Source organism: Microcaecilia unicolor, chromosome 5, assembly GCF_901765095.1.
Source record: "Microcaecilia unicolor chromosome 5, aMicUni1.1, whole genome shotgun sequence".
NCBI classification, from domain to species: Eukaryota; Metazoa; Chordata; class Amphibia; order Gymnophiona; family Siphonopidae; genus Microcaecilia; species Microcaecilia unicolor.
This window is the reverse complement of record NC_044035.1, coordinates 80,037,708-80,153,660: the sequence shown is the minus strand read 5'-3', so window position 1 is coordinate 80,153,660 and position 115,953 is coordinate 80,037,708. Positions and strand designations below refer to the sequence as shown.

The 115,953-nt window shown below is 43.1% G+C and overlaps 1 protein-coding gene across 1 annotated transcript; it reads left to right on the top strand.

The window, feature by feature from the left end:
* The first annotated feature begins 9,565 nt into the window (after nt 1-9,565).
* Nucleotides 9,566-113,129, top strand: LOC115470114 (protein FRA10AC1). Its single transcript, XM_030203040.1, has 14 exons — nt 9,566-9,628; nt 20,409-20,488; nt 37,193-37,288; nt 37,368-37,413; nt 44,870-44,946; nt 46,796-46,879; nt 47,561-47,645; nt 72,052-72,097; nt 81,589-81,702; nt 85,428-85,470; nt 87,866-87,984; nt 101,513-101,560; nt 105,528-105,612; nt 112,837-113,129. The coding sequence occupies exons 1-14, from the start codon at nt 9,611-9,613 to the stop codon at nt 112,877-112,879; spliced, it is 984 nt and encodes a 327-aa protein (XP_030058900.1). The 5' UTR covers nt 9,566-9,610; the 3' UTR covers nt 112,880-113,129.
* The last annotated feature ends 2,824 nt before the right edge of the window (nt 113,130-115,953 follow it).

Sequence of the window (115,953 nt, the reverse complement as noted above, 5' to 3'; positions counted from 1 at the left end):
TAAGCAGAAGCAATCTCAAAAGACTGCCACGGGAAGTCTCGGTGGCCATTTCCATTGAGCAGCAGCACCAGGACAGGAACAAATGGGCTTTGTTTCTGTCCCTGAAGCCATCTAGACCACCAGGACTTGTTAAGGTTGACCCATGGGAGGTCTCTGATGTGCGGGAACAGTGGCAGTGGCCCAAAGGGTTTCATTTTCTGCTGGGGGAGGGGCATGTTTAGCCTGAGGGGAGATGCGGAGAGTGATGGCGGGTAGAGAGGAGGAAGAGTTTTGGTTTCTGACAAAAATGCACTGGCATTACGGTGGAAACCCAAACATGAATTTTGGTGCCGAAGCCAAAAACAAAATTTGGTTGGCCTCTACCTGTGGTTACAATGTTGGAAGATGGGTCAAGGTGGGAAGCTTGCAGAATACAAGTGAAGTACTAAAGTGTGCCTGCTAGGAGCGGTCATTGTGAGTGTTAGCTTAGCAAATGAGAGCTAATGAAGCTGGAAACTTGGGCTTCAGAATACATAAGACAGTAAAGTTCCTATTTGTGTGAAATGAAGTTACATTTAAATTCTGCCTGTTTGCATACCAGATCTGTGACAATAACAGACTTTTCGTACTTTTTGGTTCATAGTAAACATTTTTCTTTTGGTTTACATTGTCTGCTCCCTGAATCTGTGAATCTGGCTGCTAGTGTATGTTACCACACGGACATTGTCTTTTGAAATTCCAGGTACATTATCCAGCTTATAATTGAAAAAGAAAAACGCCTATATTTCGACCCAAATCGGGAGATGGGCGTTTTTCTCGCAAAGGCGCCCAAATCGGTATAATCGAAAGCCGATTTTGGGCGTTTCCAACTGCACACCGTCGCGGAAACGAATAAAGTTGATGGGGGCGTGTCGGAGGCGTGGTGGAGGCAGGACTGAGGCGTGGTTATCAGCTGAGGAGAGATGGACGTCTTTAGCTATCGAAAAAAAAAAAAAGGCATTTTGACTGTGATTTTGGGTCACTTTTTTTGGACCCTTTTTTCTCACAAACAAGTCCCAAAAAAGTGCCCCAACTGCCCAGATGACCACTGGAAGGAATCGGGGATGACCTCCCTGGACTCCCCCGGTGGTCATTAACCCCCTCCCACCAAAAAAACCCCCACTTTAAAAACTTTTTTTCCAGCCTGTATGCCAGCCTCAAATGCCATACCCACCTCCATGACAGCAGAATGTGTTCGATCCTGTCACAGCCTTTCCCTGGGTCAGATGTGGCTCTCGGGTGCAGTACAGGGTCACATCAGCATTGCATTGTGGTGGGTGTAGGGTATTGGGCTCCGTGATTTCATTAGCTTGTGTTACAGTCTCACAGTGTTGGTAGTTGGTAGGCTCTTCTCCCATGGTGCTTTTCCCCCTGCCTACTGGGTCAGAGTGTGCCCTGTTGTGTTTCCTGTTGTAGTCCATGCGGTAGTGGCCATTTTTGTAAGCCAGTTTTAGTTCCCTTTCCTGTGTTAGCCACGTTAGACAACTTAGTTCTTACCTTGAATGTGGCTGAAAGAGGGCATTGTACAGCATTCTGCCAGCTCTGACCTACTGCTAATCTCAGTACCAGGGAGACTCGTTGCCAGTGGGGCACAACCTCTGATCTGCAGTTAACTGTGAGTAAACGCGGTTATTCCAATAAAGGACGTTTTCGGAGAGATTAGTCTTCAGGTGTCAACTGGTGTGCCAATGTTATACAGCAGCAACAAGTCCTAGAGGCCTGTGTGTATGCAGGTCCCTGGAGCACTTTTAGTGGGTACCGCAGTGCACTGCAGCCAGGTGGCCCCAGGCCCATCTCCCCCATCTGTAACACTTGTGCTGGTAAATGGGAGGCCTCCAAAACCCACTGTACCCACATGTAGGTGCCCCCTTCACCCCTAAGAGCTATGGTAGTGTTGTACATTTGTGGGTAGTGGGTTTTGGGGGAGGGGGGTTGGGAGCTCAGCACCCGTGGTAAGGGAGCTATGCATTTGGGAGCTTTTTCTGAAGTCCACCGAACTGACCTAGGGTGCCCAGTTGGTGTCCTGGCATATCAGGGGGGGCCAGTGTACTACGAATCCTGGCCCCTCTCACGACCAAATGGCTCGGATTAGGACGTTTTTGAGCTGGGTGTTTTTAGTTTCCATTATCGCTAAAAAACAAACGCCCAGCTCAAAAACGTCTATTTTTTCAAAAAATATGGTTCGGCCCGCCCCTTCACGGACCCGTTCTCGGAGATAAACGCCCATGGAGATAGGCTTGCGTTCGATTATGCCCCTCCACATCAGTTGGTTTTCCTCCATCCACATATTTTATCAACATCCTCAAAAAAGCTGCACAGTATTAGCCGCCAAGTTCATACAAAAGTCAGAATTTAAAAAAAATTATCTGTTCGCTGCCTGCTATGTGAGGGGGAGGTTCCGTGGGTTGGAGAAGAGCAGATGTGGTCCCTCTTCACAAAAGTGGTGACATAGAAGAAGCTGGAAACTACAGGCCAGTAAACCTCACTTCATTTATTGGAAAAGTAATGGAAGCGATGCTGAAGGAAAGGATAGTGAATTTCCTGGAATCCAATAAGTTGCAAGATCCGAGACAACATAGTTTCACCAAAGGTAAATCGTGCCAAACAAATCTCATTGAATGTTTTGACTGGGTGACCAGAGAATTGAATCAATGATGTGCGATAGATGTAATCTACTTGGATTTCAGCAAAGCCCTTGACACGGTTCCTCACAGGAGGCTCTTGAATAAACTTGACAGGCTCAAGATAGGACCCAACATTTATTTATTTATTTATTTGTTGCATTTGTACGCCACATTTTCCCACCTTTTTGCTTGCTCAATGTGGCTTACAATGTTCAGTTATGGCATTTGCCATTCCAGAGTAGTAAGTTACATTTGGAGTTGCATAGAGAATAGGATAATAGGCATAGAAAGAGACCAGTTAGACTATAAGGTGAAGTGGTGATGTATAGCATTTACAATAGTTGATCGATGTCACGATACACCTTGTTGAAGAGATATGTTTTCAGAGATTTGCGAAAGTTGGTTAGTTCATAAATTGTTTTTAAGTTACGTGGTAAGGCATTCCACAACTGCGTGCCCGTGTATGAAAAGCTGGACGCATGTGTTTGTCTGTATTTCAGTCCTTTACAGCTGGGGAAGTGTAAATTGAGGAATGTGCGGGCTGATCTTTTTGCATTTCTGGGTGGTAACTCAACAAGGTCTGACATGTAGGCCGGGGCATCTCCATGAATGATTTTATGAATTAATGTGCAGATCTTGAACATACATTCTTTAAGTGGCAGCCAGTGGAGCTTTTCTCTTAGTGGTTTTGCACTTTCATATTTTGTTTTTCCAAATATGAGTCTGGCTGCGGTGTTCTGGGCTGTTTGAAGTTTTTTGATGATTTGTTCTTTGCAGCCAGCATACAGTGCATTGCAGTAGTCGAGGTGACTTAGTACCATTGACTGAACCAGGTTGCGAAAAATGGCTCTTGGGAAGAATGGTTTTACTCTTTTAAGTTTCTACATTGAGTGGAACATCTTCTTAGTTGTGTTCTTCAAATGACGTTCGAGTATAAGATTTCGATCAATGGTAACTCCAGGAATTTTCAGAGTGTTTGATACTGGAAGGGAGAAGTTTGGTGTGGTTATAGTGATGTATTTTTGTTGTGTTGTGAAGTAAGTATGAGACATTGTGTTTTTTCTGCATTAAGTTTCAACTGAAATGCATCCGCCCATGAATGCATAATTTGGAAGCTTTTGTTGATGTCGTTGGTGATTTCCATTAGATCCTGTTTGAACGGGATGTAGATCGTGATGTCATCTGCGTATATGTATGGATTGAGGTTCTGATTGGATAGTAACTTGGCCAAGGGTGTCATCATTAGGTTAAAGAGGGTCGGTAAGAGGGGGGAACCTTGAGGAACTCCGCATTCAGGTATCCATGGGGCTGATGTAGTCGAGTTAGATCTCACTTGATATGATCTCGTGGTCAGGAAGCTCTAAACCAACTAAGAACGTTGCCTCCAACTCCGAAGTATTCTAAGATGTGTAGCAATATTTCATGGTTAACCATGTCGAAAGCGCTGGACATTTCAAATTGTAAGAGAAGTATGTTGTTGCCAGTTGCGATTGTTTGTTTAAATTTAGTCAGGAGAGTAACTAGTACTGTTTCGGTGCTGTAGTTGGCCCTGAATCCTGATTGGGAGTCATGAAGAATTGAGAATTGGTGTAGGTAGGTGCTAAGCTGCTTGGTAACCATGCTTTCCATTAGTTTGATGATCAGCGGGATTGATGCTACTGGGCGATAGTTGGTTATGTCGCTAGCACTTTTCTTTGTGACTTTGGGTATAGGGGTAAGTAGAAGGTCTGATGTGAGTTGTTGAGGGGCGGATTTTATAAGGTTGTTCGGGCATGTATCTAGTTTGCAGTGAGACTTGGCAAATCTTTTGATCGATTGGTAGATGATATCCTCCGAGAGAGTATCGAAGTTGTTCCATGTTCGGTCAGCTGGATGTTCACCAGGGATTGGGTCTAGGCAATCAAGGAGTTTTACATAGTCGATGGTATTGATGGGTATTGTGAGTCGTAACTTTTCGATTTTCTCTTTGAAGTATTTCGCGAGATTGTCTGCTGATGGGGTGTTTATGCTGTTAGAAGTAAATGGTGTAGTATTTATTAATTTGTTGACGAGTTGGAAAATTTTATGTGTATCCTTGTAGTCTGGTCCAATTTTAGTTTTGTAATATGATCTTTTAGTTTGTCTAATGGTGTATTTGTATTTTCTTTGTAGTTGTTTCCAGGCATTGAGTGAGGAGTCGTCTTTCCTTTTGTTCCATGCTCGTTCTAACCTCCTAACTTGTGCTTTTAGTTTTTTAAGTTCTTCGCTGAACCAAGGTATTGAGCTCTTTCTATGTGAGGTTCTGGTTTGAAGAGGTGCTATGTTGTCTAGTATGCTTTTGCATCTGTTGTCCCATTCTTGAAGAAATTGGTGTGACTCCATTAGTGCTGTCCATTCGTTATTATAGAATTGTTGCCAGAATAATGATGAATCTATTTTGCCTCTCGTGGTATAAGTTAATCGTGCTTGTTCTTGTTTGTGGTGTAGATCTTTTATACGCCATTGAATGGAGAGGTTTGCTTTGTAGTGGTCGAACCATGGTATAGCTATCCACTTTGTGTCTATTAACACGAGGTTTAGGTCTGAGGAGAATTTGTGCGTAATGATGTCAAGTGTGTGTCCTTTAGTGTGAGTTGATTGCATGTTTGGCCAGTGAAGATCCCAAAGTTGGAAGAGATCTCTGCATTCACACATGTTTCGTGAGTTCGGATCCTCAAGATGGAGGTTGATATCTCCTACTATAAGAAGGTTGGAGATAGAAACACATGTATTCGATATAAAGTCCATAAAGTATGTTTGTCAATCCTGCCAGTTACCTGGTGGCCTATAGAACAACACTACGTTTAGGTGGTCCTGTAGGGTTGGATGATTTATTCTAACTGAGGCAATTTCAAGTTGGGGAAGTATGGATTCGGTTATCGTTGTAACAATGATTTGGGATTTATAGATTATAGCTATTCCTCCTCCTTTTTTCCCATTCCTTGTCCAGTGGGTAATTCTGTAACCTGGGGGGCATAGATCTAAAATTATGGGGTCTTTAAGGTCATGAATCCAGGTTTCAGTTATGAATAAGAGATCTAGGTTGTCTGTTGTGATCCAGTCTGTTATTGTCGCTGTTTTGTTAACTACTGATCTGGCATTTATATATCCCAATTGGATCAATTGGTAGGGTTCGGTTAGAGACGAGGATGTATTCATTTTTATTAGTTGTCTATCTTCTTGGTATCTGGGCTTGTTGTGTTCTTTCTTTCCTTTCTGTTGATTGTGCCCATGTGAAGTAGGTTTTCCTTTTAATTGGTTGTTGTTCTTTTGGACAGGTGTGTTGTTTAAGTGCTGTTTGTAAGGTTTGTGTATTGTAGGTAAGTTATTGTCTGTGCAAGGGGTTGTCAATGCGTGGTAGATTAGGGGAAGAAAATGGATTATTAAAAGCAATTTGTTGATTTTAAGTTACAATAGGAGCTGAAAGAGGTTAGTGGTTGGTAGTATAAAGTGGTATTGTTTGATGAAGATTTATTATCGATAGTGCAATTCGGTGTTATGCAGTATGGTGCTGTTGTGAGAATTTATAGTCAATAGTGAAGTTCAGTGTAATGTGCTAGGTGTAGTGGAAGTAATTACCGGCCAGGGGTTAGCAATGTGGGAAGTATTATAATTTAGTATGACGCAATAGAGAGCAGCAATAGTATTTAGAGGTCTAAGGTCAGTATGTCTCTGGGACATTAGTGTAATGCAGTAAAATGCAGTAGTAGCTTATGGGAATTTCTAGTCACTAGTGCAGTTCAGTACAATGTAATACAATGGGAGCAACCAGAGGTCAGTGCCATGCGGTGCCAAGCAGTGCTATGCAGTAGTGGCAGTAGTAACTGATGAGGCCTTACCATCTCCAGTACAGTTTAGTTTAGTATAGTAAGATATGGCATAAGCAGATGCGATTCTGTACGATACAGTAAGACACTGTAGAAGCAGATGGAAGATCAGTATTAGCAATAAAGGTCCACAGTGTTGCACTCAGCCATCTCAGTTTAATAACGCTTATGTGCTGTGGCTCTGCCCGCAGTTTTCACGGTCAGTGGTATTTGTGGTCATTTGGTCATCCCTTCCTCCATTCCCCCGTCGTTGGCCCAGGTTCAATTCGATGGCGTCATGTGTGGTCTCGGCACTCGATCGGTGCTCCTAGGCGTGGGAGTCAGGGTGGTTGGTGTGATCACGCGTTTCCTGCCCCGTCCTATGCTCGTACCTCGATCTCCTTGTCTTCCTACAGTTCCAACCATGCAGGTTGACCTCAAAGTGGGTGACCCGACGTTTCGTTCCGGTCAGCGGGGGTCACAGTCGGTTTCCTGCAAGCGTTCGAGTCCAGTTGTCTGCTCGTGGAGAAGTCCACCTCTCGTGGGGACGTTAGTGTCCTGCTTTGATTGATGCACGGCGCTTCTTTGAGGGGCGGACATGTGCCTCCTCAGAGGCACTCAGGGTAGCTCCAAGCTCGCTCACGGGGAGGACTGGTGGGGAGCCTCGCTCGACTGTCTGGTGTTCCTGTGTGGTGTGGTTAGCACCGGGCTTCCAAGAGCTTTAGATCCCCTCCGCGATTCGATGGTGAACTGGATTAGGAACTGGTTGACAGACAGATGCCAGAAGGTGGTGCTTAATGGAATTCACTCAGAGGAGGGAAAGGTGAGTAGTGGAGTGCTGGGGCTGATTATGTTCAGTATATTTGTGAGTGATATTGCCGAAGGGTTAAAAGGTAATGTTTGCCTTTTTGCGGATGATACCAAGATTTATAACAGAGTAGACACCCTGGAAGGAGTGAAAAACATGAAAAAGAATCTGCAGAAGCTAGAAAAATGGCCTTGTTTGGCAATTAAAATTCAATGCAAAGAAGTGCAAAGTGATGCACTTAGGGAGCAGAAATCCAAGGGAGATGTATGTGTTAGGTGGTGAGAGTCTGAGATGCACAGACAGGGAGAGGGATCTTGGGGTGATAGTATCTGAGGATCTGAAGGTGACAAAACAGTGTGAAAAGGTGGTGGCCATAGCCAAAAGGATGCTAGGCTGTATAGAGAGGTGTAACCAGCAGGAAGTGTTGATGCTCCTGTACAAGTCGTTGGTGAGTATTGTGTTCAGTTTTGGAGGCCATATCTTGCTAAGGATGTAAAAAGACTTGAAGCAGTTCAAATAAAAGCTACAAAAATGGTATGGGATTTGCGTTGCAATAAGTATGAGGAGAGACTAACTGACCTGAACATGTATACCCTGGAGAAAAGGAGAAACAGGGGTGATATGATACACACGTTCAAATATTTGAAAGGTATTAATCTGAAATAAACCTTTTCTGGAGACGGGAAGGCAGTAGAACTGAGTGGAGGAGTGGCCTAGTGGTTAGGGTGGTGGACTTTGGTCCTGGGGAACTGAGTTCAATTCCCACTTCAGGCACAGCCAGCTCCTTGTGACTCTGGGCAGGTCACTTAACCCTCCATTGCCCCATGTAAGCCTCATTGAGCCTGCCATGAGTGGGAAAGCGGGGTACAAATGTAACAAAAAACTCCCCCAAAAACTAGAGGACATGAATTGAGTTGAAGGTGGGCAGACTCAGGAAAAATATCAGGAAGTATTTTTTACAGAGATAATGGTGGATACTTGGAATGCCCTCTCGTGGGAGGTGTTGGAGATGAAAACGGTAACAGAATTCAAAAATGCATGGGATAAACAGAAAGGAATCCTGTTCAGAAGGAATGGATCCTCAGAAGCTTAGCAGAGATTGGGTGACAACACTGGTAATTGGGAAGCAAAGCTAGTGCTGGGCAGACTTCTACGATCTGTGCCCTGAAAATGACAAGGACAAATCAAGGTATTCATATAAAGTAGCACATATGAGTTTATCTTGTTGGGCAGACTGGATGGACCATACAGGTCTTTATCTGCCATCATCTACTATATTACTATGAATATTCCATCACTGCTTCATTATTGCTACCAAGTATTACATATTTAGGGCATATGCATGTAGACCTTACATGCACATGGAAATGCTTGTTATAAACTGTGTTGTTTATGACTTTGTTTTGAAATGCTTTGGTTCCTATTGATCTATACATCTGTTGTGTCATTTTGTCAGGTGGAAACAGTCAGGTGGGCTTATTAGTGTGTGTGGGGGGGGGTGGGGGGAGATGGGAAAAGAACAAAATATATGAAAACCAATGGACTGCATTAGGGGCTTTTAGCCCAATTATGTTTAAACAACAGAGATCTGCACTGCATCAAACAAAATATTTATTTTTATTTTGAATTATAAAACCACTTGCTCCTGAAACATGTTCAAAACAGAATAATCCATTTGTGTTCTACAGGTAAACTTCTACAGAACAGATAAAGATGTGATTCTATGTGCCCTGCCCTAAATTAAAAAGCAGTTCAATAAGTAAAAAAAAAACCATAAATCTTTCGCCCTCCACCTTTTAAGGTACTGCCTACCCAACTGAAACAGCTTTAGACTTGTTACAGATGGACCACACAGTATAGGCAGTCCCTTATTTCTAATAATTTTTTGTTATTGCTTTCAATAGCGTTTGCTATTGTTTTGGGTGTACTAAAACCCGTGCAAGCTCCGCCTACTGGCTTCAGCTCTTACAGTGGACTAGATAAGCTCACTTCGTCTTCTGTCTATTAGACCTCCTTTGTAGCAAAGCAATACCTCCTGCGACGCGAGGAAAACCGGAAGAAGCAAACAACCCCCACAAAACCCTTCGTCCCCACTTTTATCTCTTTTTCTCTCTCAAACCCGCCCCCCGACCCAGTTCGAGCACTGATTCCTCAATTTCAGACTTCCTGTACCCGCGTCCCACCTTTGTCTTTGAGAACGCCCCGCCCTCTGCCTAAGCAACTTCCTGTTTCCGGTAGGGCGGAACGCGGCCGAGCCTAGGGAGAGAGGACAGTAGTGTCAGAGGGGGCGGGGTTTCGGAGAAGGAAAACAGTGGGCGACTGACTTCAGGGCAGGCATGACTCTGAGTTTAAAGGTAGGAATGGTGGAGGGAGGGAGTTGGAGAGACAGGTGCCAGATCGCGGACAAGGAGAGACGTGCTCTTAGGGGAGTGCAGCAGAGATAGAGGAAAAGATGGCAGGTCATGGGTAGAAGAGGAGGGCCCGGTTCCTTGATGCATGTGAACAGAAAAGAGGGCGGTCGAAACAATGAGACTGCATGAACCTATCAAAGAGGTTTAATAAACAGGAGTGGATAAAGTGAGCCTATGCCTATCTAGTCCACTGTAAGCAACAAGGAAGCGAATTAGGACAGTCTCTGTTTCCCCTTCTTAGTGCAGCCGTCATCTCTGTTCACTCAAATCAAAGCAAGCAAACCTATGAGCTGCTGCATCCACATTGTCGGTTTTTTTTTATACTGTTGATCCATCTGTAACAAGTCTAAAGCTGTTCAATTAGATAGGCAGTGCCTTAAAAGGTGGAGGACAAAAGTTTTTTTTTTTTTACTTATTGGACAGCTTTTTAATTTATTTGAAAGCTTCCCATATGTAGATATAAATATCATGAAATAACAATTGAATATCATGAAAACAGCTTTAAAATTATTATAGCTGGTAGAAACAGCAATTTTAAACTCTGTATTTTGTTTAATTTTTCTACACTAAAAACTGAATATACTAGGCCAAATTTCAATGAGGATATCCTGTTTCCTGATGGGTTCATCTTAAATGTTGTTGTAAATCTGCCTTGGGAAGCCTGGTGTTATAAAGATGATGGGATATATTGAAATTAAATGGAAGTAGAATTAAACTCTCCTTTCATTGGGGCACATGGAATCATATCTTCATCTGTTTTGTAGAAGTTTACCTTTTAGATACACAAATGGATTATTCTGTCACTTGTGCATGTTTCAGGGACAAGTGGTTTATAAGTCAAAATAATAAAAACATTTTCTATCAACAGATCTCTCATTTGTTGAAACATAACTAAACTAATGCAGTCCATTGGTTTTCTTATATTTTGTTCTTGTGATGACTCATACTGTGGCAAAACTGAAAACCCTTTATCTCTTCTATCTGGTCAATAATAAAAGGAGCTCATTTTGAACACTATCCACCCTAAAAAGTTGTTTTGTGGCTGTACGTGAGGAATTCTGATATTTCATGTGTGTTTGTGTTCCTACTCATGCATTCAAAATTTATAATCCTTTCAAGAAATCTAATTAATTGTTTAACTTATTCTTGGAACATAACCACAAAAGCATGGTATGGTTGCATGTTCAATATGGTAATACTAGAGCCCAGATAAGGAACAAATTATTTTGAGTTAGTCATCACTAGACCAAACTTGCGTTCCTTGTGTCATCACCATCCAGTTGGATAGGTAGTGCTTTAAAAGGTGGAGGATAAAGGATTTTTAAAAAAAAATTTACATTTATATTCCAAGCAAACTCGGGTTCAACGTGGCTTATATTTGCAAATACAATGAGACAGAATAATAGAATTCAGTAAAATCATGTGAGACAGTTGATGGATATGTCTGAAACGTTTAACAAAGATGAGCTACAGTGGGGGAAATAAGTATTTGATCCCTTGCTGATTTTGTAAGTTTGCCCACTGACAAAGACATGAGCAGCCCATAATTGAAGGGTAGGTTATTGGTAACAGTGAGAGATAGCACATCACAAATTAAATCCGGAAAATCACATTGTGGAAAGTATATGAATTTATTTGCATTCTGCAGAGGGAAATAAGTATTTGATCCCACACCAACCAGTAAGAGATCTGGCCCCTACAGACCAGGTAGATGCTCCAAATCAACTCGTTACCTGCATGACAGACAGCTGTCGGCAATGGTCACCTGTATGAAAGACACCTGTCCACAGACTCAGTGAATCAGTCAGACTCTAACCTCTACAAAATGGCCAAGAGCAAGGAGCTGTCTAAGGATGTCAGGGACAAGATCATACACCTGCACAAGGCTGGAATGGGCTACAAAACCATCAGTAAGACGCTGGGCGAGAAGGAGACAACTGTTGGTGCCATAGTAAGAAAATGGAAGAAGTACAAAATGACTGTCAATCGACAAAGATCTGGGGCTCCACGCAAAATCTCACCTCGTGGGGTATCCTTGATCATGAGGAAGGTTAGAAATCAGCCTACAACTACAAGGGGGGAACTTGTCAATGATCTCAAGGCAGCTGGGACCACTGTCACCACGAAAACCATTGGTAACACATTACGACATAACGGATTGCAATCCTGCAGTGCCCGCAAGGTCCCCCTGCTCCGGAAGGCACATGTGACGGCCCGTCTGAAGTTTGCCAGTGAACACCTGGATGATGCCGAGAGTGATTGGGAGAAGGTGCTGTGGTCAGATGAGACAAAAATTGAGCTCTTTGGCATGAACTCAACTCACCGTGTTTGGAGGAAGAGAAATGCTGCCTATGACCCAAAGAACACCGTCCCTACTGTCAAGCATGGAGGTGGAAATGTTATGTTTTGGGGGTGTTTCTCTGCTAAGGGCACAGGACTACTTCACCGCATCAATGGGAGAATGGATGGGGCCATGTACCGTACAATTCTGAGTGACAACCTCCTTCCCTCCGCCAGGGCCATTAAAAATGGGTCGTGGCTGGGTCTTCCAGCACGACAATGACCCAAAACATACAGCCAAGGCAACAAAGGAGTGGCTCAGGAAGAAGCACATTAGGGTCATGGAGTGGCCTAGCCAGTCACCAGACCTTAATCCCATTGAAAACTTATGGAGGGAGCTGAAGCTGCGAGTTGCCAAGCGACAGCCCAGAACTCTTAATGATTTAGAGATGATCTGCAAAGAGGAGTGGACCAAATTCCTCCTGACATGTGTGCAAACCTCATCATCAACTACAGAAGACGTCTGACCGCTGTGCTTGCCAACAAGGGTTTTGCCACCAAGTATTAGGTCTTGTTTGCCAGAGGGATTAAATACTTATTTCCCTCTGCAGAATGCAAATAAATTCATATACTTTCCACAATGTGATTTTCCGGATTTAATTTGTGATGTGCTATCTCTCACTGTTACCAATAACCTACCCTTCAATTATGGGCTGCTCATGTCTTTGTCAGTGGGCAAACTTACAAAATCAGCAAGGGATCAAATACTTATTTCCCCCACTGTATATACCATATATACCCAACTGGGCATTTAAAAGTCTGTTCTTTTAATGATGCTGCATGTTCAGAAATCATAGCCATAAGTATAGGCAGTTATTCAAACATCACATGCACACACCAGAGCAGGTATCCATATACACATTGCAAAAGTAAATAACGTCTACAGAGTACATCCAAAACTTAATTTTTAATTCCTTATTTCAATCTTCCAAAATTCTAGACAGTAGATGTACAGATCAGTAGGACCCAAAACAGTCCAAAAAAAGATAAAGTCAGAAACAACACAGTTTATACATAATTGTTCATCCACCCTTAGGATTCATCTTTCGGTTTAAAAAGCAATGCCATGTGCATGTAAGGTCTGGATAAACAAATTAAAACAATCAAAGTTTAAAGCAGTTGCCCATAATATGTAATACTTGGTAGCATTAATAAAACACTGATGGAATATTCACATAGCAGGCAGCCAACACATTTATTTTCCACTGAACATAAGTACATAAGTATTGCCATACTGGGACACACCAAAGGTCCATCAAGCCCAGCATCCTGTTTCCAACAGTGGCTAATCCAGGTCATAAATACCTGGCAAGATCCCAAAAAAGTACAAAACGTTTTATACTGTTTATCCCAAAAATAATGGATTTTCCCCAAGTCCAATTTAATATTGGTCTATGGACTTTTCCTTTAGGAAGCCATCCAAACCTTTTAAACCTCTGCTAAGCTAACTGCTTTTACCACATTTTCTGGCAACAAATTCCAGAGTTGAATTACACGTTGAGTGAAGAAAAATTTTCTCTGATTCGTTTTAAATGTACTACTTCGTAGCTTCATCACATGCCCTCTAATCCTAGTATTTTTGGAAAGTGTAAACAGACGCTTCACGTCTACCCGTTCAACTCCACTCATTACTTTATAGACCTCTATCATATCTCCCCTCAGCTGTCTTTTCTTCAAGCTGAAGAGCCCTAGCCGGTTCAGCCTTACCTCATAGGGAAGTTGTCCCATTCCCTTTATCATTTTTATCGTCCTTCTTGGCACCTTTTCTACTACTACTACTACTACTTAACATTTCTATAGCACTACAAGGCATATGCAGCACTGCACACCATACACAAAAAGACAGTCCCTGATCAAAGAGCTTACAATCTAGATAAGACAGGAGACAGACAGAACAATTAAGGGTAGGGGAATAAAGAGGTGAGGATAAAGGATAGGGCAAGTGAGCAGTGGTTAGGAGTCAAAAGCAGTGGTAAAGAGGTGGGCTTTGGTCTTGAAAACGGCCAAAGAGGGGGCTAGACGTACAGGCTCGGGAAGTTTATTCCAGGCGTGAGGTGCAGCAAGATAAACGGAACAGAGTCTGGAATTAGCAGTAGAGGAGAAGGGAACAGATAAGAGAGATTTATCAACAGAACAGAGTACCCGAGAGGGGGCATAGGGAGAGACAAGAGTGGAGAGGTACGGGGGAGCGGTAGAGAGAAAGCACTTATAAGTCAATAAGAGAAGTTTGAATTGAATGCGGAAACGGATAGGGAGCCAGTGAAGTGACTTAAGGAGAGGGCTAATGTGAGCATAGCGACTTTGGCGGAAAATGAGTTTGCAGCAGAGTTTTGGACTGATTGAAGAGGAGAGAGATGGCTAAGAGGGAGGCTGGTAAGAAGCAGGTTACAATAATCAAGACGAGAGGTGATAAGAGTGTGGATAAGGGTTCTGGTAGAGTGCTCAGAGATGAAGGGGTGGATTTTGCTGATGTTATAGAGAAAAAAACGACAGGTTTTGGCAATCTGCTGAATGTGAGCAGAGAAGGAGAGAGAGGAGTCAAAAGATGACCCCAAGGTTACGAGCAGATGAGACAGGGAGAATGAGAGTGCCATCCACAGAAATAGAGAAAGGGGAGAGAGGAGAGATGTGGTGACCAGAATTGAACACAATATTCGTGGTGCGGTCGCACCATGGAGCAATACAAAGGCATTCTAACATCCTCATTTTTGTTTTCCATTCCTTTCCTAATAATACCTAACATTCTATTTGCTTTCATAGCCACCGCAGCACACTGAGCAGAAGGTTTCAATGTATCAACAACGACACCTAGATCCCTTTCTTGGTCTGTGACTCCTAACGTGGAACCTTGCATTACATAGCTATAATTCAGTTTCCTCTTTCCCACATGCACTTTGCACTTGCTCACATTAAACGTCATCTGCCATTTAGACGCCCGGTCTCCCAGTTTCTTAAGGGCTTCTTGTAATTTTTCACAATCCTCTCACGATTTAACAACTTTGAATAACTTTGTGTCATCAGCAAATTTAATTACCTCACTAGTTACTCCCATCTCTAGGTCATTTATCAATATGTTAATTAACTTTGTATGAACTTGGCAGCTAATAGTGTGCTGAACTGGACAATGTTGGCACATTTTAGAGTGACTCTGGACAAAACTTCTGCATGAAGGAAGCTCTTCCCTCATTATTCAATACCGTTCTGTGAAATAGTAGTACTAAAAAAAAAGCAAGTGCATTTTTATAATATACCACTGCATGCCAGAAAACATAAGGAGCAGGTTCCCACATATCTTTTTCTTTTGATGTACCTAGAGGAAAAAGAGATGTTAAATGTTCCTAGGTTTCAACCTAATTAATGTTAATAAACCCCAAAGAACTTTGTACTTATAAATAGTAATTGTTGAGCACCTAATTCTCAAAATGTGTATGTTTTGGTGGCCCTTTATGGTTAAAACATCTCTGCATAAGTACAGGCAGTCCTTATAACGAGCCCCTCCAAATGATACAATAATTACGATTTAGAACTAATTACCATTCTGATTTAACCGATACTTCCTCTGTGTATATCTATATTCTGCACAAGCTGGCATGTTTGAAAATATAAGTTAGATCAAACAAAAATGCTATCAGTAATAAAAGGACAACAATGTGGATTCTGGGGTTTATAGGTTTGTTTGCTTTGTTTTGGGCGTATGGGAATGATGGCTGTTCATGAGAGAGGGAAACAGAGATTTACCTAATTGGCTTCAGATTTCTGGCATCATGCCATCTCCTGTCTCAATCTAACCTCCTTGAGTCGAATGTGCGTGACTTGGTATCTCTGTACTGGCCCACCCGTGAACTGTAGGATTTGAAGCAATCTTAACTCTGCCATGCCTGTAGGATGAACAGAGTATAGCAGGTACATGTCGAAGATCACCCCCAAATTAATAAAAGCTGCTATCAGCCATCTGCAGATATTACAAAGTACAATCCGAATAGGGTAAGGAGATATTTGACATGAATGTAAATACCCCACTAACACAAATTCACATATTATTTCTTCAGGCCCTATTTTATGCAGTGCGACTTATTTACTAATAATGTAACTTATTAGCAGTAGTACATATAGCTCAGTTTAGGGACGCTTTTACTAAGTGCACTAAGAAGAAGTGTGTAAATTAGTGTCCTGTTAGTGTGCTGGCAAGAAATTCACCCAAGGCTGTGTACAGCAAGTATAATCCAGACATAGGCAATCAACAAAGCAATCAAATATTCAAGTATTGGTATACATTATAGCATAAGTTTGCTGCTTAACGTGTCAACACAGTACACATTAAAATATCTTAATATACAGCAAAAGGAACAAGCAGAGGTGGTATTTATAGACTTAAGATAAAATAACAGGAGTTTAGATAGATAAAGGTGTCTAACTTGAGAAAAACTGCACATACAGTCAGAAAAGGAGCATACAACATATTTCGGCAGAAATACGAATGATACGCAAGTCTTGCTGCAGTATGGCAGCCAGTTTTAGTCCTTGTGTTTGAGACTAGCTGGTTAGTTGCCTGTTCTATTGAAAGGCTGAGAGAAGAGCCAGGCTTCCACCTGCTTCCTGAAATAGAAATAGACTTCACATAAAGCAATACTTTTTGGGAATATGTTTGAGAGTGTAGAGGTTACTTTGTGGTTAGGGATCGTTCTTGGAGGAGCATAGAAGGAGATCCTGTTCTTCAGGTGCTCTGGCCTGTTTTCTTTAAGGATCTTAAAGACTATTTATTTGTTACATTTATACCCGTGTAAAAGGAAGTGGGTAGTGGACCAATGACTCCAGGGAAACGGGATACAAGTCTACAAGGATATCACTTTATTCAATGACTCGACACAGTACTGTGTTTCGGCCACAGGCCTGCCTCAGGAGTCTTAAATGATCCCTGGTGTTCGCAATGAGTCTTGAAGTTGATTGGTCTTGAAAAAGACCTTTGTAAACCTGCTGTTTACAAACCTGCGTTGCTATGTGATATATACAACCTGTATAGGACAAAAAAATATATATATATCACATAGCAACGCTAAGACACAGCAGGTTTACAAAGTACTGTGTCGAGGCATTGAATAAAGTGATATCCTTGTAGACTTGTATCCCGTTTCCCTGGAGTCATTGGTCCACTACCCACTTCCTTTTACACTGTTATATCCTCGTGGGAGTTAGTGTTCATCCACCTTGGTGGATTGCTCTCTCTCCTTACATTTATACCCCACATTTTCCCACCTATTTGCAGGCTCAGTTTGGCTTACAAGGTATCGTAAAGGCGTTTGCCATTACGGCTGATAACAAATACAAGATTGTGTAGTGGTTGCATGAGGTAGAAGTGAATCAGGAGACATGGAGTCGGGGGGAAGGGGATAGTGAGTTGTCCAGTATGGTCTTTGGTTGTGTTGTGTTGCTTGGTGTGGGGATTTATGTTGGATCGGCGGGATAAGCTTTTTTGAAGAGGTGGGTTTTTAATGATTTCCTGAAGTTTAGGTGGTCTTGTATTGTTTTCGCTGCATACGGGAGTCCATTCCATAGTTGTGCACTTAACATACTCCGTTCTGCAATGGCAGAAGGAAGTTTCTTACTATGTTGCTTGTTAAAATACTATCAGGTTTTATCATTATCATGTTACCCAGAATCCTCTATTATACTAAATTTATACTTTCTCATGTATTTTCACTATTCATGATGTATTGTAAGCCACATTGAGCCTGCAAAGAGGTGGGAAAATGTGGGATACAAATGCAACAAATAAATAAATAAATAATAAGTAGGAGACGTTAGATGCATGAGTTGTTTTGTATTTTAGCCCTTTACAGTTTGAGTAATGTAGGTTTAGGTATGATCGTGCTGATCTGAGTCTGTTTCTAGTTGGTAGATCAATGAGGTCTGTCATGTATCCTGGGACTATGCCGTAAATGATTTTATGGACTAAAGTGCAGATTTTGAAGATCCGTTCTTTGATTGGGAGCCAGTGCAGCTTTTCTCGAAGGGGTTTAGCGCTTTCGAATCATGTTTTACCATATATCAGTCTGGCTGCTGTGTTTTGGGCGGTCTGGAGTTTTTTTGTGAGTTGTTCTTTGCATCCAGCATAGATTCCGTTGCAGTAGTCTGCGTGACTTAGGACCATTGATTGTATTAGTTTACGAAAGGTATCCCTCGGGAAGAAAGGTTTTATTCATTTGAGTTTCCACATTGAGTAGAACATTTTCTTTATTACGGTTTTTACTTGGCTCTCGAGAGTGAGGTTGCGGTTGATGGTTACTCCAAGTATTTTTATTTATTATAGTAATAGCTAGTGAAATTTTTATAAAAATGGTGTTTTATTGCTTTCAGTCTTCTTTCATTCATTTAGTAGCATACTGCAGAGCTGCTGAGGGGTCCTGATTTTTGAGAGGGAGAATTTTTAGTACACGCCCCCAGCCCCTCTCCATTTTGCCTTGATTTCACCTACTCTACCTCATGGCTCCACCCTCTGGCACACCTCAAAATCACAGCCATTCCAGAAAATATTTTATTTACACCAGTAATGACAAGGATGGGTAAGAGGGAGTGTTTCAGTTCACTCTATTACAGCCCTATCCAGCATCTGTTCCCCCCCCCCAGAGGCAAAACCATGAGGGGGCCTCGATTCCCATTGCTGGAGGAGATGCCCAAGACCCACTAGCTGAAGAGGTCCATTGAATGAGCTCCCTACAGTGCTATTTGAGCAGTGCAGCTCCTCTCTTTCCCTGCCCTTCCATTTCTCCCCTCTTTTTCTCCTTACCCTTCCATCCAGCATCTTCCCTCTTTCTGTCCCTGTCCTTTCAGCGTCTTCCCTTTCTCTCCCTCTCCTTCCATCCATTATCTCTCCTCTTTCTCTCTCCATTCTTCCAGCTGGGGTCGCCCCCTTCCTCCCCATCTTTCTACCCAGCATCTTCTTTCTCTCCAGCCCTTTTCCATCTGTGTCCCCTCTTTCCACATCTTTCCACTCATCTCCCTCTTTCTCTCTACCCCTCTTCCATCCAGCGTCCCCACTCTTTTTCCTCCCCTCTCTTCATTCAGCATCTCCTGCCTCTCTCTCCACACCCCTCCCTTCCCTCTTACATGGCATCTTCTGTTTCCTGGACACTGCTACGTTTCCCGATGAGCGCAGCAGTGGCCATAGGAAACCAACAAATAACAAACGCGGGGCAGCAGCCTTCAGGCATGCGCTGTTGGCTCTGCCATTCCTCTGCCCTGGAACAGGAAGTTGATGTCACCGGGGGCAGGGGAACTGCAGAGCTGACAGCGCATGCCTGAAGGCTGCAGCCCCATGCTTGCTTTTTTGCCACTGCTGCTGCTCATTGGGAGAATCAGCAGTGCCAGTGTCTCAGTGATGAGCAGGAAAATTTCACGCTTTGGTGGGCATGTGAGAGATGACCCACCAAAGCAGGAGTATCCCACTCAATGCAGGAGACTTGGCAGGTCTGATACTGAATCAATTGAAGCTGGTGCAAACTCTTTGAAGTCACATCCAGTGCAGAGTGCATTACTCTAATCTAGCCTTGGTTCATGGCTTGAACCTCTGTGACAAGCCTTGCCTTCTTGATGTACAGAGAGAGACAACATAGTTGTTGCAGGTTATAGAGTCAGCCCCTGGAGATTGCTTGGATTTGAGGGACCAGCGTATGTGTTGAGTCCAGCTGTACCCCAAGGTTCCTGACCTGTGGTTTAAGGGGGAGATTGTAGCTCCTGAAAGGGATTTTGGGATTCAATTTCTTTAAAAACACTCTCACCTTGGGTAGTACAGAAATTTAATAAATGACTTATTCACAACATGGAATAGTCATTCAATACATCAAATTCACGTTTGGAAAGGAGCAGCGGTAACAGGATTGCTCTTAGACGAAAGTCAGATAATATCCACTTAGGGCTGTGGAGTTTGGAGTGGGAAGCAATTTTGGATGGAGTCGGAGTTGGGAAATATGTAACGACTCCAACTCCAGCTTCAAAATAAAAACTTACATTATAGTAAATATATGGTAAAATTTATCATTTTATACTTATATTTTTTTTTGTCCTGCATCTAAAATACTGGTAAGTATAAGTTATGTTTACCAGTATTTTAGATCCAGAACAAAATAAATTAAAGCCTAATATCAGTAGGAGTTGGATTGAGACAGTAGAAAACTAGAGGAGTCGCAGTCAAAGGTTTGGTGTACTGACTCCACAGCCTTTTATCCACTATTGTTTTCTCAGATAAGTAGAACAATTTTGTAATACATCTCATTTTGGATATTGTAAAGTTTCCTGATTATCTGAGGCCTGATTTTACAGGAGCTTTCTGTCTTCTGTGCCTTTGTACCTCAGAGTTGCTGGCTGTTCATTTTATAATTTCTTACAGGTTAGGGACCTTGGTGGTTATGACTCTGACTTCAGTGATGATGAAGGTGATGGAGAGAAGTCAGACCACAAGAAAAAAAGGTAATTTTAGCTGCTTATCAATATGTTCTGGACTCTTGAATACAGATTTATAAAGAAATGAGATGTAAGAAATTAGTTCACTATTATATAATGTTATCTTTTTCTTTGTCATAAGCCTAATGATCTGTGTTGGACATATTTGATGGTGAAAGTGAAAAGTTCAACACAAGAGAGAAGCAAGTGGAAACAACGTTTCAAGAGATCAAACCAGGATCAGGGTTGAGATGCTCCAAAAAACTTTATTGAGGACCCAACACGGTCCGTGTTTCGGTTTTTATAAAAACCTTCATCAGGGGTCTAAAAGATAACAATCAATCATATATATTATTAAATAAAAACAAATTAAAAACAAATTAAATCAAATACATTACAACAAATATAGAAATGTAAAAATACACCACATATAACAAATATAATGTATAAATAAAAAAGAATTTTAAAAAAAATTTTCATTATGAATCAAATTCATTACTCGAAAGTGTTGACTGAATCCATATATATATTGTTATTATCAAATGGATGTCATAGGGAACAAATGGTAAATCAATTATAAGTAATTAATTTATGAGACAATTAGTAAATTGATTATATGTAATTAAACCAACATTATAAAACCGTTTCCAAAAAATATTATATATTAAAATAATTTGATATAAATATGACCCATAATATAGTGTATAAATTATGTATAACAGAAATGGTATCTATGAATGGAAGAACAAAAATTATATATAAATGTCATGAATTCAACAGAAGGCATTAATGTTATGTATTAAAGAAAAGACAATGATATGCTGAATAAGAAAAGGCAATAATATGCTAAATGAGAGATGAATAACAGGTAAATAACAAAAGGTTTACAGCAGATATTTTCTTAATGAGAAAAAGCAATGATATGCTAAATGAAAAATAAATAACAGGTGAGTAACAGAAGATTTACAGCAGATATCTTCTTAATGCATATATATTAAATAAAAAGGAAAGAAAAAATCATTTTGAACATACCAATCAGTAGTAGCACAGGAGATATACTGACAGACAAAGGAGCTTGTGAAAATGTAGTCTCTATAAAAAAGATTTAATAATTAAAGATCATAATCAATATTATAATAATATGTTGTATTAAAACGTTTAACGACCAAAATTTTGTTATGCTTAAAAGATAGCAAAAAAATTTTTATCATATTAAGTGAAAATATATAAATTCACCATCTATGAAATCATGAAGTAAAAGTTAAAAGGTTTTGAACATGTGTATCCAAATGTCGATAATTTTATCAACAAACGTAAAAAAACTTGAGAGGACAGAAAAGGTCTACACTTACACATTCCAACAAACCTAAAAGAGGACTATATGTCAAAACAAATTATATACTTCAAATTATACTAGCGCATAAGATATGTGTATATGTGCACATCCCTAACGAAAAGAGCACCGAAGGTCTTAGCAGAGAGAGCAACAACTAAGGAATATATACTCATGGTGTTGTATCAATCGGTCATCGTGTTTTGATAAAAAAAACCTTGTATATGACTTCAGTTTGGTAAGGAAATAAAAAACTAAATGCCAAGATCCACTCCATGCTAATATGTGAGATGTAGATAGATATATCAGTATGTACCTTACGTTTAAAGCCGCCCAAAGTTCTAACAGAAAAGACATATCGATAGTAAAGTTATCATGTAGTTAGAATGAAAGCCAGCTACATATACATCAGTGGTTCCGTGTCGGGTAAAGATGTTAAGCTAAATAAAATCAGAAAAGAAGAATACCTTACCTTGAATGAAGAAAAAATGTAGCCTCGTACCAATAGGTATAGTTTGAAATTGTATTGAAAAGGGCGCCAGAAAAGGCATTATTTAAATAACGATATGATGTAACGTGGAACCCGTGGATAGGGTATTTCAAATTTCAAAATAAGGATTGGCACATATACTAACTAATGAAAAACGGATGACTATTACATTAGACAATCATTGTAGGGGTAGGCGAATGAAATTGATGGAGGTGTAAAGTGATAAATTTGTCACATAATCATTTAAAAGATAATTAGATGAAAAGCTAAAAGAATACATAGAAATTAAAAAATTAATTGAGAAAACGGTTTTGAAGAGCTCAATAGGATAATAAATTAATAAATTAATATTTAGAAAATAACCAAAAATAAGGGATGATAGAATAATAACCAAATAATTAATCAAGTAATACTTAACGGATATTTTAAACAATACATATGTAAAGATGCCAAAATTTGTAAACGATATATCAACCAATTAGTAAGAAATGTCATAAGAAGTTAAACTGAGATAAGTACAGCTCTGAGGGACTCGACAGAAATTATGGGTACATATAGCAGCAGTGGTAAATGGTTAAAACCATGACGTAGTAACCAAGGTATTTAATTAATTTAAATGGTACTGGAATAGTAATTTAAACCAATAATTAACAAAAGAATAAGCCTATAAATTAGCTCCTTGGAATCAATATATAAAACGAAAAATCGTTAAAACAAATGTTAATTGAATATTCGTGATGACAGGCACATTAGTACCTATTTGTATAACATCAGATATCTTTCTCTATTGAAACAAAATGGGTTATAGGGCTATTAAAATCCTATAATGACAAAATAGTAAATAAAAATAGGTCTATCATCACAAAAAGACTGGAATATTCATTATAAGAAACATAGATCCAATCCAAGAATGAAAATAGTTTAATGCTTCTGCTAAAAAATATTTAAAAATGATTTGGTCATATATTACAATTGAATATATTGGATACACATGGACAGAGCTATCAATAAATTACTATCATGGGATAAAAATAAAAATAATGATAAAGAATAATGATAAAAAAATATAATAATAGTAAAAAGAGGTCCATCATCGCAAATAGAATTTCATTATAAGGAACATAAATCTAATCCAAAAAATGAAAATAAAAGTAAAAATAAAAAGTGGTTTTATGCTTCTAATACAAAATAATATTAAAATTTATATTTTGGATATATATATCGACAGAATAATCAATAAATTACTATAATGAAATATTAAGATTACTATTATGAAATATTAACAAAAGAAAACTAACATAAAAAATTGATACTAGTCGTAACGTAAACATATAAATAATATCAATAATATCAATAATATCAAAATGTATATATATATATATATATATATATATATATATATGAGAGTTAATAGCAGAAAATAGATCAGAATAATTGATGGATTAATGCAAAGATATTATCCAAGAAAGTGTAAATATTCAATTTCTTTATTAAGACCTTTTGGAGCTACACATTCAGCTTGATATATAGCACGTTGTTCTGCTCTTAATAATTTCTGGTCAATATCTCCACCACGGGGATTTTGTTTAATAAGCTGTAATACAAAGAATTTTAAATCATCAATGCTGTGTTCAGCATCGATCCAATGTTCAACTAATGGAGCTGATTTAACCTGCCTCCTGATGCAACTACGATGTTCGATTATCCGAGTTTTTATTTTCCTTTTAGTCTTACCAATATAGATCATGTTGCAAGGACATAGAATCATGTAAATCACATTATCAGAATTGCAATCACTATCGAATCTTAGTTCATATTTTTTACCTGTAGAGGGATGTATAAATGAATCTAACTGGAGGGAGTGGGCACAGACAGTACAAGAATTGCATGGCCTGTGTCCACCAAATTTACGAATAGAATTATCTCTAATCATTGGAAGGAAAGATGGAACTAAATGATTCCTTAAATTAGGGTTTCTAGAAAGCGCAAAAATTGGAACGACTTCTTTGAAACATGGATGGATCTGAATGATATGCCAGTGTTTTAAGATAATTTTTTTAAAAGAATGGCTTAAGGATGAAAATCTAAGAGCACAGACTAAATCTGGATTAGAAAAGGATTTAGCGCCAGTATTCAACAGTTCTTCTCTAGTTCTCAGACTGGCTTTTTTAAACCCTTCTGTGATACATTTATTCGGATACCCTCGTTGTCTAAATCTTTTCTTTAAATCTCTAGAATGTTTATAGTAATCATCTACATCAGCACATATTCTCTTAAGTCTTAAAAATTGACAAAATGGTAAATTATCCTTTAGTGCTCTATTATGGTAACTTGAGTAATGTAAATAGCAATTTTTATCTGTGGGTTTTCTGTATAATGAGGTGGTGAGCCAATGTCTGTCCTTTTTAACCTCAATGTCTAGAAAAGAAATACAGTCTTTATCAAATTGCATTTTAAATTTCAAATTTGAATCACATGTATTGATCCATTCATGGAATTGTTGCAATAAAGAACTATCACCTTTCCACAGTATAAAGATATCATCTATATATCTCTTATACATTTTAACTTGCTGTTTGTATGGATGATCTAATAGATATAAATCTTCAAATTTGGCCATATAAAGATTGGCTATATCGGGGGCCATAGATGCCCCCATAGCTGTGCCCTTAATTTGTAAATAAAAATTGCCATTAAAGTAAAAATAATTTTTTGTCAGGGCAAGAGTAGCTAAGGCTAAAATGAGCCTATTAGGAATCCGTATGTCAGTCTGCCTATCACGTAGGGTTTCTTCAATGACAATTAGTGCTTCCAACTGTGGTATGTTAGTGTACAATGATTCAACATCTAATGTAACTAATAATAAATTTTCTACATCACCATTATATTCTTCCAACATATTAATGAAATGAGATGAGTCGCGTACATATGATTTGATTTTGGGAATATATGGTCTAAGAAAATAATCTGTAAATATCGAAAGGGGTTCCAAAACTGAACTGTTTGCTGAAATGATAGGTCTACCTGGTGGATCAGTCATAGATTTATGTATCTTCGGTAGGATATAAATCGTTGGAATGACAGGATGCTCGGTAATCAAAAATTGTTTTTCTTTAAGTGTTAAAAAACCCATACTATGTGCATAGTCAACAGGTAAGGTAAGGTATTCTTCTTTTCTGATTTTATTTAGCTTAACATCTTTACCCGACACGGAACCACTGATGTATATGTAGCTGGCTTTCATTCTAACTACATGATAACTTTACTATCGATATGTCTTTTCTGTTAGAACTTTGGGCGGCTTTAAACGTAAGGTACATACTGATATATCTATCTACATCTCACATATTAGCATGGAGTGGATCTTGGCATTTAGTTTTTTATTTCCTTACCAAACTGAAGTCATATACAAGGTTTTTTTTTTATCAAAACACGATGACCGATTGATACAACACCATGAGTATATATTCCTTAGTTGTTGCTCTCTCTGCTAAGACCTTCGGTGCTCTTTTCGTTAGGGATGTGCACATATACACATATCTTATGCGCTAGTATAATTTGAAGTATATAATTTGTTTTGACATATAGTCCTCTTTTAGGTTTGTTGGAATGTGTAAGTGTAGACCTTTTCTGTCCTCTCAAGTTTTTTTACGTTTGTTGATAAAATTATCGACATTTGGATACACATGTTCAAAACCTTTTAACTTTTACTTCATGATTTCATAGATGGTGAATTTATATATTTTCACTTAATATGATAAAAATTTTTTTGCTATCTTTTAAGCATAACAAAATTTTGGTCGTTAAACGTTTTAATACAACATATTATTATAATATTGATTATGATCTTTAATTATTAAAATCTTTTTTATAGAGACTACATTTTCACAAGCTCCTTTGTCTGTCAGTATATCTCCTGTGCTACTACTGATTGGTATGTTCAAAATGATTTTTTCTTTCCTTTTTATTTAATATATATGCATTAAGAAGATATCTGCTGTAAATCTTCTGTTACTCACCTGTTATTTATTTTTCATTTAGCATATCATTGCTTTTTCTCATTAAGAAAATATCTGCTGTAAACCTTTTGTTATTTACCTGTTATTCATCTCTCATTTAGCATATTATTGCCTTTTCTTATTCAGCATATCATTGTCTTTTCTTTAATACATAACATTAATGCCTTCTGTTGAATTCATGACATTTATATATAATTTTTGTTCTTCCATTCATAGATACCATTTCTGTTATACATAATTTATACACTATATTATGGGTCATATTTATATCAAATTATTTTAATATATAATATTTTTGGAAACGGTTTTATAATGTTGGTTTAATTACATATAATCAATTTACTAATTGTCTCATAAATTAATTACTTATAATTGATTTACCATTTGTTCCCTATGACATCCATTTGATAATAACAATATATATATGGATTCAGTCAACACTTTCGAGTAATGAATTTGATTCATAATGAAAATTTTTTTTAAAATTCTTTTTTATTTATACATTATATTTGTTATATGTGGTGTATTTTTACATTTCTATATTTGTTGTAATGTATTTGATTTAATTTGTTTTTAATTTGTTTTTATTTAATAATATATATGATTGATTGTTATCTTTTAGACCCCTGATGAAGGTTTTTATAAAAACCGAAACACGGACCGTGTTGGGTCCTCAATAAAGTTTTTTGGAGCATCTCAACCCTGATCCTGGTTTGATCTCTTGAAACGTTGTTTCCACTTGCTTCTCTCTTGTGTTGAACTTCTGTGGAAACTTTTGGACCTTTCATTGCTACGGAAAGTGAAAAGTTTGCACATGTTATTGTCAAGACTTTCTGTTTATCAGTTATTTGAACCTGTGTGCAGTATTTTCTTTTAATGAATTTTAGGGCTCTACTGAAATATTCAATTCCATATCATCATGCTGATCAATCCATAGACTGGTGGGTTGTGTCCATCTACCAGCAGGTGGAGATAGAGAGCAATCCTTTTGCCTCCCTATATGTGGTCATGTGCTGCCAGAAACTCCTCAGTATGTTCTCTATCTCAGCAGGTGGTGGTCACACACAGCAGCAGCTCTGGCTAGGCCTCCAAGCCTAATTTTTAGGTTTTGTTGAGTGCCTGGGGTTGAGGGCTCTTCTTGAGCAAGTGCAAACCTGGTGGCGCCAGGTCCCTCCTTTTCTCCCCCCTCCCGCTGGCTCCGTTTAAAAAAAAAAAAAAAATTTTGGACGTCCTTAAGGGCGTTTATTTCGACGTTTATTTAAACGTTTATTGCAGCTACTCACTGGGACACCAGGTCGTTACAGCTCGGAGCGGAAAGCAGGTAATTTTACCTTTTTGTAGCGGGCATGGGGTTCCCCGATTGATCTCCACGTGGCTGATGGCGTCGGAGGGCGAGGGCGCAAAGAATCGCTCCCCGGACCGCGTGTGCGCGTCTAGCGGGGATGCGGGGGTTTTAAAGTCTGATTCGCACTTGTTGGGTGTCAGTTTGGAGGCCGGTCAGTGTCCCGGTTCTTCCTCCGGTGCGGCGGTTTTTCCCGCCATAAACGCCCATCCCCCGCTGCTCGCCTCCGCCATCTTGGCCGGCCACGCTGCTCGGACGGCTTCTTCTTGGGCCGCCCTTGAGGTGGGAGACGTTAATGCCATGGCCGCCCTTCATTTGGGCGACGGCAGAAAAGCGGCTAAAGTTAAGCGCCGTTCTTCCCGCGCGGCTCCTTCGCGGAGTGTCGCGCCGGACGCCATCTTGGATGCGCAGCATGTTTCTCCCCCGCTCTTGCGAGCGCCGGTTGAGGGTGCGTCTAGGGCTGTGGCCCAGGCTGCTGAAGTGCACAGTCTGGGGGGTTTCTCCCCCGAGTTTATTTTGCTGCTGCATCAGGCCTTCCTTATGCAAGACGCTGCCCCTGCTCCCTTGTCCGATAAAGGGATTGAGGCCCCCGGAAGTAAACGCCCTCGGGTGCATTTCCAGGCCTTAGAGGACTCTGTCTCCTCTGATGTAGATGAGGGCAGTGTATCTGAGTTCTCCCAACGGTCCTTTGGGGATTCCTTGGAGGAGACGGATTCCCGCTCGGATGGAGCGGATGACCCCTCTGCAGCGCGGATCTTTCGCTCAGAGGACTTGCCCAACCTGTTAATGCAGGCCATGAGCATTTTGAAGATTTCCTCTCCAGAGGACGTCTCTCCCTCAGCCCCTGTTGGCTCCGCCATTATGCTGGGGACGAAGCGCCCGCCTAGAACCTTCCACGTGCATGATGCCATGCGCACCTTGATTTCGGCTCAATGGGATGTCCCGGAAGCGAGCCTCAAAGTGGCTAGGGCTATGTCCCGCCTCTATCCTTTGCCTGAAAGTGAACGGGAGACCTTTCTTTGGCCTACCGTGGATTCTTTAATCACTGCGGTGACTAAGAAAACGGCGTTGCCGGTGGAAGGTGGCACGGCCCTAAAGGACGCCCAAGACAGAAGATTGGAGGCGGCCTTAAGGTCGTCCTTCGAGGTGGCTGCTTTAAGTTTCCAGGCCTCAGTTTGTGGCTCCTATGTGGCCAGGGCGTGCCTGACGATTGTGCAGCGGGCTTCCCCCTCGGATCCTTCCTTGAGGGCTGACTGGCCGGCCCTGGAATCGGGCCTGGCTTATTTGGCAGACTTACTGTATGATGTCTTGAGAGCCTCGGCTAAAGGTATGGCTCAGACAGTCTCTGTGCGGCGGTGGCTTTGGCTGAAGCATTGGTCTGCTGACCACGCATCTAAGTCCCGCCTGGCTAAGTTGCCTTTGGGGTCGAGCTGGACAAAATTGTGACCGATCTCGGCACGTCTAAGGGCAAGAGGTTACCAGAGGTCAGGGCTCGGGCCAGTGGTGCTCGCCCTGGTAACTCCAGAGGACGGTTTCAGGAAGCCCGTCGGTACCGCCCGGGCAAGTCGGGCTCCTCTGCCCCCTCTTCCTTCAAAAGGAACTTCTCCCCCAAGCAGCATTCCTTTCGCAGAGACCGCCGTCCCGGAGGTGCGCCCTCCGGTCCTCCCCCAGGGTCTCGTACCCAATGACGGGGCCCTGGTCCATGGCCCAGTGCAGATTGGAGGACGCCTGTCCTCGTTTCTGGGCGAGTGGACCAGGGTAACTTCAGACGCTTGGGTTCTGGAAGTCATCAGAGACGGCTACAAGCTAGAGTTCTGCCGACCCTTAAGAGACGGGTTTGTACTCTCTCCCTGCAAGTCTCCGGTCAAAGCTGTTGCAGTGCAGCAGACCTTGGACAACCTGATATGCCTGGGTGCAGTCGTTCCAGTGCCAGAAAATCAGATTGGCAAGGGACGTTACTCCATTTACTTTGTGGTACCAAAGAAAGGAGGTTCTGTCCGGCCTATCCTCGACCTCAAAGGGGTCAATCGGGCCTTGAAAGTGCGGCACATTCGCATGGAGACTCTCCGCTCTGTTATAGCGGCAGTGAAGGCAGGGGAGTTCTTGGCTTCCTTGGACATCAAGGAAGCGTACCTGCATATTCCCATCTGGCCTCCTCATCAACGCTTTCTGCGTTTTGCAGTCCTGGGCCGACACTTCCAGTTCAGAGCCCTCCCTTTCGGGTTGGCTACTGCTCCGCGGACCTTCTCCAAAGTAATGGTGGTCATCGCGGCCTTCCTGCGAAAGGAAGGAGTACAAGTCCATCCTTATCTGGACGACTGGTTGATCCAAGCCCCCTCTTATGCAGAGTGCGGCAAAGCTGTGGACTGGGTGATTGCTCTTTTGAGCTCCCTGGGGTGGATCATCAACTGGGAGAAGAGCCAGCTGCGCCCGACTCAGTCCCTGGAGTATCTGGGAGTTCGATTCGACACCCAAGTGGGCAGAGTGTTCCTGCCAGACAATCGGATTGTCAAACTTCAGGCTCAGGTGGACCAGTTCCTGGTAGCCTCTCCTCTTTGGGCTTGGGACTATGTGCAGCTGTTGGGCTCTATGACGGCCACGATGGAAGTAGTGCCCTGGGCCAGGGCTCATATGAGACCACTACAACACTCTCTGCTGCAGCGCTGGACTCCGGTGTCGGAGGATTATGCTGTGCGCCTTCCCTTGGACCCAGCAGTGCGCAAGGCGCTGAGCTGGTGGCTGCAGACAGACAAGTTGTCTGCAGGAATGCCTCTGGTGACCCCGGAGTGGATTGTCGTCACGACGGACGCCTCTTTGTCGGGCTGGGGAGCCCACTGCTTGGGAAGGACAGCGCAGGGGCTCTGGTCTCCTGCAGAGGCAAAGTGGTCTATCAACCTCCTAGAACTCAGAGCCATTCGGTTGGCGCTTTTGGAGTTCATCCCGGTACTGGCGTTGAAGCCAGTACGGGTCCTGTCGGACAATGCCACGGCTGTGGCCTATGTCAACCGCCAGGGAGGTACCAAGAGCGCCCCTCTAGCCAAGGAGGCCATGAATCTATGCCAGTGGGCGGAAGCGAACCTGGAACAGCTGTCAGCGGCCCACATTGCCGGAGTCATGAATGTCAAGGCGGACTTTCTCAGTCGCCATACCTTGGATCCCGGAGAGTGGCAGCTATCTGCTCAGGCGTTCTTGGACATCACGAAGCGCTGGGGCCAGCCGAGCCTAGATCTGATGGAGTCATCGGCCAATTGCCAAGTGCCGCGCTTTTTCAGCAGAGGACGGGACCCTCGATCCCAGGGAGTAGATGCTCTTCTCCAACAGTGGCCGACACAGGAGCTTCTCTATGTGTTCCCGCCCTGGCCCATGTTGGGCAGGGTGCTAGACCGGGTGGCAAAGCATCCGGGCCGGATAATCCTGGTGGGTCCGGACTGGCCCAGACGTCCCTGGTATGCGGACTTGATCAGGCTCTCAGTGGACGATCCTCTGCGGCTGCCAGTGGAGCAGGGCCTGTTGCATCAGGGTCCCGTGGTAATGGAGGATCCCTCCCCCTTTGGTCTTACGGCCTATTGAGCGGCAGCGTCTGAGAAAGAAGGGCTTCTCAGACAAGGTCATCGCCACTATGCTGAGAGCGAGGAAGCGCTCTACTTCTACTGCTTACGCCAGGGTTTGGCGTACCTTTGCAGCGTGGTGTGAAGCAGGCTCACTTTCTCCCTTCACTGCTCCAATTTCTTCAGTGTTGGCGTTCCTGCAAGAAGGTCTGGAGAAAGGCCTGTCGCTCAGTTCCCTTAAAGTCCAGGTAGCGGCTCTGGCTTGCTTTAGGGGCCGCCTGAAGGGTGCTTCCCTGGCTTCGCAGCCAGATGTGGTGCGCTTTCTCAAGGGAGTTAATCACCTGCGCCCTCCTCTGCACTCAGTGGTGCCTGCGTGGAATCTCAACCTGGTGCTAAGAGCCTTGCAGAAGCCGCCTTTTGAACCCTTGTCAAGGGCATCTCTGAAAGACCTGACGTTGAAAGCAGTCTTTTTGGTGGCTATCACTTCAGCCAGAAGAGTTTCCGAGCTCCAGGCACTCTCATGTCGAGAGCCCTTTCTGCAGTTCACTGAGACAGGAGTGTCTATTCGCACAGTGCCTTCCTTCCTGCCCAAGATTGTTTCTCGCTTCCATGTGAATCAGCAGCTCTGTCTCCCTTCCTTTCGTAGGGAGGACTACCCAGAGGAATACTCTGCTCTCAAATTTCTGGATGTGAGACGTGTCATCATCAGATACTTGGAAGTGACCAATGATTTCCGGAAATCGGATCATCTGTTTGTCCTGTTTGCAGGTCCTCGTAAGGGTCTGCAGGCTGCTAAGCCTACAGTGGCAAGATGGCCATTGCAGCGGCTTATGTGGCCGCGGGGAAGGTGCCGCCTATCCAGCTGAAGGCTCACTCCACTAGAGCTCAGGCGGCCTCGATGGCAGAGGCCGGGTCCGTCTCCTTGGAAGAGATTTGCAAGGCGGCAACTTGGGCTTCGGCCCATACCTTCTCCAGGCATTACCGCTTGACTGTGGCTGCTCGGGCGGAGGCCCGGTTTGGAGCTTCATTGTTGCGGTCAGGGATTTCAATGTCCCGCCCTGGGTGAGTACTGCTTTGGTACATCCCACCAGTCTATGGATTGATCAGCATGACGATATGGAAGGTAAAATTATGTATCATACCTGATAATTTTCTTTCCATTAATCATAGCTGATCAATCCATAGTCCCTCCCAGATATCTGTATTGTTTATATTCTGGTTGCATTTCAGGTTCAAGTTTAGTCTTCAGTTCCTGTTCAGGAGGACTTCGTGTTCAAGTTTTTCAATGGATTCTTCAAGAGTTGAGACGAATTTGTGTTACAGTGAGCTGCTGCATTCCTCTCCCCTCCGTTTTACGGGGCTGGATTGAGACTTAAATTCTGCCGGCGCTCCCTCCCGCTTCGTGCGGCAGTAGGGCAGCTTTGTACCCCTCCCGCTTTGGCGGTGTTAGGGTCAGTCAGCTCCTCCCGCGGTTGCGGTTGCAGGATAAGCCAGATCCCCCCGCATCGGCGGGTGTGGTGTCCCTCCCCCGCTCCGCGGGGATGAGCTGGACGGATTCCCCTCCCCCACTTGTGTGGGGATGAGCTGGGTTAATTCCCCTCCCCCGTTTCGGCGGTGGTGAGCTGGGCAGAGTGTCCCTTTGTGGGTGTAATTCTCTAAGTGCTGAGTCCTGCGGATGGAGCTTGGATATCGACATACTGAGGAGTTTCCGGCAGCACATGACCACATATAGGGAGGCAAAAGGATTGCTCTCTATCTCCACCTGCTGGTAGATGGACACAACCCACCAGTCTATGGATTGATCAGCTATGATTAATGGAAAGAAAATTATCAGGTATGATACATAATTTTACCTTCGATTCAACCCCAAAGACATTAGTCACATTCAGCCGAATAGTGATTCAAATCTGGGGCTCTACTGTGCTAAATCCTACTGAAATAAACACTTTATCTCTGATTTCACATTGCTTCTTTTATTATTTGTTGTGTTAAAGCTCAGTGCCCATTATTCATATTCAGTATTCTGATTTGGCCGAATAACGGGGGTCTTTTACTAAGCCGTGCTAGAGTTTTTAGCTTGCTGTAAACACTGACAGCTAGTGTGACCTTTTGGACAATTACTGGTAATCTCCTGGTCTGTTTCATTAAGGAACTTTGATGTTGACTTTCGCTATCTTGGTATTATTTTAGACCAGCAACTTTGTATTGACCAACAAATTTCTACCATTTCCAAAACTTTTTTTTTCTCTCTGCGTCGTTTCTGTTCCATCAGCAAATGCCTTGATCCATCTGCCTCCATGACTGTCCTTTATGCTACAGTCCTGTTCTGGTTGTAATGTGATCTATGCAGGCCTTAATTTTGGTCTACTCAAGCATCTCCAATCTATACACAACACTGCTGTTCGTGCCCTCTTTCGTGCTAAGAAATTTGATAGAGTTGACTCCTCTCTTCATTCAGCACCGCTGGCTTCCTATTAAATTTAGGATTCAGTTTAAAATCTTAATTCAAACACATAAAATTATTTTTATCTTGTTTCCTTCCTACTTATCATCCTTAATTACCCCTCATCATCCAGTTCAAGTATTACGCTCTATCTACGAATACCGGCAAAGTATTCCCTCAGTCTTTTGCTCTCAATTTGAGTTCACATAGAACTGTGCCTTCTTTTTTTTTTACTGTCCCTCTTTATGGAACTCGTTGCCCCCCCCCCCCCCCAAAAAAAAAAAATGTGTAAGGAACCTCCCTGTCTAAAATTCAGGAAGACATTAAAAACTTACCTTTTCCAACTGGCTTTTAAGACTTCTGTCCCACCTACTGATTTCCCACTGCTAGCAGCGGCTGCTTGACAGATTGGCAGATCTGTTTTTGTGGTGATGGGGGGGGGGGGATTCCTTCCTTCTCTTTCTTTCCTTAATAGATTGTAGTTCCTTTCCTTTGTCTAAAATTAGATTGTAAACCACCTTCAGCGTTCCCTTCCCTCGTTAGGCAGTATATCAAGCATCTTGTAAACAGTAAACAATGACTTAAAAGTTGAATGTACTGAAAAAATGCTTCTGTTTGTTTATATCTCAAGTATATGTTATCTAGATGTTGTATATGGGTCACACTGGAGACCTGTTTGAACCTTGCAGTTGTGCCTTCTCTCCATTTTGAAGTTGCTGGGGAACGAATCAGCACTATAGAGAGGTATGGAGCAACCAGGTGCACTCTGGAATTCCAGAAATCAGTCACTTTTATTAGGATCTCAGTTTTGTCAAATGAGTTATATAACTGGCAGATGACCTTTAAAACTAGCTACACTGCTGTCTTCTGGAGGAGACAGTACAAACCATACTTTGCAGTGATTCTTTCTCTGAGCCGTCGAGTTATTTATTTCAAAATCTGTTTTTATTCAATAATAAGAAATATTAAACAGAATAGGAGTACATGCACACAAATTAAATCTAAAACAGTAAACATTTGCAATAATACCAGGATAAAATAAAACGCCACCCTCCCCCCACAACCCACCCACTCAAACCAAGTACCCATACCATAAGTAGGAAAAATACTCCCACTGCTCAATATATTAGAGACTTGGACTCTTATAGTCCCCAACCCAATACACTTAGCTATGAAGAAACAAAATCTTCCTGTATGAACCCTCTGTAACCCCCCCCCCCCCCCCTCTGGGTATGCATAACTCAGATCCTCCCCACTGTATCCTGGAATCTGTTCAGAACATGCGTACACGCTCTGTGGGAAATCGAATGAAGGTAAGGCTCCCCAATGGACAAAAATAATTTCTGCTGCTTAGGATGATATTGTGCCCTATAAGATTCCCATACCAAGAGATCTTGAAGTTTATTACGCCAATACCAGAAACGCAGGGATTGGTCACTAAGCAAGTGATTCAATATACATTTTTTGTGTAGAATATAGGCCTTATTTAAAAACAATTTTTCTTCCTGCCCCTGGCCCCCAAAGAAGCAATGTTATTAAGAATGATCCCCTCAAACGAGAGTGATAGGAAATGACCAAGTAAGTATTGAATATAATGAATCAAGGATAACCAAAACGTTTTAATTTGCGGACATTGCCACAAACCATGAGCCAGCGTGTTAACAGTAGAGTGGCGTTTGGAACACTGAGATGAGGCAATGCATCCAGCATAGAACGCCTGTTTCTGAGAAAAATACACCCTGTGAGTTTTACGGAACTGACACTCCTGTAACTTTGCATTATGGACCACCCATGGGATCCCACTCACAATCTCCCTGAAAGAGGCAACTCTAAGAGGTCTACCAGTAGTAGTACCCAGCTCTCTGGACCAGGTCTCCAGTAATAGTTTATAAGTTTTAGGCTTCTGAAGGCACAGTTTCTTATGAGGAAACTGACAAGACCCAAAACATCCCTCTCCAAAAACTCTCTGATCTGTTGACCATCACTCAGCCGTAAGCCCTGGAGGAACAAGGAATGCAGGTAATGAGACAGTTGCAGGTATGCATAACAATTTGCCCATTCCATTGAAAAACGCTGTCTTAGATCATCAGACGCCAACCACGAGCCATCTGTCTAAAGCAGATGTTCCATCAGTGCTATCCTGTGCGAAGCCTACCTACATAAGCAGTTGAGTTAATGAAAAAGTAAAACAATTGTTTTCTTAATTAAAATCTGTACCTAGGCAACTCTGCATATAATTTGGAGCTGCTGTTCTGCTATATGAAATCCCATTGTGTTTGCTGGTGAAACTTTTGAAGTACCCTCCTGGTGGTATTAAATACCTAATTGCTTGTCTGGCTCTTATATATCTATATTGGCAGCATCAGAAAGGCCTTTTTAAATATTTTTAAGTGTCGCAGCACTGCCTTTATTGTTAGGAACCCCTGAGGGGACCATGATCGGCCAGTTTGTAGTTGCGGTGCTTCTCAAAAAAATGTTTCTTTCTAATTGTGGTTTGTGTTTATTTTCACACACATATACAAACACAGGCAGGTGCACACACTCACACACAAACATGAATTGGAAAGAATTCCACAAGCCATGCTCTGCACACTTTTCCCACTTATTTAATATTACACGTTATGATAGTTTTATAAGTGTTCTAGGATATTTTATAGGTAGGTAACTCAACTTGATATTGAAATCAAGGATTTTATATTAGGATGGCAAGTATTTTAAATTGTAACCCAGCCCATTCTTGAGTAGTGCAGTGTTCTTGATTCAGTAGGAAATACAAACCTACAGATTCCAGAAGATAGACATTAAAAGAAACAAATAAACAAAGCAGGGCTAGTTGATTGAAATAATCTACGTACCTTTTTATATGTATTTAATTTTAAAAAAATGACACATGGCCAGGGATGGTTTTAGTCATGGTGGGGCCCAGGGCAGAAATTAAGGAGGGGGCCCCAGATCCTTGAACCCTCTCCCCTTCTCCCCCGATCTCCCCACCTGCATTGTGTCCAGGCATCTCTTACCCTTCTCCCCACCACAGTCCGTCTCCCTCCATTCCCCTCACCTTGCGGTCTCCTTTATTTTCCTTCTCAGAGGGGCCCTGGTGCGGCAGTCATCCTCAGCAGCTGCCTCCAGCTGTCCTGAAACTTTCCCTCTCTGCCGCAGTCCGCACAGGCAAAAACAGGAAATTGGGTCAGAGGGGGGTGGATCGCGGCAGAGAGGGAAAGCTTTGGTGCAGGCAGAGGCAGCTTGTGAGGATGGCTTCTGCGCCGGGGACCCTCTGAGAAGGGAAATAAAATTTTAAAGAAGATCGGAAAGGGAGGAGGAGATGGACTGTGGTGGGGAGAAGGGAAAGTGATGCCTAGACCATGGGGCCCCTTGGAGCTGTGGGGCCCAGATCAGCTGCCCTGTTTGTCCTCCCCCTCCCCCCATTCCGGTCCTGCACATGGCTCATTATTAGCAAAAGAAAAAGATGGCAATGTATTCCATGGATATATGTGCACACCCTGTTGCTGAGGTTCATGCTTGAAGAAATTACATACTGTTCTCTCTACTCTTGCAGGAAAAAAGATGATGATGTGTTGCTTAAAAAGCCATTCCAGAAGGAAAAATATGGAAAAGTGGTGCATAATCAAGTTGCAGCTGCTGAATGGGATCGGTATGGTATAGATTGGAGATATTTGTTTAATTTATAGAGAACATTTGAGTGGAAGCTAATTCTATATTGCTGTTAACAGGGAAGAAGCAAGGAATAGGAGATTTCACTTGATAGCCATGGATGCTGTATCCTTTACACAGCTTTTGCATAAGATTGCTCTTTAGTGATCCTGGCTTCAAAATATTATTTCCAGACAAAATTGTTTTATTTTCCTGCTTCCTGTCACCTAATGTGCAGATTTGCTTGACCTTGTTGCTAGCTGCAGTCTCCTGTCTTATGCTTGCCTGTTGCCCTATGTGTAATTCAATGACTGGGGACTGGAAGCGCTGCAGTGACCCGGAATGCATTTATGATTGTTTTTAATTAAATGTTTCCAAGGGTGTAACAGTGATTCAGAACCTTAAATAAACTGTGTACATGATTTGATTGCCAACATGATTTAAAGAAAGAGATGTATTTTCAGTACCCAATTTTTCTTTGTTATAATGCTGTGTGGTAATGTACATGCTTCTGCATAAATATATGCAGTTTACTGTAATTTATTACATTTTCACTGTGGAGCATGTTTTTCATCTAAGCATTGTGGTTAATGTGGTTTTTGATCACGTGGAGGGGCATAATCGAATGGCGCCGGCCATCTCTAAGGCCGGCGCCGTAAAGAGGTGTCCCGAACCGTATTATTGAAACAAAATGGCCGACCATCTTTCGTTTTGATAATACGGTTGGGGCCGGCCAAATGTCAGAGATGGCTGGCATCGGTTTTCGCTGATAATGGAAACCAATGCCGGCCATCTCAAACCCGGCCAAATCCAAGGCATTTGGTCGTGGGAAGGGCCAGCATTCATAGTGTACTGGGTCCCCCTGACATGCCAGGACACCAACCGGGCACCCTAGGGAGCACTGCAGTGGACTTCATTATTAGCTCCCAGGTACACAGCTCCCTTCCCTTGGGTGCTGAGCCCCCCCCAAATCCCCCCCCCCCCCAAAACCCACTCCCCACAACTGTACACCACTACCATAGCTCTTATGGGTGAAGGGGGCACTTACATGTGGGTACAGTGGGTTTTGGAGGGCTCCCATTTACCACCACAAGTGTAACAGGTAGGGGGGGATGGGCCTGGGTCCGCCTGCCTGAAGTGCACTGCCGTACCCCCTAAAACTGCTCCAGGGACCTGCATACTGCTGTGATGGAGCTGGGTATGACATTTGAGGCTGGCATAGAGGCTGGCAATAAATGTCTTTAATTTTTTTTTTTTTTTTAGGGTGAGAGGGGGTTGGTGACCACTGGGGGAGTACAGGGAGGTCATCCCCGATTCCCTCCGGTGGTCATCTGGTGAGTTGGGGCACCTTTTTGAGGCTTGGTCCTAAAAATAAATGGACCAAGTAAAAACGGCCAAGTGCTCGTCAGGGCCGGCCTTCTTTTTTCCATTATCAGCCGAGGGCGGCCATGGGTTAACCACGCCCCCGCCCTGCCTTCGCTACGCCTCCAACACGCCCCCTTAAACTTTAGCCGCTTCTGCGACGGACTGCAGTTGAGGCCGGCCAAAATCGGCTTTCGATTATGCTGATTTCGCTGGACTTGAGAGATGGCCAGCCATCTCCCGATTTCTGTCAGAAGATGGCTGGCCTTCTCTTTCAAAAATAAGCAGGACAGTTAGTTAGAAGCTCATTTTCAAAGCACATAGAATTACAAAGTTGCATAGAGGGGCATTTTAGATATAGCTCTAAATGTCCCAAATCCGAACAGAAAACATGACCATTTTCGAAACCACAAAAACATCTTATCTTTTTTTTTCCGAAAATACTGTTTGTAACAAGCTTTTGTGCTCTGTGCGTTTATCTTTTTAGGCCATTTTCGCAAAAAAAGAAAATGTACAAGTGATAATTTAGAAAATCAAGCCATTGGGATGTAAGGAGCCACCATTTTTAGTGGACTGGTTCCCCAGACATCCTAGGAGAGCAGTGGGACACCCTAGGGGACACTGCAGTGGACTTATATAAGTGCTCCCAGGAACACATCTCACCGTTGCTTCCATATATTGTTTGGGGAGCCCTCCAAAACCCACTGCCCCCAACTGTACACCACTACAATGGCCCTTAGGTTAAAGGGGTCACCTATATGTGGGTACAGTAGGTTTCTGGTAAGTTTTGGAGGGCTCGCAGTTTCCACCACAAGTGTAACAGGTAGGGGGAGTTATGGGCCTGAGTCGTCATCTCAACAGTGCACTACACTGCTGGGACCTGTATGCTGCTCTAATAGATCTGGCTATAAAGTCTGAGAATGTCATAGAGGATGGTAAGTAATATTTTTATTCACCACTTAGGGAGGTGAGAGGGGGGTCAGTGACCACTGGTGGAGTTATGGGAGGTGATCCCTGTTTCCCTCCAGTGGTCATCTGGTCATTTAGGGCACCTTTTTGTGTCTTACTCATTGTAAAAACAGGTCTTGATTAAAACTTTTAGATTTTTGCTCCATTATGGTTGTAAAATGTGTTAGGCATTTCCTAAGCCCACCTTTGAAACGCCCCCGACATGCCCCCTTGTGATTTGGACGCATTGCAGATGAATTGCATAGATGGGCATTGCAAAATAGGTTTAAAAAATAGATTTGGACGTTTTGAGAAGATTTTCATCCAAATGCTGCTTTATGACACTTTTTAAATGTTTTTTCTTTAAAAAAATGAGCCCCATAGTAGCCTATATATCTTTGGGGTTCATTTTCAAAGCATTTAGACTTACAAAGTTCTATAGGTTTCTATGGAACTTTGTAAGTCTAAGTGCTTTGAAAATATGCTTCTTTATGCTTTGAAAATGAGCACTTTAATGAAGTATGTGTTTGCCTGTGTCATTAAAATAATGGTGACACTATTTCCTGTAACTAAGGAAAACAAATCTTTAAATATTAGACTTTCATAGAACTCCAGAACTAAATTCTGAAAATTACAACACAGAATGCTTTCAGGCAATTGCTGTGTAGACAGCTGCATAAATTCAAATTCAGTTCTCTCCAAGTGGAGTCGTGGGATCTACCTCAGAAGATCTGTGAGCAGCTGCTTTCTTCCTTGTTACTTGGCAGAACTGATGCTATTGTATGTAGAGCAAATAACTTCGAAATAGTTTACTTTCTGAGGAAATTCAGTGACCATTCAAAGAAAAGGAACCAAGAGCCTTTTGTGGAAACAATGCAATCTCAGGAGTAGGGGCACTTAGACTTCAAAATGGGTTAAGAGGTAAATTCTATATAAGTAATTAAAAGTTAATTGTCAAAAAACTGATCACTGAGCTAGTATTCCATAGCAGCAGAGTTGCTGCCAAATCTATTATAGAAAACTAGTGCAAGTCTGGGATTTCACGCCATACTTTAGGAAGAACTGCTTATGCTGTGTATATGGCTGATGAAAATGGTGGTGTATAAATGCAAATACAGAAGAACAAGGACTTCGCAGAACAAGTCACACTCAGGAGACAGTGAAGATGACACAATGGGACGATGGATGTTGTGTGGTCTAGAAGATTTATTAAAACCTTGACTTGACAAGGCCGTGTTTTGGCCTAGTGGCCTGCCTCAGGAGTCTAGGTTGCTGCCCTTCCTTCAGATACAGTCCTTATTAGGGTTGCTGACTAGCTCCAACTCCCAACTGTTCAAAATAAGCCAGGGATTCTCAACCCAGTCCTCAGCACACACCAGCCAGTCAGGTTTTCAGGATATCCACAGTGAATATTGTGACATAGCAACTGTGTCAGGACCCCAGAGGGGTCATGGAGGTTAGGAAGTAACCGGCTGCTATACCCAGTAAAAACCCAAAGGTTAAAAAAAAAATTCTTTCTTCCTTCCTTCCTTCCTAACCTCCATGACCCTTGGGGTCCTGACACAACTGCTGTGTCACAATATTCATTGTGGGTATCCTGAAAACCTGACTGGGTTGAGAACCCCTGCCTTATTTTGAACAGTTGGGAGTTAGTTAGCAACCCTAATAAGGACTGTACCTGAAGGAAGGGCAGCAACCTAGACTCCTGAGGCAGGCCACTGGGCCAAAACACGGCTGTGTCGAGTCAAGATTTTAATAAATCTTCTACACCACACAGCATCCATCGTCCCATTATGCCATCTTCGCTGTCTCCTGAGGGTGTATAAATGCAACCATTTTATAAAGCACTTAGCAAAAACACCAGATCTTGACATTAACTATATATATACTGTTTGCCTCAGTGGTGCTACACATTGAACTTGACTGTAATCAATGAGATTTATAGCACCCACCTCCTCTTTGGCAACCCTGACCAGCATTCACTTTCTTTAAGAACGTTTTCTAAAAGATAAGTTAATTGTTCAGAACGCTATGGGGCTCATTTCCAAAGTACTTAGACTTACAAAGTTCCATAGGTTTCTATGAAACTTTGTAATTCTTAAGTGCTTTGAAAATACACCTCTATGACAGCTAATTTATGAGAATAATTATATAATTATAGTTAAGCAAATAGGATATTGGGTTGCCAATGAGGAGGTGGGTGTTGTAAATCTCATTGATTACAGTTAAGTTCAATGAGTGGCACCACTGAGGCAAACAACATATACATAATGAACTGTTTTTTTGGCTCTGTTATTAGATTATTTCCTGATCTGTCTCATATGACCTAAGCTAGAAGAAAGAAAGAACTTCTTGGCTTTACAGCTGAGGGTTTTGGCTCTCCCAGGGACATTTGTATTGACATTTCCTTGTCGTTGTTTTGTTACTTTAGGTGCTAATACTTTTTTTTATTTCTTGAGCCAAAGCAGCTCACGGACTTTCTGGTTTCAAGGGAAAAATCGGAGGTTCCTGAATAATTGACTATATTGAATTACCTTAACCAAGCATTTCCATGTTCACTGTGTAACTTCTCTTTTGAATATTTGAGACTTTGTCTTAATTTTTCCTTATTTTTTTATTTCAATAATCTTGACTTCCAACTTTGTGGGCTAAAGTGATTAATTTTTGTTACCTTTGCAATATTATTATTTCCTTTATATTTGATTCTTATTTCTTTATTCATGCTATTGATGGATGTAATATTTTGAAAGTCACTAATAAAATACATTTTAAAAACCAATCTATACATTTTGTCATTGACAGCCCTGTTTACTAAGGCGCGTTAGCATTTTTAACGCACCTACAATTAGCGTGCACCCTAACCATGTAGGCACAAACACGATTAGTGCAAGTACATGGATAACATATGTTAAAAACGCTAACGCGCCTATAATGCGGATTAGTAAACAGGGCCCTTAATGTCAAGATCTGGTGTTTTTGCTAAGTGCTTTGAAGGTCGGATAACATTAGATCGATTGTATCTCACTGGATTTTGAGTGCTTTAACTATTCTATAAAGTGAATTCAAGAATTATCAGAATGCCCCTGATACACCCATGCCCCTCCCACATTAACGCCCCACACGAGAGAAGTTAAGCATGCTGTTTCTACAATAGGGGTGTGAGACTGTTACACGTACAACATCAAATTTGCACAAATTAGTGCTTGTTAACACCAATTATTGGTATTTGTCACTAAATTTGTGCCAGTTAGTTAATTATATTATGCGCTTAACTGTGCCCAATAACGTGCCAAATTTTGAGTACCATTTATAGAATCTACTACTGCTTATTACTTATAATTTCTGTAGCACTACTAGACATATGCAGCGCTGTACACTGAACATGAAGAGACAGTCCCTGCTCGACAGAGCTTACAATCTAGACAAACAACACAAATAAGAGATAAGGGAATTAGTTAAGGTGGGAATGATAAAACAGACACCTTAAAAAGGTGGACTTTTAGCCTAGATTTGAAAATGGCCAGAGATGGAGCTTGACATACTGATTCAGGAAGTCTATTCCAGGTGTATGGTGCAGCAAGATAAAAGGAACGGAGTCTGGAGTTTGCAGTGGAGGAGAAGGGTATAGAGAAGAGAGATTAACCTAATGAATGGAGTTCCCGGGGAGGAGTGTAGGGTGAGTGGAGAGGTACTGAGGAGCTGCAGAGAGAATGCACTTGCAAGTCAGTAAGAGGAGTTTGAACTGTATGTGGAAACAGATAGGGAGCCAATGAAGTGACTTGAGAAGAGATATGGTGTCAGCTAAACATGCTGTGATTGGCTGAGAGAGACCTAGAGGGGCATAATCAAAAGGGACGTCCAAATAGTTTTGATTTGGGCATCCTCGCACGTCCCGATCCCCGATTCTCTCTCCCGCTCTCTCCCTTTGCTGCACAAAATGCCCGGCAATTTATTGACAGCTATTATACACGCAGCTTGTCTGCGTGTATGAAGCCGTCTTTGGCATGCCCAGAGCAGCCAGCATAACGCTTGGCTGCTCTGCGCATGCGCAGCTGGCCGACTTGCTTCCCCTCCTTAGGAAGTAAATCGTTTGCAAATGAGCTAACAGCAAGCAGTTCATTTGCATGCGATTTCCTTCATGCATGCCCGTTTTTTACTGATTCGCTAAGGGATCGGTAAGGGAAGGGCTCTTTCCGTGGAGTTAGTGCATCTGGCTGTGAAACTGGGAGCCAGTGTGCTGATCTTTGGAGGAATACTTCTTGGTCTCTGTTGTAGAGATCAGCTTTTGTCTGCAAAAGTAGCTGCTTTCCCGATTTTGTTAACTGTAGCGTGGAAGTGACTGTGCAGACTTGGCCTGTTCATTGCTGTATGAGTCTGTCTTGGCTCAAGATAATCATTTCTGTCTCTTGCTTTGTGGTTATTGTTAGGAAGTCTTACTGCTTTGTATTACCGTTAGGACGACAGTTATTCCTTAAGCAGTGTTGCATGCAACAAAGCGTTTTATGCACACTTTATATTTTTGTTTTAAATTTTTTTTTTTTAAATTTTATAGCTTCCTGAGCAAGGTTCCATATGAAAGCCAAAACTGTTAATATTAACCTGAAACAGTTGACTTTGTTGAATAATAAATGTCCCAACTATATCAAACAAATAGGCATTGGTCATTTTCTGTTTAAAAATCTGCTGTAAAGGACACTTGCTAGAAGAAATTGATGTACAAAAGAGGGGTAAAAACATTAGGCTGAATGTCTTAAATATTTTTGAAACCATTGGCGTAGCAGAAAAATTTAGCAGATTTGTCCTGGTGCTGAGTGCATGCCGAGACTGGTTGCTAGTTGACCGGCAGAAACATTCCATTATCTAATTACTTTAATAGCTGGTAGGAAGTGAAGTGAAGCTTATTAGAGGCTGCTAACGGAACATCAGTTTAATAGCAAATTACTTTAAATAGCTATCTGTTCTTTAGATGGCTATGACATAGATAAGGTAAAGTTTTGTGGACTTTGTGGTTGGGGGTATTAGAACCTTAAATCAGATAGTCTCACAGAGAGGGCCTAGATACTGAACATTTGTATTTATTGTTGAAAACATCCCAGCTTTACCTGTCACGGTAGAATAATCCAGATAAAATGTATACTTTTGGAATTCATTTCTCAGGCTTTTGAAGCACTGCATCATGGTTGGGATTTCTGATTTGATTATGGAAATTAAATGAAAATCAATTATTGTATAAGGAATAACATCTTAAAATTCCTTAACCTGTTTTTTCCAGTATGCCAGACATAAGAAGTTTGTGAATGATTACATTTTATACTATGGTGGAAAGAAGGAAGATTTCAAGCGTTCAGTGTAAGTACAAAGAATGAGTGCATCTCCTTTTAATTTAAATGTTCATCAGCCTAAAACCCTTTTGGCAATGTCATTGTACCAGAGTGCTTGTTACAGAGAGATCTTAATTAATCCCAGAGCTGGACAAATCCTGAGTTTTGTTGCTGTTCAGCTATGTACTTATTTATTTCTATCCCACATTATCTATAAAATCTAAGCAGATTACAAGAAATACTCATAAATTGTAAGACATACAACCCACTTACATCTTAAAACCATACTCTTCCCAATACCACTCTGCCCAGTGCCTCCACTTAACCCTATCATCACATGCTGTCCCTCCTAATGCTGATGCTCAGCCTTATTGCCATTCTCTATCCCCCTCCTAATGTCAGTACTTGGCTCCATCACTGTCTAAAAGCTGCCACTTTGTGTGGTGCTCATATGCCCCTTCCCACTATGTCTGCTTCTCTATTTTATGCTTCTTTCCATCCTTTTTTTTTAATATAGCCCCTCAGCCATTTTTCTGTATTTCCAATCCTTTCATCTATCTCAGTGTGAGTGGGCCAAGGAAGTAGCAATGAGTTCATGGGGTGCCTCCATGCAAGGAGCCATGGGACAAGCCTTGGCACCCCCTGGGTCTATTGTAGGAGGGACACAGGGAGCTGGCAGCTGTAAAGGTGTACAGGCAGTGATGGGGGGAAGGGGGTTGGGGACCTGCACCCAGGCTGCTCTGTACACCTTGCCAAGTGGTCACCTGCAGGCAATGACTTGGGGCAGCAGAGCCAAGCTCTGCACATGACCAGGTCTGGTCCATGGATCTGGAAACCTGGGAGCTGGCCATTAGACTCAGCCAGCTGTGAGGCAGAAGTCTGCACTGCTATGAGCTAGGCCAGGGACCAGGAGCACCAGCCTGAACAACCTTCCATTTGCTGGAGGTAGAGAAATACTGGAGTTTTCCACTAAGCATCAGTAGGTATACCAGTGATGTCAATGGAAAAGATCAGTTTCTATACCTCCATGTGCTGGTAGGAAGGGATAACAATTGCTTGTTAAGGATGGTAAGCCCAGCTAAAGGAAAATAAACAAACAAGTATGACTAAATTTTATGTTACCTAATGGATGGAGTTCCTGGGAAAGGGTATAGGGAGAGATAGGAGAGATACTGAAGAGCTACAGAATGAATGCACTTGTAAGACAGTAAGAGGAGTTGAACTGTATATGGAAAAGGATAGGGAGCCAATGAAGTGACCTGAAGAAAGGGTATATGTAAGCTTAGCGACACTGATGGAAGATAAGTTGTGCAATAGAATTTTGAACAGATTGAAGGGGATAGAGATGGTTTGTTGTTTTCAGATATCTTAGGGGCCCTTTTATCAAGCGGCAGTAGGTCTACCGAGCGGGTAGTGCATGGCAAAACAGCACTACTGCTGGGTGCTCCAGACACCTCGTGGTAGTTCAGAATTTGACATATGCCACTTCCTGCGCTAGAAGAAAATTTTTATTTTCTAGCACAAGGGGGCGGGGAGTAGGCGTTCCCAGCGGTAATTTGGCAGCGCAGACACATTGCCATTCACTTCCTGATTATTGCAGGGTTAGTGCCTTACCATCTACTAAATAGGTGGTGGTAAGGGCTCAGGCAGTAAATGGCCGCGTGCTAATTTTGATATTAGCTCATGGCCATTAATTATTTTTTTTTAAAAAGCCTTTTTTTAACCGCAGCTTGATAAAGGGGACCCTTAGTGTATTTTGCTTTTTCAAAAAAACTCAATAAATATTTAAAATTAAAAAAAGTAATAAAAATCCCAGACATTTGTGGGAATAGAGTATAAGATGGGTTGCTTTGGGTGGCCCTTTTCCTTTTTTGCAGGGCAAATGATAAGAATGACCTGGATGTTGTAAAAGAAAATCATAGGTTCCTGTGGCAGGAGGAAGACGAAGTGGACATGACTTGGTAAGTTGTGCAGTAGTCAGGTTCATACATACTGTACAGCAGCTTGCATTATTTGTGTTCTGTTTTGACCCCCCCCCCCCTCGCCCATCCAACTAAAGCCCAGTGCTCCAGAATATTACTTGACTTGCTGACCCAAGTGTGAGCAATATTACTCGTTTATGTAAAAACGTTTAGGTTATGATATTTTTTATACACCATTTTGTGTTAACTTTTAAAAGCATAATGGAGAATGCATAAAGACATTTTTTTTCATTTTTGTATTTTGAAACCTGATAGCCTTTAACTTGGAATCAGGGAGACCAGAGATCTGCTTCTTTTCATTCCTTGTTGCTTAACCAATGTAAAAAAAAAAAACCCCAAAACATTTAAACCAAGTCCTCTGAAATGATCAGTTTCTATAGAAACTATTTTGTTTCTCTAACTTGTTACTATGAGAATTAAAATCTATAGAACTAAAAAGTCATGATAAACCTTGTTGAATGTATCCTGTGATTTGAAATTGTTTTGCATTTGTTTTTTAAAGATGAGGTAGCCATAGAAATGAGAGAATATACTGAATTGTGTTAGGGGTAAAAATTTAAGCTGGAAATTTGAATAAGTCGGTGGCTGCTGCAAAATGTCAATATCTCAGTGCCTGAAATAAGTCCAAATTCTTCTGTTTTTTTTTTTTTTTGCCTACAGGGAGAAGAAACTTGCAAAGAAATACTATGATAAATTATTCAAAGAGTACTGTATAGCAGATCTGAGTAGGTTCAAGAAAAACCAGGTTTGTTGACATGAATCCTATGGTTGGTGGCTCAGGAGATGACATGCTGCTGGAACAGTCCCCTGTGTGAAATGATTTGTTTACCCTGTGGCATTTCTTACAAGACTAGACATGTTGAAGCTGCAGAACTGTCTAGTTAGGGCATAAATTAACTTTTGTAGGCAATAGGAGGCCAAAGGGGAAAGGGAATTGAAAACATTTGCTGACTTTTTAAAAATAAATTGGTAAAGCTGAAATTGGAACTCCAGTTACATGACTGGGCTTCATGAAGATGTTTGGCTCCTGCTCTCTTTTCAGTGCTCTCCAGTGGCTTATCATAAACTGAGCTACCACCTGGGTGCTACACCAGGACTTTCCATTGAAAAGATGGAGGTGCTGGTTCTTATTATCAACTTTTACGAGCTTAGCTGGAGCTTTTTCTTTTTTTTTTTTTGATCAAGTGGTGCGGTAGCTGTGTTAGTTTACTTTTAAAGGTAATAAATAGCAATAAATCAAAACAGAGAAAAGAAAATAAGATAATACCTTTTTTATTGAACTAACAATACATCTTTTGATTAGCTTTCAAAGGTAACCCTTCTAATCAGAAGATGTATTGTTAGCCCAATAAAAAGGGTATCATCTTATTTTCTTTTCTACATTTTGATTTATTTCTATTTATTATCTTTTTAGGTCTTAAGTAAAAAGACTTGTAAGTGTTTAATTTGTCATTTGCTCCTAGCCATCCATTTGCTGACAAGTAATTTTGTAGTTAGGTGGAAGTATTGTTCTGGTAAAATTCCATTCCATATCATCAAGCTGATCAATCCATAGACTGGTGGGTTGTGTCCATCTACCAGCAGGTGGAGATAGAGAGCAAACTTTTGCCTCCCTATATGTGGTCATGTGCTGCCGGAAACTCCCCAGTATGTTCTCTATCTCAGCAGGTGGTGGTCACACACAGCAGCAGCTCTGGCTAGGCCTCCAAGCCTAATTTTTAGGTTTTGTTGAGTGCCTGGGGTTGAGGGCTCTTTTGAGCAAGTGCAAACCTGGTGGTGCCAGGTCCCTCCTTTTCTCCCCCCTCCCGCTGGCTCCGTTAAAAAAAAAAAAAAAAAAAAAAATTTTTGAACGTCCTTAAAGGCGTTTATTTCGACGTTTATTTAAGCGTCTATTGCAGCTATTCACTGGGACACCAGGTCGTTACAACTCGGAGCGGACAGCAGGTAATTTTTACCTTTTTATAGCGGGCAGGGGGTTCCCCGATTCTTCTCCTCGTGGCATATGGTGTCGGAGGGCGAGGGCGCAAAGGGTCGCTCCCCGGGTCGCTTGAGCGCTTCTAGAGGGGATGTGGGGGTCTTAAAGCCTGATTCGCCCTTGTTGGGTGACAGTTTCGTGACCGATGAATGTCCCGGTCCTTCCTCCGGCATGGCGGTTTTTCCCGCCATAAACGCCCATCCCCCGCTCCTCGCCTCCGCCATCTTGGCCGGCCACGCGGCTCGGACGGCTTCTTCTTGGGCCGTCCTTGAGGTTGGAGACATTAATGCCATGAACGCCCTTAATTTGGGCGACGGCACAGAAGCGGCTAAAGTTAAGAGCCGTTCTTCCCGCGCGGCTCCTTTGCGGAGTTTCGCGCCGGACGCCATTTTGGATGCGCAGCATGTCTCTCCCCCGCTATTGCGAGCGCCGGTTGAGGGTGCGTCTAGGGCTGTTGCCCAGCCTGCGGAAGTGCACAGTCTGGGGGGTTTCTCCCCCGAGTTTGTTTTGCTGCTGCATCAGGCCTTCCTCATGCACAACGCTGCCCCTGCTCCCTCGTCTGGTAAAGAGGTTGAGGTTCCCAGAGGTAAACGCCCTCGGGTTGATTCCCAGGCCTTGGAGGAATTTGTCTCCTCCGATGTAGATGAGGGCAGCGTGTCTGAGGTCTCCCAACGGTCCTTTGCGGATTCCTTGGAGGAGACGGATCCCCGCTCGGATGGAGCGGTTGACCCCTCTGCAGCGCGGCTTTTTAGCCCAGAGGATTTGCCCAACCTGTTGTTACAGGCCATGGACACTTTGAAGATTTCCTCTCCGGAGGACGTCTCTCCCTCAGCCCCTGTTGGCTCTGCCATTATGCTGGGGACGAAGCGCCCGCCTAGAACCTTCCACGTGCATGATGCCATGCACACCTTAATTTCGGCTCAATGGGATGTCCCAGAAGCGAGCCTTAAAGTGGCTAGGGCTATGTCCCGCCTCTATCCTTTGGCTGTGAGTGAACGTGAGGCCTATCTGTGGCCTACCGTGGATTCTTTAATCACTGCGGTGACTAAGAAAACGGCGTTGCCGGTGGAAGGTGGCACGGCCCTAAAGGACGCCCAAGACAGAAGATTGGAGGCGGCCTTAAGGTCGTCCTTTGAGGCGGCTGCTTTAAGTTTGCAGGCCTCAGTTTGCGGCTCCTATGTGGCCAGGGCGTGCCTGACTATGGTGCAGCGGGCTTCCCCCTCGGATCATTCCTTGAGGGCTGATTGGCCGGCCCTGGAATCGGGCTAACCTATTTGGCAGACTTGCTGTATGATGTCTTGAGGGCCTCAGCGAAAGGCATGGCTCAGACAATCTCTGCGCGGCGGTGGCTTTGGCTGAAACATTGGTCTGCTGACCACGCCTCTAAATCCCGCCTGGCTAGGTTGCCTTTTAAAGGCAAGCTGCTCTTTGGGGTCGAGCTGGACAAAATCGTGACCGATCTCGGCACGTCTAAGGGCAAGAAATTACCAGAGGTCAGGGCTCGGGCTAGTACTCGTCCCGGTACCTCCAGAGGACGGTTGCAGGAAGCCCGTCGGTACCGCCCGGGCAAGTCGGGTTCCTCTGCCCCCTCTTCCTTCAAGAGGAATTTCTCTCCCAAGCAGCATTCCTTTCGCAGAGACCGCCGTCCCGGAGGTGCTCCCTCCGGTCCTCCCCCAGGGTCTCGTACCCAATGACGGGGTCTTGGTCCACGCCCCAGTGCAGATTGGAGGACGGCTGTCCTCGTTTCTGGGCGAGTGGACCACAATAACTTCAGACGCGTGGGTGCTGGAAGTCATCAGAGACGGCTACAAACTAGAGTTCTGCCGACCCTTAAAAGACGGGTTTGTACTCTCTCCCTGCAAGTCTCCGGTCAAAGCTGTGGCAGTGCAGCAGACCTTGGACAATCTGATCCGCCTGGGCGCGGTCGTTCCGGTGCCAGAAAGTCAGCTTGGCAAGGGACGTTACTCCATTTACTTTGTGGTACCAAAGAAAGGAGGTTCTGTCCGGCCTATCCTCGACCTCAAAGGGGTCAGTCGGGCCTTGAAAGTGCGGCACTTTCGCATGGAGACTCTCCGCTCTGTTATAGCGGCAGTGAAGGCAGGAGAGTTCCTGGCATCCTTGGACATCAAGGAAGCGTACCTGCATATTCCCATCTGGCCTCCTCATCAACGCTTTCTGCGTTTTGCAGTCCTGGGACGACACTTCCAGTTCAGAGCCCTCCCTTTCGGGTTGGCTACTGCTCCGCGGACCTTTTCCAAAGTAATGGTGGTCATCGCGGCCTTCCTACGAAAGGAAGGGGTACAAGTCCATCCTTATCTGGACGACTGGTTGATCCGAGCCCCCTCTTATGCAGAGTGCGGCAAAGCTGTGGACCGGGTAGTTGCTCTTTTGAGCTCCCTGGGATGGATCATCAACTGGGAGAAGAGCCAGCTGCGCCCGACTCAGTCCCTGGAGTACCTGGGAGTTCGATTCGACACCCAAGTGGGCAGAGTGTTCCTGCCAGACAATCGGATTGTCAAACTTCAGGCTCAGGTGGACCATTTCCTAGTAGCCTCTCCCCTTCGGGCTTGGGACTATGTGCAGCTGTTGGGCTCTATGACGGCCACGATGGAAGTTGTGCCCTGGGCCAGGGCTCATATGAGACCACTTCAACACTCTTTGCTGCAGCGCTGGACTCCGATGTCGGAGGATTATGCTGTGCGCCTTCCCTTGGACCCAGCAGTGCACAAGGCGCTGAGCTGGTGGATGCAGACAGACAAGTTGTCTGCGGGAATGCCTCTGGTGACCCCAGAGTGGATTGTTGTCACGACGGACGCCTCGTTGTCGGGCTGGGGAGCCCACTGCTTGGGAAGGACAGCGCAGGGGCTCTGGTCTCCTGCAGAGGCAAAGTGGTCTATCAACCTCCTGGAACTCAGAGCCATTCGGTTGGCGCTTTTGGAGTTCATCCCGGTACTGGTGTTGAAGCCTGTACGGGTCCTGTCGGACAATGCCACGGCTGTGGCCTATGTCAACCGCCAGGGAGGTACCAAGAGCGCCCCTCTAGCCAAGGAGGCTATGAATCTTTGCCAGTGGGCGGAAGCGAACCTGGAGCAGCTTTCAGCGGCCCACATTGCCGGAGTCATGAATGTCAAGGCGGACTTTCTCAGTCGCCATACCTTGGAGCCCGGAGAGTGGCAGCTATCTGCTCAGGCGTTCTTGGACATTACGAAGCGCTGGGGCCAGCCGAGCCTAGATCTGATGGCGTCATCGGCCAATTGCCAAGTGCCGCGCTTTTTCAGCAGAGGACGGGACCCTCGATCCCTGGGAATAGATGCTCTTCTCCAACAGTGGCCGACACAAGAGCTTCTCTATGTGTTCCCGCCCTGGCCCATGTTGGGCAGGGTGCTAGACCGGGTGGCAAAGCATCCCGGCAGGGTAATCCTGGTGGGTCCGGATTGGCCCAGGCGTCCCTGGTATGCGGACTTGATCAGGCTCTCAGTCGACGATCCTCTGCGGCTGCCAGTGGAGCAGGGCCTGTTACATCAGGGTCCCGTGGTGATGGAGGATCCCTCCCCCATGGTCTTACGGCCTGGCTATTGAGCGGCAGCGTCTGAGGAAGAAGGGCTTCTCAGACAAGGTCATCGCCACTATGCTGAGAGCGAGGAAGCGCTCTACTTCTACTGCTTACACCAGGGTTTGGCGTATCTTTGCAGCGTGGTGTGAAGCAGGCTCACTTTCTCCCTTCACTGCTCCAATTTCTTCAGTGTTGGCGTTCCTGCAAGAAGGTCTGGAGAAAGGCCTGTCGCTCAGTTCCCTTAAAGTCCAGGTAGCGGCTCTGGCTTGCTTCAGGGGCCGCCTGAAGGGTGCTTCCCTGGCTTCGCAGCCAGATGTGGTGCGCTTTCTCAAGGGAGTTAATCACCTGCGCCCTCCTCTGCACTCAGTGGTGCCTGCGTGGAATCTCAACCTGGTACTAAGAGCATTGCAGAAGCCGCCTTTTGAACCCTTGTCGAGGGCATTTCTGAAAGACCTGACGTTGAAAGCAGTCTTTTTGGTGGCTATCACTTCAGCCAGAAGAGTTTCCGAGCTCCAGGCGCTCTCATGTCGAGAGCCTTTCTGCAGTTCACTGAGGCAGGAGTGACTATTCGCACAGTGCCTTCCTTCCTGCCCAAGATTGTTTCTCGCTTCCATGTGAATCAGCAGCTCTGTCTCCCTTCCTTTCGTAGGGAGGACTACCCAGAGGAGTACTCTGCTCTTAAATATCTGGATGTGAGACGAGTCATCATCAGATACTTGGAAGTGACCAATGATTTCCGGAAATCGGATCATCTGTTTGTCCTGTTTGCAGGTCCTCGTAAGGGTCTGCAGGCTGCTAAGCCTACAGTGGCAAGATGGGTCAAGGAAGCCATTGCAGCGGCTTATGTGGCCGCGGGGAAGGTGCCGCCTATCCAGCTGAAGGCTCACTCCACGAGAGCTCAGGCGGCCTCGATGGCAGAGGCCGGATCCGTCTCCTTGGAAGAGATATGCAAGGCGGCAACTTGGGCTTCGGCTCATACATTCTCCAAGCATTACCGTTTGACTGTGGCTGCACGGGCGGAGGCCCGGTTTGGAGCTTCAGTGTTGAGGTCAGGGATTTCAATGTCCCGCCCTGGGTGAGTACTGCTTCGGTACATCCCACCAGTCTATGGATTGATCAGCTTGATGATATGGAAGGTAAAATTATGTATAATCATACCTGATAATTTTCTTTCCATTAATCATAGCTGATCAATCCATAGCCCCTCCCAGATATCTGTACTGTTTTTATTCTGGTTGCATTTCAGGTTCAAGTTTAGTCTTCAGTTACTTCAGAAAGACTTCGTGTTCACGTTTTTTCACTTGGATTCTTCAAGAGTTAAGACGAGTTTGTGTTACAGTGAGCTGCTGCATTCCTCTCCCCTCCGTTTTACGGGCTGGATTGAGACTTAAAATTCTGCCGGCACTCCCTCCCGCTTCGTGCGGCTGTAGGGCAGCTTTGTACCCCTCCCGCTTCGGCGGTGTTAGGGTCAGTCAGCTCCTCCCGCGGTTGCGGTTGCAGGATAAGCCAGATCCCCCCCGCATCGGCGGGTGTGGTGTCCCTCCCCCGCTCCGCGGGGATGAGCTGGACGGATTCCCCTCCCCCACTTGTGTGGGGATGAGCTGGGTTAATTCCCCTCCCCCGTTTCGGCGGTGGTGAGCTGGGCAGAGTGTCCCTTCGTGGGTGTAATTCTCTAAGTGCTGAGTCCTGCGGATGGAGCTTTGATATCGACATACTGAGGAGTTTCCGGCAGCACATGACCACATATAGGGAGGCAAAAGTTTGCTCTCTATCTCCACCTGCTGGTAGATGGACACAACCCACCAGTCTATGGATTGATCAGCTATGATTAATGGAAAGAAAATTATCAGGTATGATTATACATAATTTTACCATATAAGTTATACAATATGACCTATTTAAATTCCATGTGTTATTGTTTTGAACCCAACAGAATGTTGGAAAGAAATTATGCATAAGGAATCTTAAATGTATGTTCTGGGTAAGATAACACTCCTGTGAATTTAACAAAATGGACAAAATTTGGCATGGGAGAAAATGTTGATAAAAAGACATCAAATTGGGCAGATCACAGTGTGGGTTGTGGAGAATATGTTCCCCCCAAAATGGGCCACTTCATTTCTGTGAGAGGGACTTCCAGCACCTGCAGCGTAGAAACATTGATACATACTGGTTAGGGGAATTGCTCCTTTCAGATTGTCTCTCCCCTTCCTAGCTGCAGAAACACAGACACAAACACACTCACATACACTCTCTCTCACTCACTAAGCTGCATCCCTGCTGCCACACTTCTATCCCTGCTGGGGTAGTCCTTAATCAGGTGTCTGTTGTGTATCTGTGCTGGAACACCCCTTTCCCTGCTGGGTTTGCCCGTAATCATTCAGATGAGTATTTCATTTTCATTAATGTAAATTCTGCTAGTAACCAAATATAAGTATAAACAAATTAAAAATATACATTTCTTAATTGTTATTATGTCCTGTGACTCTGAAAGGGCAATTCTATAACTTGATGTTCACATTTACGTGCCCTTTACATGCATACATTTACAGAATAGTAGCACGTTGATGAGTAAGTATACACTTGTGTGTAAGTGCTAGCAAATCGACTAAGTGCTATTCTGTAACGGCACACCTTAATGGCATAGCACGTAAATGTAAGGGGGCCATTCACATGAGTGGAACATAGGTGTGTCTCCCACTTAGGCATGCAGCTTACAAAATACTGTAAGTAACATGCCCTTGCTGCATTTACATTATGTCTATGGCTGAGGTAACTGCCAGCATGTAAACGTGCCAGTGCCTGGTTACGCTGGTGGTCTATAATGGAATCTGGGCACACAGATGCTGTTCTAGAATAGACTTTCACTGTGTGATGGCATCAGGGCACCTAAAAGGGAGTTATAGAACTTCCCCCTCGTGACAGAACGGTGTAGTTTTAGTGTTTGCTATGTGTACGGCCTCCTAGTGGTGGAGATGCACACCAATACTTCTCACACTGATACAGTGGCACCCTGTGGTTTAAATGTAAAATACATCCTTTCAAATCTGGTTGACAGTAATATCTGATGGTTAGATATATTATCACACTTGATTTCATTTTATTGTTTTTACAACCGAGGGAATATTGTGCAACCACTGCATACCACCGCCCCTCCCTTTTTGCCTTCTGATCAGAGACAGCACACATACACTGAAAGACAGATATTGGAAAGAATTTCATGAGCTATGATTCATATGTTTTCCCCACTTGTTTAAAATGTATTTGAACGCAGACAAAAATGATTAACTTCATTGTATTACATCAGTATCGGAGGAAGGGAGCATACACTGAGAAAGAGAATGCATCTCAGTGGATGTATTGTGTATTATTTCATTTTACTATAATAAATTTTTTCTAACCCTATTTGTGCCAAGTATTACAGTTAAGTGACCTTCCTTTACAAAGTGGTAATAGGGACTTACCTAATAATATTCTTATATTGCCTCTTTTGATATTACCTAAGAGGTATAGCCACTAATGGGAATAGCAGAAAACGTTGACTACCAGTGGGAAATTAAGTGAATCATGATCTGAATCACAGTGCTTCTTATGCTTAATAAATTTTTTAAATGTATCATCACAGGATAACAGGGGCAGGCTATAAGAAAATAAGAATTGCCATACTTGGTCAGACCAATGATCCATCTAGCTCAGTATCCTGTTTCCAACAGTGGCCAATCCAGGTCACAAGTACCTGACAGAAACCCAAATAGCAGCAACATTCCGTACTGCCAATCCCAGGGCAAGCAGTGGCTTCCCCCGTGTCTATCTCAGCAGGGCCACCGAAGGGTGGGGGAGGGAAATTCCCTGGGTTCAGCCTCCAAGGGGGGGCCCATACTGGCAAGCTTCTTCCTGCCTGCCTCCTTCTGTGTCTGTCTCCTGCTCCTGTCCTGTGTGCCAGGACCCGGATGATTGTATTAATGTCATAGCCCGGGTGACCCGGGTTATTTCGTTAATGTAGTCATCCGGGTCCCGGCATACAGGAGCAGGAGACGAAAGACCGAAGGAGGAGCAGTCAGACAGAGGAAGGTAAGAGGGCAGCTGCCCAAATGTAGGGGGCAACTCTAGTGGGTTGGGGGGGGGGGGCGGTCGGCAGCCCTGCCCTGGGCATGGCTTTGTCTCTCGGCAGCCGTGTATCTCAATAGCAGACTATGGACTTTTCCTCCAGGAACTTGTCCAAACCTTTTTTAAACCCAGATATGCTAACTTCTGTTACCACATCCTCTGGCAACAAGTTCAGAGCTTAACTAATGCTCTTTAGTGCAGGCTTGGGACTATCTGGGCAATCCACTTTGAAATATCCTGTGCGCCCACACTGGTAACAAGTCTTTAGGTTTTTGGGGAACACTGGAGTGTTTGCTGACAGTCTCTCAGGTTGCAGGAATATTTGGCTTAGGACCCTGGCTTCTCTTTGCCAGCCATGGAAGGTTAGCCATAAAGATGTCAGCCAACTCAGCCGCTTTCTGTGGAGTATGGGACTGGTGATCTTGAACATGTTCCCTCACCTCTGGACGACAACGCTGAAGAAACTGCTCCAGGACCATCAGGTTTTGACAGTCCTCCAGGGTCTTAACTTCAGCTCCACTGAGCCACTGCTGATGCTGGTATCTTAACTGAATCACAAACTCGCTTTGAGTATCATCCACCCCCTTTTGCAAGCCTGGAACTTTAGACTGTAGGTCTTGAGGGTAATGGCATAACGGTTCAACAAAGTTTTGTGCACCTCCATGGGCAGTCCTTGGAATATCTCAAGTGCTCTACCAGTGAGCTTTCCTCCCATATAGTGCACCCAGTCTTTCTGAGGATTCTCATTGAAGCAGCAAATTTTTTTCAAAGGCAGTTAGATATCCATCTGTGTCACCTCTGGTATCATCAAACTGCAAAAACAAGTTGGGCCTGATCCGAGCTGTGGACCCTGTCTGTGGCCTTGAAGCAGGGTTGAGCTGGAGCTTTGGATATGAGCCATTTCCATCTCCATATTTAATTTCTGCAGCTGGAACTCACATTCCCATTCCCGCTCTTCCTGGTCCCATTCCTCTCGCTGCAGCTGCTGTGCCTCTTGCTGCAGCCGGTCTTCCCATTCCTCTCACCACTGTCGCTCTAGCATGTAGATCTGCCATATCTCAGGTGGTGTGGCATCTGGCCCTGCCAACTCACAGGCCTCTGCCCATAAGGGGACTGCTCTCACCCCAGGAGAACTGTGCACATGCTGGTCCTGCAGCTTCTCCTCGCTGAGGCCATCTGGTTGCTCTTGTGTTAGGACAGGCATAGCCAGTGTCGGAGGGCTGCTACCAGTCGCCATCAGCACACTGTTTTAAAAAAAAAATTTTTTTATTTATAACCATTTAAATTTTTACAAGCGATAAAACAACTTGCTGGAAATACAGAGAAAGTAATATATAGGAATGATTTCAGTCAGGTAATTCTATTCTCTTCCTTAGACCACTAAATAGGGAGAGTGAAACAAGACAAGGAGATCAATTAAACAGTAAACAGAAAAAAAAACGTAGTATTAACCTGATTATCCCCAGATATTACTCGTCTAATTCATTATTCCACATTGATCATCTGGTTGGCTTCTTCAAGGCCAATACGGAGTATAGTCAAATCATTTCATTGAAAATGTACTTATTGTCCAATATTAGTTAGAAATAATACATCTGATTACATTCTTTCTCTTTTAAAACCCAGAAGTTATTTAACAATACATATACTTAAGTCTCTAATTCAAATCCCACCGATTAAAGTAATCCCAGTTTTCACAGGTTTCACTCCTTTTAAAGTAATAATTGAGGAAATATTTCTGAGGAAAACTTTAGGAGTCATACCCGGAACTCTGGGAAAAACAATAATCTCGATATTAATCATCTATAATAATATTCATTTTATTATTCAAAGTTTCTGGTCTATTATCATTTTCAAAATCATAACCTCTTCTTGCTTGTATAGAATTATTTGTTATATCAATTTTTCACTCTCAAAGGGTTCAGTTAAATTGTCCATGTAACTCTCTAATAAAATTATATCTGAAACAAAATTATTTACTGCCACCGTTAGGTCCCGAAGTACCTTCCAGATGGTATTCAATGTAACCTCCATGGGAGCCAAAAACTCCAAGTTGATTTCTCTTAGGTGTTTAGGAGTGGTTCCGCTGATTTGGGTTCTGTTGTAAACGTCCTCTGTTTCAGCATATGCCTCTAACTCACTCCTCCACTCCTTTGAACATGGTAGTTGAATAATTTGGGAGCGATGGAGTTGTTTTTTCCAGGTCCAAGAGCGTCGACACTCCTTCGCCGATGCTAATCAAAGGACTCGCGAACCCTTTCATCTGTGGGCAGTTCGTCGCGCAGCGGTCCCACACTTGCTGCTCAGGGGACAAAAAGCTGGCCATCGGCGGCTGACCTCCGGTTGTCCCCTTCCTCTCAGTTAAGGTAACTGCAATTGCAGAGAGGAAATTTACCTAAAGAAGACGAAACTTCAGAGGGCAGCTGGGCCATTGGGCATGCGAACTTCAGGTCGCCATCTTACCACTCTCCGAGTTTGGGACACTCTTTGTCTGGTTTCTCCTCAGAGGCCTGTCTGATATGGGTAACCCTTCAGCATAGCCCTCTGAGTCATTGAAACACAGAAGCCCCTCCATCACTACAAGGTGGTGTCCCTTCGGAGGGGATCAGCACACTGTTAATCTCCTAATGCTTCAAAAAAAAAAAAAAACTGAACAGGAAAGGGACCCTGTTACTGCTGCATTTGTTCACTGTGCTTTGTGTCTGGAGGTTGCAGATAAAGAAAACTCTGAACCACTCAGTGGATGGTGATCTTCACGCCATACACTGTGCCTGACAATTCCACCATGCTGCCACCATAAAAGAAGGACAAAGGTCTGTGACGAAACACCTAGCCACCCACGTGGGGTTACTCCGTTGCCACTTGGAGGGTCTATCCCCAGCACAGTTCAGGTCCACCTTCACCGACAGGGTCACAACCGCCTCTGGACGAGTCTCCCACGCTCAAATTATCCCCAGTTATTTCTAGGTTACTGGGGCCACACTCCCAGTGGTCCCACGGTTCCCAGAAAGCACTCACAGACCCAACACACAACCCACCAGGATTCTTTATCAGACCAGACAGGCAGAGCAAGCAAACAATTGTGTTTATTTTCAGAACTTGGAACAGTGGACAAAAGTATGCAATTGGCAAACAATAACAGGTAACTGAAATATGGATCAATTATAACACTAACTAAACATCTATATACTGCCTAAATAGTACCTGGGAAGATCAGGACGTATAATTGTTCACAGAGCCTTAGCAAACAGGTTTGTCTCCCTCTTCTTCCAGGCCAAGACTAAAACAACAGCCAGCCACTGCTGGGTAATTTTCAAAACTCCAGGCCAATCAGAGCCTAGTCTTAAATATGTACTGATGCCTGCTTCCTGTTTGTGTTAAAGAAAAAGAACATTCAGTTCCCTATAACAGCTTTAAGCATAAACATGCTCCATCTGCTGGTCAAATAGGAGAAATACACTTCAGACATAATTAAAACAGGGAAATATCCAATACATTTTACATTTAACTTCAGCCCAACTTCACACTTGGATATTTTGATTTTCTGTTTTATTTATATTTCCTTTATTGGTCCCTTTCTGTTGCTACTATGATTATGTGGGTGAAAGTTTTTTATTAGCATTTCTTTTTGTGTAGTACTTGCCTTATTTCTCTTTCTTATTTTTTATGCTACCAGAGGATGTGGTAACAGCGGTTAGCATATCTGGATTTTAAAAAAGGTTTGGAAAAGTTACCGGTGGAAAAGTCCATAGTCTGTTGAGACGGATATGGGGGATGCTGCTGCTTTCCCCGGGACTGGTAGCATAGAATACTGCCACTATTTGGGTTTCTGCCAGGTACTTGTGACCTGGATTGGACACTGTTGGAAGCAGGATACTGGGCTAGATGGACCATTTGACTGACCCAGTATGGCTATTCTTATGTTCTTATGTCACAACTATTTGCTATGATAGTATGATTCAAAATGTTAATAAATAAAAAAAATTATGAGCTACCCGAAATTCCAACTAAACCTGTCATCGCAGTTGAAATTCATAGGAACTTCGCTAGACATGACTTTCTACCGCAGAAGAGGATCACTAATCTTGTGTCCATAGTGATATAATCCTAAAGAGTCAGCAGGAATCAGCATGGAGGAACATGTTGAGAATATATGCTACATTTAAAGCTTCTTCCACATCTGTCAAAGAGAGAAACTCAGGAGTCCCTTTACTGAGCTGCAGTAGCAGTGGGGGTTATTTTCCCTGTGTACCAGGGTCCTTTTTATTGTAGCAGGTAAAATGGCTCCCCCCTCAAATATGGCCACATGGTAAGATAACCCTTACCTCATGGCCATGCGATGAAGAGCACTTGCCGCCAACCATTGAGGTGGTGGTAAGGGCTCCCGCAGTAACCTGGCAATAACTGGGCAGCGCTCAGTGATGCCTGATTAATGCTGGGTTAGCGCCTCACTACAGAAAAAAATAATTTATGGAGGGGTGACATGGCGCACGCTCCACCGTGAACTACGGCCGGCAGCTGTGTTGGGCTAGCGGTAGTTCCGGATTAGTGAGCAGTAAGCCCAAGTTGGGCTTACCACCGCTTTTTAAAAGACCCCCTCAATGAACTCTATATGCACGATGAACTCAGGCCACTCAAGTGCTGTGGAACATCATCATAGTGATAGGGATTTATAATCCATTTAAACCAAAAGCTCAAGGCTGTTTCCAAAGTTAGAATAGAAATTAGAATGAATTGAAAACAATAACGGTAAATTAAAAAAATATATATACATATCCACAGATGCTATAAAATAAAATATCAACTAAATAGTTATTGTACAGCCATGCTTTGTGCAAATGTGCTAAACAAGTACTTCTCTTCGGTGTTCACTGAAGAAAGTCCTAGGGAAGGAATGCGGTCAGCTGCCTAGGGTATATCTGGGAAAGGCGTGGATATTGTACTGTTCATGGAAGAAAGCGTTTATAACCAACTTGAAAATCTGAAAGTGGGCAAAGCTATGGGGACGGATGGGATACATCCCAGGATACTGAGGGAGCACAGAGAAATCCTGATGGGACCTCTTAAGGATTTATTTAATAGACCTTTCGAGACAGGAGAGATTCTGTGGGATTGGAGATAAGTGGATGTGGTTCCTCTTCACAAAAACAGGGACAGGGAGACCTCACATCAGTGGTAGGAAAAATAATGGAGCTGCTGCTGAAGGAAAAAATAGTTAACTTTGTAGTAAAATATTAGCTGCTTAAAGTCTTTTCTAAAGTTTTCTGTTCGTTCTTTGTTTTATAATAGTGTGCTTATATACTGCCTAGCTGCAATCTGTCTTTTCGAGTAGCGGTATATCAAGTGTTGATATAATAAATAAGTTTATCTGTCACAAACCGCTTTTGTGCTGCTGGATTGTGCAATTCCCTTCCAAATTCTGTAGTATCAAAAAATGTTCATGATACACGTGTCCAGATTGGATTAGGAAACTTATTTGGATGGGCTCCACACTCAGGGTTTGTGGTCCGTCCAGGAGAAACTGCACCAAATAAATTTCCTGGAATTGAAAACAGTATGGAACATGCTAAAGACTTTCAGAGATCAGTTGATCAACACAATGGTATTAATACAAATGGACAATGGTCATATTTTGAGTATTTTTGCACTTTTAAAATTTATTTTTTTGTATATAGCCCCAACTCTGTAAAGCCTTTTGTTGTCTGATTCATGTGGGGCTTGCTTCTTTGAAGCCTCCCATAAAACCTCCGGAAGTGTCATGGGTGTTATTAACGTGGTATTAACCCAGTTGTTGAAGGCTCCCTGGAAGGTCTTATTTTAGGTGGCTGTAACTTCAGCACACAGAATGAGCTCCAAGTTCTCGTAACTGATCCAGGTTATACTAAATTCTTTAATATCATGATAGTTCTGTGTGCTTATCCAAAGTTTCTTCCTAAACCAATTTTTTGTCCTTCCAGCAATTTTCCCATGCCTCATATCCACAAAGGTGAAAGCCCTCTATCGCCCCTGGTACAATATCCTACTTAGATTATGAGCCCATTAGGGGCAATGTACCTGCAAAGAAATTGTAAACCGCTTAGGTGTAGGCGGTGTATAGATACTTAAAAAAATACTGTACACATTGGAGCTGTGATCTCCTATTTGGGGCAGACTAGAAAAATCCATCCAACTTGGTTTCTTTTGACCCAAATAGTATGGGAGCAAATACATACTAATTGGCTAGCAAACTTCATTTCCTTCACATATGCATAGGCAGGTTTGACTCTTGTGGGTCATGTCACAGCTTATAATGTCAGAGCTATGGTGGCATCAATAGCTCACTTGAAGTCAATCATTGAAGAAATTTGCAGAGCTGCAAAATGGGCATTTGTTCATACATATCTTTTGGCACGATGCATAAAAATAGAGTCTTATCTTTTGGTACACTATGTAGAAATAGGGGGCAGATGTCTATATTGTCGGGATGCAGGCACGACAGCAGTCAATCCCCAGACTCCTCACCACAAACTTGCATGAACACCTTTTCTTCAGCCAGCCCAGGCTCAGTCCTCCGCCTGCGCAGAGTTTGCCTCTGGGAACTAGCACAATTTGGAAATAGTATGGCCCAAAAAGAGGGTTCTCTGTCTACCTGGGCCTCTTCCCCCAAGTAACAGGCTTTCCCTCCCCCTCTTCAGCCTAACCCAGCAAGCCTCCTAAGGACTCCCTTTAACTAAAACCAGAGTCCAGACTGCACACGTGCTATAAACTATTCCATTTAATGTATGCTCCAAACTGGCTTTTCATTTAGGAGAATCATTACAGTCTGCAAACTTCCTCCTTTTCCACTCAGGAGGATACTTACCATACATAAGATTTTACTTTTCTTTCGCCAACAATGAACAGGCTAACCATAGAACTTTATCCATAGGTTCCATACCTCTCCCCCAGCATTCATTCACCTGGGTTCTTAGCAATGCATAGAAAACAAACCTTATTAAGGATGAACCACTAAAGTCCTCCACCTTCCTACATCTTCTTTTTTTTTTATACCCGACCTAATAGCAAACTTCTAGAGGGTAGCTGACATCCCTTTCCAGCTTCCTTCACCCTCTCAGTGAACCCCTGTGCACCTTCCTAGAGTTAGCTTCATCTTAAGCACTCATTCCCTGGGCAAATAGAGCAGCACTAAACCATTTCCCTCCCAGCCCTTTACCTGCTGTACCTTATCCTTCCAGTAGAGAGTTGCACAGAGACAGAAATTCAACCTCTCCCTGCCCATCTTCACGGGAATCTAACCTGTCCCCACCCCAAGTAATCTCCTCCATCCCAGCCCCGGCCCGCCCCACCGCATCGCACTCCACCACACAGCTTGACCCCCCCCCCCCAAGAAAGCCAGATTCTATAAGCAGTGAAAATACTGGTAAAAGTACCATAATTGCATTTTCTTCTGTACTCTGCTAAATATAACATTTAAAAAGATGTACATTTTCAAAAAAGCAAATGTCCGTGAGCAGCATGTTCCCCTTTCCATTCCCTCCCATCCATGAGCAGCATGTTCTCCCTCCCCTCCTCTCCATCCCCTTCTAGCCTATATGCTCTATTTCCCCCTTTTTCCTTCTCCCTTCCATGTATGTCCCCCGTACCAATGTGCAATACTTTGCATTTGGCACATTAAATTTCATCTGCCATTTGGATTGCCAGTCTTCCTGTTTCCTAACATCTTCGTGCAATTTTTTACAAGAATGGGTCGAAGAGCATTTAACTGCTCTTCTACCCATTGCAATTCTCTTTTGACTGGACTGAATAAATCCAGTTTACATCGTGCAGTTGGTGCAAAATACACATAAGTGCTAGGCATTATTCTGTAAACAGGGTGTGTATGTCACTTAGCAGCTCATACCTGTGGGCGGAGCGTTGGCATGCCGCCTAGCGACATATGGACCTTATAGAATACTATGAGATTTGCACACTGCAAGGTAAACTTAGGTGCCAAACTTTAGGTATACCGCATGGCATATGCAGTCGTGCCTAGATATCAGCGCACCAAGGCTGCTTTACCCTAGTAGTCTGTAATGAGTTAAGCATGCCCTAACACTGTTAGACAATTGGCGCTACACAAGGCCCTTTGTGTTGCCTATATTTTGGTATGACTTTATAGATGTGCCAACTTGGTTTGTTTACCGTTATATCCCTTTTTTCTTTCTCGCCCCTTCACTCAGGAAATGCCTGCCCTGTTCCCTTAAGATCCACCTTTTTAACTTGGCCTTTTCTTAATTTTAACATTGATAGACACAGTGGAAGAATTAATCGCACAGCAGACCCTACTCCTTTCATCTTTTAGTTCCCCTTTATGCCATCCCTATCTTCTCCCTATGTTTTAACTCCTTATCATTCCTGCCTACCCTACCACTCCTCTGCTGTGCTTTCCTGAATGAATGCTGTATATATGAAAATTGTTACTTTCTGTCCTGTGCAGTTTGGAGTTCCTTTCTTACCCGGATTTATAATTTATTAAAAAACTCAAATTTGTGTTCAATAAGAGCGGTAATACAAATGTTGATAAATGATCAATGATACACAATAGTAAGGTCTAGATCACTGTATGTCTTCTTTACATAAGTACATAAGTAGTGCCATACTGGGAAAGACCAAAGGTCCATCTAGCCCAGCATCCTGTCACCGACAGTGGCCAATCCAGGTCAAGGGCACCTGGCATGCTCCCCAAACGTAAAAACATTCCAGACAAGTTATACCTAAAAATGCGGAATTTTTCCAAGTCCATTTAATAGCGGTCTATGGACTTGTCCTTTAGGAATCTATCTAACCCCTTTTTAAACTCCGTCAAGCTAACCGCCCGTACCACGTTCTCCGGCAACAAATTCCAGAGTCTAATTACACGTTGGGTGAAGAAAAATTTTCTCCGATTTGTTTTAAATTTACCACACTGTAGCTTCAACTCATGCCCTCTAGTCCTAGTATTTTTGGATAGCGTGAACAGTCGCTTCACATCCACCCGATCCATTCCACTCATTATTTTATACACTTCTATCATATCTCCCCTCAGCCGTCTCTTCTCCAAGCTGAAAAGCCCTAGCCTTCTCAGCCTCTCTTCATAGGAAAGTCGTCCCATCCCCACTATCATTTTCGTCGCCCTTCGCTGTACCTTTTCCAATTCTACTATATCTTTTTTGAGATACGGAGACCAGTACTGAACACAATACTCCAGGTGCGGTCGCACCATGGAGCGATACAACGGCATTATAACATCCGCACACCTGGACTCCATACCCTTCCTAATAACACCCAACATTCTATTCGCTTTCCTAGCCGCAGCAGCACACTGAGCAGAAGGTTTCAGCGTTTCATCGACGACGACACCCAGATCCCTTTCTTTATCCGTAACTCCTAACATGGAACCTTGCAAGACGTAGCTATAATTCGGGTTCCTCTTACCCACATGCATCACTTTGCACTTGTCAACATTGAACTTCATCTGCCACTTGCACGCCCATTCTCCAAGTCTCGCAAGGTCCTCCTGTAATCGTTCACATTCCTCCTGCGACTTGACGACCCTGAATAATTTTGTGTCATCGGCGAATTTAATTACCTCACTAGTTATTCCCATCTCTAGGTCATTTATAAATACATTAAAAAGCAACGGACCCAGCACAGACCCCTGCGGGACCCCACTAACTACCCTCCTCCACTGAGAATACTGGCCACGCAATCCTACTCTCTGCTTCCTATCTTTCAACCAGTTCTTAATCCATAATAATACCCTACCTCCGATTCCATGACTCTGCAATTTCTTCAGGAGTCTTTCGTGCGGCACTTTGTCAAACGCCTTCTGAAAATCCAGATATACAATATCAACCGGCTCCCCATTGTCCACATGTTTGCTTACCCCCTCAAAAAAATGCATTAGATTGGTGAGGCAAGACTTCCCTTCACTAAATCCGTGCTGACTTTGTCTCATCAGTCCATGTTTTTGTATATGCTCTGCAATTTTATTCTTAATAATAGCCTCCACCATCTTGCCCGGCACCGACGTCAGACTCACCGGTCTATAATTTCCCGGATCTCCTCTGGAACCCTTCTTAAAAATCGGAGTAACATTGGCTACCCTCCAGTCTTCCGGTACTACACTCGATTTTAGGGACAGATTGCATATTTCTAACAGTAGCTCCAAAAGTTCATTTTTTAGTTCTATTAATACTCTGGGATGAATACCATCAGGTCCCGGTGATTTACTACTCTTCAGCTTGCTGAACTGACCCATCACATCCTCCAAGGTTACAGAGAATTTGTTTAGTTTCTCCGACTCCCCCGCTTCAAATATTCTTTCCGGCACCGGTGTCCCCCCCAAATCCCCCTCGGTGAAGACCGAAGCAAAGAATTCATTTAATTTCTCCGCTACGGCTTTGTCCTCCTTGATCGCCCCTTTAACACCATTTTCGTCCAGTGGCCCAACCGACTCTTTGGCCGGTTTCCTGCTTTTAATGTATCTAAAAAAATTTTTACTATGTATTTTTGCTTCCAACGCTAATTTCTTCTCAAAGTCCTTTTTTGCCCTCCTTATCTCCGCTTTGCATTTGGCTTGGCATTCCTTATGATCTATCCTGTTACTTTCAGTTGGTTCTCTTCTCCACTTTCTGAAGGATTGTTTTTTGGCTCTAATGATTTCCTTTATCTTACTGTTTAGCCACGCCGGCTGACGTTTAGTCTTTTTTCCCTTTTTTCTAATACGTGGAATATATTTGTCCTGAACCTCCAGGATGGTGTTTTTAAACAGCATCCACGCCTGATGCAAGTTTTTTACTCTGCGAGCTGCTCCTTTCAGTCTTTTTTTCACCATTTTTCTCATTTTGTCGTAATCACCTTTTCTATAGTTAAACGCTAGCGTACTTGATTTCCTAGTTTCACTTCCTTCAATGCCAATATCAAAACCGATCATATTATGATCACTGTTATCAAGCGGCCCTCGTATCGTTACCCCCTGCACTAGATCATGAGCACCACTAAGGACTAAGTCTAGTATTTTTCCTTCTCTTGTCGGCTCCTGAACTAGCTGTTCCATGAAGCTGTCCTTGATTTCATCAAGAAATCTTATGTCCCTTGCGTGTACAGATGTTACATTAACCCAGTCTATATGCGGGTAATTGAATCCCCCATTATTATTGTGTTGCCCAGTTTGTTTGCGTCCCTGATTTCCTTTAACATTTCCGCATCCGTCTGTTCGTCCTGGCCAGGCGGACGGTAGTACACTCCTATCACTATCCTTTTCCCCTTTGCACATGGAATTTCAATCCACAGTGATTCCAAGGAGTGTTTTGTTTCCTGCAGAATTTTCAATCTATTTGATTCAAGGCTCTCGTTAATATACAATGCTACCCCTCCACCAATCCGATTCACCCTATCACTACGATATAATTTGTACCCCGGTATGACAGTGTCCCACTGGTTATCCTCCTTCCACCAGGTCTCAGAGATGCCTATTATATCTAATTTTTCATTTAGTGCAATATATTCCAACTCCCCCATCTTATTTCTTAGGCTCCTGGCATTCGCATATAGACATTTCAAACTATGTTTGTTGTTCCTAAGTACATCATGCTTAGTACTTGACAGTATTAATTGGCAATCTTTTGACTGATTTTTATTGTTATTTAAAGATACCCGATCTACTACAATCTCTTTTGCAACCTCACTATCAGGATACTCTATCTTCCCTGTTATGGTGATATCTTTGAAAGATACCTTATCCCGAACCATGCTCTTTTGACTGTTGATGTGACTTATGTTCTGTTTTACTTATTTTATTTTTGGGAACCGCTTTGGTGTAATCTGGCAGCATCAGTATCATATAGCAATATAAATTCAGAGAATAATCAAGACGGAGGCCCAGTGGGTTTAGATGTAATAGGCAATACAGGAAAAAGGTGATTTAAACAAATTTAGGGCCCTGTTTACTAAGGTGTGTTAGTGTTTTTAGCATGCCTACACTTAGCGCACGTGCTAACCATGTAGGCGCCTATAGGGATACTGTAGGCACATACATGGTTAACATGCACACATGGTTAATGCACGTACATGGTTAACGTGCCTATAACGCGGCTTAGTAAACATGGCCCTTATTGTTTGAAGTAGATTTTACACCTTAGTCTTTGCTTTTCTTATGGAGATACTGTAATATGAGTGTCAGAGGGTGATGACACACAAACTTATTACATGCTTTCGTTCTTTTTATTTCTTTACTTTTAATAACACATGCTTTGCCAGTATTTATCCTTTATTTCCGAAACTCAACCTTCAAAATACAGGATTTACTCCCTTTTGGAGGAGTAGCCTAGTGGTTAGTGAAGTGGACTTTGATCCTGGGGAAATGGGTTTGATTCCCACTGCAACTCCTTGTGACTCAGGGCAAGTCACTTAACCCTCCATTGCCCCAGGTACAAATAAGTACCTGCATATACTATGCAAACCGCTTTGAATGTAGTTGCAAAAACCACAGAAAGGCGGTATATCAAGTCCCATTTCCCTTTCCCTTTGTCAAGCTACAAGAGGTGTCAGAGGAAGCTTAAGCCACAAACTAAGATCAGCTCATCAGACTTCAAAATGTAGCACAAAAGAAAACTGAGAAAAACTAGAAAAGAAAAGCTGCAGAAGAATTATGCTGAAATGCAAAAGTCATTAAAACATGATAGGCTGTTTGGGTACCTCCCTAATAATGTTCTTTCATTATAAATCAACAGCAGCCTTTTTAATCTATACAGAGTTTAACAAAAACATGACTTAAAAGAAATGTTTTTTTAATTAAATACTAATCCCAAAATACAGTGATGAAATGCTTTAGTTTGATTTATGTTTTCATATTAAATTCCCAGTGTTTATAGTTTTCCTGAAAAGGAACACAGTGCAACTTAACTGTTTGAAAATGTGTTACAAATCCCAGAAACCTTCATATTAATCATTTCAGACACACATGAATCTTACAATAATAAATCAATTGCTATATTTGCCCAAATATAATCTGCCGCCGAAACAAGGGGACATAATTCAGAGTAAACAACTGGGAGATCTCATTGGGAATCTGGACCCTTAAATATTTGAAAGTGCCCTGAGTGGATCGAAAGGGAAAAGCCCGGGCTAAAGATTCTCGCTTCTGTCATGTAAGAGAAACATCCATTAGTTCTGATTTTGTCAACCGTCCTGGAAAGATTTTAGCTCGCTTAATTAAGACCTGGGGGGGGGGGGGGGGGGGAAGGGTAGTGACCTCCTTACTAGACTCTAATGGCATCCTCACCAATAATCACTCAGATATTTACTAATTATTTTACCTCACTATACGCAGCAGTACCACAACCTGAGGCCCAGGGACTCAAAGATTATTTGCGAGAATCAGGTCTTCCTAAACTCTCAATGCAGGAGGTTGATTTCCTAAATGCCCCATTACAGATGTTGAATTACAGGCGGTGATTAAAGGCCTAAAATTGTTTTCTGCTCCTGACCCAGATGATTTTACTAGAGAGTATTACAGAACCTTACCCCCGAAGGCTTTGGGAGCCCTTTTGGCATATTATGATGAAGTAATTGAAAAGGGGCAGTTCCCCCATTTCGGCAGCTTTGCAGAGACCTGGCGAGTTGGCAAAGCAGATGGTCTTGGTGGGGTCGGATTGCGGCTGTCAGAATGAATATCCTGCCAAGGTTATTGTTTTTGTTTCAGACTTTGCCAATTTTGGTTCCCAAGTTTGAGTTAAGGAGGTTACAATGGGATATCTCAAGTTTCCTTTGGGGCAGTAGTGCACTGCGATTAAATAGAAAAGTGATGTGGCATTTGGTGGACCTATGCGGACGGGGAGTGTCCAATTTGGATGGTACTATCGGGCAGCTCAGTTGAAGCTTATCTCTGCCTGGGGTCAGGAGCACCCAACAGTTATGGCACTTATGGATCAAGTTTATGTACAGGATTATACTTTGAAAGTGGTTTTGTGGGCTTCTCTCCCCTCCGGGGCGCCCTATTGCTTTCCTGGGATGTCTGGGGGACCAGTCTACTAAAAATGCTGGCTCCTCCTACATCCCAATGGCTTGATGTTGTGCGTTTCTCACTTGGACGTTTTTTGTTTGAAAATGGATCAAAAAACAAAACGTCCAAATCACAAAACCTTGTTCAAACTAGTATTTTAAAACACAAAAGATAGACGTTTTTCTTTTTTTAGATGTCATATCGAAAATGCCCCTCTGAGTGTGTTAGTTTTGAAGTCACAGTGTTAAAAGGATTGTTTGGCAGCTGCTGTGTTTAGTAGAAATAATGGATTTTGTATGAGACAGAGCTGTTATGTTGCATGGAGTAGAATCATTTTTCTTTGTATTGTTGTATTAAGGGATTTAAAATGACAGAATTTTATAACTTTATTTTTCTTTCCAGAGTGTTTCTTTATATTATAGTTGACAGTTTAGTTTTTGTACAATCTGTGATTTGTGTCTTGATCTGTAATAAAATATAAATTGGTAAGAAGAAACGTAAAGTGCAAGTGCTGATTATATCATTTGTTGGAATTGATATCAAAAATAAACAAAGATTAAACAAAAAAGTTAATAAAGATTCAGGTAAAAAAAAAAGAAAAAAAAACATTTGAAAGCTAATAAAATCCTTAACAGTTTGTAGCTATATACCCTACAGTATCCCTAAAAAGAAACCAACTAAAATCCAAACTGAATCCAAATCCAAGGGCTGTATTTATTTATTTAACCTTAGAGTGGAAAAGCTTAAGCCTAGCAGTTTCCTTCTACTCCTTTGGGCTTTTAGGTCAATTAAAACTACTTTTTTCTGTGAGCCTTCATTTGCTACTATCTGAAGGGAGTCTACCCTTCCCCTACCCCCTTTTTAACACCCTCTCTAATGAAGCCTAGTTATGGCACTGACAATCCTAGACTAGATACCATTTTTGGAACCCGGTCTGGCATGGTGTTGCTATGGAGCAAAGCCTGAGGCTCGAGACTCCCTCCTCCTGGGACAATAATGAGCTGAAAATGAACAAATTGTTAAAACCTGCTTTTCTGCAAAAATGTCTTAGCAACTACATTTCCTTTATAATGTTTTCATTATGTGTAATTGATTTGACCATGCCAACTTAAAAGACTGCCGCCAGGCTTTGCAAATGGAACATGAAGTTTAAAAGACCAGCAACAGAAAGTCTATATGAATGTTCTGCATTAACCAAGTAACTTGAAGTAATTCAAGTTCAGAACTGGAAAAACATGGAATGAATCATCTGGAACTGTTAGGAATGTTAAATTCTGAAAATAAGGTGCTGTACTCAAAAACAGTTACCAGAAATCCCAAATGAAGACGATTGTGCAAGTCACAGATTTGTTTTTCCTCCTCTTATTTACTATCTTGTAAATACTTTTTAATGCATCTGTTGTATGGATAGCAATGAGATCTGGCAAAATGCCATACACGTGTGCTCCCTTTATATGTGGTCAGGACTTACATGTGTTGGGAGTTCTAATTAATGTTTGTTTTTCTTACAACAGTTTGGATTTCGATGGCGAACAGAGAAAGAAGTCATTGCAGGAAAAGGTGACGTTTATTGAAAAGTGAGGTTTTGTTAAAGCTATTCATTTTTACTTGCACCTTTTTATTTCCTGAAGATTTTGTGTTTATAAGTTAAATAGAAAGCTTCAGTTAAGTTCCAGGCAATATGATGAACATTTTGATAGGAGTTCTATAGATATGTCCTGTTTTATTGCCTTTTTGAGGAAATTCACCCAAAGCAATGTCTGCCTTTAGTGCCAGTTTCAAGTGCTGTTTAAGGTAGTGTCTTGGTCCTAACCTAATTCAGTTCAAATGTAAGACATCCATTCTTACACGCCTCGGTGTGTCCATGAACAGACTCCGCAGAAAATCTTTTCTCTGCCACCCTCAACCTGGTAGAGTGCTGTTGCCTCTTCCTTGCCAGGCCCATTAGAACACTACTGCCATCTTTTCCCCAGTGAAATTTCACTGCCTCCTTCCCATTAGGCCTCTTCCCTTGCTGACTTGATAGTACACGACTACCTTCTTTTATGAGAGAGACAGGATGACACTTCGTTTCTTACTGGGACCTGCAGGATTGCATGGTCTCTTTTTCCTTATGTCTGGTGAGACACTGCTGCCTTTTCCCATGCAAGCCTGAAAGGGGGAGGGGGGTGGCATTTGCTGCCTTTTTTCTGTAAGGGATGCTATTGTGTCCTTTCACCTACTGAGCCTTGCTGGGCACCACTGCTTCCTTTCCCTTGCCAACCACAGTAGGATACCACTATCTATTTTCTTGTTAGGTTTTGATTATAAGGTGAGAGAAGTTTTAAAAACTAACTTAAAAATAAAACAACACATTTTGTATTGAGGCCAATAAGGTACTTATTTAAACAAGGTTTTAAAACCTTTAAAACAAAGACACAGTAGCTTATAGTTTCAGTACTGTTTGAACAGTATGAGGGTAGTTTTATATCAGTGCCTATTTGAGGATTCTAAAATGGTACCTTTTTCATAAAGACAAAATAAAGAAGCCTACCAAAAGTGAGTAAATATCACCGCAGCCAAATACTCACAAAATTAAATTATTTTAGGACTGTCAGATTAGAGTCGGAATTTTAGGAATTGAGTCCAAACATTCTTCCTTTTTTCTCAATTGTAATCATTGGCCCTTTTTTTTCATATCTGTCAATTTTGTTCAAACACTGGTCCATGTATAATTTTTGAAGCACCAATCAGTGTTTAATTTAAAAAAAAAAAGATATATAAAAAATTAAAACTTAGCTTACATTCTGTAGAGAGTGAGCCAATTTCAGCTTTAACCCAAATGCAAGGACAACTAGTATACAGCACGACCTACCTGTAGGGAAATCCAAGATGCTAACCATAATTATCTTCAAAAGTCCAGCACATCCGAAAAGATTTTAGATGTTTGTCTTCTTCGTCTCCAATACAATACTGCATTTTGAGCCTCTGCTCTGTGTTGGGGAATATCCTAAAATTATTATGCTTTCTTTTGTCTAACTTTTCTTACCTGTAAATGCTCTACTGCAAAAAATACCAAGAAGGCATATCTGTGGGTTGTTGTTGGGTTTTTTATACATGTCACATGACCACTAACTATCCATAAAAATGCTTCATCTTAGATCAGCATCATCCAATCAAAGTCTTCATTAAGCCCTCTGGGGGCCATTGACTAAAAACCTCTTCCAGAGATGTAGGGGTGGTAGAACTAGAGGACATGAATGGAGGTTGCAGCGAAGTCAACTTAGGAGTAATGTCAGGAAATACTTTTCACAGAGAGGGTAGTGGACGCCTGGAACTCCCTTCCAGGAGAAATGGTAGAGTCAAAAACGGTGAGCGAATTCAAAAAATGTGTGGGATAAACACAGGGGATGCCTAAATAGAAAGAGAATGGAAACACAACCTGGCTATTGGGTAAGAGTAGTGGGAACTGAGGCCAATACCTCTTAGATTTCTATGGTCTGTGTCCTGCAAATGGCAAAAGATGAAAGAAGATTAGCCACATCCAGCATGAGGGAACTGAGGCCGATACTGGACAGACTTTTATGGTCTATGTCCTGCAAATGGCAAAAGACTGAAATAAAATCCAGCATGGGGTAACTGAGGCGATGTCGAACAGCCTTCTATGATCTGTGTCCCATAAATGGCAAAAGACAGATGAAGCTTTGACAATTCCAGTGTTGTAGATCACTTTATTGTCACGTGCTGCACATATCTTAAGCTAATCTTTAGTAAAAGACCCAGTTAAAGCATCCTAGATAGCGCCAAGATGGTTATAGCATAAACCACAAAAGATGTGCAGTCCTAGTCATGCTAGCTGTTATAATGTACTGCATATTATGAAATTGTTTCTATCGACATCTTTCCTACATAGTGTTGTCTCTAACCGGCTATCTTTGGTGCAGATTATTATTTGGATTTAGCTCACAAATTTTGATATTGGTGACTTTGACATATAGATTTATATCCCTCCTGGAGTGTTGAATCCTCATGTAGCTACATTTAAAAATCTGGTCTTACAGACTGAGGAAGTGATGAAGTCTTTTGGATGTTAGCCATGTCATTTTATAAAAGATGTTTTCCACATGTGCTACAGGCTTTATATGTAGAAAAAGATTTATAAAATTGTGTCCTATTTTTACAGTCCTCGCAGACAAGGCATGAAATAATTTTATTTATTATTTTTTTTTTATTTTTGTTACATTTGTACCCCGCGCTTTCCCACTCATGGCAGGCTCAATGCGGCTTACATATTGTATACAGGTACTTATTTGTACCTGGGGCAATGGAGGGTTAAGTGACTTGCCCAGAGTCACAAGGGAGCTGCCTGTGTCTGAAGTGGGAATCGAACTCAGTTCCTCAGTTTGCTTAATTGCTTAAATAGAGAATTTTGTACAAGACACATTGTTGTCTCTCTTGATCTAACCTCGTCTATGAGTTTCCCTGCTTTTTCTCAAGTAAAGGTACATATTATTAATCACTTGGGAAAGGGTGAGCAATTTTCAGACATCATTCATCAGGGGAAATGATTCTTGAAAATTGTACTCCTAAAGAGTGAGTAAATTAACTGTGGTAAGGGAAAGACTATGATGTTTACCGCAAGAATCTGAAGAAAACTAAATGAGTAATTTTGCTTGATTATTTCCAAAGGAAAGCACCTGCACAAATTTGTGACTTCTTTTTCAGTGAAGCCAGTTTTTAAAGACCAAAATATGGGCATCATTTCTAGTATCCATAATGACACATTATTTTCCTCCTTTGGCCTAACTCTACCCCAGGAACAGCATATAAACCCCATGGTTAGAAGTTCATGTGTTATGGAATAATATGTGTAATTTTACTGGAATAGAAGAGGACAATAAACAGAGACCTTTTCTGCAGGTAAACCAGGCTTTTATCTACGGAAAAGGTTGCCCTCTAAAGGGGGAAGTTATCAAGTTGTGGAAAAAGATGAGTTTTTATCACACCTCAGTTTACCATGGGAGTCAGCAACCTGCAGTATAACAGTCTTTCAGGTTGTTGATTCCCTTAGTAAATGAATAACGCTGCTTGTGAGCCACTTTGTAAGCAGCATTGTTACAGTAGCCTTGGGAGCATTTTACAAAGCCATCAGAGCTTCCCCTTCCTTTGATCCAAAGCCCCCCCCCCCAACCGAAAGGACATGCCATTTGTGTGTCTGGTGGTCCCAATGCAGGGCCTGGGGCCGTACCGGACCGCCGCCCCCACCCCCCTCTTACTGCCACCCCCGCCCCACTCACGCCACCGCCCCTGGCTGCTGCACAAGCCAGCATTTTTGAAAATATTAATGGGTTCAAATAAAAATGGTATCAAGCAATAAAGAACCACAATGTGGATGCAGCAGCTCATTTGTTTGCTTTATAGTGGGATGACTGCTGCACGGGGAAGGTGAAAAAGAGACAAACTTAATTGGCTTCAACTTTTTGACGTCATCCCGTCTCCTGTTTTCATCCAACCTCCTTGGTCTGCCCTCTCCTGCTCGTGCCAGGAGTCGGGATCCGGATGATTGCATTAACGTAGTATCTTGTTAATACAATAATCTGGGTCCTGGTTGGAATGCAGGAGAGAACAGACCCGAATAAAGCAGGCAGGCAGGAAGAGGTTTTCCGGCGCCGGGCCCAGGACCCCCTTGGAGGCTGGTCTCGGCCCCCCCTTGTAGTCTGGGCCAGGGGAATTTGGCCGCCCCCCCCCCCCCCCCTCGGTGGCCCTGGTCCAGTGGAAATCAAGCAGGTGCTATCCTCACTCACTCCTGCCTGGTTGGCGCTGGATCCAAAATGGCGTGCATAGCGGTACTCTTGTGCTAGTACCACTAGGAGGTCATGTTTCCATATAAGGAAAAATGACCCACTAATGGTGGTAGCGCGAGACTACCACTAGGGGTGCCATTTTGGATCTGGTAAACTGGATTCGATTTCCACGTCATCTGCTTGTGACTCTGGACGAGTCACTTAACCCTCCATTGCCCCAGGTATAATATTTAAATTGTGAGCCCACTAAGGACAGAAAAAGTACCTGCGTATAGTAATTGTAAACTGCTTTGATTGTACCAGAGAAAGGCAGTATATCAAATCATCTTACTCTTACCACTAGGGACACAATTGGTATATCTTTTCAGGGGAAGGGGCTTGGATGAAGGGTGGTGGAAGCTCTGACAGTCCCTTTAAGTTCTGGCTGGAACCATCAGGCCGTAGCTTTGAGGCCCCATGCGCCCAGCACAGCAAAATAACCCCAGCCTTTAGCTAAGTGCCTCTGTGGTAACAGTGCACTGGTCCTGCATATTACCAGTAATTTAAAACTCTTGGCTGAATATGAATGTGCTAGGAATGCCCCTTCTTGCATGCCTCATTAGTTTTGGGCTTGCTGCGCATTAAAATTCTGCATTATAGTGCATTACGTTCAAAACTTAGTGCACTTTTGTAAAAGAGCCCCTTAAGCAAGCATTCCCCAAAAGAAAAATTTCTTATTTCACATACCTTAATTGAAGCTAGTTATAAGATAGTTTATAGTTTTTTTATTCCTTTGCTCTCCTGAATTCCAATAACAGTGCTGTGGAAGCCTCTCACTTCTCACGCCATTCAGTATGTATTGACATATACCAGACCTAAAAAATTCCTGACAGCCTATTTGGCAATAAATCTCACCATATTTTACTGTTCTGTTAGTAATGTTCTTTCTCACTGTGCTGCTTTGCTGGCACTTTCTCCCAAAACGCACTTCTGTTTTGCAGCACTTGAGTGTGTTCAGTCTTGAAGGGCAAAATTGCAAAACACAGCTGTACCTCAGAAGCTGAAGGGAGCAAGACATGTAGTAATGGCACTGGAGGATTACTATCCATGGGACAGCACCTTTTATCCTCTCTAATAATCAAGTGGAGACATGACAGTAATCTTTCTTGTACAAATCATTTGGCACGTGGTGGACATGGGGCATAGTTATCAATGTGGGCTACCCTTAAGATGTTATTTTACCACTAACTTATGCTATTTTTAGCAAAGTCCTATTTTTTGCGATGAGACGTGGAGGGGCTTAATCGAATGGGGCGCCCATGTTTTCCTGAGGGCGTCCTCGCAGGACATCCTCGGGAAGGGGCAGGGAAACCCTATTATCGAAACAAGATGGGCGTCCATCTTTTGTTTCGATAATACGGTCGGGGACACCCAAATCTTAACATTTAGGTTGACCTTAGAGATGGTCGTCCCCGGTTTTCAGCAATAATGGAAACCGAGGACGCCCATCTCAGAAACGACCAAATCCAAGCCATTTGGTCGTGGGAGGAGCAAGCATTCATAGTGCACTGGTCCCCATGACATGCCAGGACACCAACTGGGCACCCTAGGGGGCACTGCAGTGGACTTCAGAAATTGCTCCCAGGTACATAGCTCCCTTACCTTGGGTGCTGAGCCCCCCCAAAAACCCCAAAGCCCACTCCCCACAACTGTACAACACTTCCATAGCCCTAAGGGATGAAGGGGGGCACCTAGATGTGGGTATAGTGGGTTTCTGGTGGGTTTTGAAGGGCTCACATTTACCACAAGTGTAACAGGTAGAGGAGGGATGGGCCTGGGTCCGCCTGCCTGAAGTGCACTGCAGTACCCACTAAAACTGCTCCAGGGATCTGCATACTGCTATCTGGGTATGACATTTGAGGCTGGCAAAAAATATTTTTAAAGTTTTTTTAGGGTGGGAGGGGGTTATTGACCACTGGGGGAGTAAGGGGAGGTCATCCCCGATTCCCTCCGGTCGTCATCTTGTCAGTTCGGGCACCTTTTTGAGGCTTGGTCACAAGAAAAAGGACCAAGTAAAGTCAACCAAATGCTCATGAGGGACGCCCTTCTTTTTTCCATTATTGGCCGAGGATGCCCATCTCTTAACCATGCCCCCGTCCCGCCTTCGGTACACTGCTGGCATGCCCCTGTGAACTTTGGTCGTCCCCGCGATGGAAAGCAGTTGAGGATGCAAAAAATCGGCTTTCGATTATGCCGATTTGGGTGACCTCTGGAGAAGGACGCCCATCTCCCGATTTGTGTCGGAAGATGGGCATCCTTCCCTTTCGAAAATAAGCTAGCTGGTCTACCATGGTTTGTATTGCAGTCTCGCTATTGGGATACCATATCTTCCCTGTTTTGGTGATACTTTTGAAAGATACCTTGTTCCAAACCAAGCGCTTTTGAAAAACTGTTGCCTTCCCCCAGGTTCTAGTTTAAAAGCAACTCTGTCTCCTTTTTAAATGTTTACTTGCTGCTATATGCAGATATCAGATGCAAATAGGCTTGGAAACTGAGGGTCTAAACATCTCATTGGGACACTCTAGGGAAATGAAGTTTCTAGATGCTATGAATGAGTACTTCATGGAGCAGCTGGTGCTGGACCTGACAAAAGGGGAGAACTACTTTAGATTCCTTTCTAGAAAGTAGGACCTGGTGTAACTCCTTGGCAGTGATCATCACAGTGCAGTCAAATTTGGTATAATCACTAGAAGGAGGACAGTAAAGAAAACTAGTGCTGTAGCATTTAATTTTAAGTAAGGAAATTAGAAAGAGCTAAAAGGAGAACGGATACAGTTATAAGATTGCATGCAGCATGGACATTACTAAAATAAAAAAAAAAACCCAAACAGCACCACTTTGTAAGCCCAGATAAAATATATTTCATGCTTTAAAGAAAGGTTTAAAGAAGATATATCAAAATTTGATTTTGGACGTTTCACAAAAAACGTCCAAAAATCCAGTGCCAAACATGGTCATTTTTGAACCAGAAAAACGTCTATCTTTTTGATTTGAAAAATGCCTGTTTTAGATGTTTTTGTGTTCATTGTTTCTTTTTTTAGGGCCGTTTTCAAACAAAAAATGTACAAAAACAAGCCATTGGGATGTCTGGGGGCCAGCAGTCCTACTAGACTGGCCACACAGACTAGGGGGCACTGCAGTGAACTTCACATTAAAGGTCCCAGGTACACATCACATTGTAACCCCCTTATATTATATGGTGAGCCCTCCAGGAATAGTAAAATATGTACTGTATCCAACTGTACACCACTGCAATAGCCCTTATGCCTGTAGGTGTCACCTATATGTGCGATCAGTAGGTATTTTGTGGTTTTGAGGGTGCTCACACTTTCTACCACAAGTGTACTAATTGGAGTGGGATATGGACCTGGGTCTCCTTCTCTACAGTCCACTGGTATTCCAGGGACCTGCTTGCTGCTTTAAGAGGAATGGCCATTATATCTGCAGCTGTCATAGAGCCTAGTATGTTCTGTCACCTTCACCTCTTAGAGGGTAGGAGGGGGTCAGTGGCCACTGGAGGGGTTAAGGGGTGTCATGCCTTTAACTCTCCAGTGGTCAACTGGTCAGTTTGGGCACTCGGGGGCCCTTTTGAAGAGTGGCGGTAAGCCCAATGCTGGCTTACTGCTCGCTCTTTCAGGACTGCCACCGGCTGAACAGAGCCGCCAACAGTTGTCCCGCCCCGAACACGTGCCATTTCCAGGGGAAAAAGAAAACCTCCGGAAATGGCTTGTGTGGTGATAACCCAACAGTAATCGGACATTGCCGCGCGCTGCCTGGTTACAGCTGGGTTAGCGCGGGAGCCCGTATCGCCACCTCAATGGGTGGCGGTAAGGGCTCCCCGTCACATAGACACGTGGTAAGAGTTCTCTTGTCCCATAGCCATGTGTGCTGGGGGCCTTTTTACCCATGGCGATAAAAGGCCCTGGCGCATGGGAAACCGTCCCCGCCACCAGCGCAGGGCCCTTTTTCCTGCAGCTTGGTAAAAGGGCCCCTGTTTTGGCATTTAGTTGTTATTAAAACAGGTCTAGCCAAAAATGTACTATTTTTTGCCTTGGACGTGTTTACAATGTTCCATTATCACAGAAAACTGCTCACATCGTAAGTCCACCCTAGTCCCGACGAAAACACGCCCCCCTTGAGATTTAGACGAATTGCATAGAAAATGTATTAAAAATGATATTTGAAAATAACGATTTGGTTGGTTTTATGAAAAATGCATCAATCTGTCGCTTTGTTCCATTTTTTTGGACATATTTCTGTTTTGAAAATGAGCCCGTAAATGACTGCTAATGTAGACTAATGCTAAGGTGAAAGAGGCAGCTAAAGCCAAAAGATCAACTTTTAGAAAAGTGAACACAGACCCAACTGAGGAAAATAGTGATGAGCAAAAGTATTGGCAGGTTGAATGTAAAACTATAATAAGGCAGGCCAACAGAAACTTTGAAAAAAAATTTGCCACAGAGGCAAAAACTAATACTATTAACTTTCTCAAGTACACTTCATCCAAAACACATTTGAGGGAGTCAGTTTGACCTGCTAGATGACTAAGGATTAAAAGGAATGCTCAAGAAGGATAAAATAGGAGTATAAAAAAATAAGGGGCCCTCTTATTAATCTGCGTTAGGCACCAATGTGTGCCTAACACAGCAAAAAATGGACTACGGTAGGACATGCTACAGGGTTACGTGATAATTTTTGAATGTGTGCGCACACTAAATAGTTTAAAAAAAAATTTTTTGAGGGGGCATGTCTGGCGGAGAGTGGGCATTCCTACGCTAACCAGTTAGCGCATCTGTATTACCATGCTTTAACTGGTTAGTGGACGGATAACCAGGAGCCCTTACTGCCTACAAAATAGGTGGTGGTAAGTGGTGATGTGGTAATTTTTTAAAATAGCTGCACACCAATGGAAACAGCACACAGCCATTAATGGAGAAAATAGGAGAAAGGCATTTTTATGGCTGTGGTAAAAATAACCTTAGCATGCAGGAAATACTTTCTACATATAAAAAGGTTTGAAAATCACTATCCTTGAATGTAAGCCCTTGGCTAAGCTCCCTGCACTTTCCCATGGTATCGTGAGTTTTGAGTGGAGTGGGGGAGGTTTGGAGATAGTTAGTAGAGAGAGATCCCAACATATAGAACAAGCCAAGCCAGCACATACAGTCAGCAGACTGCAGAATTGAATGTAACTGTTAATTTTACTTTGCATTTTTTAATTTTGTGCAGGTCAGTTTTTCTGTGGAAGCAAGCACTGTGATGAGAAGGAAGGACTGAAAAGCTGGGAGGTGAATTTTGGTTACATTGAGCATGGCGAGAAAAGGAATGCTCTTGTTAAACTGAGTAAGTTTTTCTAAAGTTAACTCTCTCCAGAAAACTAATAGCAATAGGGCTCCCCACCGCAGGGCCACATGGTAAGAGTTCTCTTACCGCATGGCCATATTTGTCTGGGAGGTTTTTATCCACTGCGTTAAAAAGGGCCCTGGTGTGTGGGAAAAACAGGCCCCCGCAGCTTAGTAAAAGGACCCCTCAGTTTGTTATTCTACACCTGCAACTTTGCTTGTGTGACACAGTTGTACCAGCCAGATACGTTGTGTTGCTGTAACACCTATTATCTGTATTGCTATCCTGCAGCAACACTGCACCAGCCATCTGAATGGTATGCTTGCAAATACCAATAACAGATTATTTAGTACTGCTCAGGCAGCCAGCTATATGCCACACCTACATCTCCTAGCTGTATAGCATAGTGGCAGAAGCTGCCTGAGAGCCTTAACCGCAGTCCATAGTATGGTGCAGTTGCAACACACAATTTGACAGTATGGATATCGCCAACATCTTTATAACATGGATTCAACAGGCACCTGTATGGCATAGATGCAGCTGGCAAATGTATGATGTAGATGTAGCAGACAGCTGTACCACATACATACAGCAGTCGGTTCTGTGGCATACAATCAGCTGTATTCCATAGAGGCAGCATGCATGGCATAGATTTAGCTGGCAGTAGTATGATATCGATACAGCACACAGCTGTATGGCGCTCATACAGAAACCATCTTTATGGTGTAGCTCTATAGAGGCTGACTGAGATTCAGATTTAGCACCAAGACTGAGCTGAAATCTGGGTTCTGGTTTTGTTCAAAAATGCCTGTGCATTTTTGGCTGAAACCTCAAGCATTCGATGGACGGGCAAGCTCGCATTGTGCAGCGGTGTGTGACTTTAGTCATGTCTGTTTGCTTCATCTGCTGACTGCAACAGCAGCGTCTTGCCCTCATGCCACACTCTCAGTTTCACTGGGTACAACAGCGCAAACTGTATTCCCTTTTGATGGAGTGTGGCGCAATACAGAGATATTTGTTTCCTCAAAGTTACTGCCTTGATAGAATAATCATTAAAAATGAGAATTCGGCTCCCCTCGTATTCAAGCAATCCCCCTCGTCGGTACGTTCTCAGTATCTGTTCCCTTTCCTTCCAGTTATTGTACTGTGCTATTGCTCCCCTTGACTTCCTTTCTCCTTGCGTTTTGCTCCTGATCTGGTGAGCTCTTTCACAGCCATATTGGCCTCCAAAGTTTTTCCGGTAGCCATATGCTGAATACTGTATAGAGTTCTGCATCTGATACAGCTTTTGGGAGCCCCACCAATGCAGGTTATTGCGTCTGCTTTGATTCTCTTGCTCCTCAACTTGTGCTTCAAGGGCCGTCGTGACCGACTGCAGTGTGGCAAGTTGCTGTTCCATCTGGGTCTCTCTCAGGCTTATTTTTGAAAGAGAAGGGCGCCCATCTTTTGACACAAATTGGGAGATGAGCGTCCTTCTCCCAGGGTTGCCCAAATCGGCATAATCAAAAGCTGATTTTGGGTATCCTCAACTGCTTTCCGTCGCGGGGATGACCAAAGTTCCTGTGTGTGTCAGAAGCATAGCGAAGGCGTGACTGGGGCTTGCTTAACACATGGGCGTCCTCGGCAAATAATGGAAAAAAAGAAGGGCGTCCCTGACGAACACTTGGCCGACTTTACTTGTGCCCTAAATGACCAGATGACCACCGGAGGGAATTGGGGATGACCTCCCCTTACTCCCCCAGTGGTCACTAATCCCCACCCACCCTGAAAAAAATGTTTAAATATTTTTTCCAGCCTCAAATATCATACCCAGCTCCATGACAGCAGTATGCAGGTCCCTGGAGCAGTTTTCGTGGGTACTGCAGTGCACTTCAGGCAGGCGGACCCAGGCCCATTCCCCCCCTCCACCTGTTAAACTTTTGGTGGTAAATGTGAGCCCTCCAAATCCCACCACAAAACCACTGTACCCACATCTATGTGCCCCCCTTCATCCCTAAGGGCTATGGTAGTGGTGTGCAGTTGTGGGGAGTGGGGTTTGGGGGGCTCCACCCAAGGTAAGGGAGCTGTTCACCTGGGAGCAATTTGTGAAGTCCACTGCAGTGCCCCCTAGGGTGCTTGGTTGGTGTCCTGGCATGTGAGGGGGACCAGTGCACTATGAATGCTGGCTCCTCCCATGACCAAATGGCTTGGATTTGGTTGTTTCTGAGATGGGCGTCCTCGGTTTCCATTATCGCTCCATTATCGCCGAAAATCGGGGACGACCATCTCTAGGAACGACCATCTCTAAGGTCGACCTAAATGTTGAGATTTGAGCGTCCCCGACCGTATTAGCGAAACGAAAGATGGCCGCCCATCTCATTTCGATAATAAGGGTTTCCCTGCCCCTTTGCGGGGACGTCCTGCAGGGACGCCCTCAGGAAAACTTGGGCGCCCTGTTCGATTATGCCCTTCTTTGTCTTCCCAATCAGATATCCGTTCCTCCACATCCGTTAATCTCTGGCCGTAGGAGTCATATCTCTCTCTGTGTTTTTCCCTTGCCGATTGCAACTTGTTGATGCGATCCTCCAGGGCCGCTGCCACAGACCAAGATATCTTTCACCCAGTCGCCCACTTGTATTGTAAACACCTGCTGGGAGTCCTCCATTTTGGGAGGGCTTGTTTTCAGGTTTTCCCACAGCGGATGGACAGCTAAGATCACACCTGCACAAGAAGAGGATCAGCGGAGACCAGGTCTGTAATTTTACTTAAATTGTTGCCTGCAAGTAGGGATATTTAGCTGATTTTGCTGGGTTAGTGCAGGAGCTCCACTCCTTCACATCTTCTCAGGAAGCATCACGTGACTTCTCCCCTCTTTCCTTCTAAACAGGATTCTTTTGTGTTTGTCCAACGCATTTTTGAATTCAGTTACCGTTTTCATTTCCACCACCTCCCGTGGGAGGGCATTCCAAGTATCTACCTCCCTCTCCATGAAAAAAAAAGTACTTTTGACAGTATTCCTGAGTCTGCCCCCTTTCAACCCCAATTCATGTCCTCTAGTTCTATCACCTTCCTGTCTCTGGAAAAGGTTTGTTTGTGGATTAATATCTTTCAAATATTTGAACATCTGTATCGTATCACCCCTGTCTCTCCTTGTACGTCTTGCAACGCAAATACTATACAATTTTTGTCGCATTTCTTTGAACCGCTTCAAGTCTTTTTACATCTTTAGTAAGATACTACCTCCAAAACTGAACACAGTAGTCCAAGTGGGGCCTCACCAATGACTTGTACAGGGGCATCATCACCTCCTTTCTTCTACTGGTTATACCCCTCTTTATTTGATACCCAGATACTTGCTGCTGGTATCCAGGTTTGGCCTGGCACTGAATTTATTGGTATGAAAAGCCTGTGGAAGCCAGCATTTAAAATTAATTCTAGTCCCTGATAATTGATGATATATCTGACTACAAAATTATCTCGGAGCTGGTAATGTAATGTGTTAGGATGGGCTAAAAATTAGAATGGGCATTCGGCTTCAGTTCTCCAGTTTATCATGCATTTGATTTTGAGCAGAACATGTGTGTGTGTCCCAGTTCTCCTCAAATTAAAAGGGTAGGATCATCAAGATAGAGATTTCAATGGTTTATTATCATACGTAGAATTAAATATGTTGCTGATGCTGTATAAGCAGTAATATAAATTTTGAAGGTCTCTAATTGTTTTTTGTTTTGTTTTGTTAATTTCAGGGCTGTGTCCAGAGTGTTCCTATAAATTAAACTTTCATCACAGGTAATACAGCCTTATGACAACATTACAGCATTATGTATTCTATTAATTCCAGGAATTGAAATTTGTTTAAAGGAAGCGAAGTAGTTAGGAGAGTGTGTGTGAAAAAACGTAGGCTTTTTTTCTTTTCTTTTTTTCATTCATCTGATTTCTGTTTTAGTGTTGGATTTTGCCTTTATTATTTGTTTGTTTGTTTGTTAGGACTTATTTACTGCCTTTTTACAGTAAGAATAGATCAAGTATGAGCAATAGACAATTACAGCAGTAAAAATATTCAAAAACAATACAAAGTATGACATGGTATACTATTTACAATGTCCACACAACACGTAATAGAACATTATAGGTGATAGCGAAGGGTAAAGCAAAGATGTAACATATAGAAGGGTAAGAAAGTAGGAAGAGTTAGAAAGTAAGGTGATTAATTTAAAGAAAGTTGCACATGAGGTCAGAGAAATGGTTAAATGTTATCTCAGCTAGAGGAGGAGTGGATAAACATGTCCTGCTGCAGTATATGCAGCCTGAGTACTCCTTGTGTGTGTGAGTGAGACTAGCAAGTTAGTTACTTCTTCCAGTAAAGGCCTGGTTGAAGAGCCAAGCTTTCACCTGCTTCCTGAAGTACAGATAGTCTTGTGTTAAGCACAGCCTTTCAGGCAGTGCATTCCAGAGTGTGGGGGCTACTCCGGAGAAGGCTCACTTACGGGTATCACATCATGTAATGTCTTTTGGAGAGTGTGTGGTTAGTTATTAGCCCAATGAATGTTTTAAAGTAGAACCTTTTGGGACCTCAGTGGTTAGGGTAGTGTTATATAGCATTTATTGTTTACATTCTTTACAAGTAGTCATCTGTGTTTTTACTGTGGATGATAAATCTAGAACAGTGCTTCAGAAGTGTATTAAAGTTTGTCAAGCTTAACAACCTAACCACGTAACACAAATAACTTGGTGATATTTCAGGCTATCTCTGGACAACTCAAAGCCTATTGTATGATACTTTTGTATAGACCAGTGTGCTGATGACTTAACAGTGAAACCTGCTTAAGGCCTCTTGTCGTTCTAGCGGTCCCCTGTGAGGCAATGCTGACGAAGCCCATTCACTTTGAATGGGTTTTGTTGGCATTGTCACACAGGAACTGCTAGTGTGGCTTGATAAAGGAGGCTGTTAAGCTTACGGTGTGCCGTTGACCCAACGCAGGCACCAGCTGTAGTTCTGCCCGCAGTGCATGGCATTTCTGGCAGTAGGGAAAATTAGGTCCCTATTTTTTTACTGCAGCGGTTACCCGGTGGCAATCAGGCAGCTCCAGGGGGTGGCGGTAAGTGCTCTCCCCTCCCCCGCATGGCCATGTGGTAAGTGCAATCTCACCGCATGGCTGTTTCTTTTTTCTGCCTTTTTACGTGCTGTGGTAAAAATGGCCTCAAGATTTGGCAAAAATGGCTGTCGATGCTAGCGCAGGGCCCCTTTTACCGCAGCTTAGTAAAAGGGCCCCTAAGTGAATTATGTTGAGTTCTTATGCTGAACTATTACTATTTTGAAAGATCCTCAAGGTTGAGGCCGTAAAGGCTGGACCTTCCATCTGATTTGAAGACCTGCAGACAAGAAGAAACAGTAATAAGACCTATAGAATGTGTAGATAAAGACTGAAGACAGAAGACGCCTTGAGCTAGAGGAAACTTTAAACAGTAGTAAGATTGGACAGAAGATGTATTTAAAGACTAAAATTTAGCTGAAACTGTTGTGATAGAAATTCTAGGGGGACTTTTATGCAGTATCATTTTATATGGGAGTTAAGAATGGTAGTTATGTATAAGCTTGCAATAATTAATTAACATCAGCATTTCCATGGGAAAAACAATGCTATACCCACTGAAATATGCTTTTATAAAATTGGTCACTCAATATGCAGGCAAACTTAATGCACATACATAGTAAATGATGGCAGATAAAGACCTCCTCCATACAATCTATTTATTTATCTATTTAGATTTTGCTCACACCTTTTTCAGTAGTAACTCAAGGTGAGTTACATTCAGGTACACTGGATATTTCTCTGTCCCAGGAGGGCTCACAATCTAAGTTTATACCTGAGGCGATGGAGGGTTAAGTGACTTGCCCAAGATCACAAGGAGCAGTAGTGGGATTTGAACCGGCCACCTCTGGATTGCAAGACTGGTGCTCTAACCACTAGGCCACTCCTCCACTCTATACAATCTATACAGTCAATCTATACAACATGTAGGTTTAGTTGTACCTAGTGGAGGTGTTTCAGGGCTTAGATACAGCAAAACAACAAGCAAGTCAGGCATGTAGAGCTTAGAAATATAGCTGCTTAATGGAAACTGTAGATGAACATTTCTGAAGCCTGCAGTTACTTAAGAACTTTTTCTTTTCTTACAACAGAAAGAGAGAAGTCAAACCAAATAAGAAAAGACCAAAAAGTGATGAAGGGCATGAAGAGCCATCATGTAAGAAGTCCAGATTATCACATTCAAAGCACAGTAAGAAAAGGAAGGATCAAGGTAATGGGACACTGTGTTATGATCTTTTTGAGAAAACTGAAAAACATAAATTGGCAAATAATTGTTATAACAATGGCAGGTACTCTGCTAATGGCAAAATTCATGTTTCTTGAACTGTGAAGAATACAGAAAATTGTCATTGAAGCAGATTGTAAAGTTCAGCAAATCTCTTGCCACAGTTTTGTTTAGTGAAGAAGTCAGTGAGTGGTATGTGTGTGCATTGAGCAATGTACTGTGTTGAGAACCCCTGCTTCCATATCATCAAGCTGATCAATCCATAGACTGGTGGGTTGTGTCCATCTACCAGCAGGTGGAGATAGAGAGCAAACTTTTGCCTCCCTATATGTGGTCATGTGCTGCCGGAAACTCCACAGTATGTTCTCTATCTCAGCAGGTGGTGGTCACACACAGCAGCAGCTCTGGCTAGGCCTCCAAGCCTAATCCTTAGGTTTTGTTGAGGCCTGGGGTTGAGGGCTCTTTTGAGCAAGTGCAAACCTGGTGGTACCAGGTCCCTCCTTTTCTCCCCCCTCCCGCTGGCTCCGTTTAAAAAAAAAAAAAAAATATTTTTAAACGTCTTTAAAGGCGTTTAATTCGACGTTTCTTTAAACGTTCATTGCAGCTACTCACTGGGACACCAGTTCGTTACAGCTCGGAGCGGCAAGCAGGTAATTTTACCTTTTTATAGCGGGCAGGGGGTTCCCCGATTCTTCTCCTCGTGGCAATGGCGTCGGAGGGCGAGGGCGCAAAGGGTCGCTCCCCGGATCGCTGGAGCGCTTCTAGAGGGGATGCGGGGGTTTTACAACCTGATTCGCCCTTGATGGGTGATAGTTTAGTGACCGATGAATGTCCCGGTCGTTCCTCCGGCGTGGCGGTTTTTTCCCGCCATAAACGCCCATCCCCCGCTCCTCGCCTCCGCCATCTTGGCCGGCCACGCGGCTCGGACGGCTTCTTCGGGGCCGCCCTTGAGGTTGGAGACATTAATGCCATGAACGCCCTTAATTTGGGCGACGGCACAAAAGCGGCTAAAGTTAAGCGCCGTTCTTCCCGCGCGGCTCCTTCACGGAGTTTCGCGCCGGACGCCATTTTGGATGCGCAGCATGTCTCTCCCCCGCTATTGCGAGCGCCGGTTGAGAGTGTGTCTAGGGCTGTTGCCCAGGCTGCGGAAGTGCACAGTCTGGGGGGTTTCTCCCCCGAGTTTGTTTTGCTGCTGCATCAGGCTTTCCTCATGCAAAACGCTGCCCCTGCTCCCTCTTCTGATAAAGAGGTTGAGGTTCCCAGAGGTAAACGCCCTCGGGTTGATTTCCAGGCCTTGGAGGACTTTTGTCTCCTCCGATGTAGATGAGGGCAGCGTGTCTGAGGTCTCCCAACGATCCTTTGCGGATTCCTTGGAGGAGATAGATCCCCGCTCGGATGGAGCGGATGACCCCTCTGCAGCGCGGCTTTTTAGCCCAGAGGATTTGCCCAACCTGTTGTTACAGGCCATGGACACTTTGAAGATTTCCTCTCCGGAGGACGTCTCTCCCTCAGCCCCTGTTGGCTCTGCCATTATGCTGGGGACGAAGCGCCCGCCTAGAACCTTCCACGTGCATGATGCCATGCACACCTTAATTGCGGCTCAATGGGATGTCCCGGAAACGAGCCTTAAAGTGGCTAGGGCTATGTCCCGCCTCTATCCTTTGGCTGTGAGTGAACGTGAGGCCTATCTGTGGCCTACCGTGGATTCTTTAATCACTGCGGTGACTAAGAAAACGGCGTTGCCGGTGGAAGGTGGCACGGCCCTAAAGGACGCCCAAGACAGAAGATTGGAGGCGGCCTTAAGGTCGTCCTTGGAAGCAGCTGCTTTAAGTTTGCAGGCCTCAGTTTGCGGCTCCTATGTGGCCAGGGCGTGCCGGACTATGGTGCAGCGGGCTTCCCCCTCGGATCATTCCTTGAGGGCTGATTGGCCGGCCCTGGAATCGGGCTTAGCCTATTTGGCAGACTTGCTGTATGATGTCTGGAGAGCCTCAGCTAAAGGCATGGCTCAGACAGTCTCTGCGCGGCGGTGGCTTTGGCTGAAACATTGGTCTGCTGACCACGCCTCTAAATCCCGCCTGGCTAGATTGCCTTTTAAAGGCAAGTTGCTCTTTGGGGTCGAGCTGGACAAAATCGTGACCGATCTCGGCACGTCTAAGGGCAAGAAATTACCAGAGGTCAGGGCTCGGGTTAGTACTCGTCCCGATACCTCCATACCGCCCGGGCAAGTCGGGTTCCTCTGCCCCCTCTTCCTTCAAGAGGAATTTCTCCCCCAAGCAGCATTCCTTTCGCAGAGACCGCCGTCCCGGAGGTGCTCCCTCCGGTCCTCCCCCAGGGTCTCGTACCCAATGACGGGGCCTTGGTCCACGCCCCAGTGCAGATTGGAGGACGGCTGTCCTCGTTTCTGGGCGAGTGGACCACTATAACTTCAGACGCGTGGGTGCTGGAAGTCATCAGAGACGGCTACAAGCTAGAGTTCTGCCAACCCTTAAGAGACGGGTTTGTACTCTCTCCCTGCAAGTCTCCGGTCAAGCTGTGGTAGTGCAGCAGACCTTGGACAACCTGATCCGCCTGGGTGCGGTCGTTCCGGTGCCAAAAAATCAGATTGGCAAGGGACGTTACTCCATTTACTTTGTGGTTCCAAAGAAAGGAGGTTCTGTCCGGCCTATCCTCGACCTCAAAGGGGTCAATCGGGCCTGGAAAGTGAGGCACTTTCGCATGGAGACTCTCCGCTCTGTTATAGCGGCAGTGAAGGCAGGAGAGTTCTTGGCTTCCTTGGACATCAAGGAAGCGTACCTGCATATTCCCATCTGGCCTCCTCTCCAACGCTTTCTGCGTTTTACAGTCCTGAGACGACACTTCCAGTTCAGAGCCCTCCCTTTCGGGTTGGCTACTGCTCCGCGGACCTTTTCCAAAGTAATGGGGGTCATAGCGGCCTTCCTGCTAAAGGAAGGAGTACAAGTCCATCCTTATCTGGACGACTGGTTGATCCGAGCCCCCTCTTATGCAGAGTGCGGCAAAGCTATGGACCGGGTAGTTGCTCTTTTGAGCTCCCTGGGATGGATCATCAACTGGAAGAAGAGCCAGCTGCGCCCGACTCAGTCCCTGGTGTATCTGGGAGTTCGATTCGACACCCAAGTGGGCAGAGTGTTCCTGCCAGACAATCGGATTGTCAAGCTTCAGGCTCAGGTGGACTAGTTCCTAGTAGCCTCTCCTATTCGGGCTTGGGACTACGTGCAGCTGTTGGGCTCTATGACGGCCACGATGGAAGTAGTGCCCTGGGCCAGGGCTCATATGAGACCACTACAGCTATCTCTGCTGCTGCGCTGGACTCCGATGTCGGAGGATTATGCTGTGCGCCTTCCCGTGGACCCAGCAGTGCGCAAGGCGCTGAGCTGGCGGACGCAGACAGACAAGTTGTCTGCAGGATTGCCTCTGGTGACCCGGAGTGGATTGTCGTCACGACAGACGCCTCTTGATGGGCTGGGGAGCCCACTGCTTGAGAGGACAGCGCAGGGGCTCTAGTCTCCTGCAGAGGCAAGTGGTCTATCAACCTCCTGGAACTCAGAGCCATTCGGTTGGTGTTATTGGAGTTCATCCGGTACTGGTGTTGAAGCCTGTACGGGTCCTGTCGGACAATTGCCACGGCTGTGGCCTATATCAACCGCCAGGACGGTACCAGAGCGCCCTCTAGCCAAGGAGGCTATGAGTCTTTGCCAGTGGGCGGAAGCGAACCTGGAGCAGCTTTCAGCGGCCCACCATTGCCGGAGTCATGAATGTCAAGGCGGACTTTCTCAGTCGCATACCTTGGAGCACGGGAGAGTGGCAACTATCTGCTCAGGCGTTCTTGGACATCACGAAGCGCTGGGGCCAGCCGAGCCTAGATCTGATGGCGTCATCGGCCAATGGCCAAGTGCCGCGCTTTTTCAGCAGAGGACGGGACCCTCGATCCCTGGGAGTAGATGCTCTTCTCCAACAGTGGCCGACACAAGAGCTCCTCTATGTGTTCCCGCCCTGGCCCGTGTTGGGCAGGGTGCTAGACCGGGTGGCAAAGCATCCCGGCAGGGTAATCCTGGTGGGTCCGGATTGGCCCAGACGTCCCTGGTATGCGGACTTGTTCAGGCTCTCAGTCGACGATCCTCTGCGGCTGTCAGTGGAGCAGGGCCTGTTACATCAGGGTCCCGTGGTGTTGGAGGATCCCTCTCCCTTTGGTCTTACGGCCTGGCTATTGAGCGGCAGCGTCTGAGGAAGAAGGGCTTCTCAGACAAGGTCATCGCCACTATGCTGAGAGCGAGGAAGCGCTCTACTTCTACTGCTTACGCCAGGGTTTGGCGTATCTTTGCAGCATGGTGTGAAGCAGGCTCACTTTCTCCCTTCACTGCTCCAATTTCTTCAGTGTTGGCGTTCCTGCAAGAAGGTCTGGAGAAAGGCCTGTCGCTCAGTTCTCTTAAAGTCCAGGTAGCGGCTCTGGCTTGCTTCAGGGGCCGCCTGAAGGGTGCTTCCCTGGCTTCGCAGCCAGATGTGGTGCGCTTTCTCAAGGGAGTTAATCACCTGCGCCCTCCTCTGCACTCAGTGGTGCCTGCGTGGAATCTCAACCTGGTGCTAAGAGCATTGCAGAAGCCGCCTTTGGAACCCTTGTCGAGGGCATCTCTGAAAGACCTGACATTGAAAGCAGTCTTTTTGGTGGCTATCACTTCAGACAGAAGAGTTTCCGAGCTCCAGGCGCTCTCATGTCGAGAGCCTTTTCTGCAGTTCACTGAGGCAGGAGTGACTATTCGCACAGTGCCTTCCTTCCTGCCCAAGATTGGTTCTCGCTTCCATGTGAATCAGCAGCTCTGTCTCCCTTCCTTTCGTAGGGAGGACTACCCAGAGGAGTACTCCGCTCTTGAATATCTGGATGTGAGACGAGTCATCATCAGATACTTGGAAGTGACCAATGATTTCCGGAAATCGGATCATCTGTTTGTCCTGTTTGCAGGTCCTCGTAAGGGTCTGCAGGCTGCTAAGCCTACAGTGGCAAGATGGGTCCAGGAAGCCATTGCAGCGGCTTATGTGGCCGCGGGGAAGGTGCCGCCTATCCAGCTGAAGGCTCACTCCACGAGAGCTCAGGCGGCCTCGATGGCAGAGGCCGGATCCGTCTCCTTGGAAGAGATATGCAAGGCGGCAACGTGGGCTTCGGCTCATACATTCTCCAAGCATTACCGTTTGACTGTGGCTGCACGGGCGGAGGCCCGGTTTGGAGCTTCAGTGTTGAGGTCAGGGATTTCTATGTCCTGCCCTGGGTGAGTACTGCTTCGGTACATCCCACCAGTCTATGGATTGATCAGCTTGATGATATGGAAGGTAAAATTATGTATAATCATACCTGATAATTTTCTTTCCATTAATCATAGCTGATCAATCCATAGCCCCTCCCAGATATCTGTACTGTTTATATTCTGGTTGAATTTTAGGTTCAAGTTTAGCCTTCAGTTACTTCAGGAGGACTTCGTGTTCAAGTTCTTCTTTCACTTGGATTCTTCAAGAGTTGAGACGACTTTGTGTTACAGTGAGCTGCTGCATTCCTCTCCCCTCCGTTTTACGGGGCTGGATTGAGACATAAATTCTGCCGGCACTCCCTCCCGCTTTCGTGCGGCTGTAGGGCAGCTTTGTACCCCTCCCGCTTCGGCGGTGTTAGGGTCAGTCAGCTCCTCCCGCGGTTGCGGTTGCAGGATAAGCCAGATCCCCCCGCATCGGCGGGTGTGGTGTCCCTCCCCCGCTCCGCGGGGATGAGCTGGACGGATTCCCCTCCCCCACTTGTGTGGGGATGAGCTGGGTTAATTCCCCTCCCCCGTTTCGGCGGTGGTGAGCTGGGCAGAGTGTCCCTTCGTGGGTGTAATTCTCTAAGTGCTGAGTCCTGCGGATGGAGCTTTGATATCGACATACTGAGGAGTTTCCGGCAGCACATGACCACATATAGGGAGGCAAAAGTTTGCTCTCTATCTCCACCTGCTGGTAGATGGACACAACCCACCAGTCTATGGATTGATCAGCTATGATTAATGGAAAGAAAATTATCAGGTATGATTATACATAATTTTACCTTTAAGTTGTGCAGAAGTCCTCCACCTATGTTCCTGACAGTGAGGGATGCTGTTTTAATATCACATTCATTTATTTGAAGGCATGAATAAACATGTGGATAAAGATGAGCCGGTTGATATAGTGTATCTAGATTTTCAGAAAGCTTTTGATAAAGTTCCTCATGAGAGACTCCTGAGAAAGTTAAAGAGTCATGGGATAGGAGGCAATGTTCTATTGAGGATTAGGAATTGGCTATTGGACAGAAAACAGAGGGTAGGGTTAATATCCATTTTTCTCAATGGAGGAAGATCAATAGTGAAGTGCCGCAGGGATCTGTATTGGGGCCAGTTCTATTTAACATATTTATAAATGATCTGGAAATCAGAACGACAAGTGCGATGATTAAATTTACAGATGACACAAACTGGATTGGAAACTGGTTGACGGACAGGTGGCAGAGGGTGGTGGTAAATGGAATCTGCTTGGAGGAAAGGAAGTTGAGTAGTGGGGTCGGTACTGGGGCTGATTCTGTTTAATATATTTTTGAGAGACATTGCTGAAGGGTTAGAGGGAAAAGTTTGCCTTTTTGCAGATGATATGAAGATAGCCAATAGAGTGGATACCCCAGAGGGAGTAGAAACCATGAGAAGAGTTCTCTAAAAATTAGAAGAATGGTCAAAGGTCTGGCAGTTAAAGTTTAATATGAAGAAGTGCAGAGTGAGACACTTGGGGTGCAGAAATCCAAAGGAGATGTACCAGATAAGAGGAGAGAGATTGATAAGCACTTCCCAAGAGAGGGACCTTGGGTTGATGGTATCTGAGACTGTCAAGGTGATGAAACAGTGTGACAAGATGGTGGCCGCAGCCAGAAGGATGCTAGGCTGCATAGAGAGGGATATAACCAGCAGAAGAAAGGAGGTGTTGATGCCCTGTAAAAGTTATTGTTGAGGCCCCACTTGGAGTATTGTGTTCAGGTTTGGAGGCTGTATCTTGCTAAGGACATAAAAAGACTTGAAGCGATTCAGACAAAAGGGACCAAAATGGTATGGGGTTTAAATCACAAAACATATGAGGAGAGACTTGAGGACCTGAACCTGGAGGAAATGAGAGACAGGAGTGATATGGTGTTGACATTCAGATATTTGAAATATTAGTTTATAAACAAATCTTTTCCAGAGGTAGAAGTAGATGACATGAATTGAGGTTGCAGGGGGGCCGACTCAGGAATATTGTCACAAAGTACTTTTTCACAGAGAGGTTTGTAGATACTTGAAATGCCCTCCTGCAGGAGGTGGTGGAGATGAAAACAGTTACTGAATTCAAAAATGCATGGGAGAAACACAAAGGAATCCTGTACAGAAGGCATGGAATCAAACATGCTTAGTGGTGATTAGATGTCAACACCAGTAATTGGGAAGCAAAGCCAGTGCTGGGCAGACTTCTATGGTGTGTGCTCCGATCATGGCTGGACAGATTCAGTTTCCGTAACTGGAGAACAAGACCAGTGCTGGGCAGACTTCTGTGGTCTATGTCTTGAAAATGGCAAGGACAAATCAAGCTCAAGTATAGGTATCATAACTTGTACTATGAGTTTATCTTGTTGGGCAGACCGGATGGACCGTACTGGTCTTTATCTGCCATCACATTTGACACTGATTTTCCCTTTTGTGAGCAAGTCTCATTAAAGGACAAGAGCTGAATGGACACGGAAAGTAAATTACTTCAACCTTTTCCTGCCCAAACCAAACTGAGGGAAATTGGCAGGGTGGCACTTGGTAATTTGTACTGTACCTGCTCTATGGATAAATGGAGAACTTTGGTTTTCAGTGCTGACAACCTAGCATTTTTCTTGTGACCACTAAATATAAATGGGAAATAATGAAAGTACAGCAGTTTTCTTAGACTTTGCAAAAGCTCAGCCAAAGTGCCCTGTCTTAACTTTGTATTCTGTGGAAAAGTCTATTCCCCCGAATGATTGATTTTCTTAGTTTGCTCTGGTTAGATTTTGTTTTGAGTATATTTCATGACCTATGTACCCTGAAAACAAACATCATTTTGACCTGTGCCCGTTTTTATAACCACATGTAAACACAATTCTTTTCTCAGCCGTGTTCACAAATGACAGGAAAAATCAAACCTTTCAGAAAGTTTTGTCCTTTTTGGGGTGAGGAGAGAGGTGAAATTTTAATTTTTTTTGTTGTTGTTTATAAACAAAAGAGCTCGATATTGAAAAACACTTACATATTTGGTGTAACGCTTATTCTGCAAGTTTTTTTAAAAAAAAATCTGGCAGCATTATGCAGTTATTCCATAACATCTTGCCTAATAAAGGCACTAGTTATGGTGCCTATTTTAAGCTTATTCTATAAAGAAAAGCAGGTGCCTACTTTTTGTTATAGAATACTAGTGCAAGTGGCTAAAAACATGCTGACATGTCCGTTCCATCCAAACTCGAACCATGTACATGCCCACCAGCAAGGTATGTTCCATCAAATCATGATGTGTGCTTTTCCGCCAATTGGTATTCTATAAGAGGCCATTTGTGCATGTAAGTGTCAAGAATACCAGCTTTTACGTGCTTTTCTGCTGCCTAAAACTAGACAGCTCCTTATAAAATTGTCCCTGTAATGCTGGACATCTAATCTATTGTGGGGGCAGTTCTAGCGTTGAGCACCTCTATTTTGATGCCCTTAGAGTAGAGGGCGACTGAAACTGACTCAGAGACTGAAATTCGGTACTCTGTTTCAATTGAAACTGTCACCCCGCACCAGGGGCGTAGCTACGGGTGGGCCTGGATGGGCCCAGGCCCACCCAGTTTAGCCTCAGGCCCGCCCAGAAGCAGATCCAGTTGCCATGACCGTCTCCCACCCCTGCCGCAGCGCTTCATTTAATGTTGTCGGCGCTGCTGTTAGTTTCCCACCCCCGCGGCGGCGCTTTACACTTTACCTGACGGCAACGCTACAGATGCAGCGCTGACGTCCGACGTCCTGCTCCGGGCCTTCCACGCTGATGTAACTTCCTGTTACGGAGGCGGGACGCAGAAGGCCCCAGAGCAGGACGTCGGACGTTAGCTCTGCATCTGTAGCGTTGCCGTCAGGTAAAGTGTAAAGCGCCGCCGCGGGGGTGGGAAACTGTAACAGCAGCGCCGACAACAACATTAAATGAAGCGCTGCGGCAGGGGTGGGAGAGGGTGAGGAAGTCAGTGGGGTGCTGCGTGCTGGCCCAGTAAGGGGAGGCAGGGAGGGGAGGGAACAGAAGGGTGCTGGACTTGCAAGGGGCAGAGGGTTGGAGGGAAGGGAGAGAGATTTTGGGATTTGCAGAGGGGAGGTTGGAGGGAAGGGAGAGAGGTTTTGGGATTTGCAGAAGGGAGGTTGGAAGGAAGGGGAGAGGTTTTGGAATTTGCAGAAGGGAGGTTGGAGGGAAGGGAAGAGGTTTTGGATTGCAGAGGGGAGGTTGGAAGGAAGGGAGAGAAGTTTTGGGATTTGCAGAGGGGAGGTTGGAAGGAAGGAGAGAGGTTTTGGGATTTGCAGAGGGGAGGTTGGAAGGAAGGGAAGAGGTTTTGGGATTTGCAGAGGGGAGGTTGGAGGGAAGGGGAGAGGTTTTGGATTTGCAGAGGGGAGGTTGGAGGGAAGGGAGAGGTTTTGGATATATAGGGGGGGGGTGGAAGGAAGGGGAGAGGTGCTGGATATGCAGGGGGGGTGGAGGGAAAGGGGAGAAGTGCTGGATATGCAGAGGGTTGAAGTGAAGGGGGAGAGGTGCTGGACATGTATGGGAGTTGGATGAAAGGGAAAGAGGTGCTGAACATGTAGGGGGGCTGGATGAAAGGGAGAAATGCTGGACGTGTGTGTGTGGGGGGGGGGGGCTGAAGGAGAGGTGCTGGATATGCAGATGATGAGATGCAGGGAGAAAGAGCCAGATGCATAAGGGAAAGGAAAGAGAGGAAGAGAAGCTGGTGGGGGGTGGGATCAGAGAGGAGAGGGACACATTGGTGTGGAGGAGGGAGAAAGGGGACCTAGGGAAGTATACAGATACAGAAGGGAGATGATGGGCATTAGGTGGGAGCATGGGGACAGGGACACAAATGTGAGATGCTGTATGGGGATGGCACAGAGGGGTAATGCCTGATCAAGGGGGGGTATAGAATAGAGATAAAATGCTGGACACTGGAGAGGGGGGTATATGGACACGGGGTGGGGGGGGGGAGATACCAGACAAGGGAGAGAATAGGAATGCAGAAGGGATATGCTGGGCATGGGGTGCATAGGTGCACAGAGGAATGATGATGGATGAGGGGATATGAACACAGGGGAGATAATGAACAAGGAAATATAGGAAAACAGAGATGGGAGATGGATGATGGACATGAAGAAAGAAGAAATGTCAAATAGGAGACCCTGGCAAGTGAGTTAAGAGAAGACAGAGGGAAGCAGAAACCAGAGACTGGGACCAATATGATTTCAGAAAAAATGACCAGACAACAAAAAGGTATAAAAAATATTTTATTTTCAATGTTGTGAATATAATATGTTGGATTTGGAATGTACATCTTGCCAAAGTTGATGGTAAACATGGCTGGGGTCCAGGACAGAAATCTAGGAAAGGACCCCAAAGTCCATTACCAGGCTGCTCCTTCAGCTTCCAGCATGCAGGCTTTCTCTGGCCAAGGAACCAAGCACAATTGCCCTAGTTCCATCCCCTAACACCATCCCTGGCATGTGCCATCTTTATATTTTGCACAGGAGCAAGTGCCTTTCTTTCTTGTTTCTCTGGTGTTGTACTACATGCAAGGTCTAGTTTCTTGGGGTTTCCGTTTAATTTATATTTCTAGAGTTTGTGGTCACTTATTCTGTATTTGGCATTTGTGTCTTGTGTGTGTGACTGAGGTATTCTGTTAGCATGAAGTTTCCATGTAGCATTCTGTAGTAATTTGCCTATTATAATATTTAAGGCACTTCTTTTTCATAGGTAGGATCTTTGTTTTTGGAAGTTAGTGTTGGCATGGTAGATTTGCTCTAGGTTCTGAGTGACTTTTGTTTTATAGATTTTTTTAAAGTTAATTTATAATATGTCTGTAATTGAGATTACACTAGAAAACAAAATTTCTTTATATGATGAGTTTTATGGAGAATTGTCCTTGCTGTGCTCTGTATCCATTGTTGTTGGAGGGCCAGGAGGTTCTCTGGATGCAGAATGTGTTTGGCTTCAATACCATATATGTGTTGGAGGACCATGGCTCAGTGGGGCTGAATAGTGCAGTCTATTGTACTTCCCTTAGCTCTAAATTGGCCTGCAGCCACTGAAGCCTGCACTGCAACCCTCATTGAAGTTATGGGGAGTGGGGTAGGGACAGAGCATGGGTGCATCAGGTTTGCTGTTTTTTTCTTTTTCAAAAAAGTTGGCAACTCTAGTGCCCACCCATCCAACCTGTTGGCCCACCCAAAAATTGCCTTCTGGCTACGCCACTGCCCCGCACCCTCCCTTGCATTAAGTCTGTCCCCATGGGCTGCCCTCCAACCACAAATTCTGTCTCTCCCCCACCCTTAGGTCCTTTCTGATCCTACCTTCAAAGCCCTGGTGGTCTAGTGGCTTCTTCAGGGCAGGAGCAATCCTTTGTCACTCCTGTCCCCACCAGCTCTGCAGTCAAAATGGCTACTATGACTTTCCACAGCAACCTTGTGAGACTGCCGCAGGAGGTCATGCAGCCATTTTGAGATTGAAGCCAGCATGGGCAGGAGCGACTGGGGATTGTTCCTGCCTCGAAAAGACCACTATACCACCAGGGCTTTGATGGTAGGCCTGGGGAGGGCCTACAGATGGTAGGAGGGCTGCAGAGCGTGGCGGGAAGTTTTGGTTTCAGCTGAAAATGCACTTCTTTGGTAAGCAGCCCCAGATTTAACTCTCTGAATATACAGGGTCAAAATTAACACCTTGTAGAGAAAGAAAAACATACTAGGTAACTGGCAAGTGTTGGTACTTTATTTATTGCATTTGTATCCCACATTTTCCCACCTATTTGCAGGCTTACACATGGAAATTGCCACTTCCACTGCTAGGTCAGTGCTGTTCATTTTTTCAACATGTATCTCTGTAAAGCAGCTGCTCCCACTGCATGTACCAGAAAATACATGTGTACTCCTGCAGGATGGTATTTAAAAAAGCCTCTATGTCAGCAGATCCTTTTCTAAAATATCACAGGAACTGAGCATGTCCCGACCTGGATATCTCAATTTCCAGCTGAATATAGGTATAATTTGTGAAATGCTTAGATTAAATATTTAAAATTATTCACTGGATATTCTGTTGAAAATGTACCTGAAGATGTTTTTCTGATTTGATACAACATCATTATTTAAAGCCATTTTTACCACTCATTTTCAAACCCTCAAGACAAAACTGAAGCGCTGGGTACAAAATTGACAGTATCTTTGGAAGAAAGATGGAAGTGAGTTTAAGATTTAAAAAAAATGGATTGGAGAGCACTTCGTGTATTTTCATAGGACTGTAAAAATATATGGCCCAATATTCAAACATACTTACCCTTGTAGTTGCTGCTACAAGGGTAAGTGTAGCTGACCTGGCCATCCTCTGATTTTCAGTGGCATTATCTGATATATTTATTGTGTATTATCTGGATAATACTGCTGAAAATCATTACAGACCCAATATGATGAGTTGGTCTGTGGGCAGAGCAAGAGTGGCCCCGGGAGTTATCCAGTTAACAGCACTGTTCAGTTTTACAAAACATATAACTATCCAGATAAAATTGGGACAGCTTTTAGATAAAATTAGGATGCAGAAAAACTGTCCAAATTTTATCCAGTGAGCTACCCAGATAGTGGACTGCATAGCTCCACTACGTAGATAGCTCTGGCACTGACTCCCTATCCAGATATTCAGTGCTGGCCACTATCCAGATATCTGGCTTCTTTTCAGCCGCAGCAGCTGGCATTTAAAAAGAAAACTTTGACTTCCCCAGCTGAATACTGGCATGCTATAATATAACAGATAAGAGACCTAAGATCAGGCTATTCTGCCCAACATATTTCTCTGTGCTGTGCCAGAGAATCCACTTGATTTCTGGAGTTTTCTTTCACACCTCTATTCTTATTCCAATCGTTCTTACTTTATTTTTGTCTCTACCACTTCCACTACAAAACTGTTGAATATTGCTGTGACCCTTTATGTGAAGAAATATTTCCTAGTGTTACTTCCAAGTTCACATTAATGTCAGTCTTTCGTTCTAGAAAGAACTTGTGCGTTATTTATGTTGGTAAAGTATGTGACTATCTCTGTCATATCTCCCCTCTGGGTATACACAGTCAGGTCCATATGTCTCGGTTCTTTTTGGTACAGGCCTGCTCTGGGTTACTTCTACTTTGTCTATATCCTTCTGTGTTGCTGTTTTGATTTTGTAATTTATATGTACTATGTTTTACAAGCTGTTTCTTTGCAGGTGATGTATCATCAAATATTGCAGAGAAAATGGACGAATCTGATAGCGGTGAGTCCCATAGAGATATTTATCTCTGGATATCTCTTTGCTTTTAGTTTTACTTTTCTTCATAAGTGTTGTGAAATGAATGTGCGTGATAAATGGTCAAGGAAAAAAAAGATAAGTGTGAGCAAAAAATTATGTACTTTCTATAGCAGTTGTTGTGATCTGCTCCAGTGTTAATGGAGAAAAAAAATCACAGCTATGAAAAGAGGCTGGTTACAACCCCCAAAACTTCTCTTCAGATTGGTCAGGGTGCTGCCTCTGTGAGAAGCCTGAGCCTAATCCTAGCTAGGCCACAGTCCTCACAAAGGCGAAAGGAGCAAAATTTCAGTGTCTTCCACAAGGTTTGAAAAGAACAAACAGAGCATCATTCATTTCCATGTGAGCCATTTTATAATGCTTTTTCCATATATAAAACCTATTTTATATGCAGAGAAGGGCTTTTATACGATTGCACAGTCACATATATGGAAATTGTGTGCCTACTTTTTAGCAATCTGTATATAGTTATTCCCAGGAGCTTATTATGGCTGCAGCGGAGATGGAGTTGCAATGTACATGTCATATTTTATCTGGAGTCTGTAATCGGGAGAGGGGAGGTAATTAAAGAGGCAAAGTGGAAACAGTTTCAAAGCTGAGCTTTCTCTTAGCACAGTAACAGTAAATGACGGCAGATAAACACCCACATGGTCCATCCAGCCTGCCCAACAAGGTGGTTAGAGCCAAGTCCGCCACTCTGTGTGAGCCGCCGTCACCCATGCTTAAATGCTAGTTGTCAAGTCTCCACTATGCTAACCATATAGGCAACCAAACATGATATAGTCTTTGTTATACGCACATTTCATCTCCAAATATTACTGACAGTATTCAACTTACAGTCAAGATGTATTCCTCTCCCCCCGAGCTGCACAACACCCTCACTCATAGCATCTAACAAAGTGTATCACTGGAGTTGCCGAATCTTCTTTTGCCATTTGCAGAACACAGACTGTCTGGCATCAGCCTTAGTTCTCTCACACAAGATAACACCTTAACAGCCAGGCTGTGTTGCCATCGTCTTTCTGTTTAGGCATCCCCTGTGTCTATCCCATGCATTTTTGAATTCGCTCACCGTTTTTGACTTTACCATCTCTCTTGGAAGGGTGTTCCAGGTGTCTACTACCCTCTCTATGAAAAAGTATTTCCTGATATTGCCCCTAAGTCTACCTCGCTGTAACCTCCATTCATGTCTTCTAGTTCTACCACCCCTACATCTCTGGAAGAGGTTTGTTTGAATAAGTGTGACTTGGTGCTTTGTATGGATTTCCTTATATGTAAATTAAAGTGATGTTCCTAGCTGCTCTGTCATGTTAATGTTTTTGCTTTTGTAGTGGAAGGGAAGGGAAATGGGACTTGATATACCGCCTTTCTGAGGTTTTTGCAGCTACATTCAAAGCGGTTTACATATATTCAGGTACTTATTTTGTACCAGGGGCAATGGAGGGTTAAGTGACTTGCCCAGAGTCACAAGGAGCTGCAGTGGGAATCGAACTCAGTTCCCCAGGATCAAAGTCCACTGCACTAACCACTAAGCTACTCATCCACAGGTTACCTATTATTGTTTGAAAAATAATTGAGGCATCTTCAACTTGTACAATCCTCTGCAGTAAAACTGCTTCACCATGCCAGAGGTTTTGATCATGTCACCCCACTCTATATTTCAGAACATTGGTTACCAGTTGGAACTCAGCTTAAATACAGAATCTGTATGCTTGTTCACAATGGTTTAGCCCCCCAGTGCTCTGGATTATCTTGTCAGTTTTCTCATCCCCTATCGTTTATCGTTTATTCATTTTACTATACCGTTTCAAATTGTGTTTACAAAACAGAACAGTTTATATATTAATATAAAAAAATCATAATAAAAGCAAACATAAAAGGACTCCATCAATTTGATAGGAAAGCAAACTAAGACAGCCATTCTAAAAGATTGCAAACACCAATGCTTATTGGACCACCATTCATAACAAGTACATGACTAACATATAATTGTGCTGCATATTTAATTCTACCTAAAAAACTGCCTTTCATCACAGATTATTATGAAACATATTCTGAAATAAGTATGTTTTCAAGAGTTTACGGAATTGGATATAGGACTCTTCCAATCTAAGATTTTTTGGGAGACAATTCCAAAGAGAAGGGGCCAAAAAAAAGAACGCTGAGTTTCTGGTGGATTCCCATCTGGCCTTCTGTGGTGATGGGATAATTAATCTGTTGTCTGTAAGTGATCGAAGTGTTCGCCTAGGCGAATAAAGCAAAATAAGATTTGCTAAATATGATGGAATTAATAAATATAGCGCTTTATGAGTCAGGGTAAGGATTTTGAATTTTATTCTGGTTTCTACTGGAAGCCAGTGAAGTTGGAATAAAAGTGGTGTAATTCTGTCATTTTGAGGCCCTGCAGATGATACGGGCTGCAGTATTCTGTATCATCTGTAACCGTTTTATATTTTATCTTAGTAAGTCCTGCATAAATAATATTACAATAGTCCAAAAGTGTTGTAATATATGCATGTGTTAATGTACATAATGAAGCTTTATCAATTGAGTTTCTAATTGAGCGTAGTTTTCGAAGGTGATAGAAGGATTCCTGACTACCTCAGATATTTGTTCATTAAATGATAGAGCTGAGTCAATAATGACTCCAAGATATCTGAAAGATTGCACTGTTGGTATCGGTTTATCAAATAAGATAGGTATAACAGGAGGGATTGTTTCATGACCTGTAATCCATGACATAACAGTCTTGTCTGGGTTCAGTACTAAATGATGTCTTTTAAGCCAGCTAGCTACTTCATCAAGGCTATTTTGAATTTGTGTAAGTTCATTATCTGACGGTTTTACATAATGGATCAAAAGAAAGTCATCAGCATACGAATAGAAACTGATACCCAAAGATTGAATAAGTAAGGCAAGAGGACTGACATATATGTTAAACAAGATTGGTGATAGAACCGATCCTTGCGGTACCCCAGAGGAGACAGGATATGCTTTTGAAGTAGAACAGTTTTGTACTACTTTGAATGACTGATTTGCAAGAAAAGAGGCAAACCAATCATAGATCGTACCTTTTATACCAATTTCATTTAGCCGATTAAGTAGGAGATCATGATCTATAAGGTCAAACGCAGCTGATAAATCTAGTGAAATGATTAAAGCAACATAACCCTGCTCCAGTCTAGCGTGTATTTCACTTAAAAAAGAGGTTATTACTGTTTCGGTGCTGTGTCCTTTCCTAAAACCCGATTGTCTAGGATGTAGTGTGTTTTTAGATTCTATGTAAGATTGTAGTTGGTTAAACACAACTGTTTCTAATACTTTGGATAGAAATGGAAGGTTAGAAACCGGGTGATAATTTCCAGGAGAAGAGAGGGGTCTAGGGAAGGTTTTTTTATAATAGGTTTTACCAGAGCCTCTTTAAGTGTTGTTCGAACTATCCCTTCTGTAAGGTTTTTTGTAATGATTAAGTATAAATAGGCTTGTAATTTTATTGAGGGGTTCTTCAACCAACCAACTTCTAATGTTGAAATGAAGACTTGCTGTGTTTTTCTGCTTGCTGCCCTCTATTATTATTTCTCTGGCAGAACTTTTTGTTTCTAGCCTCAGTTTTTATCAGATTGTCCTGAATATCTGTGTATATTCACCACTTTCATAACTTTGAAATGGCTGGACCTAGCTCCACCAAACTTTATATGGGGTTAGTTCCTTGGGGGGAGAAGTATCAGAGTTCTACACATTTTTCAAATGTGGGGAATGATTTGGAAGGCAGCGTGAGATAGGAATAAGCTGATGATTTTGGAATAAGGAATGCATAGAGGGCTGAAAAGAGGATATCTAGAATATTGAACTTTTTACTGGGTAATCTGTGCCATTCAAATGACCAGGTTGCTTTGAAAATTCATCAGTATGCTTCTAAATTTTATTTGCACAGATACAGAAGACTCAGAGGATGCAGAAGGTCCTTCAGATGCTGACTACTGGAAAGGCCCCCTACAAGAAAAAGATGAGAAAACCCGGTGAGTTTTCTCCAGCTATCATTCACGTCTTTAATATGTGTACAAGATGCTCTAATTGAGTCATTTCCTGTGTTTTTATAAAAAGTTTCACCTTTCATAGGTAACTTGGTTGAAGTGACACTTTAATGTTTATTGATTTCTGCCTGTTATTAGACACGGGGGGGGGGGGAGGGGTAAATATCAATGTGGGCTCTATTAAGATGTGCTATTTTACTGTTAACCCCAGTTATTAGCAGCTAGGTCTCATTGCATACAATGGAACCTGTGCTAAGATAGCACGAATTAGTGGTAAAATTACATGTCTTAACAGTAGGCCACTTTGATAACTATGTACCAAATTGTGCAATCAGCCTAGCTTTTTAAAAACTTTGTATTTATAATATTTCAAATAATTCACAAGTCAAACACTTGTAACAGATAACTGAATATAAAAAAAGTAACAATTAGAAGAAATATATGTAATAAAGAAATATACAGAACATCCTTCTTAGACCACAATAATTGGGGGGAATGGCCTAGAATGGAAGGAGGTACAATAAAAGAAAGGCAATCTCTCTGTCACATAAAAAAGAAAAGGCTTTATTTTATTTAAACATTTCTAGTCCGCCTACAACTAGGCAGATCACAAATCAACATACATAATAAAAAACAAGAAGACAATAGCAAGCATTAGAGTATTCAGTATTCAAAGAATAACGGACAAGGTCAGTCCCATGTGTGTTCAAACAAATATGTCTTCAGCATCTTACTGAATTGAGCCCTACTACTGCACAATCTCAAGTAACCTGTTAACTTGTCCCAGATTTGTAGACCCGCTATTGAGAATGCAGTGTTCCTTGTGTTAGCATATACCACAGTTTTCAGTTTATCATTCATCAAAAACTTCAAATTTTCAGACCGCTAGGATCGAACGGGTCAGTATTCCTGAATTACATCTTTATGGTATCGAGGAGCACAATCAGAATACAGTGCTCAGTCTACCAATTGTACCACCTAGTACTGTACTCGAGTGTGCAAAGAACATAAGATTGGAGATATATGCTCAAACCTGGACACACCCGCCAACAGTCAGGTGGAGGCATTTTGTATCACTTGCAGTTCTTGTATCTTTGATTTTGACAAACTCAAATACAATGTATTACAGAAATTGATATGTGATATCACTAAACTTTGTACCAAAGACTGAAAATCACAATGTGGCAACATAGGCCGTAACTTTGTTTATAAATAAAACTGAAAAAAAGCTGACTTAACCGCCTGCAATACTTGATCCTTCATAGACAATAAAAGGTCCAAAGTAATGCCCAACACACGCATACATTCCTGCACTGGTAACACAGAACCACCCAAATTCATAGTACGACATTGTAGAAGAGCTGCATCCTTTCCTACAAACATCGATTCAGTTTTTCCAAAATTCAAAACTAATCTATTCAAACCCATCCATTTCTGTACAGCAGACATGCATTCACAGGATTGATCGTTTAATCACTCCTGTGTATCCTCCTTGGACTAGAAAAGGAAATGTACATCATCAGCATAGATCCTATACTCTACCTGCAAATTCCTGAAAACTCTACCCAATGAAGCCATATAGATGTTAAATAATAACACAAAAAGTGCAGAGCCTTGTGGCATTCCCTTAGTAACTGGCTTCATTATAGATACCTCTCCCATGACTTGCATCTGATGACCCTTGAAAAAGGAAGTAAACCAGTTCCTCACAACTCCTCCAATCCCTACTCCTTTAAGTTTTGATAGCAAAAGATCAATATCAACTGTATGGAGTGCTGATGACACATCCAAAGAAACAAGGCAAAATGTATGGCCTTCATCAATCCCCTACTTTAATACATCCAAAGAGGACAATAGTAGAGTTTCAACACTATGGCCTTCCCTAAAACCATATTGATAATCATCCAAACATTGTGTCAATTGTACACGTTTCTTCAATTGACTGAGAACAATTCTTTCAATTACCTTCAATATTATGGGAACCACAGTGATTGGTCTATAATTACTTAATTCAGATACATCTAAATGATCACCCTTTAAGAGTGGTTTAACAGTAGAAATCCCAGAAAATAATGATTTCTCCACAATCATAGATAAAGTTGGAGATACTGCTGATGACAAACCTCTTATAACTGTAGCTGAACAAGGATCAATCAACGATTTTGTGGGTATCAAAGAAGATACAACTTTAGTTACCTCCTGTTCTGTTGGTAAATCAAAGACAGTCCAAACATCACTAACTGTCATAAAGCATACCTACATTCCCAGTGGCTACCAATGATTTTTCTAAGTGATCCACCTTCTGCAATAGATAAGCATGATATAACCCAACACTCCTATTCATACTCATACCCATTAACCCAATAGATCAGTTCACAATCTTCTTGATGTTTAAAAAGGCATGTAAGTGCTCTGGCTCAAAGAAAACATATATGACACCTATATATATATATAGAAGGCATGGAATCAAACAAACTTAATGGTGATTAGATGGAGTGGAGGAGTGGCCTAGTGGTTAGGGTGGTGGACTTTGGTCCTGGGGAACTGAGTTCAATTCCCGGCACAGGCAGCTCCTTGTGACTCTGGGCAAGTCACTTAACCCTCCATTGCCCGCCGCATTGAGCCCGCCATGAGTGGGAAAGCGTGGGGTACAAATGTAACAAAAATAACATCGGTAATTGGCAAGCAAAGCCAGTGCTGGACAGACTTACGCGGTCTGTGCCCTGATCATGACTAGACAGATTCAGCTTCAGTAACTGGAGAACAAGGCCAGTGCCAGGCAGACTTCATGGTCTGTGCCCTGATCGTGGCTGGACAGATTTGGATGGGCTGGAGCTGGGCTTCAATGACAAATTCAGTAGTTGGAGAACAAGGCCAGTGTCGGGCATACTTCTACGGTCTGTGCCCTGAAAATGGCAAGGACAAATCAAGATCAAGTATACATCACATCATATCTTATGCTATGAGTTTACCTCGTTAGGCAGACTGGATGGACCATACAAGTCTTTATCTTCCGCCTTCTACTATATTACTTTTGGGCTCATTTTCAAAACAGAAAAACGTCTAAAAAGTGGCATAAAGCAGCATTTGGATGTTTTTTTCACAAAAACATCCAAATCAGTATTTTCGAAACCTATTTCTAGACGTTTTTTTCTATGAAGTCAGAAGTGTGTCCATTTCTCAAGGGGGCATGTCCGGGGTATGTTCAGGCTGGGAGTTGGGCGTTCCTAAGACTTAGTTTTAGTCCTGGTTTTGTTTTGTTCCATTATGGCTGAAAAACATCTAAGATGTTTTGAGCTAGACCTGAATAAGGCATAAAAAGGTGCCCTAAATAACCAGATGACCTCCCCTTATTCTTCCAGTGGTCACTAACCTCCTCCCACCCTCCAAAAATGTGATGAAAAACATTACTTACCAACCTCTATGCCAGCCTCAGATATTATACTCAGGTCCATTAGAACAGCATGCAGGTCCCTGGAGTAGTCTAGTGTTGGGTGCCGTGCACTACAGATAGGTGGACCCAGGCTCCTTCCTCCCCCTACCTGTTACACTTGTGGAGGAAACTGTGAGCCCTCCAAAACTCACCAGAAACCAGCTGTACCCACATATAGGTGCCCTTCACCTATATGGGGGTAGTGGGTTTTGGGGGCTCAGCACACAAGGTAAGGGAGCAGTGGTGAGATGTGTACCTGGGAGCATTTTATGAAGTCCACTGTAGTTCCCCCTAGGGTGCCCTATTGCTGTCCTGGCATGTCAGGGGGACCAGTGTACTAAAAATGCTGGCTCGTCCTACATCCGAATAGCTTGATTTTGTGCGTTTTGCACTTGGACATTTTTTTTTCCGAAAACAGACCAAAAAACAAAACGTCCAAATCACAAAACGTTGTTTGAAACAGTATTTTCGAAAACAAAAGACAGACGTTTTTCTTTTTTGAAAATGACCTTCTTTCCTATAGTCAGACTTAGATGTCATATCGAAAATGCCCCTCCACATAACATAAAAATGTTTGAAATAAGAGTTTTTGAGAGAGCGCTAAAAGAAAGAATAAGAATTTAAACATCTAAGATCTCTCAAAAAGGAGTTCCAACATTGAACAGCCTGAAATCCAAAAGAGCTTTTAAAAATACTAGGCTAACGTACACCTTTTTGTGAAGGAAAATGAATGATAAGTATGAGATCTTAACGTTTTGACATTTTCAGGAAAAGAAAATAATTGAATCAAATACTCTAGCCTAGCTCCTTCAAAGAGCTGAAAAAGAGTACAAGCCATTTGAAAGTAAATTTGGGCTTGTACAAGGAACCAGCACAGTTGAATTAATAAAGGAGTGGCTTTGAAACAGGCATATTTTCAAAGCACTTAGCCTTCCAAAGTTCCATAGGTTTCTATGGAACTTTGGAAGGCTAAGTGCTTTGAAAATGAGCCCCAATTTGCCATTTGAAAATCATATGTGCTGTAATATGTTGTCATGGCTGAAATTTCATAACCAGCTTATTTGTAATACCTGAATATATCAGATAGTGCTCTTCCAAAAATAGAGATCTGATAGCCTTTTTAAGATTAGGCAAAAAAGCACAAGGTGCCTTCGAGTGGGGGCATCACAACTGTACTTTATTGATCAGACCTGACATGGTCTGTATTTCAGTGTCAGGGGTCTAGTTGCAGTATCAGACTCCAAATGTATCAATCGTCCAATGGAAAGATACAATTTTGCCTAGAGAATAACAGGTCTTAAAGAGCAAAACAGGTGCCAGCAATCGGCATAGAAACGCGAGTAAGGTTCCAAAGATGATGCCTGCACGGGTAAGGAATGCAGTGTACCGACAGATTACCACTTTGTGAAAGTCAAGATTGTGACGCCCCTACTCTTGAAGGTTCCTTGTGCTTTTTTGGCTACTCGCTTTTGCTTGTGTTCTCTTGGATCCCCGCTCTTCCAAGCTTGGTCTTTTTTAGATTGCAACAACTTTGCACTGTCTTAATTACTTTATTGACTTGAAGCTCAAAAATAAGATTAGTATCTAGAATAAATCCAAGAACTGAAGAGGATTTGTCAGCCTGTAACGGTAAGCATGAGGTTAGTGTTAAAGTCTGGGGACCTGATGTATAAGGGTTACTCAGACATAACAATTTAATGTTGTCTTTGTTCATCTTTAACCTATATCACCTGGCCCATCTTTCAACGGCTTCAATACAGTCGGTTAGCTTTAAGAGAGTCTTATCACACAGTTTTGCACATGGAATGAGTACTAGCATATCATCAGCATATGAGTAATATAAAGCTGCTAGATTTTGTAAACTCTCATTGAACAAAATCTGAGAGAGAGGAGGACACCACATGGAGGGTTTCAACTAGTTGACAAGGAGTCATTCATTTTCACTTGATAAACTATATTGTCTAGAAACTGACTAAACCGGTGTATATGTATAAATCCCCTATAGGTATAAATCTGCTATATGTAGAGTGAAAGGACTGGGGGCTGCAAATATGTATAGATTCAGATGTGGGAAAACCAGGTATAACTCGGGGTCATCCAAGCCACATGTATAACTTGTACATATACAGAATAATTCTACAACAGGGTGCCTGGTAGGAACCTATATTATAAAGAAATGTAGACGCCTACTTCCCTTTATACTGTAGAATACTAATGTATATGTATGTTTAAATGTCAGGTGCAAATACATACCCAGACCAGCCACATGTAAATGGGAACCCTGCCCATGCTTTGCCCATGTGTCTGCCCTCTTTGCAAATAAGTACGATGTCAGATAAATGGATATTTGCAGAATAGTGCTTAGGCAGAATTTTGGCACATGCACACAAAGTCCATTGGTGGGGTGTTTGATAGCATGTAAGTAATCTCAACCTGGACGGTTGAGGCTCATTTTATTTATTTAAATTCTTTATAATTAATAGCATAACCTTGTTTCAATCGGATCAGGGTAAACTTCATTTGTTTGTATTATTAACATGCATGCAAATGCCATAATTCTAAACACACACCTAATATGTGCATAACTGTTAGCTTCTATGCTATAGAACTACCCCCATAGTGCTGATACTTGAGGTCTTAAGGTTTATAGTTAGAAGCTCCAATATTTGGATGGTCTATATGTACATATATGTATAATGTGACGCTGAATTATTTCCAAGACGTTTTACTTAAAATATCATATGTATGCTTAAAGGAGTCAAAGATAAAGCTACTCAGATAATCCAAAAGATTCCTACATTAGGTGGCTAAAACAATAATCTCCTTTTACCAAAATGTATATAATTGCTAAAGTCATATTTTTTAAAAGGTGTATGAGTTCAAAACATTTTTTAACGATTGTGTAGATTTCAGAAAACGTGGAGAGCCGAAAACTGTGGGGCTACAGATGAAAGTCTAGGTCTGGTGCAACAGAGGCCTTCACCTACTTATACATGTTTAAACTTTGAATCAGTGCTCTTTGATAGAGGCAAATCTCCCTCATATATTTTCTCTTCTTGGTCTAGATCAAGACTTGTATCTCTAGCTGCACAGTTTTTGGCAATTCCAAATTACTTAAGATAAAAGAAAATAATAATAAAGATATCATTCTGTCTTAGCTGCTGTTTATTATTCACCTGCTGCTTATTTATACTGCTCTTTGTACTAGGGCCAACCTTTTTTGTTGTTGTTTCTCTATTTTACTTGAGTGAATGCCTCTGATGTGGGTCCCAGTTGAGCCTCCTAAAGCAGCTTCTGATTCACACATTGTTGACCCAGCCTCATGTATCTGTTACCTTAGATGTGTGAGATGAGAAGCAGAACCCTGGTAATGTGTCCTGTGCATCCTTTCTTTTCTGTTTTTCTTCTTTGGTGTTGCTTTCTATATTCCTTCTTTCAGATTCAGTAATTTCAAGACCCTGTCCATGGTCTATGTCCTTTTGCATTCTGAATCACCTAGCTAGTTGGAACATTATTGCCCCAGAAACTGTTCAGGGTAAATTCCACACCTTCTTTAACTTAACCCCACCTGCTATGAAACCTGAGACCTAAGTTTGGAAATCATATTCTGTTCTTGTGTGCAGCATATTCATTGGGCCTTCTGTATACGTTATGGGCTCACATTTTAAAAGCATGTGTAGTTATGTAAAAGTAGTGTCCTATAGATGAGACTTAAGTATTAATTTTCCCTGAGACAGTACTTATAAGTACAATGTTCTTTTTTTTTTTTATTACAGGGAAGAAGAATTTGATGAATATTTTCAAGATATGTTTCTTTGAAGTTTCTACAGCAAATCTTTTATATTTTCCCTAGACATCTATGCGAACTGCCTTCAAATTTAAACTGTTACAACCTGCTATAACTTGTGTTTTGCTGTTTCTGTTTGTGCGTTCACAGTGTTTGGTAAAAGGTACAGTTTGTAATCTATTCATGAAAGATGACTTACAAATACTGGCCTGATTCCTTCCTGTTTATTAATATGTCCTAGTGTATAAGGGACATGTTGGCACCCCGACATAATAGACCATACAAAACAACAACAAAAAAAACCCAACAAACAGACCATGACAAAAAAAAAACCCACAACAAAACAGATTTATTATTCTCACTAGATACAAGTGTGGATAGTGAAGTCAAGCCGTAGGCAGGTGCCAGGACTTTCAAGTGACAAGCCGTGGACTTTCTCAGTAATTTATGGCTCCTCCACTTCTTTGTACCCTTCAAATTCATACCATTCAAAAATAAATCTATTTCATCAGGCCCTTTTGTCAGGAGTCTTTTTATGTCAGGAACTTTTTTTGTTTGGAGCTTTTTTTGTCTGGTTTGACTGGGTGCCGGACAAGTTATATCCTCACTAGTGGGTAAAGTGGCAAGACATTGATTTCTTTTCAATATAAGCACAGTCTCTTCTAAAATTTGCTTTTCTTGAGAGCTAATTTTTGTACTTTGAATTTAGTTCTTCAGTTTTGTGTTTACAGTTCAATTTTGAGAAAATGGGTGTGTTTAATTTAACATTAAGGAAACATTTTTAATGGCATAGCAGCTGGAACTTTTGTCAGTAGCATTGCTATAAATGATTTGCCCTGAAAGTTCTCCATTGACAAGCAGGAGAAATTACCCACACAGATAATTCTCTGAGCTCAGAAAAGCCTGGAAGGTTTTGCCGAGAATGCATGGGACTTCTTGCACACTTACTACCTCATGAGTCCCCTCAGTTTATTTCATTTACTAGCCGTTAAGCCCGTTAAAACGGGTGAGATTTCCAGCTACCCTCCTCGCTGCCGCTCCCTCCCCCCTCCGCGCCGGGCCCCATGCACTGACCTGACAGCGCCTCTCACCTCCGTGTGAAAGCGCTGCAGGCAACAGCAGATCGCTCTGCTGATGCCTGCAGCGCTTCCACATGGAGGTGAGAGGCACTGTCAGGTCAGTGCAGGGGGCCCGATACGGAGGGGGGCGGGAGCAGCGGCGGGGATGGGGGGAGGGTGGTGCGCATGATGTTCGTTTCCAGGCGGCAGCGGCAGTGTCCGACTCCGTTTCCCTCTCTGTTCCGCCCTCTGACATCATCACGTCTTGACGCGAGGGCGGGACAGAGAGGGAAGTCTCTACTGCGCATTTGCAGATGAGTCGGTCACTTGCCATTTATATGTATGATACCATTGCTGAGACATGTTAGTGCTTTCTCTTATATTTTTTCTAATTACTGCTAAATTGAAGAGAAATTCTTGTTTTATTTTTCTCTCACTGTCTTCTGTTTATCTTTTATCATTCCCCCCCCCCCAAAAAAAAAAAAATATCCTCTCCTCCAAAGCTGAGTTTGACCTTGAGTACTAGATATTCCCTCCTTGAAAGTTGAGTTTGACCTTGAGTACTAGTTGATCACTATGCCTGCATTCTTCAAGACATGCTTGTTTGGGTGGATGGTATCTGTCAGCAACACCCATTAAAAATGCTGTAGCTGTCTAGAACTTGGCCTTGATGTCCCTGTCTGCTCCAACTGCAACAGGATGTGGCCAGTAACAAATACTTTAGGAGCTACAACATTAAGGATCTTCAGTCCTGTCCAGTGGACTCTCCTACATCACTGAAGAGACCCAAAGAGGGCAAAAAAGATGAGAGAAGATTCCCAAAAGCTTCACCTTTTCCAGGAGAATAAAGAAGATATCACTTGGTACCTGTTGTAAGAACACCAAGAATGAGGCAACCTTCAAATGATGAGCACTTATCAAAGAGTAGACTACATCCTGAAATGACACAGATTTTGATATAAGCATCTTTGGCACAAAAGGCAGCAAAAGTACAGCATAAGCTGCCAGTGCAGAAGTCTCAGCAGCCTTCAACTCAGAAAACATTTTCACTGAAGAACCCTGCAGAAGTCATTCTCTGAGGAAAACCTTGACAAAGTCATCTTGCTGGGCAGAGCATTATCGTTGCTTAATGGAAGTGTGCTCAGTGCAGAAGCATCAGCATAGCCAGGAAAAGAGGTATCTTATTCAGTAATGAAGTCACTAGTTGTTCTCAACCTAGAGACAGATGACAGGAGTTATTTTTTCTCCAGAACCAGTCCTCCTTGAAGAAAGCATAAGAAAATGCTTTTCAGAATTTGTAAAGACTTTCTTTGTGGACATGCCAAAAGTCAATTCTTATAACGGAGCAGTTGAGGCCAGTGCTGGCCATTCTCCATCCCCTCAGAACTGTTAAGGGATGACTTTTACTAGCCTAAGTTCCCCAAGTCACATAAAAAGGAGAATACTATTTGCACAAGAGTCCAAACGTTTATCTTCAATATCAAGAGCATCTGATCACAATGGGCCAGATTCAAGAAAGGGCATTCAGGAAGGTGGGCACACAGAAGTTGAGCACCAATATTTGGAGCAAACTCTTTATAGAATACATTCCTAAATATCAGTGCCTATTGTATCTGCAACGCTGTGCCTTTTTTCTGCGCCCAATGTGCCATGCCCAAACACATGTGCGTGTGATAACGACATGCATGTAGGAACAGTGCAAAACATGGCGTTGGCAAGTCAACAGCTTAACTTCTCTCCAGAAGACAACCTGCTCCTTCCTTGAATTTCTTCATAACAGCAGTTAATAAATCCCAATAAATAAATAAAACTCATGATGCCATGACGTAAAAGCTCTTTTAAGACAGATGTTAAGTGCTCATTAGTAGAATCTCTCTAGCTTTCTCAAGAAGCTTTGAGGAAGCAGTCCAATAACAAATCATACAAATTCAAGTAAAAGCATTTCTTCTTGCATTGTGTTCAATTAAAGCTTGATCTGTTTACCTGCTCTACTTGGAAATGCTTCAATACTTACTCCACTTTTCATCATCTGGTCTAAGTAAGCCCTC

What these genes read in the sequence shown, in the direction of transcription:
- LOC115470114 (XM_030203040.1), top strand. An exon ending in GACGAAGTGGACATGACTTG is followed by an intron (nt 46,880 to 47,560) that starts GTAAGTTGTGCA and finishes TTTTGCCTACAG; the next exon opens with GGAGAAGAAACTTGCAAAGA. An exon ending in AGAAGTCATTGCAGGAAAAG is followed by an intron (nt 72,098 to 81,588) that starts GTGACGTTTATT and finishes AATTTTGTGCAG; the next exon opens with GTCAGTTTTTCTGTGGAAGC.